This window comes from Gallinula chloropus, assembly GCF_964237585.1.
Source record: "Gallinula chloropus genome assembly, chromosome: 3".
Taxonomy (NCBI): domain Eukaryota; kingdom Metazoa; phylum Chordata; class Aves; order Gruiformes; family Rallidae; genus Gallinula; species Gallinula chloropus.
In genome coordinates, this window is record NC_140087.1 from 11,807,732 (window position 1) to 11,913,761 (window position 106,030).

General features: G+C 47.6%; 1 protein-coding gene across 1 annotated transcript; it reads left to right on the forward strand.

Annotated features, from left to right (window-relative positions):
• Window positions 1–15,069: 15,069 nt before the first annotated feature.
• On the forward strand, window positions 15,070–83,851 carry SCML4 (Scm polycomb group protein like 4; the record flags this gene model as incomplete). Its single annotated transcript, XM_084262601.1, has 8 exons — window positions 15,070–15,094; window positions 41,260–41,470; window positions 48,417–48,546; window positions 51,040–51,240; window positions 54,005–54,199; window positions 71,233–71,499; window positions 80,231–80,376; window positions 83,726–83,851. The coding sequence occupies exons 2-8, from the start codon at window positions 41,270–41,272 to the stop codon at window positions 83,849–83,851; spliced, it is 1,266 nt and encodes a 421-aa protein (XP_084118727.1). The 5' UTR covers window positions 15,070–15,094; window positions 41,260–41,269.
• Between the last annotated feature and the right edge of the window lie 22,179 nt (window positions 83,852–106,030).

Genomic DNA, 106,030 nt, shown 5'->3' on the forward strand with positions numbered 1-106,030 from the left:
TAGTTAGAAGCTGCGTTTCAGAAATACATATGAATGTTCTGCAAGTAGGAACAGATGTATTTCTGTTCCTGGGTATTGCAGGATGAAAGTGCAATGCCGGAAAACGTGACAAACGGTCACGCAGGGAAACTTCCATCCTATGAAAATGGCCCAAAGCCAGAATAGCTGCACACTAACTGGTGACCTTGTTTATCAGAAAGGGATGTCACTTTAAGCGCAAATTTACATTGTTATATTCTTTGTAATTGCAGTAGATGCAAATAAAATTTGAAAATGTTCTAAATGAGATCATGGTGTCTTTCAAAGCACTTCTAAGTGCGTGTTGTGCAGAAAAAACCTCTTGTAAAACATACACAGTGCCTAGTGTTCAAGCTCAAGAGTGAAGACTAAGTTTGAATGAAATGGCTTGTACACTTCTATTGGCACAATGCAGTAGAGGAAGGACCATATAAAAGTAGTAGTTGCAGTCCATAGGCTTTCAAGCCAAATACTGCACTGATGAGAGAAATGCTTGAGGAAGAGCCACCAGACTCCATATTACCAAGCAGCCATAAATGAATGCTAAACTTGAGCCACTGCTGTGGCTGTTAAAAGTTGGGAAGTGATTATAGAATTGATAAGAGAAGCGGGGGGGGTGGGGGTGGGGGGAAATGCGCTTACTTCTGATCCCTAAATTTTACTAAATTGCACTATTAAAAGTCAAGGTGTATACACTTGCAGCTTATGAATGCATCGAAGAGATTAAAGAAAGAAAGGAATTGCGTCCCTGCTCTGAGCACTGAAGTATTTCCTTCTTAAAAGATCGAAGCTGACAGCTGGGATTATCCTTGGTTTGCAGACTTTCAGTGAAATTCTATTGAGCTAACAAAGGCAAAAATCTAACGCTGCTTTGAATGTGTAAAGTCAAGGTATCTTAACAGAAGATGCTAGGAAAAGAGGACAGTGGTATTGGAAATTCTGATGGTGTGAAGAGTCTGTGCCACTAACTTTCTCTCCTAGAAACACCAGCTTACAGCATTGTGCACCGTTTTACAATGCCTTCCGAGAGATGCAGAAATGGGGCTCAGGAGGTGTTGAAGAGCTTCATGCCATTAAAAGCACCACTAGCAGATGCATGACTGTTAGGAGTGTTGCTACATTATTGAACTACTAGTTGTTCTATCCTGTGGTCTGACCATCAATAACCATTTTCTGAAGAGCAATTTGAGTTGTCATTCAAAGATTCAGAAACCACCTCTTGAACAACAGTTACTGGGATGGATGAAAATTGAGAGGAAGAAGCAGTTTTGGGTTCACTGTGGTCCATGTTGTGCTCCTCAATGGAGTTTAGGAATTGACTCAACTGATTTTTACACCTGCGCTCTTAACAAATTCTGGAATAGTAACTAAAAGAAGTTCTAGAAATAAGACCTGCCTTGCTGCTGCACCCAAGCATAACTTGGAAGCAATAGTGTCCCAAGCATAACTTGGAAAGGAAACATCTGCTACTATTTGAGTATACACAGATTCATTTCTGCCCTTCTGCAGTCACATTTCTTTTTGTAGCCTCTTGATCTAGATCAGAGTAAGCACACACACAGCTGGACTGTCCACCGAAGCTGAGGTGCTGTAATTACCTTCAAGGCTTCTAGAAACCATTTCCAAGGGGGAAAACATTGGACTTGGCCAGAATAGGCAGGAGGGTGGTGTGGCGTGACCCCCCTGCTCCTCCTGGCCCAGCCTGCGTGTTGACCTGGGGTGCTGTAACTTGCAATTAGTAGAGGGAAGCACTGTGAATTAGATTTAGGGCAGATAAACGCTGTTTGTTGAAATAACGGGATAAGTTTCAAATAGGAAGGAGGAGAGGATTATAGAAATGGGATAAAAGGATTTAACCTTCTGCCTCCCAAGCAACGCTGAGAGTGGTTGGTTAATATTAAAGGAAACTTTACTTTTCCAACTAGCCTTATGCAGGGTGACTAGAAATGTGTGTGTGTGGGAAATATAATAAAAATAAGGGGTTAAACCTTCTGTAACTGCGCAGGGTGAGCAGGGAGGCCCTGAGGGCCGCTCAGGGCGGGCGCGCTGCCCGGCGGCGGGATGCAGTTCCCCGCGCTCCGGCAGGGGGCGCTAGGGGCACGCCTTGCCTCAGGGAGCGCGGCCGGGCCGGCGACGGGCCGCCTGCAGCTGGGTCTGTGCTTCCCTTGCTGTGGCGGGGAGACATAGGCGGAGCCTTCTCTCAGCTATCCCTTTTAAAAACACTCCACTGATACTCCCCCCGTTATCTCTGGGGTTTTACTTTTGGGGTTTGGGGTTTTGTTTTGGTTTTGGTCGTGTCCCCTGTGTGTCCGTGTCTGTGTCTGTCCCCCCTCCACACACACTCTGCTTACTCTTCATTAAGAAGCTGCTGAGGAAAACCCATTATAAGATGGGAATAATTTAAATAATAGCCATAGTTTCATTATTTAAAAAAGTAAAAACCTGGCTGAGAAAGAGAGGGCTTCCTTCTCTGCCAGGAACTGGGGTGTTAACAAGGCATTTTTGAGCCTCAAGTGTCCCTTTTTGTGAGAAGTATTTCTGTAAGGTGGACGTGGGGAAGACACCTCCAATTCAGCTAGGCAAAGTGAGATGCTTAGGTATTAGGTGGTTAATAATAATTAGGTGGTTCTGCTGTCAGGATGCCTGGAACCCAAAGAGCCAATTTATGGGGTACCTGGGGTGCCTCACAGGCATCCGCAGTGTGCCGTGGTTCATGCAAGTTTTACAGAGACACAATTAAAAATCCCCCTGGCAGAATCATCATAAAAATCGACAGTGCTCTCATTTCTTAGGGTTTGTCGAAGTCTTGGCAGAGCTCCTGAGAGCTGGATTAGAGGTTGAGCATGCACATAGATTCATTCCTAGACAGTAAATGAAGCAGGCGCTTTGCTGGCTGTGCTGCGAAGGGGCCTGAACAGAACAGAAGAGAGAAGTTGGGGTGACTCATGTTCAGTACTGAGCTCTAGGCAGGATACTGAATTCGTATACACTGTACATCTGGGGGATGTTCATGGCTTGCATTTCATTTCCTTTGTGTCAGTGTTTTATGGTAAGATGCAACTTGAGCCCACACAGACATGATTTAGTTGGTAGAAATAATTTTCTGCCAAAGTTGTTTATATCTATCATGCAGTTAAATAAGAGAATTGTCACCAGCAACGAAGCTTATTAATAAACCTAATTAGCACAATAGCTTGCAAAGCTAATGACAACACTTTAAAGCCAAATTGCATACGCTCTACCTAGAATTTAATTTCAAATGTGTGCTGAATCAGGAAACATTGTCAGCCTTTCATTGTGTATAAGCCTTCCACATATATGCTCTCACGATGAAACAGAGAAGATGTTACAATTATGTTGCATGTGTAGAGTTTAATAGCAGAAAGGGGACTGCAAGGACCACCTTGAGTTTCTAATTTGTCCACTTTTACTTTAAAATATGGTGTGAGTGCTTTCCTTCATATGCAGGCAACAGAGCTGGATGCTCCATGGCAGAAAGCTAGAGGTGTTCTGGGGAGAGACCCCAGGAAAGCTGGACATCTTGTAGGTAATCCTCTGCAGGGCACTGCCCAAGCTGGGAGGGAGAGCTCTGATGGTGCTAGGGCATTCCTGGTCCTGCACCGGCTGGCAAGGATCACCCAGGCATTGTTTCTGGCTTTACCTGGGCATGGTTATTAGATGCTCCAAAGACTGGGGTGGTATGTGGCGACCTTTAACTTAAAGTGGCTGCAAATGAAATGCTGCCCTTGCTGGGAAAGGTTAACCTGGATTTTAGGCACGGTTTTCCTTTGCTGGAGCTGCTCATGTGTATGCCACAGATACAGAGCCTTTTGTAGCTGCTATAGCCTGCACCATGAACCTGCCCAGCTCTCTCTGATGGATACAACCCCAAACATACATAGGGATCGAAATGGGGCCATACTCTCCAATATGCCAGGCTGATGCTTCCTGCAGCTGGGAAATGGGATAGCAGTGACAGCGGGGAATTTGCCATCATACCTTAAAGCATCCCTACTGAGGCATCTGGATTTATGTGCATGCCATCTTCCCTTCAAGGAGATCCTTCAGGAGAGCAGAAGGTGTGGAAGGCCAGTGGTGTGTTGTTTATTGGGTGCTTTATTTTCCCCTTCCTGGCAGGCAACCTTTTCTCCACACCCAGATCACGGCTCTGAAATTTGTGCTTGCTAATGTATGCGCGTGCAGTAAATTAAACTCAAATTGAGTGACCGATTTCCTTACAGCTGAAGCTCCATTAATTACTACGTGTAAATCACATTAGATGAGATTAGGTTATAATAACCATAAAATAGACACTGTCCCTGACAGGGTGGCGAGATTTGGAGGCCCAGGTGACAATCACTTCGGTCGCTTGAGATGAACAGCTGAAATGTGATAGTTCTCGCTTCATTTTGCATCCCACTGTTGGTCTGCCCGCATCACCCGACTGTGCAGGTTCCTCCAAATCAACTGAGCTGCAGGGGACCCTGTTGCTCTCTTGGTCACACATACAAGGCACGGGTGGCAGCTCCCCATCACGAGGCAATTTGAGCAACCTCGCTTGCATTGTTAGCGTCTCTTAAGCATCACATGGCAGAAAGGGCTGCTGCATTCAGGTACTTCTTCCTAAAGTTATGAGGATTTACTCTCTGCAGTTAACTTCCTCACATAAGGTTTTATCTTGGTTGTATCTTTTTATGGTTCCCCCCGATGTAGATTTGTTAGGTGTATTTTAACCCTTTTATGTTTTTTTTCCTCTTTTGTTGCAATCGGGGCTGATTACTTCATTCAGGTGATGAAAAGCTGTCCCATTATGTTTTACAGTCAAATTCACATTTAATATATAGTATGTATGGTAAAAGTTACTGGTGGTTTACACAATGAAGACTTCTACACACAGACTCTTTCTTGGCAAAACCTGCCTTTAACACAGCTGGCTCATCTCTCATCGCACTTGTAAGACTTGGAGGCATTCAGGCAGGGCAGCTGGGGCCAGACCTTGCAGTGGGGTGCAAGTGGCCCATGTCATGGAACCATAGACTCATAGAATGTATTGTGTTGGAAGGAACCTTTAAAGGTGATCTAGCCCAACCCCCCCTGCAGTAACCAGGGACATCGCCAGATTGTTCAGAGCCCCATCAGGCCTGATCTTGAATGCCTCCAGAAATGGGGCCTCCACCACCTCTCTGGGCAACCTGTTCCAGTGATCTACCACCCTCATATTGAAGAACTTTTTCCTAATATCCAACTTCAATCTCCCATTCTCTAGTTTAAAACCACTACCCCCCATCCTATTGCTCTATGATCCTTGGGGTCCATTCCAACCCAGACCATTCTATGATTCTATGATTCTACTGCTACATGAACTTTCTTGTCACCTGCTTGTCCCCCACCCTATCTGTTTCAGAGACACTCTGCCTCTGGGTCCCGGAGCTGGGCGTCAGGCTGTTATGGACAAGGGGAGAACCTCTTCTCTCATTGTTTTTTTCTCCCAGTAGCCGTGGAAGTTGGGACTATGGCCTCTGCACGATGGGCTGCTGGTTTTGGAAAGATGGTGTTGGGGGATGGCTGGGTGCCGCTGCTCCTCATGTGATGATGTTGTCCCTCAAGCAGTGACACGAGAGGTGGCCCTGCCAGGTGCACAGCAACAGTCAGGGTGCTGCACTGAGCACTGCAGAGGCTGTGAGATGAGATGAGCATTCAAGGTAAGAGGGATGGGTGTCAAGACTAGGGACACCACCTGAATTATGAGCTCATTAGAAGCAGAAAGCTAAAAGGAGGAATAACTGGGATGAAAGCAACTTAGTTTGTCCGGTCTGTTGCATCCCTGCAGTGTCAAGGCCAAAGCTGTCTCTGCCTGGTGTGCCCCTAACCTTTCCCCCCAGAAGGCCATGGATGGAGGCCCCTTGAGTGGTGCATGCGAGATGTCACAGAGGCATCACTGCCGGGCAGCACATCAGCGTGAGCTGCCTGCGCGCTGCCCAGCCAGCCCTGCCCAGCACAGTATCTTCCCTGCTTGCTGCTAAAAGCCAATTAAAACAAAAAATAGAGCAATGGTGTTCAAGCCCCAGCATCTCTTAAAAGGGAAGCATGGTTCTCTCGGTCAAATGTGAGCCTGGGAGACTCCCAGGAATGACAGCAATTAATCACCACGCCGCTTTGAATCTGTATGTAAGTGCTCGGTGTTAAGTATTACAGCGGCACCAATGGGGAGGCTGACACCAGCCTTTGTAATCCAGGTCTCTGTAGATGTGAGGTTGTAGGCTAGGCAATAATAAAATAATTCAGCTTGTTAGACACAGACAAGGCTTTTTGGTATGCACATCATGCCAGCCTCAAAAATGATGGACGTGTCAAAATAGCAGAGGAGGGAAAATACAAGGAAAACCCTAAAACCAAGCCTTTTGTTTAAAAAAATGTTACCACTGACATTGGATTGGTTTTATTATAGCCACAATATGATTTCTGAAGTTTGGCATGTGAGCAATTAATCAGCTACCTCAGATAATGGACGGGAAGTATGTTTGGACTCTGTTTTTTCTTTGTGGGTTTTGTTTTTTTGTTTTCCTTTTTGCTGTTGGCTGCTATTCCACAGCTTGAAAGAAAATTTGCCCATCTCTGTCACAGACCAAAGGGCACTTACAAAGTTTAAACCTTCCTTGCTAGGTCAACTGACTGCTTGCCTGGGACAGGACCCAACAAGTCATTGTGGAGTTACATGTGACTGGAGGACAACAGAGCCTGTCCTGGGATTCTGGATTTTGCATGACTTTGGGGTACTTCAGGGCTAAATAAGTGCTTCCCCCACAACCAGTAAAATAAAATCCAGATACAGATCAACCTTGGAAGCTGAATGAATGATTAAACGTTGATATATTTCTGATCTCTGTTGGTTTGGTTCTTTTCTTGTAAGAGAAGTGGTGTGTGGCCAAGAGATGTAGCTGGCATCTGTGTGTGTAGGTGCCACAACTGCCCAGCATGGCTGTGCAGCTGCATTTCTCTCCGTTGGCAAGGGAGCTCTGCTCCCTGGCTCTACTCATGGGCACTGCCCCCCTCGGCAGCGTGCTGGGGTCTCCCCATGTCTCTCGCAGCCATCACTGATCTCTGACATGTTTAGGGAGAGGCATCTGCGTGTTGGCTGCAGCTTGGGGTTATGTGTGGCGTGTCCTGAGCAGAAACTGACCTCTATGACCAGTGTTGGACGTGGGCTTTTGATAGACTGGCAGAGGAGGGGCGCCTGTGCCGTGTGCCCCGTGCAGGCTTTTGGGAAGCAGAGCACTGCATTTCTGTCCCTAAATCCACTCATCATTGAAGCACCTCTTCTCCCCAGACTCCCTTTCTCCCAGTGAAAAGCAGTGGTGTTTGAGCCCTTGGATACCAGTCACTGTAGGACGGGATCGAAACGGTGCCGGGGTTTGGCTTTCGGAGAGGGTCTGTCCCTCCTCAGTCGTACGAGCAGACGCTGTGTGGGGAAGTTTCTCCACTGAGTTTGTATGCAAACAACATACAGCTCCTGACGGCTGATGGCTATCCAACTCCCTGGCTAATTAAAATCTATAAACTATGCTGGCATATGTAATTTAAAAAATAGCTGTGCTATAGTATGACTATGCATGCGTATTGACTAAACCAGCGCCTGCCAAGAGAAAAAAAGGGAGATAATTACAGTGAGTTTGGATAGTGACTGATTTTATTTCTCCTATTGAATTAGGGAGAAGGAGTATGCAAACAGAGCTGCTACAGACACATGGATCTCCACTGCTCTTTTAGCTGCGGAGGAAAATCAAACCTGCTGGGCTTGGACATTGATATAAAATTCCGTTGCACGCGGTGGCTGTTAAGGGCTTTCTCTCTGACGAGTGTTGCTTCAGGGTGGTGGCTGAGCCCACCCCAGCCCGGGGGATGCGGTGCTCCTCTCGCAGGAGTCAGGAGATGGCACCACCGCACCTCGTTGTCCCTCCGCTCCCGGTGTGTGAGCGAGCGTTCAGTCACGAAGAGAGCTGTCCCGGCCCGGCGGTGGAGGTGCAGTTCCCGCACTGCTCCAGTCATCAGTTCTGGAGAGATTTCTGGGACTGAACCTCTGGCCAGGAGGGGATTTCTTGGCCTTCATCCTTCTCGGGTGCGACATGCACCTTCAGCACTATCTCCTCCAGGATTTCTTTGCTAACGTACTCTCAGGAGCGACGTGTTTGATGGGAATAACATCTGCTTTCCCAGTGTTGGGGCAGCTTCCCAAGCCCAACTGAGAAGAGGAAGAAGCCAAGGAGGGTGCCCTGGCCCAAAGCGGGGAAGAGTCCACACAAGGACATGGCGTGGACGGTGGCATTGGCTGGGCAGGGAGAAGAGCCTGGTTTGAAACTGCCCTCTGCTGAACCACAGCTTGCCATTGCTTCTCTTTTCACCCCATGGTTACAGCAAGCCTAGGACCCCAGGCTTTATGTCTGTAAGGCAGGACCAGGCACACAGGGAAGCAGAAGGTTGGGCATCACGCAAGCCTATGGTCCAAACCTGGTGGTACCTCATGCAGGAACGGGGTTTGCTGGCTGAACTCTCCTGCTGTAGGGTGGGGTTGCTGCTGGTTGCTGCTGGGCTGCAGGTGTTTAGTTGAAGTGCCTTGGAGGCCCTGGGCTGGAAATGACTGTCGAGCCAGCAGTGACCCAAGGAACAAAAAGCCTCATTGCGAGGATTTATTTGTTTTTTTAATTACTTCCCAGCCCTAGTTATCTCTGCTGCAGAAAGTTATGCTCTTTGAGTCAAGCTATTTCAGGAAGATGCTCAAAATAGGAAATGTTTAGATTGCTGCTGCTGTTGTCATTGCATTGAGCTATTAATTTAATTTATTATCATACTGTGATATTATAGTTGTTAAAATAGATCCTTTTTATTTGTCGGATGATAATACTTCCCAGAGCACAATCCCTCACTGTACAAAAGCCAAAACCTAAGAGAGAAGATACTGATGAATCAATTACTGGAAATTTCCCAGAATCGGGGAAAACCTGCTTGGGGAAGATACCCTTTTAGGAAAGGTACCCTAACACTGTTCAAACCATTTTGCTTTCCACAGTGGTACAAGTATGATTGGATTTTTCCCTGTAATTTTTCCTCTGGGACTCTACTAGGTACAAGCTGCTGTAGAACATGCACCCGTGTTGCACTCCAGCTCCTTGCTGCATCTCACGAGCAAGGACAAGTACCTTTCGTGCCATGCCTGGGCATGGGAGGGAAATGGGCTGCAAGGTCCCCCCTGGGCCTGCCCTGGCAGGCCAGAGGGGAGCACGGTGCTGGTTATGCCTGGTGGCAGCTTCAGCATTTCAGAAGGGGGAGGGAAAATATGTTGGCTGCATGAAACCCCCCTGTCTATGCATTATTGCTGTTCTTACAAGAAGCAGCTAACATTTCAGTGTGCCACGTCACAAATAACAGTTCTGGCAAGTATTCAGCAGGGAGTTTCTGATTCAGCCTTTCTGTGCCTTCCCTTGTCCAGCGCTTCTCCTGTCATTAGCAGTGGAAAGCCACGCAAAAACAATCCTGCCTTCTTTCATCTTTCTGTGGAATGAGGCGCAGTAATTGCCATCCACCTCAGCGTTCCTAGAGCAAGCCCCTCGGTCCAGTGTCTGCTGAGTTAGTGAGAGTGGGGCTCCTTTCCCTGCACCCCACAGTTTTCCCAGGTGCCAGCGCCAGAGCCCCCTGTCCATGGAACATGGGACATGGACGCCGTACCAGAGCAGTGCCACGTGCCCGTAGCAGGCACTGGGTGCATGTGGGGGGCAGGACACCCTCAGCCCAAGCTGCTGGGGCTGTCTCCCCAGCAGATTGCTGTACACTGGGTCTCAAGGGAGTCTCATCAGAACACACTTGCTGGTAAGCAAGTTAGCGTGTTACACCCTGGCTGGCATCGATGCAACCTCCTTGTGCCGAACCCCCAGGCACCTTCACAGTTTTAGCATTGCTGCTGATGCTGGACAGAGAGAGATGGCCCATGGTCAGTCATAGTCACAGACACCGACAACCACCGTGTGTGCCAAGTGCCTCAACCAAGGGGCGATGAAAAAGCTTTCTTAATTTCCCAGCTGCAGCACGTTGCTTTGGTGCCCCAGAGTTTCAGCTGTGGCTTATACTACCTGCCTGCTTTGGTGGGGTTGTTCCCAGACACTCAGCCTTTTAGGTACTGCCACTCCTGGGTTTTGGCATGGAGGAGGCTCAGAGGGAAAGGGAGAAGGCATGATTTCTGCAGCTCAGAGGGTTATTTCTTTTATCACTAAGGACTCTGCGTGACTTTATTGCCTTTCCAAGCTCTTTAACACAGCAATAAACGAGCCGTTAAAATATTTTAAAATCAATAAATGTAATAAAGAACCAAGCAAATTACAAAGACGCTCCTGATGTTTAGTGATTTGGGAAATAATCATGTCCTCAAGTGAGCAGTGAATGGGGGGCAAGGAGGTGGCTAGGTCACCTTGCAGGGGCTGCTGCACCAGGGTGGGGATGAAGGAGGCAGAACCGCTCTGGAGCCCATCCTGGGGGGCTGTGGAGTGGCTGGTGGGTGCCAGCTTGTGAGTGTCAGGGTCTGAGCGGGATGGGAACCGTGCCCTGCTGTGCCTTGTCTGTCTAGGCCACTGCCAGGCTTTTATTTGGGAGTTTCCCATTGCCACCTCTGCAGCATGCTCAGGCACAGGCTTAATTTTCAGCTCAGCCTCCTGAGCGAATTGTTGGGGCGCATCAGTAAGTCTCTGCGACTTTATTCAAACAAGAGGTGACCCCCAGGAGCAGGCTGGGAGTCACTGGGAGTGACTGGCAGGGGATGTGGCAGCCTGGGGATGTCCTTGCTTTGCCCAAGCACCGTCATCCCACCTCGCCTCCTCGGCTGGGAAAGTGGGAAGGAGTGGGAGTGGGGAGTGGTGGTGGTGGCTGGATTCGCAGCCTCACTCACTGCTGTTTGCAAAGGTCTAAGTGACTTCTCAGCAGCTGTCCTCCCTGGAGACCTGCTTGCTTGAAAGATGATACCTCTCTAGTAATTAAGGTAATTGTTTAAATTCAGCCCCTTCAACCAGACCCTGTCATACCTTAACCAACTGTGTCTGTGCAAGCATGGGGGGGGGGATTGAAGAGGGTCGGGGTGGGTGTCATGAGATTGATTCAGCGGCTGGAAAGATTTATAGGTAAAAACCTTGTTAAACTGAAATGCCTATTAAAGATGCAGGGGAAAAAAATTCCATACGGGACATAACCTGGGCAGGCAGCTGCCCTGAAGGACCTGCTGCTGCCTTTTGTGCAGTGGTGATGGAGTGGGGGGGTGGGGTGGTGTCACCCCCACAGCCTGGCATTTGCTGGTGGCACAAAGAAGTGTTCCTAGTCATGCCCTTGTCTCCAGCCCTGCCCTGCTCATCTCCTGCCCAAAAACCAAGTAGGGCTGCACACACTTAGGCTGTTTGGGGATATTTAATTTCCTTTCTCACTTACCCTGAATGCTTTCTGATTTCATGGAAATCTGAAGGTAATTGAATGTAATTGTTTAAAGAATCAAATTATTTAAATTATAGGGTAAAGCTTGAAATAGAATGACAATCTGTGGGAGTTTATTAATGGTGGTGGTGGATGGAGAGCAGTGGAGCGCTGTGTGCCATCCCACCTGGTGTGAGGCTGCAGGGGGGAGGGATTGGGGAGTGGTGTGCCGGGGAGCAAGATGCTGGGGAGGGATGATGGTGCGAGGTCAGGATCCAGCACACTCCTGCATGGGCAGCAACCCTCTAGGATGCTTGTCCCTCACCAGGAGAGCCTGGGCCACGGTTGGGTTTGCTCTCAGTCCAAACCATCCTGGGCGGTTCAGCAAGAGCTGCTGGGTTTGAGGGTGGCAGAAAAGGACTTGGGGGTGTTGGACAGCAGGGCAGGCCTTTGGTGTGGCTGTTGATATTTTGGATGTGATTTTGGGTGGCCAAAGGTAAAATTAGAGTAAAATTTGTATCCACGGCACAGAAAAATACCCAGGTAGTCTGGAGGCAGGCAAGCTAAACCCCTGCACCCTGGAAATTGGGTGAGCTAGGGTCAGCCTTGGCTTGAAACACACACAACGGGCAACCTTGGCCGCTCACATCACACCCCATGCTCGCATGAGTGTGCTGCAAGCACACAAACAGGCCATTCCCCTGAGCCATCCTAGGCAAAACCTTTCTCTCAGCCCCACCTCTGGCTCATCTCCCATTGCCCCTCACTCCCTCCCCCCCCCCCCCGCCCCATCTCATGCTGCACAAGATCTGGAAATGAGCCTTGCATCTGACTTCATAGCAGGTGTCAATGCTTCCCCTGATGCCATCTTGTCCTCCCTTGCTTTTGGCTGCAAGTTAAGCTGCCCTACGGATCAGCTGTAGGTTTTAACCAAACTTCAAGACGCTTTAAATTAAATTTTAAATCCAGGTCTGTCAAATAAGCCCTGCAAAGAGCAACTCTGTCAGAGGAACTCCGTGATTCTTAACTGAGGAACTGCTCCCAAAGCAGCGGGGGGTGTGGGGCCTCCAAAATTATACATGGCATAAACAACAACAGTGACAAAAAGGCAGAATTTCCAGTCCCCTCCCCAACATTTTGCTATTGTGTTGCATTACATTAATATCTTTTTTTTTTTGGTGAGAGGCCACAGCTGATGCCTCTGAGCTGTGCTGTGGTGCCAGCCTGCCCGTGCTAGATGACATCGGTAACGTGGCATGACACAACCAACAGCATCGGGTGTGACAAGCCACAGCAGCAACGCATCTGCTGAGGTGATGAGAAATGACAGGGACAGCCAAGGCTCATGCTCAAAATTTTAAACACCTTAAAAAGAGAAGACAGGCTTTTTAAAAGACCCTGTTGTGATTTTTCTTAATCATTAATGCTTTTTTTTTTCCCCAATTTATCCTGTTAGGAAACTTAAACCTGGAATTTGCATGGTGCTCCAGTTCCCTCCATGTTACTCTGGTATGGGAATCCATGTGTGCTGGCCCACTGACCTTGATTTTGTCAAAAAAAGAAAAAAGAAAAGAGAGAAGATGGAAAAAAGGGTGATTATGGGATTTTGCTGGGTTGAAGAGTGCTTGAGCTCTTCCTCATGCAGCGTGTTTGTGTTTCATACACCTGTAGTGGATGACAGAAACCAGTTGTTCCAATTTGATGCTGCTTGTACTTTTTTTTCCTACACCTACAATATCTGTCAAATTTCTATCAATGCAAGGAAAAAAACTCACACCAACAAATGCTGCCTTGTTTCTCCTGGATCCACCAAACATGTTTCTTTTAAATGTACAAAGTTTTCTCTAGCCATGAGCACAGAATCAAAGAATTGTAGGGGTTGGAAGGGATCTCAAGAGATCATCAAGTCCAACCCCCTAAATTATAGATATTTAGAAAGAAATAAACATCCCAGCCACCCTCCCATCGCTGTTCTGCTTGCTGGTGGCACGAGGCTGAGCATCCCACCTTGCACACAGTTGCTAGTGGGCAGATGCTTGCTATCCTCCCTGCTGCCAGGGAAGGGCACCAGCAAAGCCCCAGCTCTTCTTGGTATGGATAATTGTGGATCTTTCCTTGCTTTTCCTTCTCCCTTGGTAAGTGTAACAGGCTTAATGCTCACCTCATCTTCCACAGTGACAAGTTGATACTAACTCTCCTAAAGTCTTGTCCTGGTTCCGGCCAGGCCAGATTCAACCTCCCCAGGCAGCCAGCACAGGTGATCTGGGTTAGCACAGGTGAGCTGAGTTAGCCTGGGTTGTTTCTACACCACCTGACATCACTTCCCCATAAAAGGGGCTGGTCAGAGAGAGGTGATTTGGTACAGCTTCAGGACAAGAACTGGTCCTTGTTTCAGTGCCCATCTCAGGATTCAAAAAGCTGGGGTAGCAGTAGAGCATAGGACCCTTAATCCTAAGGTTGTGAGTGTGACCTAGCTCACTTGGGCTAACTCAGCTCACCTGTGATGACTGCTTGGGGAGGTTGACTCTGGCCTGGCCAGAACCAGGACAAACCTGTAAAGCCAGGCTGGCCCAAAACCAGCAGAACCAGTGACCACAGTCGCAAGCCCATCTCACAAGGCACTCACAGGAGCAGCAGCAGAGAGAGGTGAGCAGCATGTTTTGGCTTGCAATAAATACTGAGTAACAATATATGTGAGCGTGTGAAGTGGGCAATGGGGAGCTGTGCAACACTCGTAAACAACTGCGGCAAACCCCTTTGCCGGGATAATTTGATCTAGCACAGTCAATGGAGCATGGCAGGATTATTATGATCATTATTTATTACATGTAGCAAAGCTTTTTTTTTGGTAGGAAGAGCTGCTAGTGTGTACTAAACAAGGGAAGAGCAGGTGCCTTCTGTGATGGGTGACTGGAAACCACAGTGAAAAGCTGCTCCTGCATCCTGCCCAAATGCCACGGTATAGCTGTGATAATTCATTTTTCTACATCTTAGGGATGTAATCTCCTGGCTGTACCTGTAAGATTATCTGCACATCTGACTCTGTGTGTTTGTGTACAGGTGCATGTGTGTACATGTGAGCAGTACTGTACATGTGTTGCCAGCAAAAAAAAGACCCCACGTGCCATTCCCCTGATTTCCATGTAAATGATCCAAACCAAAGTGACCGGTCCTTCCCATCCGTGGCATCACGTAAGCTCAGCACTGGGCCGGGCTGCTGCAGGAGTGGGACAAAGGGCTGATGCTACAGTCCGGTTTCCATGGTGACAGAGGAGGGGTAGCGAAACCAGAAATGTTGCAAACACCCCTTCTGCTCATCGCAGCCCAATGCGCCTTATTGCGAAAGACACCGCTACTTGAGCGGGGAAGGGGGGGAGGACCAAGGGGTGGGGGGGAGAGTGGGGAGAGTCCAAATGCCTTTACCTTTCAGCTTGTGGAGTTTCTGAAATGAAAAGGAATGGCATTTTTTTCCCTCTCTCCGTGTAATCTACGGAGAGAAAGGAAACCCGCCGCGCAGGCCTCGTTCTCTGCGTGTGAAATGTGTGTGTTCTTTAAAAGGCAGTGGTTGGCTGCTTTTCCGGACATGATGTGGTTGAAGCTGTCATCGTAATGGAAATTCATTGCTGTAGCTATGGTAAATCGAGTTTTCTGCCTGTGCTGAATGCATTAGTCTAATGAGATGTTTGCAGCTGGAGAGCTGAGCTGCTGGAGACTTACACTGTGCTAAGAGACAGGGAGAAGATGGCTTTTGCTGGGCTCTCTGTGACTGTGCCGAAAGTCCTCTGCCCTCTGGGTCCCAGTGCCTGGGCTCTCTAAAGACACTGCTCAGTGCTTTAACCTGAGAGATAGGTAAGGGCAAAGCATGCTTCTTCTTCTCTGCCTGGTGTCTGTTGTTCAGCTGTGTCGGAGCAGTTCTCGTTCTGCTTGTCCTTACGGTAACTTTACGGCTCCCCAGCAAAGCACCCCTTTACTTAGCCCTGGGAGCACTTTGGGGCGAGGAGAGGGGTGGTGGATCGGTGTGTGTGTGTATATGTGTGTGTGCCTGTGTGCACACTAGTTGATGAAGACTTCTGACAGCAGAGCACTCTGCATGCCGAGCTGCTTCGGGCTCTTCCAAACCTGAATCTAAGCGAGGGGTTTTCTTGGGGGTTTCTTTGCTGCCAGGTAAATGCCTCTTCCATTTTAAGAGCAACTTATTTTGCAATATGCATAGCAGGCAGTATTTATATCACAGATTTTGGGGGTTTAGTGTAGTTCATAGAGCAATGAGTTTAAGTATAATGCCCTCATGCCTTCAAACCAGACGCTAAGTTGAATTTTTATCCTTAACTGAGAACCGAAGGGAGCGATGCTGTTTATACGCTGGGATATTTCCTTCAAGACTCATGGGCATCCAGCTTATTAGAGATGCTGAGGAGCACACTTTGCTGGAGTCGTTTCTGTTTGTCTTTTCAGGTGTTTTAAAGGTAACTTTGAGAGAGGAGAGAGGACAGAGCACCAGGCTGAAATGCGTGCATGCACCTGGCTAGCCCTGCCAGTCCCTCCCTAGCCCCCCAAGCCTCTGCTGCTGCCCCAGCCTGCATCACTGGTGGAGGGTGAAGCCCGGAGTGGTTCAGTGAGTAATTCAGCCTTTGAGATGCGGGAGCTGTTCCCTTTCTGTAGCTGGTTTCTCTGATGGGAAAAGAAGTTGCTGTTGGTGTTGGTGCATGCGAGGCTTGTGGCAGGAATCTGAAGTTAATTGGGCAAGCTGCAGAGGGAAACTTGTTCAGCTCCCTGCTGGGAGGGGGGATGCTGTTTGAGCCGGGGTGTATTTCAAGGGGCTTCCAAAGACATTTTGCTCAAGGATAGACCAAGGGCTTTTCAAATTGAATAAAGGTACAATGGGAAATGTAAAGCATGTGAAGGGGTGTGTGTGTGTAAGCAGCAAACACTTAGAAACTGTGGGGATGTTGCTATTTGTGGGAGTAGAGCTGGAGTCTAGAAAGTGTCTTTGTGCTACAGGAGTCCTTACAGCATCCTCCACCCTGCTGTGCTGCTGGTCTCTGGTCCAGCTAAGTGCACCGGGCTCAGCCAGCCAGTGGTGTAAATCAGCATAACTTCCTTGGCTCCTGCCTTGCCTGACACCTGCTGAGGATATGGCTTGGAGACAAGTTCAGGTTTTGTGGTCTTATTTAGACAAAGTGTCTCCCAGTCCTCTTTGGCTACGGGTGACTGAATTTTATTTCACGTGTCCCACTGACTTTCCCAATGAGGCCGAGCCCCTCTGCCCCATCATAAAAGTTATTTAGCCAGTGCATGTGCTTTTCAGATGAGAGAGGCTGGCAGGGGCACAAGGCTTTTGGTGATGGAGTGTGGAAGAGGGAGAAATATCTACCAGGAGGATAAGTACGTGTGCTGAATTAGATCAGACACTCTGCAGAAGGTATATTTGGAGAAATTTGTTGTTGGTATAGCACAGTAACTCTGATATTGCTGTTATTTTGTTTATTGGCAATGTTTAACTCGAGTACTTTACCATGTCTTGAGAGAGTGGGTAGGAAGAGGCAGTTTTCTTTCTTGGGCAATGAGCACCTTGCCCTGAGGTCTCTCACCTACTGGGAACACAGGACGGTACAGTACCTTGGTGGTGGTACCCTGAAAGAAGAAATTGCAGTAGGATGTTTTTTCCTCAGTCATTCCCTTAGCTCTCTGCTTTACACAAACATTTGGCTTTTTTTATTTTATATGTATATTTAAATAAAAGAAGTTTTAAAATAAACACTGTAGAGCACCCTGCCATGGTATGTGGGTGACACCCTGAGCTTCAGGAGGCTGAGATGTGACCTTACACAGATGTCTCCCTGGTACCTTCCCTCCTTCAAACTGAAGGTAACAAACAAAAAAAGGAAAAAAATCAAGGGAGGCCACAGGTTGTAGGGTGAATCAAGGAAGTGGGGAGTGGGATGGTTTGATGTTCACAGCTTGGGAAAAGGAGATGGGCAAACCCTCTCAGCTTGGCTCCTGCCCCCTATTCCACCCAGCCCTGCTGGGATGGGGCAGGCAAGCGAGGGTCTTGCTGTTGGGATGTGGGCTGCCCTCAGTGGGGAGGTATCCATCCTTGTCATGCTGGGACTTGTTGGAACTTTCATAGGCTCCCCCAGAACCCAGCTCTGATGGGAACTGACCTGAACCCCACAGTAGAAAAGGGGATGTTGTAACCAATTCCCCAGTGCAGTCAATCTATTCAGCATTATTCTGTATCACTCAGTCACCAGCATCACCACTTCTCACCCGGCTCTGACCAGAGGTACCTAGGGGCTCCTTTCCTACTGCAGCCTGGACTAGTGTGACTGAGGCAAGCTGATATTCCTAGCATCAGTTTGAAAGTGGCTGGGGTGCTTTAAACCAGAGACTGAGGCACGGTCCCCTCCTGCGAGCAGTGGGGAAGCCACACAAGCCTGGCAAACACAAGGTATAAAAGCACATCTCTGGCAAGGGAGACCTCAGGGAAGAGTTGGTGAGAGTGAGGCAGCAATGATTTCTGTTTAAAAATTGAATGAAGCAAAACACTTATATCTGATAACACTGAAGTCAGCAAAGCCCTGTTATCTTTAGGGGATTTTAGTCCACTTTCACAAAGTATACTTGATGGCATCATGGTGTTTTTTAAAGAAAAACATAATAATGAGGAAAAAAAACCCACCCCAATTCCCTAAAATCCTGCCCTACTTCTCTTCCTATAGCTTTAAAATGGTGCAAAGGAGGAGTCAGTTTTATTTACATAAAACACTCCCAGCTGAGTTCTCCGGCTGACCATTAAGAGCAGCTACTGTGGTATTTAACAGGTGATGGTCACCAGGGGCTCCCTGCAGTGGGAATGAATAATAATTGGTTTACTTATGCAAAGGAAAATATTCCAGGCTCACCTTAAAGGGAAAAATGAATTACCTGTATTAATTCTGTCGTAACAATTTGCCTCATGAGGAATTGGTTTTTCTGTGCAAAGGGAGCAAAAATGTTCTTTATTTTGCTGTATGTTAAAAGAACCTCCCCACCCTCACTCAACATCGTGAGTCAGATAGTTGGATGCTGCTCTGCCAAATAGAATCATGATGTGTGGGTGCATTAAAGGTACTGGTTAAATTTGCTATAGCCTAATAAAATTGCAAATAATTTACAATCTAAGGTAGCATCTTTCCAGCAAGTTTCCTATTGAGGAGTGAAGGAATTGACAAAGGAAAGGGTGATGTGCAGTGAAGGTGGGGCTAAATTTTACTAATTAAAGATCAAAACTTCTGATATTCTTTTTTTTTTAATAAAACCTTATAAAGATGATGAAACTGTAAGTCGTTCATTAAGATTGACTGCTCCCTTTAGGAACTAGTGTAAAGTTGGCCTGAATAAAGAATTGCCCAGAGAGAATGTGAATGTGTAATTATGTTCTGCTGAAGGATGAATAATTCCTCTTGAACCGAACCATTTGCTGTCACCCTGCAGTTTATCCTGACCCCATCTTTAAAGGTGATTCTCATCACACAGGAGAAATGGTGCTATAAATGCCAGCCTCTTGCTCCCTGCCCGTAAGAGTTTGTTGCTCTGTTCAGTTTGGGTGTGGGATGCAAAGGACGGGGTTCCCTGTCCATGCCCAGCTGGCAGTGGGGCCAGGAACACACCTCTGCTTTCCTGCTCCTCTTACCTGGCATGTGTGGATGCCGGTGTGCTTGGCATTTGAAATGTCAGGGGCTTGCACAGGGGCCAGCTGTTGCTCCTGTTGCATCAAATATTTGTGTATGTGGGGCTCCCAGGAGTATTCCTCAGCATTTTCTTGGTTTTACAATAGGTGTGGCTGAACTGAGCATTTGGGGGTGCACCCTTAATTGCTCTCAGCACTTTGGTTAGCGTACTCATCACAGATGCTCTGCTCCCTCTGGCATTGTGGTGTGTGTGGACCCTGGGTGCCTGCCCAGTTCTGCTGTGGCTGGGGGCAGGAGGGAAGGGGGCTGCAGGGCAGGAGAAAGCCCAGTCTCTAATTCTGTTGTCAACCCTGTGCTGGTGTGCAGGCATTGTCCACCTTTCTGCCACCATGCTGCACCTCCTGGGTGATGGGTGGCTGGATAAGGCTACCTGCAGCTTTAACCCACATCTGGAACTGGTGCTGCACCCAAAGTGGTAACTGGCTCTGTGTGCTGCCTCCTGCCTTGGCACAGGGGAGCAGTGGCTGCTCAGCTGCTGGGGTGCTGCTAGTACCCATGGGAGCCTGGTTTTCCTAGGGAGAGCTGCAAAGGGTTAACCCCGCAGCATGGGCAGCTGTGTGTGCGAGGGGCTCTCAGTGATGGTGCATGTTAGCCCCCTCCTGCTAGCAGAAGGAAGCTGCCACATGCCCATAACACAGGAGAAGTCCTTGGAGACCTGAAAGCCTCCAGTGAGTTCCTCCTGCCAAGGAGGACACCTCAGACAGGTAAGTTTTTAACCCAAGACCTTGTCTTGTGACACTGGCAGCTTTGAGAACTGTGGTCGTTGTGATCCCAAGAGGCTCCAGCAAATGCTGAGGTACTCTGTAAATTCATGGTCAGAGGGAATGTGTCACTCAAACTGCAAGTCTGTCAAAGCAGGAGAGAGGAAAGGTGGGAGTGTGGGACCAGCACTGGTCCCATTTGCTGGGTGTCCCACTGTCATCTTCTGTCCCCTTGACACAAAACCAGTCTCTAAGGAGCCTTTCTTCTCCCTGAGTGCCTCCTGCTGCTCCTTGGCCCCACAGCATGACCTGGATTTGGGGCAGAGCTGTGGGGCTGGCACTTGCACACTGCAAGGGTTGGTGGAGGCTATTCCTAGGCAGGCAGCAGAGGGGCAGAGAGATGCTAGGACAGGCATGAGCAGGTTTGGGGTGGAGGTTCTGCTTTATGAAGTCAGGGTGTAAAATGGTCTGATTTCCATGGTACACATCGGAGGTTTGCAGCCATCTGCATCAGTGGGCACTGTGGGGAGAGAAATGTGCCTCAAGGGAGAGAGCAAAGATTTGGGAGGGGGCTTCAAACCTGGCCAGAGCCAGTAGTTAGAAGAAATTTTGAAAGGAGAGACAGTCACTGAACAGGGAAAAGGGGAGCTCTGGGGTCTCAGCTGAGGACAAACCCAAAGGACAGCATTAGAAGAGGGGATTCCCCATTAAGGACAGAGACTACTTGGTATTCTTTGTGTCCGATGACACTTTTGTTTGGGGCTGAGCTGCTGCTCCTGGCCCTCCCAGGCTGTCCTGTGGTGGTGCTGCCTGCTCTGTCTTGGTTCACACCTGGCTCTGCAGGGAGATGCCTGCATGCCCTCAAGCTCAGACAGAGGCACCAGGTCAGAGCCCATACGGGAATGCTGGAAAGACCTCAGGGTTTTTTTGGTGACTCCTATTGAGAAGCCATAGAAATAGGGATGCAGCTCAGCAGAGTGCTGTGGAGTCCAATGGTGGATAAGGCTGCCTAACTTACTTGCTCATGGAAGTATGCAGACATGTATGGGGAATGTGCACAGGAGCCATCCTATTGAGCTGTGAAACAGGTAGAGAATTTCCTCTTGTTTTCCATCTAAAAGAATAAACAAGTGATTCAGTGTTACTTAATTTTTTTACCACTAGGAGGAAATGTCTTGTTGAGGACACATCCATTTGATGTGGCATCTTAAAAATCTTACATGGGGAACTGAAGGAGGACTTCAGTAACAACCTATCTGGTGCATTTTTAACATCTGTTTGCCATAGAAGTGTCTTTCCTCTGCCTCAGGAAATTGCAGACCTGGGGAGGACTCTTCTTTTGCAAACACCCAGTGCAGCTTCTAAAGAGAGGATCTGTGAGAAGACATGGCATAAAAGGTGTCTCTCCCTTTTCCCTGCACCAGGCCCTGTGAAAGGAAGGGGTCACCTTTTGGTGCCAGGAAAAGAGGGATTTGCAGTGAGTGGCCCATCTTTTCAAGGTGAGCATGGTCCTTTCCTGCAGCTGGGGAGGTGGTGAGAGAACCAGTGGAGATGGTGCATGGCCCTACTCTGTCCCTGGGGACGGGAAGGACCCCAGTGCCATCAGCAGGGATCAGCAATGCAACAAACAGAGCTTTGGTGTGTATGGGTAGCAAGCACACACAGAGAGAGTAAAAATAAATAGAAAAGAGGGTGTCTTCAAGAAACTGTTGGTGATCACTATTTATGCGTATGTGGAGACCCAGTACCCTTCCCCCCCCGTTGCCTTAAAAAAATGTTTATAGCATTTATCTCCCAATTTCATCTGGCAGCCTCCATCTATTTCCCTATAAACGATGAATGAGAGATGTGCCTAGTAACTGTCTCTTATGGCTCAGTAAATACTTGAATTTATTTGCATATTAAGTCGGCCGCGTTTCTGTCGCGCTCGCTAAATGCAGCAACATGAGATACTACAGAGGAGGCTGGTCGGCCATTAACGTGCCCAGGATTTATGTGAATGACTCCCTTTAACATTAATGGAAGTTATCTACACAAATCGCCTTCCAATGGGGGAATAGCCCATAATGTATGTAAATACACATTACTCACTGCTGGTTAGTCGTTCAAGGGGATGCTCTCTCAGCCACTGCTTTGGTGCTGCTGACACTCATCAGTTTTCCTTAACGTGCAGGAAGGGAGGGTGCTGCTTGCTTAGGGTTGGCACACACTTGGAGGTGGCTGCAGTTCCTCAGGCTTCGGTGGGACCTGGGAAAACTGCTTTTCAGGGTTGAGTCCCTGCTGAACCAGTGTCCAGTGTGGGAGCAGCTCTGCTGGCTGGGATACCAGAGCCAGGAGAAGGTGAGTTTTGCTGTCTCTCAAACTACTGTTGTGTCTGGGTAAGGCATTCCTTGTTCCCCACCTGAAGGCTCTGCTTCCCACCCTGATATTTGGGGGTGAGGGGTGGGTGTTGACCCTTCTGGTTTTGTCAGGCTCGGCTCTCCTGCCATTTATTCTCTTGCCTGGGAGGTCACACTCACACAGGTCAGTGAGCAGCGTAAGGCTCTATCCATGCATGAAGTGTGTTACGTCTCCCTTCCAAAAAAAGAGACATCCCTTGGATGGGAGGACCAGGAGTTAGGCTGCTGGCTGCCCAGAGCACTTGGGGGCCACTGGGCCCTGCCTTGCTGTGGAGGCTGCAGACATGGGCAAAGTGTGTTCTGGGGAGAAACCAGCTTTTCTCTCCCTTTGCTTGTCTATTTCTTGCCTTTCCTGCCTGGGTGAAAGGCAGTGGTGTGTCTGGGGGATGGAAGTCCTGCTGTGCCCTCAGCTTGGCTCAAAAACCTTTGCACAAGCAGGACAGGAGGGGTGTGCGGTGAAGGCAGAAGTCTGTTACCCACCTGCCTCTCAGCCCTGCCTGCTCCCCAGGGTGGCTGAGAACTGGAGCAGGTATTTCCTTTTCTTCTTTGCAATCATGTGTCTGATTTTGGGCTGGGAACAGAGCTGAGTTTCATGGTGCATGTTAGAGGGACTCCATGGCTGAAAATCCGCAAGCCCTGGTGAGGTGGAGCTGTGCTGTTTCTCAGAGGTGTGTTTTAATCCAAACTTGCTCTTTCTAGAGGTCCCTGGGCCCAGCTTACCTCCTGCAGCCCTCTGCTGAGTTAGCATGGGTGCAGGTATTGCCTTGGGGCCAGGATGGGGAGCCCTTCTCTTGGCTTTGCAGTGAGGGCTGGGACTGGGATTGGGACTGGACAGCCAAAAGTTGCTGTTCCCTGAGCTGTCTCTGCTGAAAAAGATGCTCCCAGCTTTCTGGCTGGGCTTGTCTTCCCCACCAGCCCTTTCTGCTCAGCCCTAAAGCCCTGCGTAGCATTGAGCATCTTCTTTGTGTTGTTGGCCGGAGGAGACAGAAGCCAGGAAGGTGAACAATCGAAATCTCATGGTAAGAGGACAAGATCCAGGGGACACTTCATCCTTGTGTGCACATGGTACTGCTGGCCCATTGCTTAGGAGGCAGCTCGTAGGTCTGATAGTCCAGGGCTTGCAGAATCACAGACTGACAGGGGTTGGAGGGGACCTCTGGAGATCACCTAGTCCAACCTCCCGTGCCAGAGCAGGATCACCTACAGCAGGTTGCACAGGATGGGTTCTGAGTATCTCTAGAGAAGGAGATTCCACAACCTCTCTGGGCAGCCTGTCCCAGGGCTCTGCCACCCTCACAATAGAGAAGTTCCTCCTTGTGTTTAGGTGGAACTTCCTATATTCAATTGTATGCCCGTTGCCTCTTGTCCTGGCACTGGGCACCACTGAAAAAAGACTGACCCCATCCTCCTGACACCCACCCCTCAAGTATTTATAAGCATTGATAAGTTTCTTCAGTCTCCTCTAGGCTGAAAAGTCTCAAGTCTCTTTGGAGCCCTCTTTAGTACCCTCTCTAGCAGCTACTTACCACTTGTTTTATCCTTTATTGTGTTTATTGGACACACATCAATGTGTCTTGTTCCTTATGGGCTTGTAGTTATCTTAGGCTGCTGTAATATCCTTCTTAGAACCCCAGCTTCCTGTGTGATGCTAAAGAAAAAGAAAAGCATAGCTCTTCTCTCTGCAGCTGATGTGAAGGTAAATTTGCTCTGAAACAAAGAAAGAACTCAAGTGGTTAGGCTGATGTGGCCCATCACAGTGTTACTGTTTCAGCCTGTTTCCAGTGCAGCTCCACACTCTCTCCATTGGGCAGTCTCACATCCTCACAGGCCTGGCAAGGTGCCCAGCACCCCTCACCCTGGGCTCAGGGCTGGGCAGCAAAACCACCCCTCACCCCAGAGCTGGCTGAGAGAGCCCATGGCAGTGAGAATGCAGTGTTTGTGCTGTGAGGTGCTTGGGTGCCAGGATGTTTGCTCCACTCACCTCTGCCGAGCGGGTAGTCCTGTCTTGCCCCGTCCCCACAGGGCTGCAGGCCAGAGCTGTGCTGCTGGCCCATGCCAGCCCTCTGGGATGGTTGGGTTTGAGTTGTCTGGTGCTGGGGGAGGGGGGGAGACTCCTGGGAGAAACCCTCAACTTCAGAGATGTTTTTATTAACAAGAATATTAGAGATGGTGAAATTCCTGCGATCTCAGATGTTTCACAACTGATATTAAATTCACCTGTCAGCAGTTGCTGCCTATGATTTCTAATTAAATGTGGTTATTAAGCTGGGAGACAATATTGCAAAAAATGATGATTGATCTCTTATCCTTGGCCATTCTTCTTACACAATTAGCGGCGGCGGCCTCTGTTGACAACAGGGACTGATGCTGAGCTGGCAAAGAAACTTGGCCACTTGTCATTGCCAAAAAGAAAGATCTGCTCAGGTGAGCTACCATTAACCTGTGGCAGGGATTTTGCCTCTCTGCCAGCTTAGATTGCGGGCAGCAAGAAAGTCTGTCCAGGGGAGGGTGGGTGCAGGTATTTCTGTACCCAGGAAGGCAGGAGGCTGCCCCATGCTGAGGGAAAAAAACAAACGATGCTTGGGGTGTGTGGTCTGAAGGGAGGCCAGCAGAACATCCTCTGCTGTGCAATGGGGAGCGCAGGACTGGCTGAGGCTTCTGGTGGGTGATTTATTCTAATTAATTTGGAAGCTGGGGAGTTGTCCCAAACTCATTAATATTTAGCTCTGGAGATATGGAAGTATCACGCATGAGGACATATGGGAGGAGAGGTGAGCATGTCAGAGCCCATCATCCCACCTGGGTGCGAGCCTCAGAGCAGGCAGGGAAAGGCGTGAGGCTCCAGCCCCTCTCGCGTGCCTGTGGGCACCTGGGGCACAGCTCAAAGAGTGCAGCTGACAGCGAGCCCAGCGGGGTGCTGTGCTGAGGGAAGTGGTCCCTGGGGCCAAAGAGGGGGGCAGAGTGTGCCAGAGCAGGCAAAAATTGCCTTGCATGCCAACCCCTGTGCTTCAGGACATCGCAAGAGACAGCCTTCCCAAGCATCCCTTGAGGTTATAGAAACAGGTGATACATGGGTCCAGTGGCAACACAGGGCTGTGATTGCCCCTGAGCTATTTCTGCCATTGCCAGTAGGTGGATGTGTGTGTGTGACCATGGGGGCACTCGTGCCTGGCACCTCAGCAGCTAAGAGAAGGTGCAGAGGAGCTGGAAATGGTGATCTTGCTGTGTGCCCAGCCTCTGTCCCAGGCTGTGACTGCAAATTTAATTACTGCTTGATTAAGAAGTGTTGCTAGTCAGAGGTATTTCAATAATTATTGTTAGTAAGTCTGGGAGTCGGTGCTCTACTTCTTTATCTTTTTTCTTTTTATTTCTTTTTTTTTTCTCCCAACAGAGAAATAAATGGCAACAGAATAAATAAATGAAGTCAGCCTCTGAAAAGGTCACATTTGCCTACAGTCACAGTCAATGTGCCAGTTTCTTATGCTAATTTTGGGACATGGAAAAGCTTGACACTGTGGTCTTGCTGCCTGGTGATTGCTAGGGAGGACAGCTCAGGCTGGTCAGTGCAGCGGAGTTAAAGCATTGGGAGGGAAATGATGAGCAGGGAGGACCAGGAGCACGTGCTCTGTAAGGGAGCACAAAATTAGAGGGAAGTGGAAGGAAAAAGAAATATATAAAGTCTGAAATCCTTCCAGGTGTTTGAGAGGCTCCATTCGTCATGTGCTGTGGATGGCACCGTGCCACAGCCCCTCACAGGCTCTCTGCAAGCACGGAAGATCTCTCAATGAAGTATGTTAAAATCATCTCTTCTCAGAGATGACAAAGGAGCTAAGAAAGCTTGGGGGAGGGGAAAATGGATGGACTCTGAGTGGAGAAAAGGGCTTCAGACAAAGAATTTGGGGAGTAATGATGACATTGGTGGGAACCTGGAGGTGCTTAGGGAGGGCTCTGGGTTGGGGGGATTTCTAGAATGGAGGAGCAGAGCAGACCACACCACACCACCTTCCTGGCTGTGGCTCACACAGGCACCCTGAGTGCTTCTCACTGAGAAGCTCAGCAGATGATGGAGGTCTTCCTTCCTGGGGCAATACAGGTGCCACCAGTTGTGTCTGTGTTTTGCTTCTGCAGTGATTCATGTACTGGGACAGTCCTCAGATACTGAGTGGCTCCCAGAGCTCTGCTGCCACTGAGCACAAGCTCCTCTGCACTAATCAGTGTATGATGCAGTGGTGACTGTTGTCAGGCTCAAAGCTGCCATGTGCCTCAGTCTGCGCATGGAACAACCCCAGGTATTTCCCTAGAGCTGTGATGAGGTGTCTTTCCTACTTGAACTGTCCCCTTTAGAAGAAATGTGGCCAGGAACAGAAGGCATTGTCATTCACTGCTAGAAATCTCCTGCCAAATTTGTAGTACAGACCTAGAAAATATGACAATAACAGCACCTCAGTAAACACTTTGATGTATTTATTGTGGAGACAAAAAGAAATCAGTGTGCAGGGAGTGGGTAGGCAATAATGAGCTCTTCTCTGATCCCACAGAGCAGTTTTGGAGGCTTAAGCTGGTCTGCAAGAACATATATGCCTTCTGCTAGTGTTGTATTGCTGTCACCAATGAGCGTTGGAACTCCTCGGGGGCCAAACTTCGTGATTCAGTTCCATAACATGTCTGAAAGCTTTCTGTGAGTTTCTTTCAGAGCTGGTTTGGAAGTGACAGAATCACAGACTTATGGGGGTTGGAAGGGACCTCTGGAGATCATCTAGTCCGACCTCCCTGTCAGAGCAGGATCGCCTAGAGCAGGGTGCATGGGACGTCACCTGCAAGAACAAACCAACTGAAAATTCATTCAGTGGCACCTTTTACCTGGGATGTGGGTTGGTTTTTTTTAAAGACCAGGAGAAGCAGACATTTAATCAGGACAGTTTTGCAAAATCTCTTGCCTGAGGTATACGGGTGTCGAGACACCAGCCAACTGGAGTGGTTTTGTTTCGAGTATTGAGTTTCCAGGTGATGAAAACAGGGTTGTCGCCAAACACAATGTAAAAGTCATCTAGAAAACAGGAAATGGTGGTTCACTGGAGGGGGAAATGGATCAAAACAGCCCTGAAAAGTGAAGGTTCTATGCTTATTTAGAAAATGAGTTACAGATACAATCAAGCAGGGGTGAACTTTACTCTTGGGTGCTGCATGCGTTAGTAGCCAGCCCTGGTTAGCAATGCTTTGCTCCCCGGCCGCAGTGAGTCAAACCTTGCTAACCTGCCAGGGCTGTTCCCAGGGCTCTGTCCTAGGTCTGGGATATTTTGCGGTTTCCCAGCATGTTTCTTATTCCAGCTACGTCTGCTCTGTGTCTCGTGAGCCACCTGCAGCTGCCCCCAGAGACAGATGCAGCATCCGTGCAGACAGCAAGCATGTGAGAGGCCAGAGCTTGCCTTCCCAAAGAGGGATGTGCCAGGGCAAAGCCATAGAATCACCAAGGTCAGAAAGGACCTTCAAGATCATCAATCTGACTGTGAGCCCTGTGCCACCGTAACCACTACACCACCTCCTGAAGCGCCTTGTCTACCTGTTTTTTAAACACCCTCATGGACAGCGACTCCACCACCATCCTGGGCAGCCTGTTCCAACACCTCACCACTCTTTCAGTGAAGCAATTTTTCCTAATATCCAGTCTGAACCTCCTCTGGTGCAATTTGAGACCATTTCCTCTTGTCCTGTTGCTAGTCAATGGGGAGAAGAGGCCAACACCCACCTCACCACAACCTCCTGTCAGGTAGCTGCAGAGAGCAATATGGTCTCCCCTCAGCCTCCCCTTTTCTCTAGGCTGAACAGCCCCAGCTCCCTCAGCCTCTCCTCATAAGACCTGTCAGAGCTGACAGCCTGAAACGTTGCCACCGAGCTCCTCCAGCCTGCCCAGTGGTCACACGGGCCCCAGAGTTTTTCTTCTGAGGTGGGAAGCAGTGGCAGTGGGGTGACTGTCTCATTCCCAAACAGTCCTGGGTAACATGGCAGACTCCAGCAAGTGGTGCAGGTGCTTTTCTTCTTCCTGAACTTCATGGCTAAGCGCACAGCCCTTTATTTATGCCCCCCAATTACAATGCTAAAATGTGATTTGAATAGGAACATATGTCCTGTGCATGGAAGTGAAAGCTTCATCAGAAGTTGTGGTCCCCTAAGTCTCTAAAGACATAAGAATAAGAGCTACACCAGTTTATGCCAGAAAAGAATGAATCTTTTATAAGTATTATTTCTCAAAATGTAATATAAAAGTGCAGCAGGTCCCTAAGGAACAAGGGTAACTTTATGTGAGAAACGTGTGAAATTCCTGCCCTCTGTCTAAGAAAAGATATTTCCCCATTGACTTTTGTAATATCACTTCTTCAGATTTAGGGGGTCAATTTATTTCCTGGGACAGATATCAATGGTGGGCATATCAGCTGCTACGTGCAGTCCAGCCAAGCGTGGTGGTGTTGGAGAGAAATCATCCCAGAGTCAGTGCCTGGGTGTTACTGGTGACAGAAAGGGAGGCAGAGCACAGGGTGACACGGGAGCAAGGGGACCACACATGGCTGCTGAGCCCCCCGGGGGTCCCCAGCACGCTGCTGGGGTATCATTTGTGTGTGGTAGGATTAGTAGTGGGCTGCTGCTTTGGTGCACAGACTGCAGAGAGCACATTTTAATGGGGGAGGGGGGGTTTCTCACCTCTTTTAGCAAAAGGAGCAAAGGAAGGAAGCAAGCACAGAAGTTTCATTCCATACTGTGGGCTCAAGAAAGGTGGAGAATGGTGGTGGTTGTACCTAGGATAGGGGCTGTCTCTGTGTTAAAAATGTATTTCCTTGGTAAAGTAATTGAGAACGATAGTATGCAAGCCATGATGAAATCCGTGGAGTAGCACAGGGGGCAATAAATGCCAACAAAACCCATCTAGACCACCTCAAGCTGCTCATCATGACCATTTTATCCTTTCCGTTATCAAGTTCACTTGTATTTCTTAGTAAACTTCTGGAGGCCCACTGGATCTGGGGAAGACAAGGAGTTTTTCAATTTGACACTGTCTTCTGTGTTATTGACTCTTTTCTGCCAATTCCAGATGGTTTCAGGGATCAGCCCAGGTTGGTCCCAGCATGGCCAGCTCTGGGGATGGGGCACCATAGGCAGGGTTGGTGGAAAGCAGATTGCTGTCCTGCCAGGGTTTGGGAGTGGAAAGTTCTTTCTGATCCTGTGCTGGATTTAAATCACAGCCAATTCAGTGTCTGTGGGAGAAAGTCACTGAGCCAGTGCCCTCATAGCCAGTGCCTGAGGTCGGGATGGAGTTGCACTGTGATGAACACTCAAAACATGTGAGAGCTGCAACAGCAGATGATGAGAGGCTAGGACCTCACACCAGGTAACAGCCTGCCATCGAGGGGCCATCTCATCATAACAGAACATCCCCTTTTACAAACAGATGAGAGGGAGAGCTCTCGACCTTCTCTGCCGTGCTTAATATTAACATCCTCCCTGGCTCCCATCCAGGCTGCTCCATCCAACTCTCCGGAGGCAAATCTGCAGCTCAGGGGCCAATCTTAGCCACGTGAATGCAAACTTTGCTGCAACTCCTAAGCCCTGGGGATGGACATTAGTCCTCCTCCTCTCTTATTTAGCAGTATAGCTGTAGTTAGAGAGAATCCTGCTTGGTCCTGAGCATGACAGGGACTGGAGCATCACGGTCCCATACGCTGGGGAGTGTCCAGGCAGGGGGTGAGTGGGGCTGGGTTGAATCTGCTTCTCTTGCTGCTTTACAGCTCTTCCACCCTGACATGACCTCTTCTGCTGCTTTCCAACAAGTTTTGTTGCACCTTGCTCTTTACTGCAAAATGTTCACCCGAAAAAAGCAGGATATTTATACGTTGTGTTTTCCACAAATCCCCAGCCAGCACTCATTGCAGTCTGCACCAGACAAGTGGGATAAGCACCCCCAACCCTCGCACGCCAGATCTGCTTGTTTGTATCACACTGGTGAGACTTTCTCTCCACTGTCTGTCTCTGTTCACCCTCCACCATCACCTCCGTAGAAACGTGCACAAAATCCCTCCTCAACTTGTCCTGTCTCAAATGCCACCCAGAGGGGCCCTGAGGGGTGAGAGGGCACACAGGGTCTAGGAAAGTGAGAAGTGTGAGTGCGGGGTCATTGCCTCTTCTCCCTGCCCATCTCCCACCGTCGGACTTGAATACATTGACCTTCTCTGAGTCAGGTACCTGCTCCTTCTTCCTGCTGCAGATAAATGTCAGGCTCTTTTTTGTTTTTTCCTTTTCCTACCCACCCCTCCCCTCAGAAGAGCAATGTGTAACTGGTTCAAGGAAACACTGGAAGCCATTCAAGGAAATTGTCACAGTATTTTGGTCCTTCTTTGAAGTGAGCTATCAGCTATGTGACGCTCACCCATTTATGGTAGACACTGGTTGGAGATGTCCCATAAATGTAAAAACTGTGCAAAACTGGGGGAGGGCAGGGAGAGAAGAGTGAAAAAAAGCAGGCAGTTATAAAAGAAGAGGCCAGAGTACTGCCAGACAAGTGAGAGCAAAAAAAAACAAACGAGTACCAGCCAACTACAGACTCAGCTGGAGAACTGAAATGGCCATAATATAAATGTTGCTCATTTCACATTCATTTGTTCCAAATCTTTGCCCCTGAAAATTTAACAGAGAGCAGAAAGGATCTGTGGTTTATGGGTGATGAAAGCATCTGGCTTCCGCACGAGACACAGAAGATGAGAAAGCAAAGTAACTGCGCTGGAAAGAGGAGTCGGCGCTTTCTTTGCTGGTGTCAAGGTTGTAGATAAATAAGATACTGCTTTGTGTGCCTCCAGTTCAAGGAGGGTTAGCTTGTTAACCGTGCAAGTAACAAGGATAATAGCAGGAGGGGACTTGGGGAAAGCAACCTGTAAATTACACTGGTAAAGTGTGTGATCAGAAACAGGGGCGTCTCAACTAGCAATTGCTTGGCTATGTGAAACAGGACCTGCTACAATATAAAGCCCAATTTAAATTTAATTGCTAGTTCAGAATCACAGCCTCAGTTTTAGGGGCCAAAGCCCTGTCGAGGCCACAAGCATTCATGTATTTACAGAAAGATTTGATCCAGCATCACCTAATTAATTAATAACAGACATCCCGGGCATCTTTGCATCGCCAGCGTTTGGGGTTTGACCTGGGGAAACCTGAGGCTGGAGGATCCTGGGGTTGGAAATCATGTCTGGGAGTTCAGGGAGAAAAGAGCCATGTGCTCTGCATTGCAGTCCTCCTGATCACTGGAAAAGTCACTTGGTCTCAGACTGCAGATGGCCAGAAGCAGGGCAGTGGGGAAGCTGGAGGGCTCATGAGACCTATCTTCAGCTGCCTGAGCAGGTAGCAGCTCTCCAGAACACCTCCCTAGACCCCGTGGGATGCTGGCATGGGACGCAGCATCTCACCAGCCTCCTGAGCAGGGGTGTAATGGCTGGTGGAGGCAATGGGGGAGAGGACTTACCTCCTTCAGAAACTGCAGTCTTTCAGGGCTCTCAGATGAGGTAGGGAAAGGGAGTTGAAGTGGAGGTAGGGTGATAGGAAGGCTTGACAAACGGTAATCCTGAGATTGCAAGTCTGCGTGAGTAACTACTTATAGAATAAATAACAAACTTGTATTGCTCAGCAGCCCTCAGCCTCAGCTCTCCATCCTGCCTCTCCGAGCCTGCAGAGAGAGTTTTGTACAGCTCCTGGACTGCTCCACCATCAGTCCACTACATTTTGCCACCCTCAGGTTTTCAAGACAGGAGATTTTAAGAGGGCCCTTTTAGCAAACTCAAATGGCAGCTCTGGGTACCTAGATGTGAAGGAGGAGGCCTTGGTGTAGAGAGGAGAGGGACTCATTGCTTTGCTGGGACCTTGTCTTGCAAATAGTAAACCACAGTCTGAGGTAAGGACCTGCAAGAGGAACTCTCTTCTGCAGCTCACCAAGGTGGGAGACTGAGTCCAGGCACTGTTTTCCTTCTTGTTTCTCTGCACTATCTGAAGCGATGCTTCTAGCTCCACATAAGAGAGAGACAAGGAAGGAGTAGCCTTTGTTTTCTCCCTTTCTTGTGCACGTTTGGCTTGACCACCTCAGCAGCACAACCCTTGCCACTCGAGTGGCCACCTCACATCCACTTTTTCACATCTTCCCTTTGGTGCTCTGCCCGCGCTCCCTCGCTCTCCATAAAGTTCCATTTCTTCAATTCCCCACCACAGGATACTTGTCTGCAACAAAACCGTCAGGCCAAATGAAGAAAGGTAAGATCAGGAGGCAAGGCTGGCCTCGCCTGCTCCTGGGGGTCCCATTCTCACCAGGGTTTTCGAGTTCTTCTGGCTCATTAAGCAAACCTGAGTGAGAGGGGGCACGCAGCCACTGTTCTACCTGCTGTCACCAGGGTGCTATCCTTCAAAAGAACACCTCCTCAAGGACAGCACTGTCACTGCTGCTGAACTTAACAAAAAAAAAAAAGAAAAAGAAAAAGAGCCTGTAAGATCTGTAAGATGACATTGGGAAGCATTTCTCCTTTCTTTTGCTCTTAGTAACTAGGAAAGGAGCAGACACCGTCAATACTCTTTGTCTGGATTTTGAAGAATCCTGTGCCATTTCCTTTCCAGTTCCTTGACCTGTCATTAATGCAGCCAGCTGGGGAGAGGGAGAAGAGGGCAAGGTACAGCTCTGGGCACTGCTTGTGTGATGCCCGATCCTTTCCCACCCCAACGCAGTGACTGAAAGTACCAGTGGGAGCTATGCAGGACCTGCCCTCGGCAGCTGCAGAGCAAGCCTGCTGTGGGACCCCTCTGAAGGGGCTCTGACACTGGTGACCCTGGAGCCGCCAGCGAAGCACCCCTGGCAGGAATGCTGCCAGGTTTCTGCTGCTCTGGCACACGTTTGCAAAGAGTAAACTCACATTTTCTTCTTTGAACTCTGTTTGATGAGCATCCTTTGGCGGGTTATTTAATAAAGCACCGTGAGGTTGCTCGTGCGGTGTAACCTGCTGCACATTGTGCAGCTGGAGGTGTGCAAGTCAAAGGGCTGAAACTAGCTACAAAGCAAAATGTGATCCTTCCAGACACGTGAATAGCCAAGCAGCAGTGTGTTAGCCATGTCCAGACTGGCTGCTGCACCTCCTTGACCTTATCACCACCTACAATTACCTGAAAGGAGGTTGTAGAGAGGTGGGCGATGGTCTCTTCAGCCAGGTGACAGGAGATAGGACAAGGGGAAATGGCATGAAGCTGTGCCAGGGCAGGTTCAGATTAGATGTTAGGGAAAAATTGTTTACTGAAAGAATTGTCAGGGCCTGGAACAGGCTGCCCAGGAATATGGTTGAGTCACCATCCCTGGTTGTGTTTTAAAAAAGGGTAGATGAGGTACTTAGGAATATGGTTTAGCTTAGGACAGGAGCAGTTGGACTTGATGATCTTAAAGGTCTTTTTCAACCATGTAATTCTGTGATTCCTTCAGCACCCACAAACCAGGGGACAAACATGGAGCAATTAAAAGAACAGCCCCAGACAGTTTCCTAAACAGAGCAGGGAACGGCTTTTGGTTTTCTATAGGTTTGTGCCCCGTGTTTGCTGGATTCTGGTGTCTGAGAATGTCTCAGGTCTGAAAACAGCCTTTCCCAGCATTGAAGCTTTTACATTCTGGTTTCTGCTCTCACTGTCTCCTAAGACAGGTGACCAAATCTGGGAGAGCACAACTGGGGTCTCACAACTCTATCCCACTTCCCATGACACCTGCAAACCTTTGCATCCCTTGCTCCCGTGACCCATCAGGTCTGTTTGAAAAGAGTCAACAAGTCCAAAAGTCACATGGGGAGTGGAGGTGAGCATAGGTTTGTGAACACATGGACTCTTGCTCTGCAAGGCAGCAGACTGAAAAAAATGCAGACGACCTTTTTGCCATCTGGCCCTCACGCTGCCATCTCCCATGGTCTCTCTGGCTGACACAATGGCTCCAGGGCAAGGTAGATAGAGTCTACACAGCGACGGATGCTGGTGTTGCTGCTTGGGATGCTGCTGCTACTCTCAGTTCTATCAAGGAGAGTTAAATCTCTGCTGTGCTGCAGGGAGAAAATGATATATGGCTACCAGCTCTAACAGAAGATTACAGCTCATTAGAAAGCCATGTTTTTACAGCCCAGAACAAAACCACATTCACTCCTTCTTGTCCCTGCTTACAGGCTTTGCTGTAGCACCAGTCCATTTGGGAGTACTCATAAATACCTGTTTTGAATAGCTAAGGATCAATCTCCTTGGGAGTGGCTCTAAGCAGAAAAAAACCCCACATCTGCATTTTCTCCAGCCTTTTCTAAACTGCTTGTGAGAATGTTTAAAACATGAGATAGCTGGCAAAATTCAAGGGAGTTCAATGGGAACTAGGAGGGGAAACAGGTTCTTTTGTCCAACTGAGAGGTGATGAAATATTTTGCCTACTTTTCCTTGAGAAGCAGTATATGGCAGTGGTTGGGACATAGGTGATGGGAGTAGAAGGAGTCTGGACCCTGCCATCAGCTGGCCTTGTCCTGAGCAAGCCATTTTGCGTATCTGGTTCCTCTCCTGCGTACCAGAGGGGATACTGTGGGACCTGTGGGAGATGCTGAAAGGGTAGGAAGTTCCTCAGTCATCACTTTGCAGGGAGTATGGCACAAGCCCAGGAATCTTCCTAACCTGTGAAGACTGAGATTCCACTTCCAAAAATGTAATGATTTCATCTGCAACGCAATGTACTATTGACCAGAAATAGCCTGAACACTGGACAAGGCAGAACTGGCCACTGCAGATAGCCATGAGTGGCCAAGGGTAGGATTCACCTGGGAGTTGCAGATATCTAGATCTGAGCTTGTATTCCTGGGCTACCTTTATATAAAAAAAGAAACACGTGTATGTAGGACATCATTAACCTCATCCTAATATTGGGTCTAAAATACACAAGTCAAACCCAAATGGGAGTAGTTTTGGATTAAGACACCTTAAGACGTCTACAAGGAAGTGACAAAGCACCCATGATAGCCACGTTGCATCTGGTCAATGGATCCTAGGGCTACTGAGCCCACCATGAAGTGGTGTCTGGGCAGCTGAATGCACACCTTCAACCTTGTTGAATAGATTTTCATTGATACCATGGGAGGTCAGGCACCAAGCACACACAGAAGCACCTCTCTGTAAGGGTCTGACAGTAAACATTCATGTGTCTTCATCTGTTATTTAATTCTTCCTCATAATTAAGTCTAATTGCCTAAAATAGTCATCTGCTACCACCTAGGATGACCTCAGGTGCCCAAGACATTTTAGCAGACGTGACACAACCAAAATGACCAGAGACACCTATACTGAGGTGACTGATGAACTGAGGTTTGAAATTAGGTGGGGTGAATCTCATTCTCAGTTCCCACAGCTACCACAGACATTTGTCACGCTTGTTTCTTTAAGGACTGGTTTGGTAAACCGGGCCTTTCTACTCAGATCCTGTTGGCTGGACTATGTCAAGGGTTAGAAATTATCTTCATGGGGTCAAAATGGGCAAGACAGTACCTCAGAGAAGCAGCTTCTCACTTCAATCCCCGAGGCAAGGTAAGAGTGGAGTTTTGCAAATTGCTGTTGAAAAACTTCATGCTCTGGTTGAAAATGATCCTGACCTTTCTTTGAGCAGCGGTGAGATGGGTGCTCTCCATACAAAGTCGTTAGGTGATCACAGACAGGCATGCAGAGAATATTGGTTCAATGCTTTTATTAGCAAAAATTCCTGCTGTTTGCCTCACTAAACACCTTTCAGGTACTATGCAGTGCTGCTTTGGTATTCATGATGAAGCCTCACGTCCATGTAACGCCTCATGTCCCCGAATGCTACCCAAGAGGAGCACGCAGGTATAAAGCTTTGCTTCCAGATCATGCAGCGCTTCTCATTTTGCTCACCTACTCGGCAGGCCATCATCTCCGAGTGGTCACACTCAAAGGGCTGCCCTGCTGTGCAGAGAGAAGGAGGGGGATATAGTCCAGCCACTGTCTGAACAGTCAGCAGTCCCCTCCCTTCCAGTTAATAACGGGATAGTCCCCTGCAGAGCGTGCTTTCCGGAGCAACAGCTGAGGAAAGGCAGACAGAATTACAAGAATCATAGAATGGTCTGGGTTGGAAGGGACCCCAAGGATCACAGAGCTCCAACCCCCCTGCCAAAGACAGGGACACCAACCTCCAGGCCTGGATCTACATAAGGCTGCCCAGGGCCCCATCCAACCTGGCCTTGAACACCTCCAGGGACGGGGCATCCACCACCTCTCTGGGCAGCCTGCTCCAGCAAAAGTTTCTGTCTTTTCTGTGTATGGCTGTTGAGTACGTATGTCTGGGAGACAAAAAGCTCTGGAGGAGTCAAGGGTTGGAGGCAGGGCTGCAAGTGCTGGCAGGGACTCCTGGGTCGGTGTCATTCTGCAGCTGGGACTGGCAGCTGCACTGGGAGTGAAGAGCATTCTCCTTCAGCTGCTGTGAAACGGGCACTTTTGCACCTTCCTTTGGCTTAAGGCACGGGCAGCTTGTTCCTTCCCTACGCGTTATCCCTGCGCCAGTCCAGACACGGGCTTGCATGAGACCTGGTGTAAACCAACTTTAAATGATCATCCTCTGGAATTACCGATATAAAATTTAATGTGATATTTTTACCTTCAGCCCTCGCAGTTACTGGAGCGCAGGTTAAAAGCTGCATTTATTGCAGGCATTTATTTTTATTAAGAACGGATCTTTGCAGTCCATCAAAAATACTCAGCTCGGGAGCGAATGTGCTGTAGCTCCCTCTGCTATCAGCCACAGTTGCCAGCAGAGTAAGCTGTGTTGCTAACCATACAGCGTATGCACCAACACATGATGCAGGGCAAGCATGGTGCAAAGCACAGGGTGTTGGAAACATCCTCTGGGTCAACAGCGTTGGTCTTTGGTATGTTTTTCTCTCCACCTCTTGCATTGCGTCAGGGCTGACAGCTGTGCACAGGGTGCTGCTCCTCGGGATCCTCTGAAGCCATGGCAGAACCTCCGCTGCCAGGAAGGGACAAGATCTCACCCTTGCTGCAGTGTTTGCCTGGGTGTTGGGGTGGGAGAGGTGTTTCCCTGCTACCTCCTCTCTGGGGTCTGACTGGGCAATGTGGAAGGCAGGGTTGGAAATGAAAATTCCAGATGACAATCTTTAAGAGGCAAGTAAGGAAAGGTTACCCCATGTCGAGCCCCGCATTAAGTGGTAGGAAGCCATAAATGTAAAACCATGTTCTGCTGTTATTTTTAAACTAAGAAAGTGATAGACCGGGGTCAGACTGAAGCTGCACCATCTGCAGCCATTCAAAGCTGGTGCCTCAGGAAAAGTACAAGGACAGGGCAAATCCACACTGATTTCCTTTCCAAAATACTCTCCTGAGCTTTTTGTACCACAGTGATTTCCTGAACCGAGGCGGTGCTTTTGTTAGTAGCATGCAATTTGCCTCCTTGAATTTGTCCTTAAATTGCATCAAGTTCTCTTAACTTGCCTTGAAGCCACCGATGAGCCATGGGTCAAGCCCAGGCTGTGGCAGCGGTCGGAGCTGCTCTGGGAAAGTCCTTCCAAGGTAACACCCTGACTTTGTCTGGTGGGGCCAGGAGACAATCAGGCAAATCCTTGTGTCCCTCTGGCCTCTCCGGCCAACCCACAACTTGACTTTGTGTTGTCCCAGCCTGCTCAAGGGCTTTCTCCTGGCTGTAAGAGGAGGTCGTGCTGTCACCCCCCACCCTCCAGCAGAGGCAATTTGTGCTTGCTGGCTGCCTCCCCCCGCTGCTGGGGAGCACACTTGCCTTCCAGGATCTGCAGCAGCCTAAGACAGTAAATGCCACTGAAGGCACTCTCCATTTCCCTCAGGATATGAAAAAAGGAGAATCAAGTCACGGTTGGGCTTGTAATTAAGTGTAATAACAACAGCTTGTGTGCTGCTGATGACTTTTTGTCTTTGCTGTGTCAGTTCAAATATGTTACACGGAGATAATTTGCGCACATCCAGTTGGGTCTGGCGTGTCAGCACATGTGGCAAGGAGTTTTAAGAGGTTTTGCCAAAGCAAATGTCATCAGGAGAGACAGAGGACTAAAAAAAATAGTTATTGGTAATATTCAGTGTGTTCCCTGACTACTACATGTTTCATCCTGCACCAGTTGCAAAAGAAGGCATCATTTCACTCAGAGAAGGGTTCGATGTCAGCAGCTCCTTTGCTTTGGAAGCTGATAATTCTTGGAGTTTCTGAGGTGCCACCAGCTACCTTTGCCATCAAAGGGGAATATGATAAAGGCAATGTGGTGTGGTATTCAATGCAGGTCCATATCCCCTGCCTCATGGCAGTGTCCACCCTAGGAACCACTGCTCTTCCCCAGGCTGGGAGCAATCCTGGGCTGGGCTTGTCTTCCTCAGCCTCTGCCAAGTTCCTCCATGAAATTTTGTGTTGCCAGGCTTTGTTTAAAGCAGACAAAAATGCAAAGCCTTAAGCACTGAGCTTCCATGGGTGACAAATGCAGTGTAATCCTTGTGATTCCCTTCCCTGCCAAAGTCTCTGCCCACAGCCAGCCTGTAACCTAACATCCCGGGGGGACGTTTCATTTTGGGAGGTGGAAGAGACACGGAGGGTGTCCCTCGGAAAGCACTACAGGGAGAAAAATGCACATTGCTGAAGACAGAAGGAAAGCAGTGATGCTCAGAGCAGACAGAACCTTTCCATTTGACTCCTGCTGTGGCAAGCCTGATGCTTTTAACCCTGAAAGCACACTCTTTGCAGTCACATCAGACTTTATTTGGTAAAAAACCAGAGCCCTTCTGCAGGCTTTCAGGTGGTTCCTGAGCTGGATGAATGTGCTGGGAGGGTGCAACCACAGCGCCCCTGGACAATCTGGTAAATTAGGCACCACAGGTTTGCTCTGATCTGATATTACACACTCTGTGTTTGCACGAGAGTTTTAGGCAGACAATGTTGAAGACTGGGAATTTTACTGTCAGTCTGTAAGTCTTGCCATATGTAACGGATCTGTCTAAAGACAGCAGATACCTCTGGTGTTATTAAAAACACCTAGTTTTAATATATTGCAAATAAATGCATTTACTGGAGGGTAGGGCTGTGAGCTCTCTATGTTTCTTTACCCTATAGCAGACTCTGTAAACTACTGCCTGGGTAAGACCAGAGAGTTGAGTCACACATCAGGTGATCACACAAGTCAGTCATGCTCACAAAGTTTTAATTAGGCAAAATGTATTTGCCTTTGAAGCAGAGAAGCCCTCAGCTGCACACACTTGTCACCAGAGGCCCCCATCAAGTGGTACCCTTCCCACAGTGTGGGCAAGGAACCCTGATTTCGTTCACCACCATGTCAGCTCTGCTCAGTCCGATCACCCTGGGTTCTGAAACGCTGAGATTTGAAGCGTGGTGACAGATTTGTAAGATCTTTGAGTTTGTAGATTTTGTAAAAATTTGTAGGTACTTGTAATAATAAACAAACCTTTGCTTGCTTTATATTTTGAGCTTAGAGGATGCTCTTGGACCCACATCTTTAGGCTTTTCTCTGTAGCTGAGATGGCTACGAGTCCTCTCTGCATAAACGGAGAGCCGGGATTCTTCCGTTATCACTGGCCTGAGGGAGCATGAAATTGAAAACGTCAGCCATTGCAAGGCTTATCATAAAAGCAGGAGAATTGCTTAGACCCTTATGTCTAGCAATGTATGCAGGACTGGGACTAGTATTCTGCCCACGCACAGGAAAGCAGATGCCTGGGCCAACCAACATTTGAAAACGTATTTCTGCAGTTGGCTTGTTTTTTTTCTTTGACCTTTGTTAGCACGTGACCCTTGCCAGAAGCTGTGAAGAATGCTGCATATTCCCCTGGCACTCTGTGTGTGTTTGTGTATTTGTTTTCTTTATTAAAACCTGGACAGAGGAAAATGGACCAGATTCCACTCCATTACCTCTGCTCAACTTCATCAGCTGCGTGGAGCTGTGGTGAAATAACAGCTTTTGATGGAGTACATCCAAAAGCACACGACTAACATGCGTGGTAACAGATGCTATAAAATTGCAGAGAGTAAATGTTTGGCAATTCTCCTCTAATGTGGCTACCTTGTGCCGGCAGCCTCGTGGTCTGGGTCAGCCTCCTCGCTCAGAAGGAGATGCATATGGAGGAAAGACCACTTTGGTATTGTTCGTGCTTCCGAGGTGAGGGAGGATTTGCAGAACCACAGAATTCAGGAAAATAATCAGGTTGGCCTCAGGGTATCCCAGGGGGTCATCTACATCTACTTAGAAGGGCAATCAGGCTGGTGAAGGGACTGGAGGGAAAATCATATGAGGAGCAGCTGAGGGAGCTGGGGATGTTCAGCCTGGAGAAGAGGAGGTTGAGGGGAGACCTTATCACCACCTACAACTACCTGAAGGGAGGTTGTAGAGAGGTGGGCGATGGTCTCTTCAGCCAGGTGACAGGAGATAGGACAAGGGGAAAGGGCACAAAGCTGTGCCAGGGCAGGTTCGGATGAGATGTTAGGAAACCCCTTTGAAAGCAAGAACTGTCTGATGGGTGCAAGCTTGTGCCTTCCTCATGCTTACCTGCAGGATGCAGGTGGTGGTTGTGGGATTCACCTCCTAGCCATCTGCATTAGAAAACTCACCACCCAAGCCATCTCCCTCTGCTGTTGGCATGGTCAGCGGGGAGAAATGGGCACAACAAGGGTTTTGTCCCACTTTGGAAAAGCTGAGCCTGCTGTGGTCAGGTGAATGCCACCCAGGAGTGCACCTCTGTGGTGCACTTCTTGCTGCATTATGAATGGTGGTATCGGGGAAAATGACATGCGTGAGGACACTACTTTCGGGTGAAAAACCTGAAATGAAAAAATGTAATTAAAAACTCATTAGTTTTTTTCTCTTTTCTTTTTCTTTTCTCTCCCTTCTGGCTGATTGTCAGCGCCGGTGAGATGAGCCACCTGCCGTGCCTGCCCACCAGCCTGGCCCCCGGGGAGATGCAGTCCCCCAGAATGGCGGGAAGGAAGCGAGGGCGGCCCCCGCTCCAGCCAGCGCCCATCAAAATGGCCGTTCACAACCTCTACTCGGCACCAGCTGGCGCTTTGCCTGTCGTGAAGATCCCAAAGAAGAGAGGGAGAAAACCTGGGTACAAGGTAGAGACACGATTTTCACACTCCTTCTCCAGCTCCCACTGGTGTTAATACGTTTTCTCCTAGAATTGCAGGTGAAACACAGGAATGGAGGCAAAGTCGTGCAAGTGTCAGGCAGAGCAATGCAATTCCTTTAAAAAAAAAGTAAGAAAAGCTGTTTTCTCTACCTGAGCTGGTGAAAACTAGCAGGAATCTATTTTTTTTTTCTTAAGTTTGCAGTTATTTTAATTTGTGTTGTTTTAAAATAACCTGTCTCCCACACGTGTTGTGTGAGATGGCCGCGCACCTTCTGGGAAGTGTTTCTCTCTCATTTGTCACTTTTTCCTTTGCTCTCACTGACAGTGATTAGAAATGAAACAAAATAAAAGGAAAAGGAAAGGAATATGTGGGAGTGGAAATAAAAGGAGAAAATAAAGCTCATTCCTCCCCCCAAAAAGGGGCATTTTAGAATGTAATGAGCTTTTACTTGCTGAGGGAAAGGCAGTTTTGATTATTTCTCTGCTCCTTTTTGGGGAAAATCATGCAACCTTGGAGGGGAGACAGGGCTAAAGAAGGAAAGAAACCCTGAGCACCTGAAGCCCTTCACATGCTGCTGGTGGGCTGAGGCTCTCTCACCGTACCCCCCTGGGCTCAGCATCATTATGCTTCAAGCCAGGTGAAAACGGGACTGTGGTGCTGAGGGGAGGGGAATTACTCTGCGGAGTGAAAATGAGCCGCACTGTAGTGAGGGGGCTTCTTGTCAGTAGGTTGCTCCATTATTCTCTCCATCTCTGTCTGTAGCCAGTACATGTTTGCTGTGCCCATTCCTTGTGTTTAATGGGACCAGGAACAGACCTGTGGTCTGTTACACAAGGAGGGCAAGTTGCTGACTGTTAGCAAATAACAGCTGCCTAAGTTCCTGATGTCAAAACAGAAGAGCAAGTAACACCAGTGGTGCATGCACAGGGCCTGCCCACCTTTCTCTGGAGAAGGTCTCAGCCTGGAGTGTGGCCCACCTTCCCGCCCCCCTGGGAAGGTCACAGGAGGCAGCAAGGCCCCATGCACAGTGCTGCCAGCACTGAGCACTGGGACCAAATGTCTCAGCACCTTGGGTTTGGGCTTTATCTAGAGCAGACTACCCTTACCATTGCCCTTCCTTCCTTTTCACCTCCTGCCAGACCTTCTTCTTTCTCCCATCCTCCAACCTCCATTCTCCATCTACACTCTTTTCCAGGCAAGTCCTCTTTACCACCCCTCTGCATCCCATTTCCAGAATCACATACTCCTCCACATCCCCCTATGCAACACCTACTGCAGTAGGCATCAGTACATCATCTCTTTATGCTTTTGTCTTCTGCCTTCTCCCATGTCTCTCCATGCTCTCCCTACTTCATCCATATGCTTCTCTGCTATGGGGACATGTGTTTCAGTGTGTGCTAAATCAGACCTTGTATGCCTCGAAAGCAGTTCCAGCTGCAGTTTCCCAGTTCTTCTACAAAGCCTTAACTTGGTAACATGAATTGAATTTTGGGCTCCTCACTACAAGACACTGAGGTGCTGGGTGCATCCAAGGAAGGGAACTGAAGCTAGTGAAGGGTCTACAGGACAGGTCTTATGAGGAGTGGCTGAGGGAACTGGGGTGGTTTATCCTGGAAAAGAGGAGGCTGAGGGGAGACTTATTGCTCTCCTACACCTCCCTGAAAAGATGTTGTAGCCAGGTGGGTGTTGGTCTCTTCTCCCAAGCAACAAGTGATAAGACAAGAGAAAATGGCCTCAAGTTACACTAGGGAAGGATTAGGTTGGATGTTAGGAACAATTTCTTCACCAAAAGGTTTGTCAAGCCCTGGAACAGGCTTCCCAGGGAAGTGGTTGAGACACCATCTCTGGAGGTACTTAATAGATGTGGTACTTAAGGACATGGGTTAGTGGTTGGACTTGATGATCTTAAAGGCCTTTTCCAACCTAAATGATTTTATAATTCTATATTACAGCAGTGGCCAAGAAGAGCCAACCCAACAGCATGCTCAGGAGTCCCTCTTGGGATTATCACAGAATTGTATAGTGCTGTGTGTTCAAGCTAAGGCTGAGGCACATACTCAAGCATTTTGTAAAAGTGGGATATGGGATACTTACTGGTTTTTACCCATCTACCTGTGAAGAATCCTTTCACCAACTGCCACATATTTGTAAATAGCTGAAAAGGGAGGCTTAAATTTCTTAAAATGATGCAGTAACATTGGGTTTCAGACCTAGGTGGTAGAGCACTTGATCAATGTTGCCCTCTCTTTCAAAGGGAAGCTTTTCCCCCAGCTGGGTACCACATATGCTTCCTCCCTGTCCCCAGGGATGTAAGGAGGAGGCGACGGCATCCCTCCTCTGGCAATGAATCCAGGGTGATGTTATATTTTGGTGAGTGACAGAGAGTAAAAAGGCATCCTTTTATAACTGATGGCTTAAGTTTCTGGAGCTGACACTTGTGAGCTGTAGCATCCGTGGCATCTGGCCTGGCACTGTTTATTTGCGCTATAGGGTTTGTACACCCAAGCAATGTTTTCTGTGAGGCGCCTTTGTACGCTGTGTGCCCGGCTGAAGTGAGCCCCCATCCATCAAAAACACTTCCCCAGTGAGAGGCAAAGATTACATTTTTTGATGGGGAGTTCTAGCTTGATTTAATTAGCTTGCTAATTGTATGACTTTCAGATACCATGAGACTTAAATGCATTTTAAAAAAAAAATTACTCCCTGCCCAAATGGCAGACGACCAAATTCTTTATAGCAACCAGATAGCTGAATTATTACAGAACAGATGGAAAAATACTTCTGAATTTTTAGCAAACTAGGAATTTACAGCCTAGATTTAAATTTATTTTGACCGAGATGTGAATAACAGACATTTTTAATCACTTGCTCTTTATAGCCATATGACCCCATTGCCTGTTTTCATTCATATTAAAGCAAATATCTGTCTTCCTAAAATGGCATTTCATCATGCTTTACCACCAAGCAAAATCCTCTCCCTCCATATCCTGTTTATTTTTTCACAGCTTTAGTTATAAAATTTCATCAGCTGTTTTTCCAAGAACTGTTTTATACCTGATGCAGAGCTATTTGCCATAAAATGCTACATTTTCCCTAAACACAGTATTCTCTCTGACTGTCTACACCTCTCAGAAAAGGTCTGTTCTGGCAGCCTGGGGGAGGTTAGGACACGTATTGGTTTTAATTCTCTGGCTGTGAGGGGCAGCCTTGAAAAGCTGCCTGGAAAGCTTGTGTGAGGGAAGGTTTTATTGGCATCTAGGGGTGTAAGTTCTGGTGTTAAAGGACATCAAGAGTGACATGTGCATGGGGCAGCACTGCAGCAATGACTACTGCATCTCTCCCAAATAAGCAGTCAGGATTTGGATGTACTGGGACAAATATTGCACAGGCAACCTTAAAGTGGTCTGGTTAGTCACCTGGCCAATGATACAGACTTGGATTTCAAGGTTGCATATGCTCCCCTGAAGGTTACCTGCCTCACTTGCTGCCAAACAGGGGGTGTAGGAAGCTGTGTGAAGGCTCCCCTGAATCATTTGCTGAGTGGAAGAAAGGTATTGCATGACACACGAAGGAAAGGTGGGAAGACCTTGGACTCTGCTTTGCCTTTTGCAGCACAGCACTGAGCCCTCTCTGCCCCAGTGACTTGACTTGCCTTGCCTCATGCTGAGCCTCCTTACTTGCAGCCAAATGCACACAGAGCATGAGAACCCGAGCTAAGCACCCCAAAACACGTACTAGGACAATGTACTTCCCTGGCATAAGTTTAATGGCACCTTTCTGCCCAGCCATTGTAAGTCTGCATGGCAGGAGCAGGCTGGCCCAGGCATTCATCTTTTTGCACATCTGCAGGGGCTGAAGGAGGTTTTTTTCTCCAGCACCAAAAGCTTTTGTGGCCAGGAGGTGCCTGTGCCCTTCTGGCTGGAAGGACATAGGCCTGGGGGGTGGGGTGAACCAACAGACTTTTATAGCAAATGTTTTGTCAGGATGAGGGATGACTAGTACAGGGGAACTAGAAGCCATAAGGTTAAGATAACTACCATATAAGTGGTTTAAGAAAAACACAGGGGAAGTTTGCATCCTGGTTCTTCTTGTTTCTTTCCTGTGTATTTTATTATACAAGCTGGCAGAGAACTTGTCCAGAAGGGAAAAAACCCAATCTGGGAAATGTTCTTCCCCCTCTTTCACTTTCTTCTGGTGTGGGATGACAGAAATACCAGCTAGATGAATCTTGACTGCTCTGAAGAGGTGTGCATATGGTAACAGAAACAGAGGGTCCTCCCCATCAACAGCCACTGCATGCTGAGCCAAGCCAGCAGCCAGCGTCAGCGGCGCACAAGCCCACGCTCTTGCTGCTTCAAGTGCACTGTGACTGTAGTGGAGTAGACACGTTTGTCTCCTACCCCAAATCCCTGCCCAGCTTTCTCTGATCTCCTTGCTGTGGTAGCAGGTCCGTAAGAGTCGGGGCAGTGGTTGTACATTCTGTTTTAAAGCAACCATTGCCTTTTATATCCCATGCTGTGCATATTAAAACTTATGACAGTTGATATTCCATGGCTGATTTGATTGCCTTACTGTGAGGATTTCCCAAAGTGCTCTGACAGATTTTCTCTGCTTCCTTTTCTCTCTCTCTTTCTCTCTTCTTTACCACTTTTTTTCACATTCATGCATATGTGCTTTCTACTGCCAAGCTCCCAGTCAGTCAGCTGGTTGGTTGGGTTGGCTTTTTGATAGAGAAGAATCAGTCCAAGAAAAGACATAGTTAAATGAAATACTTTGAGATTTATGTTTAGTGATATTCAGGGCTATTGACACTCAGGGTTTCAGTGGCCAGGAGGTATTTAAACCGTGTTTGCTCGTATCCTGTCTCTTGTAATTGAGCATTGTTTTACTTTGATCTAATGAAGGCACCTTCTCCGCTACCCCTAATAAAATGGCATTTATCTGTATCCAGAGGCTGTAGAGCACATACTGTTGCAATTAAGTTTGCAGTAAACTGTTCACTAAAACAGCAAACTGCCAAGAAAGGGCTTCCAAGCATGAGAGTTTTCACAAGTCTTGCCCTCTGTTTATTTGCTCTTGAACACAAACCTGCCTGCACCTCCAAGAGACAGGCAGCAGGCAGAGGAGAGCTGACAAGATACCTGCTGGGTGCTGTCCCACCTCCACCAGGCTGGTGGTGCAAGTGGGACTGTGCACGCTGCACGAGGCTCAAGGGCTGGAGACCCGGCTCTGGGCTCGCACGCCTGTGTTTGGGGCCACTGGGCTGTGGGCCAGTAGGAGGGATAAGGAGCCAGCATGCAAGTGAAACAGAAATTACTAAGTGTGCTGTCTGCACAATAGTATCCAGGTGGGTGTGTGCATGTGTAAGTCCATAAACTTATGTCTGCGCATATATATATATATATATGCATGTATACATATATACACAAATATGTACGTATTTATATGTATAAATGTGCTTATACACTTGCTTACCTTTGCATATGCTACTTACAAGCACACATATGTATATGTGTGTTTATTATATATGTGTATATGTGTATGATCAAAGGCAAGCCTGCAAGCTAAGCGTCAGGGCATCAACACGTTGCTACACAAAGAGGCAGACCTTGCTGCTTCTCACCTTCCCACGTGGGATAAACACTAAACTGGACCAGGACCTTGATTTTTGAAACACTGTTTTCCTCTCGTTTACTTTAATTGCTGGGAACAATCCATACTCCAAAAGATCTAATTATTAAAAACTCACTTGGGTGGCACTAAGTCCAACAGCCTTCCCTCTCCCTTCCCCAGCTTTCTGTTTTCACTGTTGCACGGAAATGGTGACCATTGTTTTAGACAGTCATAATCATCATCAGGGACAACATGATCTTTATCCAAAATTATTTCTACTCTCCACCAGGATTTGCTCAAGGTTTGGTTTGGAGGTAGTAGTCTGGCTCCATTTCTACCTAAAATATACTTCGTACTTTATTTCCAGCTTGGGTGTAAGCTCTGAGAGAAGCAACACTCTGCAAATTTAATGGGGCTAAAAGTTCCTTTTCATTCTCACGCTTGTCACTTATAGCATTTTTACCTTTGGCCACTGAAACACAACAAAAACAACAACAAAATCACCTGCCAGAAGAACAGCTCAGTGTAGTGTATCTAAGTAAACTCACCGTCCAGCTGTGCCCTTGGCACTGCTTTCCACCCGCTTCCCTCTGTAGTGAAAGGAAAAGTCAGAGTGGTACCTTCAGATGCACCATGTCTGTCCTTTATAATTGTGAAGCCCTGATCATCACTTGACTGGTGAGACACTGCCAGGTGGTGGCAGGGTAAAGACCTAGTGATATTGCACCGTAAATTCCCACTGTGTTTCACTGCTCCGAGCTGGGCTGCAGGGCATGAAGATTACTGGGTGCAGCAGTGCAGCAGTTTGTATTTACTACCTGGTAATAACACACTGTGGACCACGGCCTGAGCTTATTTACATGGGTGTCAGCCTGAAGTAGCCTCTTGGTGCCACTGGATTTACATAAGATTTACACCCCTGTAGCCAAGAGTGGAATTTGGCCCTAAATTACGGCGCAGCTAAAGACCCCGTGTTTCGGAGTTGCAGAGAATTGTTTACACCCACATGAAATGGGTCGTAAAATGCCGTTGCGCTGATTTGTTAGAGTGTTAGACCCAATTTGCTCAGGTGTAAATAACTACCCGGTGGGTGGCATAATATTTGCATCCTGTAACTTAGGGCGCTGCTGTCTGCTGCAAATCAGTCGGTTTTCAGGCTCCATTATCCTCCTGGGAGCAGAACGGATGCTCCTGGGCTGGAGAAAGTGATGCAATAGCAGATTGCTAATGAGTGGGAGTTCATGGGGAGTGACACACACAGAATAAAATTGGAATATCTTGTGTATACTTTCATTACCCAACCGGTTATTTTTTGCAGCTGAAGTCTCGTGGCCTGATGACTCCCTTAGCGATCTCTCCGCCGAGAAGCACGCCGGAGCCGGATATTAGTTCAATTCCCCAGGATGCAGCTACGATACCAAACTCAGCCACCCCACAGGCTCTCACAGGTACCCAGCCTCGAGTGCTCCTTGGCCAAGGGGTGAGCAGGAACCATGGGCTGACAACCAGAGCTGTGTTATCCAGTACAGGTGGAGCTCATGAAAATGGGGTGTTTGCAGGTTAGACTGGCAGCCAGTGAGAAAGAATGGGGGTGTCGTGCAAGACTGTATTTTGACTGCCATGTGGCAAATTTAGTGGAGGTGTCAGATCCACCCCTCTTGAAATGCAGATATCAACATCTCATGAACTCTACCATTTTATACCCAACACTCACCCCATTGAATGTATTGCAATGACCAGGCTAAACCTTGGTGCGAGCATGAAACAGCTGTTACAGCTGTGAGGAGAAGAAGGATGGAAGAGCCATGGTCTGACTGTAGGCAGGGTTACCAGTACATAAAACCCGATGCCTTATCACAGAAGCAGACCTGGTCATTTCCGACTGCAGTCAGGGAAAACACAGCTTTATTCTTTTTTTCTTACATTACCAGAAGTAACGTAGGTCAATGCTTTGAAACTGATGTAAATATGAAGAAAACCAACAAGACAGTTGATTTACCTTGAGATTTCAGCAGAGAAATGGATTAGATAGCATTAGAATCTAAGCACAACACATAAATCCCATTATTTCTTAGCTGGGATGCACAGAGGAGAAGTTTTCCATCTGCTCTGGTAGCAGAATGCTACTAAACGTAGCAATGATGACGATAATAATATATTTTATTCTCATTTATCCCTTCACATGTGAAGTCTGCAAAGCGCTTGGCAAACATCAGCCCAGTGATGCCCTGAGAGGTGGTCCCAGTGCCACTTTTGGAGGACAGGGAGGCACAGCCCACCAGCCTCACTAGATTGCTGGGGTGGCCATAGAGGAGGAGGCTCTGCAGAACATTTTGAGCTCTGTGAATGTGGCTGCACCTTTGTCTGCCCGTCCCCGTGTTGCCAGCACCTTTTCTCCCAGCACCTCCCCAATGGTGCTTGTAGGGTCCCACCGGAGCAGGGTTTGCAGGACGTAGAGGTAAACTTTCACCTCCCTCTCTGCACTGAAAGGACCACAGAGTCCCCTGCTTCCTCGTGAGGGACCCAGCTCACTGCCTGCAGGCTGCAGAGTCTCTCCCACTGCTGAGTCCTGGACAAAACCAGTGGCTTGTCATGGCAGAAGCCCCATCCTACAGATTCAGTGAGGTTTGGCATGGTGGCATGCAGGGGGAAGCTGCACCCTGACAGTGCCCTGCAATCCATGCATGCTGCCACTGTCTTTTGGCGCATGAGCCCTTTGTTTGTTTGGCACTTGGAAGGTGTAAAGAGCTATGTAATGATAAGTATGATTGCTATTATCCTCCTGTTTACCCAGGATATACTGCTCGAGCCCCTTCTGCTGTTCAGTGAGAGATGGGGTAGCAGAGTGCGCTGTGACAGTCACACTAGATTTTCATTACGGTGATGCAAACTGTAAATTATTTCCAGCTTTACACAGCTGTCATCATGTCCCCCACTCCGCTTGATGTGGGTTTTTTTTTGTCACATATCTGATTTCTGTCAGAGGATAATGTTATATTGTCTGAGAGATGACAGCTTGAGCGCACTCAGCCAGCTATTATAATATGTCTCACTTTAGCCTGACTTTAGGCTGTGAGTTAGTCGCCCTTAGTTACCACAGCGTTATCTCTGCTTCCTCCAAGACACCGTTAGTCTCAGCCAAGCTTAAAAATAAGTTCAAGCTAACGAGAGGAGAACACTGATTTTTTGGCTATTTCTGGCAGGCCTGATGGCATGTAGGAAAATGCAGGCAGAGGGATGTGAGAGGAGGCATGCAGGGCTTGGCAGCGGAGAGGCTGGGGCATCCCTCACAGACCCCCTGTAAGGCACAGTTGCACGGCTGTCATCCCAAATGAGGATTTAGCACCACACCCACGCAGTCTGCAGAGTGCTGGGTTGAATATGGAGGGTCGGGAAGCTCCCAAAGCCCAGAGTCTCTGCCATTGCGCTGTGCAACTCAGCACAGCATAACCCTGTGGAAATTATAGTCAGAAACACCAAGGAACCAAAATTCATGTCAGAGCAGTGCTTCTCCAAGAGCCTCTCAATGAACCAGTCTAAAGACACACAGAGAAAAAACCAACCCCAAAACACACCCCAGAGTGGAGTTTCCCCATTGCCGCACGCTCACCCCTGCTAGTCACTGTCCTGCACTCCCCAGGCATTTTTTGTGATCAGCAGCTGCACGGACAAGGTAGCACACACAAATAGACCCCAGACACACACTGGAGCCTCTTTACTTGCATGTAGCTTTATCTGCACCTGTGACGCCGGGTGAGGCCTAGACCCGGCTCATTTCACTTAGGCAGTGGGTGAGCCGCACAGGGAAGCCTGGCTGTGCTGTAGCAAATGGCAGCAGTTCACCCTGAATGGGAGAGACTGCGAAATAAATAGAGATGTACAAAGCTAGGATGCTCTCTGGGCCATTTTGTAATCACCTTGTTGGGATTTTGTGTCTCCAGTCTGCATTTATGTCAACAAACAAGCCAACCTGGGGCCGTACCTTGACAGGAAAAAAGTGCAGCAGCTCCCCGAGCACTTTGGACCGGAGAGACCATCTGCAGCCCTGCAGCAGGCTGTTCAGGCCTGCATCGACTGCGCGCTACAGCAAAAGGCCGTCTTCTCCCTCATCAAGCAGGGCTACGGAGGCGAGATGGTGTCAGGTAAAGCATTTTTGTAAGGGTCTTGTGGCCAGTTGGGAAGTACTTGGGGTTTTAACCTGATCTCCAGTCCTGACTGTCCTAGCTGTCTGTTCACAACAGCTTTGAACATCACATGAAATGAGCTGTTGCAGGAATTGCCTTGCTGTCAGATGAAAGTATATTGGTAAAGAGTGATTCAGGGGAGGAATAGGGCTAGCTCTGTGAAACAGTGCTTGAGCCAGGCCTGTGAGCTGGTTTATGTGCAGCCATGTAGGGATGAGCATCACTGCAAGTCCACTTCATCCTACCTGTTGCCGCCAGTTGTTGCTCTAAGGGAAAACTCTCACAGAATGTGGCTGCTGGTGTGTCCTCTGCCTGCAGTTTATGAGCCAAACCTGCTCTCAGCTGTAGGAGCTGCAAAAGTTCCATGACAATTCCCCATACAGCAGAACTGTACAAATATATCAGAGAGAATCAGAGATCAGAGGGACCTTCCCAGGAGCTCCTCATCTCCCCACAGTGACACCTCTTGCTGTGTCCTGATGAGTCTCCCATGTCCCACACTCAGTCCCCTGGCCTGGCTCTCAGACTGAACACAAACTTTTCTTCTAATCACAGCAAGAATTTTGTGTCACAACATTGTTTTAGCACATGGGGATAGAGTGGGAACGTAACAAGGATGAGAATATGGGAACAGAGCTCTCAAACGAGCTGCTGCCGATGAGTCAGGCATGAACATGAAGTCAAGGAGTGCAAGTCTGACCTGTTTTGCAGGGACCCAGCAGGTCAGCTATGCCGCTGGGACACTCTTGTGTGGGAGCCCAGGCTCTGGCCCACTGTGCAGCATATAAATCCTCCTTCCTCCCTCTCCTCTAGTTCTCTCTAATCACAGGTGTGCCTTCCCTAAGGCACATCAGAAATACTCTAAGAATGATCCAGACTTGTTCACAGAAACACGAGACTGAAGCAATTTACTGCATAACTTCATAGGTTTTTTCCTGTCCCTGTGTATATGATCTTCATTACAAGCAGGAGAGTCATTTCGAGCACCAAGCCTGCCAAACCTCTTGGTCTCAGATCCTCTGAGCTGGCCTGGCTTCAGGCACCTGAGCTAAAAGCACCTGGTCAGCGTTGCTCCCAACTTCATGCCTCTTCTAATCATTGAGGAGAAGTGAATGGCCTCGTAGTCACTGTGGGGCTTCGAGGTTGAAGCTCACTCAGCAGCTTTTGTCACAGGCTTTCTGATCTTCTGGCAGCTTGGCTCACAGATGCTCAACCAGCTTTGGAGTGTGATCCCTTACCGCAGCTTAGGCCAGTAGGAAATCTCTGAAGTTATCCCAAAGACCATAAGCCTAAGACTGCAATTTATACATGTTGGTAGTGACTGTAGGCTGTAGGACTGCAAGAAACCTTCCAGGTGGTGGAGTTCAGGCAGCCAAATCATGTAGTCCTCCTGGCAAACTTGTTGACACCTGAATGTGTCCTGCTATAATGATCCTGGTGGGTCTGTTTTGAACCCTCCACCTCTCTCATGGCTGGGACCTATGCCTTTTTAGATTCTTGGGTAAATATATTCCCTGACAGCTTTGTCCAGGAATTTTAGTTGCTCTGCTCTCACCCTTGAGTTCAATCTTACATGTTTCTGCAGAATGAAATCGTTTCTTTCAGGTCTTCTCTGCATTGTGAGGAAGATCTCTGGATTAATGAAAGAAGTAGAAGTGTCTTTCCACAGTCCCATGCAGCAGAGATAGTGATGGCTGCAGTGCCACAGGGAAACTTTCTGTTTCCTGAACACCACTGTGGTCTGGCTGTGCACCTCTTCAAGTGTGAATTCACCTTTCTCAAGCTTGGATGACTAGAATGGTGCCCATCAGTCCAGCTCAGGTTTCATCAGGATTTTATGTAGTGGAACTGACACTCCCGTGTCTTCCCTGGAAATGCTTTGTTCAACACTTCCATGAAATATATCTGACTTTCTCATTGCTGTATCACTTTGGTGGCTCATGGCAACTGGGGAACCTAACCCATCATTTCTCCTCCCATCAGGGCATGTTGAGCCTCCTCAAAAAAATTGTGGATTGCTATGTACTTTCTAATATATTTTCATTCATTGTTATTATTGCAGGGCTGCCTTCTAGCTTACAGCATTAAGAAAGTCTTTTTTTTTTTCTTTTTGTGCCAGCACAGAGCACTGCTAGCTCCTCCCCAGGGCTTCATTTCCAGTTTAACGAAAGATTTCTCATCCTTTACTAAAGTAGACCAGGTAGAGCACAACTGCCAACATTCCCTTGCCTATAAATGCAATTAAATCAGTAACTAAAGATCTGTGATGAAACTGGTAACTCTCTCTTTAGTGCAACTACGTTTTGTTCATTTGCAGTCATGTCTTTAATTCTTATCTCTCCATTATCTTCTAAAACCTTGAGTATTGCTGAAGTCAGCCTAATAATCCATCAGCAGCAGGTCACTTCCTAACCCCTTCCTTAGGCCTGGGTGTCATAATTGCCTCCTTCCAATCACACAATGCCATTTTCAGCTGGATGCATGTATTAGAAATCCTTCTGCTACTGGTCATGCCAGTTGGCATCTTTCTTCCAGTGGGAAGGTGATCTGGGTCACCAAACTCAGGTCCTTAAGTTCCTCCAGTTTATTGTGCACTTCAGGTGGGCTTATTATGTAAAACACTTTAAGACATACAGACAGTTGGGTGAAATCTTTTCCCCACCTCTCGTTCTTCCTCCCGCTGTGCATCCCCAATATTGAGTCGCTCCTGCTTGCTTTCCAGTTTCAGCTTCTTTTGAGGGGAAGCAGCATCTCCTGAGCCTGCTGGTCATGAACAGCATTGGGTACGTCCTGCGCTTCCTGAAGAAGCTCTGTCGCAGCCTCTTGTGTGACAATCTCTTCAGCAACCAGCCTTTCCAGCAGTACAAGGCCGTGCCCGAAAGCCCGGAGGTGTACGAGAACAAACGGATGGAGGCAGGTAGGCTGTTTGGTCAGCTTGGGCTCAAGACCTTAATAGGGCTAAGGAAATGACTGTCGTGTTTTGGTCCTGTGCTGTAAATACTGGAGAGCTGCAGGGCTTTGTGAATGTCTCCAGAGGGAGGCGGTGGGTTGGTTTGTAGTGTTTTTCCCAACAGCAACAGAGGAGGCTTTTGGGTAAGAAACACTGTGTCGAGGAGCCCCAGCAGGGATAGGGAGATATTTTATTTTAAAATTTTAAAATTATTTTATATCTCTTTCCTTCTTTTATCTCTTTTCCTAGGGAAACAAGGCTTTTATGACCCCGTTGCCCTTGTTTCTGTCAGTTCTCTCCCATAACTTTTGGCTTCCTCAGGCCCTGGGGGGTAAAAGCCTCCAAGGGATCAAGTTCCTTCAAGCAGGAAAGAAGGGAAATGTCTTTCTCCATCCAACTCAACGGCTATACTAGGCACTGAAGGATCCCTGCTGAGTAGCAAGCCTCTTCTGCTTGCAGTCCTGCCGCAGGGCAGTCTCAGGGACTGGTCACCCCAACCAGGCATTGCCTGTCCCCACTGCCCAGACCCCTCTGCTCATGGGCTGTCTTGGCTGGCTGGTTGCAGCAAGAGGTGGGAGGCCAGCTGAGCACATGGACCCCAGCCCAGACTTCATTGTCACCATGGCACGAGCAGGCAATCACCACTGTAATGGATATGCTGTGACCCAGCACTTCATTACCTGTGTGCTTCCCTGCTTGCATGCTGCTCATTTTAAGGATCACCTGCAAAGCAGCACAGTCTGCCTTTGCTCTAGAGGACCTCTCACCAGGTGAGAGGAGAAAGCTCACAGCAGTGGAGTTTTGGGTCAGCACCGTTAGCCTAAATCTAAGGTGACATTATTCGCTGTAGTGCACTCAGCCTGGGTCCCCATCTGCCACCTCTACCCTTCAGTGTAAGCCTCTGAGAATTGTGACTGCTAAGGGGGCTGCTTTGCTACTTACTGGAGTGTTTCTGCTACCTTAAAATGCCCATGGGCACAGCAAGGTCCCTGCCTTAGTGCTTGACTGTGGGTGCTGAAGCCTGGAGGGGGCTGTGTGTGGGGCAGATGCCCCCAAGGGTGTTGGTCATCCAGAGAGACACCTGCCCCAAGCAGCACCAGGCTCCCAGGGGGTCAGCACACCTGGGTTTCTTTCTTCCCTACACCCCAGTGTTGTAGGGATGGGGTGCTGGCTCAGCAGAGCCCCCATGGAGCTGGGACATGCCTGCAGCCCCCATCTGCAATCAGTGGCTGGAAAGGTGCCCTGGGGCTCTGGTACAGACATCACAAAAGTTAGTTTAGAAAAAACAAAAGATGCAGAGTTATGGCCCTGAACCTCCACTCCACCTGCAGGCTTCCTCCTGGCTTAAATTACCTTCCCTTCTCTTCTATTAGCAGCTCTGTGGGTGTTTGGGGAGCACACGCTCTCTCATGCAGTCAGTTTAGTGGCAGCCACACGCTGGCAGCTGAGGGAGAGGTGTTCCAGTGTCCACAGTTCTGATCCACAAATCTCCTGCTTGGCAGGAAGGCCCTGGGTGTGCTTCACACCACAGAGCTGGGAGAGGGCTGTGCAAAGGAATCCAGGGTCACTCACACATGGTAGAGGGAAGGCAGGAACCCAGATTGAAACGCAGGATTATCTTTCCTCTGGCCTATGACATTTGCAGCAGCCTGAATGTTTCTGAGAGGCCAAGGGATTTCTGTAGCATTGACTGAGCGTGGCCCAGGAGGCCTGGCATTTGCATTTGCATTTTAATTTGCATATACATTTACATTTACTTTTGCATGGCAAGGCTGTATGCGATGGAATGCAGCTCCACAACCCGAGTGGTGGCTACACTCTGACCATCTCCCTTCCTACACTACTTCAATGCAAATGTCCCTGACACCATTCCCACTGGCTCTGCCCAGCCACTGAGGAAGGGGCAGGAGATGAAGGTGTAGGGAAGACTTCTCTTCTCTGGCTCTCCCACTGCTGAAGGGGGTGCAGTTAAAAGCCCTCTAGAGGCATCATGGGCTGGGCAGTGTGGGCTAGTCAGGGCTAGCGCTGGTCTGGTGTCTCCTCCCCTCAGCCTGGAAGTGGGATGGGGGAAGAAGCAGTGGTTCTTGGCGCTTTTATATCACCAGCAACACTGTGGTACCGCGGAGAACACAAGCTGTGAAATAGTTGAGGGCAGTGGTAATACACAGGGTTAAAACTTCACCCCCCAGCCTCCAGCTTGCTCATCCTGGGGTCTGGTAGCCACTGGCCTGCTAAACAGAGAGCCATAGTGTGGGTCAGCATGATCTGCAGGCATTCAAGAGCTTCCCTGTTGAAGTGGGGATGCAGGACAGGTGATGGAGGAGCCGCCTGGTCCTGCAGTGAGGGCAGCTGTGATGAGCAGAGCCATCCAGAGAGCAGCCCGGTGCTCAGGTGGCTCCCTTAGCTGGCAGCCCCAGAAGGGGACTGTCCTTCCACCAAAAGTTAACAGAAATGTGGTGAGATGGGATTTGAGGACACTTTCAGCACTCTGCTGACCACCAGTGGGTGCACCAAATTTGGTGAACCTGGACTGCTGTGCCAAAGCCTGCCCATAGACCTGGGGGGAGGGTGGTGCTGAAGGGAAGCTCAGCAGCTTCACCAGCTAACCCACTGTCTGCATCACTGTGGGCACCAGGACTCAGGTGGGAGAGTTGGGGGCTGGTTTCAGAGAAGCCAGGTAGCTGTTTGGAAAAAACACCTACAAGATTACTTCATGTGTGCCTCAGAGCACACATGAAGGCATGGAAGAAGAAATTAACTCTGCTACACAAAGCCCTGGAAATGGGGAATTTTGGAGGGGGAAAACTGTCTCTTTCCTGAAGCAACTTGTGCCTGGCACAGGAGTTGTCTGTCCATGGCTGTGTGGTGGAGAAAACGGAGTGAAAGCCTCACAGCCTTCATGCTGCGCTCAGCTGGAGTCAGGCAGACACATAATATTCCTGTTCATCTTGTTAGGATGTATTCAACACCTCCGTTGGCACCAGTGGAGTAACTCCAGTTTTAGGCACTGCAGCTTGAGCCATGGAGTCTGCGTTTAATACTGTGTTGCCTAAATCTCCATCTCCCTGGGAGCCAGCATTTCTCTGCAGCAAGGTCAGCACAGGGGGGACCTCTGCTACACAGAACAGAGATGGGGCTTCCCTGTAGTGCCAATAATGAGCACGGCAGGAGCTCTTCTCACAGGCGGGTCTGCAAGGGTGCCTGTTGGGATAGAGCATGCATGGAAGGAGCCGGGCCGTAATCAAGCGCTGCAGGAAGCCATGCAAAGCAGCCACATTTATCATTGTTTCTATTCTCCAGCTTGTAATTGGGATTTCTTTCTTTTCAAACCGTGTGCTGTTCAGCCCCTGCGTACCGATGAATGCGATACAGGTATTGACTTCAGCGCAGTTGTTCTTGATTTACACTGGCAGAAGTGAGAGGAGGAGCCGATACCGTGTCCAGTCATGTTAATCCACTTACACCATGCAGGAGTCACCTTTTAACCTTGCCCCAAAGCACATGCCCCTAAGCCATAATTCACCTGGGCTCACAGCAAACTGCCAGATGCTAATGGCTGTGCACAGGCCAGGTGGGATTTGTCGATATATGCATGTATCACTTACAGCAGTGTTTTAACATGCCTGAGCAGCACACGCTCGCTGGGCTGTGCCCAGCACCAGCCTCTGCAATGAGCTTTGTTGGCTGTGCACCACCCACCCTGCACTGCAGCCCCTGGGCTCTGCCTGCCCTGCACCGGGACCCAGATGCCCTACACATGGGGTGAGGGTCCCTCTTTCTCAGCTGTGAGAGGACATTCTGGGTCATGAGAGCTGTGGGATGGCTCCCAGGACTTTATTCAGGAAGTGTCTGCGTTACAGCTAACCCTGAGATGCTACCTGTCCCCACAGAACCTGGCTTCAAAGCACCTTTGGACCTGAACCCCCAAAATTTTCTGTGACAGTGCTAGTGCAGTAAATAACAGCAAGATCTGGGTTAACTCTGCAGAAAATGCTGTGAAGCGTGTCAAGGGCTGCCTGGATGGGAAGCCAACAGGGCAGGAATCCTGTGAAGTGCCCCTATCTATCTATACCCTCTGCGTTCAGCTTTCATGAGTCCTCCCATGCTGAGCCAACAGAGGCTTGGGTGTGTGCCTGGGAAAGGGACATTTCTGGAGCACCTTCATACCTTTGAGATGCACCTATGCAATGTCAGACTATTATTTTTCAGGGAAAAAAATATTTTCTATAAAACTCTTTGTGGGTACAGCAACTGAAGAAAAGTTTCTTTTCAAACATGGGGTGCTGGCCTATGAGGGAAGCATCAAACTTCATAAACATCTTCTTTTTCCTTTCAGTCAACTCTTTCCCTGTCCTTTCCATGACAAACCCTGGTTTTTGGTTACTTTGTGCTGTTAGACAATTTCTGCTCTCCACACAGTGCATGGCTGAATGTAAGTAGTAACTGCAGCAAGCCTTTCTTCATCAAAGAGGTCCTGAGGCCACCTGGTATCCTTGTCCTCACTGGGAGGAAGACAGGAAGGTCTGTGAATAACATCCCCAGCCTTACTCCTCTCCCAAGTCAAACATGTATGTGTAGATACCATATGGTGCCTCCTCCCACTCTCCACAGGAGACCTCTTCTCATGGCAGTGGCTGGAGTTAGGGCCCTGCATGGAGCAGAAGCACAGATGGAGGTCAAGGCACCCTATGCTACATCAGTGCCTCTCTGTGTAGGAAAGTGGGCTCTTCTTTACCTAAAAGCACATGAAAAGCTGGCACAAGAAGTGCTATGGCAACGCACTACACAAATGTGACTTGTAGGTCAGGCAGTAGGTTGGGAGCTGGAATTTGTCAGAGACTTTGCCACTGATTGCATGGGCAAGACACCCTTCCTTCCCTGCTGTACCTTTATTTGAGCATCTGTCCAAGGAGGGCAGTAATTCTTGGCACCATGTGCAAAGCCCTTCTAAAACAGCAGGGAAAAAAAGATATAGAATAATACGATAGAAAACTACATATTATTACAATCAATATTTTCTGTTCCAACCACAAAATGAACGGCAGCTCAGAAATTTCAGGCCCTGAGAGGGCAAGAAAAACGTTGTCTTTCCCCTTTCTACTACCATGGCTTGTTTAATCTTGTCTTGTTGCATGCTATGAGGAACAGTGCTCCTGCTTCTCAGCACACGCTGAATAAATGGCTTTTATGGCTATCAATAGCTTTGGCTCTCTCTTTAGCATTTAATTACCTGCAAAGGCCATTTATTGCCTCATATATTCCTCTACCATGAACATTATCCTTTAAACAATAAATAAAATATTAAGGTCACTCTTAAAGAGGGAGCAAAGGAACTGCACAAGCCATCCAGCCACAGCAAAGTCTAATATAAAATGTTTGTCTGGTGTTTGAGGCATTTGAATTGACAGCAGAGCCTGAAATAGAGTAGAGAAAGGGTGGGTGGCCACAGGCATTTCTTCTTTCCTTCCTTCCTTCCATGCGTGCGTGAATCTGTGCATCCATCAGCAGGATGGGTTCCTCTTCCCCCATCTCCAGACCTGACCCAGCCAGTTCCAGGACCTACCACTGAGTACCCCCACACTGAGGTCCTGCCTGCAGCTGGAGCGTTATCCCCATGACTGGCTTGATATAAGGTGTCCAGGGTGGTACCTCCATGGAAGAGCAGAAAGAGAGGCAACTGCTGCTGGACCTGAATTTTATCTCATCAGTCAGAAGCCTGGGGAGGAACAGGAATGGTTTAGGATCATACAACAGGTAGGAAGTAAAAGCAGGAGAGTGAAAGGAGTCAGGCAGTGCTCCTGATTTCACAAGGGTGGTAGTAGAGGCTTTAGCATTCAGGTCCTTTGAACTTAGACCAGAAGAAACACTAACGGGTAAATCCTGCCCTGGCTGGAAGAAAGATGAGATGGATGGGAGAAATGAAAATCACTTGTGTTATAATTTGCCTGAACTCTATAGCATTGACAAAACTGGATAAATTTCCCCTTCTGACCTGTTTAACTCCTAAATGAAGGTAGAGTCACTTTGTGGTCCTTTAAATACAAACAGTTGTATCTCCGGGTGGATGCAAAGGGATGAAGCCATGAGAAGATGTCCCTTCAGCAGTCAGTCAGATAGAAATCCTCCTTCCCACCCTCTGCCAGGCTGTTTTATCTCCATGCTGCAAGAAAATCCATCTTTTTTGAAAAGCTACCCCCACATGGGGGTAGGCATTCTGCTCCCAGCAGCAGACGAGGAGAAGTCCAAAGGCCTTTCTGTTCTTCAGCCTAAGATGTGCTCAGAGCCATGTCACAGGCACTGGCAGAGCTGGAAATTGCTGCCTGGGCTGCAGCCATGACAGCTAGAAGAGAGAGAGAGCTAGGCTACAAAGTGGAGTTTTAAAGGAGGGAAAAAAGATACGGGATTTTTCCATATCAAAGGGTATGTGTAAGGGAAGTGGATGAAATGATGGGTAGAGCTGTTGGAGTGAGTCCAGAGGGGGGCTGAGAAGATGATCAGAGGGCTGAAGCACCTCTCCTATGAAGACAGTCTGCAAGAGCTGGGCTTGTTCAGCCTGGGAAGAGAAGCCTCTGGGGAGACCTAATTGTGGCCTACCAATACTGAAAGGGGTCCTACAGGAAAGCTGGAGAAAGACTGTTCATCAGGGAGTGTAGTGATACAACAAGAGGGAATGGCTTCAAACTGAAAGGGGAAGGTTTAGATTAGATGTTAGGAAGAAATTCTTTACTATGAGGGTGGAGAGGCTCTGGCACAGGCTGCCCAGAGAGGTTGTGGAAGCCCCACCCCTGGAAGTGTTCAAGGCCAGGTTGGATGGGGCTTTGAGCAGCCTGGTCTAGTGGAGGCTGTCCCTGTCCATGGCAGGGGGTTGGAACTAGATGATCTTTGAGGTCCCTCCCAACCCAAAGCATTCTGTGGGGTTCTATGATCTATGATGGATGAGATCATACCCACTACAGAAAAAAATACCCTTGGGTATAAGCATTTAATTCCAGCTTCACACGCTCAGTCACATGGATGAAGCATAAGGATGTTTTGGAGTCCTGGTCAGGTAAATCATGTGATTGAACTGTTTCAGCTTCAGTTTTAGCATTAACTTTGGTTTAGCTGGTAAAGACTTTTTCTGTAGCTTTATATGATTCCTTTAGGAGAAGCCTGAGGTTAGAAGTCTGGGTTTTAATTTTAAACAGCTTAAGTGAAAGTTGAAACAGGGATTTCCATCCCTAAACTTGTTAAATATTGATACACGTGTCTGTGACCTAGTATACCCTTATTTCAAGCAGCCAGATCAGCACGTCACCAGCCAGAACTGATGATGGAAAAAGCCTATCCCCCCCATCCAAGCACAACGTGCATTAGCTAGCATGACCCACCAGGATTTTCATAGGTGCTGAGAGGGGAAAAGGTGATCCTCAGGATTGTTGCCTTGTGCCAGTTCAAGCTCCATTAGGTAGCATCACTTGGGAGCTGTATGGGATGCGTGGTATATGCTCTGATAGCCCACAAAGGCAGTTGGGGGTGTAGCTCCTCGCTGCTGGGCTGCTGTGGCAGCCAGGCCATGGGGCTGTGAGAGTTACCAAAGCCAGCACCTTGCTGAGTAAAAAACAAAGAAAGGAATGGTTTGGAAGAGAGATAAACACTTGCTTGTGTTTCCTGAATCTGGGTGAGGGGGGGCTCAGGGCCATCGTCACATTGCAGGTTCCCTTGCTGCTGGGACTACGTGTCGCCTGGGTTTGCACCTCCGCAGGAAGAAGCATGGCCAGTTGAAACAGAGGGGAAAGGAACTCTTGTGTTTCAGCTCTTTACATTTGACAGATTTCAAAGCAGAATCTGATCTTTTTTTTCAGGGGATGCTACCGATTTTTGCCGATTCAGTCTTTCCAGTCAGTTTTTTTCCTCTCCACCATGTTGTTCTTTCTTAACCTTTTAGATTAAAAGGCCTCTCCTCCTTTATCTGTCTTTTTCTACCTTCTGTTTCTCTCTGTCCTTTTCCATTTCACTGCCAAATAAATGGCAACCCACACACAATGGCATTCCCAGTTCCATGGAAATGAAACATCCATTTTTTACTTTAAAAGTCTTGGCCCCTGTTTAACCAATGGTGCTCCCCAGCTCCTTGGGATTTATTTGTTTGTGGTAATTATAGAGTACATCAAAGTGCCTTTTGTTAAGTAGTAACACACAGCATCTGCCTGAAGAACATTCATCTGTTGGCAAAATGAGTTCAGAGCAAGAGATTAAGGCAGTTAAGAGAGTAACAGAAGCAAACTGTTGCCAGTGATATGCAGTTGGTGTTTGTGCTGGGCCAGCGCTGGCTGCAGGCAGCAAGGAGATATGTAAGGGTGCAAGGTGAGAGGTTTAACCAGCAGCAGCTGGGCAAGAGCTACATCCCCATCTCTCACTGAAAATCAGCTGTCAGTGGAGGTTTGGAGAATTGGGTGCTTTATGATGGGTTTCTTCATGGAAGAGAGAAGGTTACAGAAGCGATTTGAACAAGAAGGTGGCAGTGGTTTGCTTGAACATCAGCAGAGAAGCCAAAGCTGAGACCAATGTAGTGAGGCTGGGGGTGAGTCCTGGGGTGTGACCCCAGGCCAAGCCCAGCTTCCTGGTAGCACAGCACAGTGCAGTACACCCCTGTGAAGGGAAACTGGCTCCATGGGCTCATGGGAAGAGGTGGGGATAAAACACCTGAGAAAGGGGAGTTGGGGAGTTCCTAGCTGCTGGGACTGAGATGGACCAGGGACATTGGAATCCGCAGCAGAGAAGGTGGGAAACTAAAGGATTTGTGAAGGGGAACTGAGACTTTAGCACCCAGCTATGTTTGACTTGTATGCCAGAAAAAACCCAGAACTATCAGAAAGTCCTGCTGACCTGCAGCACTGGGCAGGAAGAAATGAAGCACAGACCTGGTCAAAGATTTTATACTCATGTATAAACACATGCCCAGGCTCATGCTTTATATGTGCTCTACCTATTTGCTGGATGAGATTATTAGTTATTAATGGGCAAATATTCCTTAATTTGCAGCTACTGCACTTTGCTCTCGACATCTCACTTCATGGGGCTCAAATTATTTGTTTTTCAAACAAAAAAAATTACTGTTAAATATTTTAAGCCAGTGCTAAGGAGCATCATTCAGGGAGATTCATCACAGTGGTAGCAGAACAGGAACACACTAAGTAGTTCAGCTGCAGAGAATCCCAGTATATAACCTTGAAATTCCTCAATAACACAGTCATTTTCATCTCCTCCAGTCTGTACGGAGCTTTCTGTGACTTTTATCAATGCTGATTTGTAAGGATATGGAGTACATTATAAACTACCTGGATAGAAAAGCCCCTCTAGGTACTGCTAGAAGCTGGAGACAGGAGAGATCGATCGCAGCCTCTCCTGTCTCCCTCTGCCAGCGCGGAACTATCGCTGTGCTGAGACGCGGAACGATACAACCCGGATAAACCTCTGTTTCGTGAGGTATACTTTGGTGTAACATGAAAGCAAGGGAGAAGGTGAGAGAATAGAGGAGCAGGTCTGAAATCAGGAGGAAGAGACCAAAGGAAGGTGTTTTTTAAAGGCTGGATCCCTATGTCATTGAAATTCCAGAACCTAGACGATTTGCCCACGCTGTAATAGAGGAGTAAAGCTTCTCCATCGCAACACTTTTACTCAATCATCCCCAAGCACTTTAAAAAATAAGAAATAATCCTTGATGGGTTATTTATACACACGAGCACCTTTTATTATTAAATCTAATTTATTTGTCAGCAGCTAGCTTGTGAATTTATTCTACCTTTTTACTCCATTTGGACAATAAAACCAGGTTGATCTGTTCCCAGTCAGTTTCATTCCCCGGTTCTACTGCATTAAACACAATGTGCTGTTGTCTGGGCTGCAAACACTCAAGGGAAATCGTTTAAATAATGAAAAAAACCTGCCTATGCTGAAGTCCTTATAATCAGGACAACATTGGGGTTTGGAAAATTCTCTAAAAAATTTAGATTCTTGATGTTAACTGACTGGCAGGTTCTCCTCGGGGGATTCAGCATTTCAGTTACCACAAAATATTTTTTAGCAGCTAGGACCGAGCAAGATGATACATGGGGCAGTAAAGCCACAGACTAAACCCTGGAGAATTCACTGCAGGTTTTATCTCCACACTGTGGCCATGGTTTCAGTGTTCATAATATCTACATTCACAAGTAGATGAGGCTTATTTACATTTCCCTGTTTTGACTGACTAGTACCCCCCCCACACACTTTCTTCTCCCTTATGGATGTGACTGCGTGTTCCTATAGCTGAAGCAAAAGTTATCCTCTAGACTGAAAAAAAGCAGGTGTGACAGCCCTGAACCGCTGCTGGCAGATGCCCTGGGCTGCCTGTTTGCTCCCTGCCTCTCTGCAGCAGCCTCGGGGATGCTGCGGCTCCTCGGGAGCACATGAACACATCTCCATGTCACTCCAGCTCGGCGAGCAGCGAGCAGCTCACCTCCGCTGCCACGGACCAGACGTCGCTCCCTGTAACGCTTTCCGTCTCCAGCCAACCTGTAGCAGCCACGGGCTGGTGTGGGAAAGGTCTGGTCCTTGCCTGGCTGTGCTGGATGCAGATGCATGCACCAGAGAGAGGTAGTGACAGGGTGTAGAAGCGCCTGCTATAGGGGTGACATCATATTTTCATTGTGCTGCATGTTTGGAGAGGCGATGGAGCTAAAAGGAATGGGTTGGTGCTGTAATCCCAGAGTAAATCACAGCAGGCAGAGCTGGAAAGTCTTAATCCATCATAGGAAACTTTTATCTTTAGATAGAGGTGTGCTCAACCTTCGAGGAAGATAAGGTCCATGGTCCATTTTTGAATGGGTAGAAATGTGTGAGGCTGTTTGGCAGGCAAAGGAAAAAGTTATTTTTTAACCTTTAAGAGCTGATATTAAACCAGAAGAAGGTAGCAGTTCAGAACCAAGGCATATTTTTTCACAATCTTAAATTCTCCAACCCTCTCCACCTTAGACTAGATTGAACTGATGGTGAAACTCACCTGAAGTATTTGGGTTTTTGTGTTTCCCCAATTTTATTTTTCCTTCCATGAGGGTTGAGATACAGGGTTTCTAACCTCCACAGCTGTTAAAACCATCCCTTCCTGCTCCTCCCCCCCTGCCCCTCTGCCTCCCAGACAGGGCAAAACGTCATCCTTGGGTGGGAGGCTGGAGCCTTGCTCAGAAACTGTGAAATACAGGCGAATATAAAACCATACAAGGAGTCTTTTTGATGAGATTTTTGACACTGCAGTTGGCTCCTCTCAAAATGACTGGGAGGTGAGAAAAGGCTGTCCCTGGCTGGGGAGGAGGAGAGGTCTGAGGATGCTATGATATCATGCCACTTAAAATATGGAGTTCACATCTGGTCAACCCATTATAGAAAATATATGGTAGCACTTAATAGGGTACAGGGAAGGGTAAGAGGGCAAAAAGCTCATCACTGAACAACAGGAGGAACAGGAGACAAGATACAAGAAAGGAAGAGTGGGGGCAGAGAAAATAAATAAATAAATCTATCTATATTGACTGTGAGGAAAAGAAATTAATGGGGAATTTAATTAGAGCAAAAGCAAATGATCGAGCATTGCAGGTGGTGGGGTAAAAAGGGTATGAAATGACCCAGAAGTATTAGCCTAGAAGGAAGGGCTGTTGTCCCAGGAGCCCAACGGTCTGTAAAAGAGTACCTCCCAGGTTTGGGGATCAGTGTCCAGCACAGTCAGAGGTGGGGGTGTGGGTTTCCATTGGTGCCTCGTGCAGCCTTCACCAGACGCAGCCACTCTGTGGATGTGTAACAGGACATGGTCTGTTAACTGGGAATTGGGGACCCTCTTCCCAGTGCACCACCCTGACCTCAGGCTCTGCAGCAGTCTGGGTACAAATGCAGAGAAAAGCATGGAGGTATCAGGGAAGGGAAAGCTGAAAGAATGGCTGTGTGAGATGGATGGAAAGGGAACAGCCTGGGGAAGATATGTCTATGCAGGTCAGTGGTGTGGGAGGAGGGGAAGGAGAAAAGGGAGATAAGAAAAGAGCTGGCAAATTGGGAAAAGGGTGATACTGGGGTGGGAAAGCAGAATTAGAGCAATGTCAAGATGGTGGGAATATGATGGAAGTAGGAAGAGATGATGGGGAAGAACAGAGGGAGGAGCAGGCAGGAGGAGCAGGAGTGAGATACCTGAGACAGGTAGAGAGGAATGCAACATGGGAAGTGACATGGGAGCAGTGGGTGACAAGAGCAACACAAGATGTGTTTGTCCTGGGAGGAGAGGAGAGAAGGCAGACTGCAGAGGGTCTCTGGAGTGCAGAAAGAGCGAGCTTTTAACTATAGGAGAGACTTTGGCAGAACAAATTTATTTTCCTTTAGATAGAGAAAAGTGGGAGATTAGATCTGCCTAGAAAAACATCAGCTGAGGATCATCTTTCCTGGGTACATACTCTTCTTCATTTCCTGCTTAACTTGAAATTGATTTTCACTTTCTTCCCTAAAGCAGAATGGAAGGCATATTTCTTTTGCCTTTCTGGAGCATTTCTATTCCTAGATGCTACCAAAGGTCCACTGTATGTGTTGTGCATTCACACATGCAGTATGTGGCATGCTGTAGTGGCACACAGATACTGCTGAGGCAAAGGACTTGAACTGGGGTCCGGAGATGATGGGCAACCTGACCAAGGTCACCCTAGAGTTGTGCAGCAGAGCTGGGATGATGTGAGTTGCAGGTTTTCAAGCTGTCGTAACTCTCAGCTAACACATCTTCAGGAAGTTGGCTGGGAACCATGGAGGCTTTAGATACTTTACAAGACCATACACTTCATATCACAGAATCACAGAATTGTAGGGATTAGAAGGGGCCTCAAGAGATCATCAGGTCCAACCCCCCTGCCAAAGCAGGTTCCCTAGGATGTATCGCACATATATACTATACATACTATACAGGCTTACTTTAAACAAACTCAGCTACAGAAATGTGCATTTTTAAACTGGGAAAACATTTTTTCCCCTCTTCTCTTTCACTGCATTTTAAGGTGTGCTGGATACAGCAGCCTTGAGCTTTTCAATACAGTAGCTCCCTGACCATCGTGGAAAGGAAAACCGACAAAATAACTTGAGCACCTCAGGGTGGTGAACTGTTGTATGGGAGACTACAGTGCTCAAAAGCAAAGTTTCAAAAGCAGCTTTCTCATAAATCCTGCTTTAAGATGATGTGTGGTGCCCTCACTAGCGTGTGCCCTCCCGCTGCCTACCCAGAGAACACAGTACAGCAGTGTGACGGGACACAGAATGGCTAAGCTGTAGATCTATGAAGCTGTTGCCTTTTAAACCTCAATAGAGAGTTATGTTTTCTTCTGTTGTCTTAGAAACCATGTTTTTCCCTAATTGGTCAAAATGGGATTAGCAGTGGTGAAAGCTGTGCATGTGTAGGGCCTTCTGGGAGCTTAGGAAATGCAGATACTTCATACACATCATGGATTGAGCCTGAGATTAGGCAGCTTCTCTGTGATACAAACTAAGAGGGAGCTGGAGAAATATGAACACAAAAAGCATCCATAGTCTTTTGTACCTTCCAGACAGTGGAGCCTGTCCTTCTTACTGCCTCTGTGCCACTGTAAGGACCCCTTATGTAAGCCCTTGCCATGGTTCTCCCCCACCCTCTGCAGCTGTTCTCATAGTGGAAAAGATGTCAATCATAGGATCAGAGGACAAATCAGGCAGGAAGGGACCCCAGGACGTCTCTGGTCCAACCTCTTGTCCAAGTCAGGGTCAGCTGTGGGGTCAGACCAGGTTGCTCAGGGCTTTGCCCAATTTGGTTTGAAAAACATCCAGTGCCAAGGCCTGCATGGCCTCTCTGTGCAACACCTGCCACCAACCCACTGTCCCCTTGGGTTAAAGGTTTGTCCTTACATCCAATCTGAAACTTTCTTTTCAATTTTTGCCTGTTGTCTCTTGCTCTTTTGCTGTGCACCACTGTAAATAGACTGGCTCCATCTACTTAGTGACCTCCCCATGGTTACTGGGGGCTGCTGTTAGGTTCCTACCCCCAATCCACTTCTTCCCCAGGCTGAACAAGCCCCCTTTCCCCAGCCTCTCCTCACTGGGCATGTGCTCCAGGCCTTAGGCATCTTGATAGCCCTCCACCAAATTCACCTATTTGTCCATGTCTGTCTGGTATTGCGGAGACCAAAATTGGATGCCAGGTTAGACCCCTTGCAGTATCCTACTTTTGCTGGCTTACATACAACCCTTTAACTACCACTCACTAAAAGAGACCATCTGACCAGTTCCTCACTCATCCCAACCATAATGTTCTAACTTCTATGCAAGAATATCATGGGAGACAGTGTCAAAAGCCTCCCTAAAACCAAGGCACATGACATCCACTGCTCTCCCTTTACCCACATGTCCAAGGGGCTTTATGACAGAAGGTAATTAGCTTGGTCAGACATGGCTGACCTTTGGTCAGGCATTATCACAGAGACCATCCCCAGTCACCTTCTACTCCTTCTCTGCTGCTGGGAGGGGGGTCATGAAATGCAGATGATTTTTTCCTGGTCAGAAGTGTCTCCAGGGACTGTCCCCTTTCAGGCATAATGGATCTGTTTGTGCCCTGAAAGCCTCCCAGTCCTGCCTGCCTCTTCCATTCTACATGTGAGCCCCTCCTGGGGGTGTCCAGACCATTGCAGGGCATGGGCTCATGGGGACATGGTTCCTCAAGGTGCACTTTTACAAAGCAGCCTGTACTCAGCAGGGAGGACACAAGCTGACCAGGGCCTTTTAAAGCTGTATGCTTTCAAGCCTGTGATCACATGAACTTGAATGTGAGTTTCCTTTTTCCTAATCTGCGACCTGCATTTCCTCATGAGCTTCTTCTGATCATGAGGAGATGGCTGATGAGTTGCTCTTGTAATCTACTGACTGCTCATGTCAACATGAAGATCAGGAGCTCTGAAAAGACCTGCTTAGAAACCTGGCTGCTTGAGATGATCCCCAACCCCCTTGCTCCCCCGTCCAGTGAGGATGGTATCTAGAACTCACTTTTCAGATTCCCAGAGCACCTTCTGCTGGTGTGTGTTTCAGACAGTACTGAATAGAGGCTCCTGCTTGCTCTGTGGCAATAGGCATCAGTTTGGAGCCCAAAGCAGAGACATGTGGATTAAGCTGATCTACATCACGAAAAGAGCGTCAGGCAGGGTCAGGAACAGAACTGATGGTGTCTGGCTCCACATCATACTCTCTTACACCACTCATGGGTGTCCTTCCATGGGGAGATTTCACCCACGCATGTCTTATTTCACACAGACTACTGAGAGAGTCTGACATCAGTCAAAACATCCCTGGGGTCTGCTCGCAGATTTTGGAGTCGTTTATATCCATAGTAATAAAAGCTGTGTGCCATTTATTTAGCAGGGCTCTTTTAACGTGCTGTTTGCTGTTTTGATAGTCTGTGTCTTCTCTGTATTGTAATCATATTAAAAGAGCATTCTTTTCCTCGAATAAAGAGGTAATGATTCACAAGAGGCATAATTATTCCATGTGGTGCAGGCAGGATGCTGCAGAAAGAGCTGTCTTCTTTCTGCATAAGAGGCTTTTATTGCAAGTGTTCTACACAGTAATTAAATTCCTTTGAATGAGGAGGCTTGATTGGATTTTCTTTGGTTTATTGGGAGGAGTCTGAAAAGCAAGGTATTTAGCTCAATTGCTATAGAGTTTTGGCATCTGTTGGAGGTTAGGGAGAAAGGTTCAGTGTGTCTGATTCCCATTTCTCTTATGCTAGTGTTAAGTTAGCTGAACTTTGTTGAATCCCATTGAATTACACGCTGTCTGTACTTGTGTGAGAATCAAGCTCAGAAATCCCTGGCAGAAAGCAGCAGGGTACCTGAATGCACGCTGTAAGAATCCAAATTATCTAAGGGGAAAAAGCATCACTGAAGGAAAGTTCCTTGCAGTTGCAAAGGCAAGTTCTCAAAGGTGAGGACACTTCACATTTATGGCTGTCCTTCAGCTCTGGTGTTTCCCTCATGGCAAACCCAACCTGGGCCCAGAATGGGAGAAGGTTTCAAAATGACAGTGGCAAAGGATTGAAAAGTCAGGCAATCAGGCAATGAAGGTCTGGGCTGTGGCTTGACGCATGAGCTGGTGTGGCACAACTCTTGTGTGTTTGAGTTGTCAAACTAAATCGTGTGTCACGGAATCACTAGGTTGGAAAAGACCTTTGAGATCATCGAGTTGTTTAACATCAACTACTGTACCCAGCTGCCAAGATGGTTTGTTGGGTTTTTTCCAAAGAAGAGTAAAAATGCAAATTAAAACTATTATATACAGCCTCAACATGTATTAGAAATGGAGTTTGCGCCTTGTAGCATAAATTACAGCATAAATTCTTCCTGCTACTCAATAGGGCTACACAGTAAGTTGGGAGGAGACTTGCTCAGGCAGGGAAGGAGATGTGCGACACCACAGGGGTCATTTCACCCTGCTCAGATGTCTCTGGAGGAAGAGTAACCATGATGAAGAAAGTGACATTTTCAACAGCTCAAAGAAACATCGTGAGGCAATGGGAGGCACTTTCTGAGTCTAGGGGCTCCCTGCCTGCCAGATGTTAACACTTTGTTTCACCCAGTGAGAATGGGAACCCATGAAGCACAGGTTGCCAGTACTGGTGGGTGTTATGTGAAGGTTTGGATCTTAGGGGAGTTTCCAGGGGCTCTGCTTGTATCTCACTGGTGGTGGTGATAGTGGTGGTGGAAGTGGAGAGGGTACAGGGAAAGGCTGGTTTTTCAGGGAGAATGGCAGTGGACATGAGAAGGAGGAAAAGCTTTTACTATATTTTGTGAAGACAAGGCAAGTAGGAAGGAGTTTCAACACTGAGGACTGCTGGGAGGAGACTGGGACTGGCCAGATCCCTTTTTATTTTTTCTCAAGGGCTGAATTAAGACTGGTTCTCTTTCAATGAAGTTTCTTCTGTGTCTTGGCTTCCTGAGCAGAAACAATCATACCTGAGGACTACCTGGTTGACTCCGCAAACATGAAGCGCTACAGCGTGGATCCTGCTGACTCTGCCTTCGGGTGCGTGGGCTCCGCGTACGCCATGCGGCAGAGTCCCGCAGACGGACGTCCTGCCGGAGGCTCCTCTTCCTCCTGTAGCCACCGGCCTGCCCAGATGTCTTCAGGGGGATCCTCATCTACTGGCCTGCGGCATCAGACCTCCAGCCCAACGAGGAACGGGACCTATCTTGAGGGAAACAGAAGTGGTAATTTAACATCTTCTATTTAACGATGTGTGTTGCTATCTTGGTGCCATGCTGGAGTCTTAACTCACTCCCAAGTTCCCAGGAAAATTCATGAGGTGGGTCTGGGTTGACATCCATCTAGACCACACATACTTCCATTTAGAAGGAGAAATAATAATTTATGTAAACACAAAATCAATCTATTTATCATTAAGTAAAAAGGTGAATGTTTTCTAATGTTGTTATTAATTATGTAAACATATGTATTATATATAATCGTGTGGCAATCACAACTGCTATTATTGACTTACAGATATAAATATTAATATGTAAGGCATTTCTCCCAAAGACTGACGCTTCCTACAGGCGGGGGTACCTGTTACATGGGTGACACCAGCTGTGTATCAGATCTGATGCAGAGAGAACACACGTATTCGTGCTTACCTCAAAGTGTTTTAGCGAAAGCTTTTGCTTCCTAGCTGCGTGGCCCATCCTCACCCTTCAATCCTGAACCAGGACAGATTTTGTTTGAAAATGACTGCCCAGCAAAACATGTATTTTCAGAATTCAGCCAGCTCACTACTCAAGGTTCTTTTATCCTTCTGGAAGCAAAGTCACAAGAGGTTTATATGCAAATTCTAGGTAAGCCATGGGAACCACTGGATTCAATAACTCATCTTCTTCCTTCTCTTTGTATTTTGCCAGGTACCCTGCTAGATTTAGGTTTTCTGGGTCTGTTGCTCTGCCCATTAGCCGTATTCCCTATTAGCCATGACTTTTTTTTCTCTAGAAATGACCTGAGTTCATCAGATGAGTTAGCTCATTCCCTGAACTTCCGCTAACTTTGCCTTTGTTTGCATTTTCAAAGTTCTCCATTAACAGGTCTTTATCAGTAGTGATTCCAGCAGTGTCTTCACCCCTTACTAATTATTCAAACTTCATTTATGCATTTTTCATCTTGCAGATGGATCTAACAAAGGAGTTGAGTGTCTCAGCCATTTTTAAGTCATTAATTTCTTTCCCTTCCTCATTTATTAATGGAATCTGCTGTCATTCTAGTATTATTTTTTTTAATAATCTTGATATATTTTCAGAAGTCTTGCTGGTTCCCCCAGCCCCTTTGTCTACCATTAACTCATTACACTGTCTTTCTGCCCTTGCATTTCCCCTGGAAACTGCAAGTTTCTTGGAAACTGTGTATTCTTGTTGGTAACCATTCCAAAGCCTCTTCCCAGGAGCCACAGATCTTTGTATAATTCCTTCACATCCCTTGCCACCCCAACACCAGTATTATTTCTTCTTCCTGAACTTTCTCTATTTAATATTTTAGAACATTATTCTTCCAAAATACACACTACTAGTATTTATCCTTGTATTTCTTCATTCAACTAAGTTCGCCTTCCTAAGTGTTCAATACCTACCCAAAACCATCAGTCACTTTGCTATTACTTTTGCACACTTGTTTCCCTGGTTTTCCCCTGTGTTATCTCGTTATACAGAGCACAGATAAGCGCTCTGCTCGCATCATTATTTCTTTCTTTACTTACAGAGTCAACTTTACTCAAAGCAAAGCAGATAGCATAGAAATGCACTACTGCAAACAACTTGTTAAAGGTTGTCACTAAGAACTGGGGGCCTCAGTTACAAAGAAAAGGAAATGAAAAGCCCTTTCTTTCAGACCTTGTTCAGTGCCTCTTGGGTCGGCATAATCAGGTGCTGGGAGGACAAGTGGCTTACTGTGCTCAGGATTCATCTTCCCCTCTCCCACTGCTTCCCTGAGCATCCTAGCAGAGCTGGGACCCTTTCGTCAAGCTTTTTAGTTGGCAGCTGTGAGGAGCCAAGATTTAACAACATTGTTACTTGCTTGCTATGAAAATCTTCATCATTCAGCTTGGGACCTGTTATGTCTGTAGTACAAAAGAAGGGTCAGAGCAGCACAGAGCAAAGGTCTGTCTAGCCACACATTCTGTCGCCAGCAGGAGACAGCAGCAGACCCTCAGGAAAGGGCTAAGTGCAGACGGTGGTGCTTCCTCAGTACCCTCTCCACCTTCAGGAATTTGTGGCCGAAGGGCTTCCTGAACCGGAAGTGGTGGATTCATATTTAGTAACCCTTCATAGATTTTTCTTCCCTGAGTCACTCAGTGGGTTACTGAATACTTTGTTCACTTTCAGTATTCACAAAATTCCCGGGTTTAAAAATGTGTTATGTGGAGAAAAGGCTAGGTATGGAGGGTTTGAGACTATGCTCAAGGGACTGAAGCTTCAAACCAGAGCTCTTTAAGCCTGCTTACCTGCATTACTTCCCTTCTTCTTTCTGACTCTGAATGTCCCTGTTTCCCAGTCTCAACCTTGTGAAAACAGTGTAGTCCTGAGAGATGGCTCCATCTCTCCTACCATGACTTCTCAGAAAATTTTCCCTCCTCACAAAATGACAGCCATAAAGGTAGCACATCCTTTTTTCTTCCCAGAACTGAACCAACACACAAGTCAGAGTGGCCATGCAATAGGCTTTGTAGGCACCTACATTTCTCTAGCTTGAAATATATTAAGCCACTTTAAAGAGCAAAGAAGAAGAGATTGCTTTTAGAACAAACACCTCTGTCATTTGAATGTCACTGACACATTTACAAGTGACTTTAGGCCACTACTTTTGATACTCTGGGATAACAGGATTCATCCCAAAACTGCTTAGTATTGTTTATGTGACAAACATTTGACACTTGCATAGACTAGAGCCTCTGGACCCTCTGTGTCATTCGGCCAGCTGAGCAGCAAATGCACCCTAAAACTGGCAGTTACACAGTGAACATCACAAAAAGGGTTATTGATTTGTTGATACAGTTTATTTATAGTTATGAACAATTTGTTGGGTCTAGTATCATGTACCACAGATTCCCATCTGCCATGAAGGTACTCACAAACCCATACAGAGGTGGGTTTGCTGTCAAAGGCTCCAACAGGAGCAACAGCAAACTCCCCACATGCTCCAGCAACGTACGTCAGCCCAAATGGCCAGCGCATGATTGTGCCACCACCATCTGTCACATCTCCTCTGATCCACTCAGCTTCTTTCTGGAGACTCCAGTGGGGAGTGTTCCACCCTCCACGGCAGGAGCCGAGTCCTGTGAGGCAGAGGGGAGCCATTGCTCTTGGGCACGGCCGGGCAGTTTTCAGTGTCTGTGAGGTGCAACACAGGGACACCCATGAAAGCAAGGTGCCCACAGACTCGTGATGATATCACTTTTAGCATTAAAGCATTTGGCATGCTGGTTCCAGTCATAGCCTGGTTTCATCTCTTAGTTCACTTGTGATAAGAGTGGTTTGAAAGTCTGGCTCGGTAACACTGGAATCCCCACCTCAGAGTCCTACAAAGCATTGCCTGCCCCTCCTTAGAATTAGAGGCTGTATTTCTTCATAGTTATCATCTTTTTCACCTACCATGTCACTTCCACTTTTACTGTCAATCCCTGACTTGTAAAATCTACACCTTTCTGCAATTGCCTTAGCACAGCTACACCAGAGTTTCGTTACTCTCTTTGCAAAATCTCTCTCACAATGGTCTTGGGAATCTGCACTCCCGCTACAATGCTACTGTGTGTGCTTTCCCTCTTTCTAGGGATAATTTACATGCTGCTGAATCATAAGTGAGCAAAGATGAGCAAGTGGTGCGTGCCAGTCTCTGTTCTTATCCTCCTCAGTTTGCATACTTATGAGGTAGGGATGGGCAGGACTCATTAGAAAGAGGAAGAATTTCTCTCTGAAACCTCAAGCCAATCCCCTTTATTTATGGATACTTTTGAAAAATAGCTGGCCTTATTTATCATGGTGAGCAAATATCATGGAAAAAACCATAACCATAAAACATATCTTAGTGCATAGCAGAACATGTCTTTCAAGCAGAATGGATGAGATTAAACCTCAAAGCTCTCATTAATGCGATCAGAAGCTCGATGCCTAATTCACCATGATTATGCTAAAAAATTCCAAGCCAAAAAAAAATAGAGGGGGGAAAAAAAAAATCTCATTTCAGAAAGCTGGTTGGGGCTGCTAACGGATAAACATGCACTTTCCTGTCATCATTTGCCAAATTGAAGCTCTTAAATCAGGAAAGGAATAGTCAAGGACATCATAAACCTTTCCAAGCCTGCTTACATAACAAACAAAGCCTTTATTTCCAAGTATGAAGAATTGTGTGTTCAACCACAGCGTAATAACCTTAACCTTGCCCTGTAGCTTGTTATTTTTATGTAGATTTTATTATCCAATATTAGCAGTTAATTATTATTACCCAAGGGCCTTTGTTAAAGAGGCAGTCCTGCTTGCTCATACATTTATTTCCTGAAAACATTTTGGGGTGCAGGGTTTGAAGTTCCTCTTTTTTTCAGAATAATACTGCAAGCACCCTGCAGCAGCTGGATCCAGCACCTCCCCAAGGAAAAGGAGCTGCTGGCAGCATCGCGTGGCTCACTGCTGGGTACCATCGCTTTGGAAAACACACCCTGCCTGTTAATTTTTGAGGATACTGACAGTCTGAAAGTTTCACACTCTCAGCGAGCAAGGAAAGCCCATGTAAATATTTAATGGCAGCCCATGGCTTGCCCTCATGCAGCTGGATGCAGAGGAGCACCTTCAACGTTGCATCCCCGTACGCCACATGCCATGCCGGGAGTGGGAGCAGCTGCCATGCTGGTGGGACGGGGACTCTGCCCTGCCCTGCCGTGGGGCTGAGGCCACCAGCCAGGTAGTGCACGGTGCATCCTGCCAGCGCCTGCCAGTGCAAATCAATGCACTAAGCTCAATCTTCTTTCCAGAGCTCTCTGTTTAACTGTGGCTCATCAAACCCCCCCATGCCCATAAATATCCTGTGATTACGTTCTCCCACATGGCTGCTTTTCTGATGCCTCTCCTCTTCCCCTGCTTGGTGTGCCCTAGACTTTTAGGAATGTGTCTTCTACAAAGCCTTCCCCCTGTCCTTGTTTATAGGGGGAGGTTGGCTGTTGTTTAAAATACCTCCCAGCTCTCTGTGCCTTTGAGGGCCTGCTACTTCTGCTTAGTTTCAGTAGATCTGCTGCTCCTTATTATCTGCTCCAGTGCAATCAGAGCGAACCTTTTAAAATTTCATTCCCACCCCCTTCCCCTGAGGCACAGAAATAATTTAGGCCTGCAGCAATATTAAAGTTCATCTGTCACTCCCTTTCCACTTTTATCTATCAATGACCGTACTCCCTCTGGACTCTTTGCCAAGAACATATTTAGGGAGTCTGTTATTTATCTTTCCTTCTCTCACAGGTTTAGCTCCATTTTAGCATTGGATTTCCTTGTCGTTCCTCTGCAGCTGTTTGGCTGTTGGCTTTCTCTTTCTCTCCATCCTCTTTCTCAGGAAGATCCCAGGGCCAGATGTATGTAGGGGTCAGAGAAAAGCCTGCGTGGGGTGATTGCTCAGCCGTTGGCTCGGTCAGACCAAGCCAGGCTACATCTTTCCATCAGCTTCTCTGGACTGTGGACACTGACTTGGTATCTCCAGCCGTTTCTGCACAGTGGTCTCAGACAGGACGCCCCAAGACCTTCGCCTGCAGTGGAGCCTCTTCCCTCTCCTTCCCGACACCGCTTCAGGCAGGAGGGAGAAGCGTTTCCCTCTGATTACCCAAATTTCCATATCCCATTCCATTAATTTGACAAATTTTTGCCACCTGTCAAAAACAGGAAATTGGATTTGACCTAGATTACGATCTCTAAAAATAATTATTGGTCGCGAGCACTCCCATCTCTTTGTAATCTGAGTATTCATTATCACCCTGATTAATTCTGATGACAGGATGGCATAGGATACCCGGGAGACATGAGACTTCCTCATTTATCTAATTCTTAGGTTAAGTGTGAATACCTTCAGATAAGAAAAAATGTATAGTACTTGCCCTGCTGCCATCAAACACTTTCGCACTTAATACAATCTTTCAGCAAAGCGATGCTATTGAAACATAAACCCCACACCTTTGTGAGGACATGGAATGACTTCTTTTCTTTTGTAAAGAGTTTACACTTAAATGTGTAAACTACAATGTTTAAAAGCCAGAGTACATTATACAACAAAATACTCTTAAAAAGATATGGAAAACCAGATTGTTTCCAGACTCACCAGCTATGAACTGTGTTTGAGACGTTTGTCTGCAAGCTGATGGCATCACAGTTTTATTAACAATATTTAAAGGTTGCCCCTTACACACAAGTAAAATAACCCATCTTAGTTCATGGAAAAGCAGCAGAGAATCCAGGACCTGACTCTAGGGGAGCAAATGAGGGCAAACCAGTCTTCAAAGAGTTACTATCTATGCATAAATCTTATTTTGGTATTGCTATATGATGGCTCAGGTAGGGATTTGAAAGAGTTATCTTTACTTGCTGGGGTCTGGAAGAGTTCTGGCCATGTGGTCTCTTTAGAAAGGTCACTTATATATTTGTCTTGAAAAAATCAGATTTATGCTATTGATTGCTAGAATGCGAAGGAGCAAGTAGCATTCCCCTGTCATTTCAACCTTTTCTTCTCAGCTCCCTTCCTTTTACTACAGATATTTCCAATACCTGTGAAGGCCTCAGCTGCTCTCGGGGGTCTCTGTTCCCCTTTGCCCTTTCCTGGCATTTCTGGAAGCAGCGGGTTACGGGCAGGAGTCGCTGTGCTGGGGGCTGCTCCCTGTGCCCGGTGTGAATCCCATGCTAAATCCCCTCGGCTTTCCTTACCTTCATACAAATTTAAAGGAAATAATGTGAACCTTGGTAGTGGCACATCCCCTTCAACACCATTATGGCAGTAGCATAGGAACTTCCTTAACCCTTTGGGCATGGCCAAACCTTTCTCTCCCCCTGCTCTGTTTTCCAGCTGGTTTTCCCCCTGACCTTTGGTCTGAGCTGCCCAGTATCTCCACACATCAGCTTGACACTCAGACCACTGGCTGATTGGGTAGGGGAGAAACACTCCCCCCTTCTGCCTCCAAGACTAGTCTCGGTTCTCCCTCTTGTCCCTGACAAAGTTCCTCAATGTTACAGATGATCCAGGGGTTGGCCAAGATTACCCTGCTCGTTTTGCACTCTTTGTCTTCATTGTTTTGTGCCAAAGGCTCCAGATGGTGTCTGTACCGTTGTGTATTGCATTTATTCTGTGAGCAGAGCCCAGGGTCGCCTGAATCCATATGAACACCAATCCTCACTGTCTAATTAAGAGGACCTGCGGCTATTCCTTGTCCTTTATATCCAGAACAGTGACTTAGCAAATGAGAGTGTAATTATCATGATATTTACATCACATCCCATTATGAAGCCCATCGACCAGATTTGCACATTCATAGCACTGCTGCTTACCGGGGTTCATCCTCTGTAACTGCACAGTCTACCTCGTTACATGATGCCATAAGATGAGCATGGCAGCAAGAAAATAAGGACCAATAAGCACATAAAGCTGTTGTTGGGCAGAGATGGGCAGAGCCTCAGCTCATATCAATCAGCATGGCTCTACTGAAGTCAGTGGAGTGACATTCTACATAAGCCACAAACCCAGTCCACTACAGTTGCTCTCACACATAAGGATCATGGTTTGGGTCACACACAGGGATTCTCACGCATTTTGTCTGTCCTTACAAGCTCAGGATTTCTCTGGAGAGCTCAGCCCTTCTCCTCAGCAGCTCTAATTGCCCTCTTGGCTACCTGGGGCTTCTCCAGGCTCCAGTTCAGGCATCTTTGGTCTTCCTCTACTCGCACTCTTCTGTTTCCAGACTTCTGTAGTGCCTGCTTGCTTACTGTTTGCACCTCTCATTAAAAACTGGGCCTTAGCAGAAAGAGATGAGCAAGTCTGGGCAAGTAACGCTGTATACATCTATGTGCTGCTGCCTGCTAATGCAAAAGTTTGCTTAGTGTGGATATAAACAAATTTCAACAGCTTTCCTGTAATAGAGCATGATAATAGTTATTGTAATAGTGAAGCAGGATGAGCGGGGGTGCAAATCATACTCATGTGGAGGCTGAGATTTATAATCCTGCAGAGACTAAGAATAAAAACATAAATGCACTTTCATTCCAATGTGCTTTTATTCACTTGATTTAAAGCTACAGCAAGCCAAAGTGACCTTAAATCATCCAGGGTTTATACCATTAAAAAGTCACATGTGCAATGTTCATCTTAGTGTTTTAGTAGCTTTCCAAATAGGTGTTCATTGGGGACCATCAGCTTCGTGGGAGCCTAAATTAGGAGAGTACTGACAAGAACCTTTCTCTAAGTGATAAGACAAGTCTGAATGCCTCAATGTGAAGAAAAAACCCTATTTCCTAAATCCTGTTTTTACTCTCTAGCCTTCGCCTTCCATGGCCAACTCCTTTGTTTGGTGCTGAAGTGCCTTCTCTCCAGGTGGGAGGGTGGTGTCTTCTCGAGCCAAGATCCCTGCTGCTTGCAGATCAGACAGCAGGGGCAGCTCAGTTTAAGAGCCTGGCAGCTGGCACATTTTTCCTTCCCCAGCAGGAACCTGAGGGTTTCATGGTTTTTAGTGCAATTTGCCAGCTGGGATCGTGTCTCCTGATAAGCAGTCAGCTCGGAAACTGCTCCAAGTCCCCTTCTCTCCCCACCCCACCATCTCAGGCTGACACTTGCACATAACAGATCCAGCGTCCAATGCTGCAGTGAGGCTGCTGGGCCACTGCACACTCACTAGCCAAGGAAACCTCTGTGTGCTGTTGTAATGAGCTGTTGTGGGCTTTTTTGTACCAATAGCCTCGAGTCCTTCACCAGAACAGCAAGACACAGCTCGGCCATCAAGCAAGAATCCTTTGACCTGGACAGTGGATGATGTGATTTGGTTTGTGAAGGATGCAGACCCTCAGGCTTTAGGTCCCCACGTGGAGCTCTTCAGAAAACACGTATGTAGAAGGCTGCCCTTACCTCTCCTGGGTATTTAAGCTAATGTGCATGGGCACACCATGCTTCTATCTAGCAACAGGGCGGTGGCATGCTCTAGGCAGCCATGGGCCAGCTGCACTGGAGCATGCCACAATACTACAGCTGCTCTGTGACCAAAAAGACCAAGCTAAATTGCCACTAAAGACTGTCCCTGTCATCCTCTGTTGAACACCCAGCACCCACGGGCTCTACTTATCATCGATTTCCCTGTAAAATATGCCGTAGGTGTGAGAACCTGGGTAAGATTGCCACAACTCAATTCAATTACACCTTCGAGTTATATATGTCCCTGCAATTTTTCAGCCTTCAAACCTCATCTGGGTTAGCACAGAGACCCCAGGGGTGAGAGACAAGTGATTAGTCCATTAACCTTAGCCATATCTTCCTGTATGTTCAATCTTTCTATGAAGTAGGTGTGTAATTTACTTAGAAGCACTTACTGTCATTGACCAGGCCCAGCTATCACCTGATATTGCTGCTTTGGCAGTCGACTCATCTGAGCTATGACACTGGGAGGGAGAGGGTGGTGAGACCACCAGGAAAACAAGCTGGGGGCGGAGGTGTATCCTGCGTTCAGGCAGTGGTCTCTCCCACTTTTTCTCCCACCAAACATATTAAGCTGTTTGGGTGCTCACCGCTGTCCCCAGAGCTGGCTCTCCCAGGGTAAGGAGGTGCAGCCCACATCCCCCATTGCTGCAGGAGCACCCCACCAGGGTCAGAAGCTTTTCTCCTTGCCAAGAGACCCAAGTAGCTCTGTCACAGTCCACCAAAGACCATGAAAATTCCTACTACTTCCCCAGTGCTCCCTGTTCCCTCGGCAGGGACATGTGCCCATAACTGATACATCTTCTGGCCTCATGCATAGGAGCCATCAGCCAGGCAGGGACCTGATAGCAGTGCTGTGTGAAAGCCCCATGCTGAGCTCTCTCAGCAAGAAGGATGGTAGAAAAACTGGGGGAGGGAAATGCAGGAGGGGAAGGGGTTGCACAGGGAATTAGCAGGTAGAAAACTTGAGCTGGAAGAGATTGAAGAAATGTTATGGTCTGACAGTTTAATTATGGCCAGTGATTGGCAAATGCATGTATGAAGGAGACAATTCCCTTTGAGTTTAGTGTAATTAATCCATTTTATCAAACAGAAACCTGTCTCTGCTAGACATCAGACTTGTGAACATGCATCTTTCCCTAGACCTTTTTCATCTCAAGTGCTTGAGCACTGACCACTGAGCCACCACCGCACTCCTGTTGCAGGCAGTGGTGGCCTTACCAGGGTTGCTGTCCACAAAATTGTAGAATACACAGGGATATCAAGATATATAAATCCTAGGCAGGATATAGATCCTTAGGTCTTTCATTTTACTCAGAATTAAGATCTTAAACACCCATGAAGATGGAGACTTTCATCTTTCTCATTAAAAGCTTCATCCTGGGGAGCATCCACTGCCACGTGCAGTTCTTGTTTGCATGGCTTGTTTAGGGGCTATTCTGCTATTTGAACAGTATCCTCAGAACAAATGCTGCAAGGAGCTGGCACAAACATAGTAAATTCTCATCCTTGCAGGTGGAAGTTGTATGTTTACACCCACTGTATCATGATCTTGTGGATCATATGTTTGCTGTGGCCAACCCTTTGTGGGAACACAGCAATGATCTCCTGCAATATTCTTACTTGCAGTAGGATGGGTCTCAGCTCATGTGAAAGAAGCTAATTGCCCCGGTGGCACTGAATTCTGCCAGCTTCAGATCTGACTCAAGATCTTCTGGTGGGGCTATTGCAGATTTGGGGACCATGCTGTAGAATCCTTTTTAAAATTCTGTTTTAAAAGGGCTGACACAGTAATTCTGTAGAGAAGTCAAGCCAACAATCTGCACAGGGACATGGCTAATACGGGATATTTAATTGGATATGAATGCTCCCTCTGGCATACTCTTGTCATGGAGTTTAATTTTGACCCCTACACGGTAATAATAAAGGAAATAATAAACTGCTGATCTCAACATTCAGAAACAGCCGCCTCTGCACCCAATCCTTGACAGTGTTTTACCCTATGGCACCACAGTTCCAGGAATTTGTTTTCCTTTTTTATGCAAACATTAATTACATATAATACTTATTCTTAATACTTTTAAGGCCTTAGCTGCCTTAAAGTAATAGGAAGAGGAGGGGGAAGGTGACGAGAGTTTCTATTATGGATAATGGGGGCTGCAAAACGAAGAGCATTAATTGATTGAGTTAATCAGAAAGTGACCTTAACTGCTCATCAGCTAAATCACCACTGAATGGAGTAATAATGATCAGGGCAAATTAGGATCCATACTATTCCTTAATTAGTAGGTAATGGATTACAAAGGGAAGATTGACCATCAAAACCAGCACCCAATATATACAGCAATAGTTGGTGTGTGTACGTGTGTATCCGTGTGCACGCACGGATCACTTGGTATGTTTTAGCTCCAATGGTCCACGTTCTGAGTATGTAATTGAGGTGGAGACTGTGAGGACAGGTTTTAGCATTAGTATTTTTAGCAGATCCACCAGGAAAAAAAGAGACAAGCTCAATATGCAAGGAAGGGCAGCACAGCAGCCAGCCTGTGTCCTTCACAGTGCATAGGAAACCAGAGTCTGTTTCTCTGTGCACCCAAGCTACTTGGCTCTCACTCTGTGGCTTCAAAAGGCTTTCAAGGCAACAGGTCTGGGATAAAAAATCCTGAACTTGGTGGCAACTTCCTCCATTTACATGATGGTTAAATTAAATTTGAACAAATTTTATTAAGAAATGCAATAAAAGAAGCAAGCTGCTGATATGTTTAAGAAGTGTATGCATATATATATATCTATCTATATTTCACTGGATGTAAGTGCACTGGGGATATATGAAACAGGCAGATAGTGAGGGACAAAGCTGGAATGGAGATTCAGAGGTGGGCTGTTCATAAATCCACATCCCTTTCCCCGTCACTCACCCCTTTCTCTCAAGGTTGACTGGCTTTTTTCAGAATTAGGCTTAGAGTAACCCTGTTTTTTTTTTTAAATCCCCATTTTTTAATGACAAAACAATTTAAAACCTAGACAAACCTTACAGTTCACTGAAGAATAAAAAGTACTAGTTTGAGTAACCCCTCCTTTAGAGCTTCCTTCTGTCATACCTCAGATTTCAAGCTTTTAAAATGGAATTTCAGAATGCATGCTGCTCAGCTAGCTCTACCCTAAAAGACACAACGCTGCTGATCCACCTTGCTTAAGCTGACAGGATGCCGCGCTGGAAGGGGATGAACACATTTTGATTCCTTCTCTCTCTTTTGAAACCAGGAGATTGATGGCAATGCTTTGCTGCTGCTGAAAAGTGACATGATCATGAAATACCTGGGGCTGAAGCTGGGACCTGCGCTGAAACTGTGTTACCACATTGATAAGCTCAAGCAAGCCAAGTTCTAACAGTTTCTTTAACGACAACGGAACCTGACCTAAATCTAGATGGAAAACTAAAGGTAACATGTTGCCTTACAGGAATGCATTTGTTTGCAGATTCTTTCTCCCCCTTTTTAAACAAAGACTTTGTCTTTTTTAACATTCGTGCATTGTCACCTTTTTTTAACCCAACGGGCTCCTTCGGGCTGCTTTGTGTTAAGAATTTGCCAAAAAGAATATAATTACAATAATTATTTTGTATCATTAATATTATTATTATTATTATTATAGTAAGTCCTATTTTTGTAATCAGAAGTGGGAACTCACAACCAAACACAGCGATGGCATACGCTGAGGACTGCTGGGAGACCAACCAAGAGCCCCTCGCTTTGCCACGGGTCCACCTTGGAGGAGTAACCGCTGACCGGCATCGGCTGGGCTCCAGCTCCACCACCGATGCTCAGGGGCTGGGAAGGCACGGCGTTTGCTCACCTATTGTCTGATGGGGACGGCCCCATCTCTTGCACTATCTAGAAAACTTGATTCTTCATTTAAAAAATGGGGGTGGGGAGGGTGGGGGGGTGGAGGAAGGGGGGAAAAGGCAGTTTTGCGGCTGAAGTACTTTTCCCGCTAGAGGGAGCATCCCTAACAGACTTGAGGCTGGAGCTCCGCTGCCATGGTGCTTTCTGTCCGACCACCCCGGCTCTCCTATCCAGCGCAGCTACAGACACTGACAAGGAACCGCAGGCTTCCAGCAGGACAGCCCCACCGCTGTTTACAGAGCATTAATTCCAGAAAAGCCCAAACGCAGAGAGTGTGAGAGGCTGTTTCCCCTTGTGCTGAAGGAGGACGATGTGGTGAGTGGTTCCCACGGTGTCTGACGTGCTCAGCCGTCAGCTCCCTTCCCCGAGCCGTGTCTCTCTGCTGTACAGTTTGTGGCACTCAGTGAAAAAGCAGCATTTCTGGGCTTGGTTTTATTTGTGCTTTTAAAAAGGGAAGGAGGGAAGGGAGCATTCCCCAGGTGGAGCTGGCAGTGCAGGACACAGCTCAGCACTTTGCAGTGATGGTCAGGGCTGGGGTGGCTGCTATAGGGTTGGTTCCTGACAGAGCTGGGGTTTTCAGCACATATGCAGAGATGTGCCAGGCTTCCTGTCTCAAGTGGATTAAAAAGAATGCTCTTCTGCCCCTTCCACAAATCCAGAAAGTGCTCGTTGGTATTTCTCATAGCCAGGCAGGAGGGGACAGGTGTCAGGCTGAGGAGACAAGGTGTGGTGTGGGCATGCTCTCATTTTCATCTGTCACAAGGGAGGATGACAAAGGGACACGTCTGTACAGTTTAAACCCTCCAAGGAGCGGTAGCAAGCGTTTGTAAGTCACTGAGGTTATTCTAGGGTCAGCTGCAACCGAATCGAGAAATGGGGTCCTGACAATATGCAATATGCTGTGCTGTCCAACCCCATTTATGCAGAACAGTACCAAAAATACCTCATGGAATACAATTCAAATCAAAGCATGTAGCTAGACTAGAACTCCTACAAAAAAATACCATTTCACGACCTGATCCCGAAAATCTGTACCAATAGGAGAAACTGCATCCCACAAGACTTTCACTAAACTCTTGGGGGCTACTCCCTCAAATTAAAAAAATGGCCCACATACATTTGCAGGATTGGATCTTTAAAGGACTGACCAGCTTTCAGCACACTGAAAGGTCTTTAGTAGGGATAGCTGAGGAAGTGTGTTAAGTGAACAATTGTATGCTATCCGGTGATGGAATACGCTGAACCCTAAATGTGCCATTGCCTGGAAGGAAACACCAACCTGTGTCACTTCGTGTCCATGGTGTAGAGAATGGAAATCTGTTCTGTCTGGCTGAAGCAGAGGTGACTTCACATCAACACCAAACCTGTGCAGTTCCTTTTTTGGTCTTACATCTTTTGAAAAAAATGAATCTTTTCCCCACAAAGATCCCCAAAATATGTAATATTCTTGCTGTATTAGTAACATCACCTTCAGAGAGGCCTCAATCTTTTTCTTCCTTACCCCCCAATTTTGAGCTTAGTTAACCTCTTTTTTTTTTCAAAATGGGATTTTAATTCCTCCACTCAGAAACCCACCTGGCAGTAGCATATCAGTCGTCAGAGCTGGTTGGAATTTATCGGATGCGTTCAATGCTGGAAAATCCCACTTTGTCAAAATCAAAACTCTTCATAAAAGCCTGTCACTTTGTAATGTAAAATTCTATTTAACTAAAACTACAGCTTCTGGTAATGTCAAAACATCATTTTGACATTTTGGATATGGAGCATTTTGTTCCAAGAAGATTTTTGCATTTTATTGTATTTTCCTGGAGAATCTGTAGCATCATATCTTGTTCTGAGAGTGGGAAACATTTCCCACTTCCCCCCGAACCTCAGACTCTCCTGAGCAAGAATAGCAAGAATCCTTCCCATTTGTCTTTGTGCCTCACCCCTTCTCTCCACTGGCCTGACTCCAGACACTACAGCTCAGGGGGCTGGTCACACCAAGGTGGTATTTATGGACTCCTCAGCAGCATGGATGTTCCTACACTTTGTATCCTGAAATAGTTTTCATGTACATGTCTGAGGTCAGGGGTGCTCGACTCGTTACGATGGTAAGATTCGATGTAACGCTTGTAGGTCTGACAGGACTGTCCATGATGTTCCATGTCCAGTTTCTTACAGGGGAGGCAGTTAGTGGGTTTGTTTAACACGTAAGCCACGCTTGTAGCAAACGTTCCCCACTGCATGGTGGGGTTTTTCCACCAAAAGGCAATTAGGAGGCAAACATTACTGCAGTAGTACTGCAAGTATAGCTAATTTTTCCTCTTTCAAGTCTTGCTGGGGAGGGTAGTTGTGCAGTTCTGCTGTGGTGAGGTTGTCAGGCCCCTTCCTCAGATCAAGCAATTAGGAGCCAAATCACGGACAGCAGCTGCTTTGCCATTAGCTGCTGCTCCAGACATCCCTTGCACATACTACTGCATTTGGTGTGTGTTGTTTGTAGCTCTGGCTTCAGGCTGCAGCCAACCCAGCTGTATTTCTTATCTGTTCCCAACAGGTGGGTGAAAGGGTTTACCCTTAAAAGCAATGCACGTGCCTCTCTTCTACCTTTAAGCACCCCTAGCTGGATCGAAAGGCTGCCTCTCTGGGGTCAAACATCCTCCAGGATGCAACCAGTCCTGCCCTGGCACCTGGGAGGGAGGCAAGAATTAAATGGTCCCTTTTTATTAATTAAAATGCAATGCTGCTTGGGCGCTACCCCTCTCTGAACAGCAGCCTTCCTCCCCAGGGCAGGTTGCTTTGCTCTTCCCCATGCAACAAGGAAGGAGGCAGAGAGGATGCCCACATGGGCTGCCCACCACTGGCAGGCCAGGTAGGGAGGCAGGTACCAAAACGGGCCGCTCCCCCAGCTCAAAATTGGTTTGGTTGGAGAGAGGTGCCCTGCTTGGGGTTTCAGTCCAGAGGATTTTGCTGTCAGCTGTTCACAGGTCGCGCTCCTGTGTTCTGGTCTGGATGTTCAGCCTGTTGCTGCAAGGATTTTGTCTCCTCTTGAGCTAGTGTTAGGGGATTGCTCTGCTGGCTCAGGCTCCTTCCACATCAAGCCCGGGGTTGCTAGGGAAATAAGTCATAATAAGCACTTTTGGGGCAAAAATTCAAGGAAACGGCAGGTCAGCAAAAGCCTCTTTTCCTTTCTAAGCACTTCTGTGTGCAGAACCTCACTGCGGCTGCGCAGAGCAAGGCCCACACACCGTCACTCCCCATCACTGGTAATTGGGTCACACGGAGCCCTACGGATTTTCCTTCTCTCACCAAGAAAAGAAAGTCCCAAATTCGCACACCTTTGCCAGAGAAAGCAGGCGAGCTGCTGCACACGCTGCCTCTGATCCCTTGCAACAGTCGCATGCTGCTCTCTAATCCACGCTCCCTTCATGGACAATTGGAAACCGATTCCCTTGGAAATCTAAAATTTTTGCTTGAAAAAAGAATCACTTTTATTCACTGCCATGAGTTAAATATTATGGAAACATGTCTGCTAACAATTTGCTTTGTGTAATTTGTACTAATGCTAATAAGCAACAGCTGCAGCGCTTCCTGTTGTAAATTCTTTTGTGGTTGCAGCGGTATTATCACATCTGTACTTCACAAATCGGACGGACTCGAGCACAACTCGCTCCTTCTGGCCCCAGCTCCAGCAAATCCCCGTGCCTCAGGAGCACGGCTACGCAAACCCGAATTTACAGTCTCTGTCTCCTTTCACCCTCTGAGCCTCCGCTTCCCACCAGGTGCCTGGGGCCAGGGGATGGGTGGGGATGCGGCAGCCCAGAGGTCAGTGGGTGCATGTGTGGTGCAGTTGGAGGGGATTGCTTTCAGCAGAGACATCACCGACTGGCCAGGCTTACTGCAGTTCAAGAAGACAGGTTTTGGTCAGGGGCTAAGTGCAGGAGAAATGTGATTTATTAAAGAAAAAGGAAGAAATATGAACATGCAATACACTGCCACCATAAGACTTAAGCTGAAACCCAAGAATCTTTCAACTGTAATCTAAAGAAAAATGTTTCCATCACTCAAGACGCTAAATAAAGCATGCGAGGCCAAACCCGGGTCCCACTGAGGTCTGCGTAAGTTTTTCTATTGGATTCATAAGAACAGGGCTTGGCTCATAAAACAGGTCAAGCTTCAGCCACATCCCATAGTAACCAGAGCCTAACAAGCTATTTCATCCTTCCTTACGAAGAGCGGAGACAGTTGCTGCTGGCCAGCCCTCTCTCCCCTGATCCCAGGAGAACTGCTAGCTTCCTGGTGGAGAGCTCTTCCAGCTGCACCTCTACCTGATCCCAACACCTTCTCCGCTTAGCTCTGTGTTTTACCTCTGAGTTTCATGGAGGGTGGTTTGGGTTTTCCACTTTGCAGCGAACCAAAGCCCCCACACCGGTGGTTTCAGCCGTGCCGTTAGGCAGAAACTTTCCCTGCTTCAAACATGACTTCACTGGGAGATTTCCACACGTTCCTGAGGCAAAGCCCTCAGTGGAATTTAAAAATAAAACTTTTCAAGATCAGTCCCAGTGACCCACAACTTTTGGCTCCTCCAGCATCCACGGCACTTCATCATACTTCAAACGGCTGAGTCTCCTGGTAGCGCCATAATCGGGCAGGAATAGCTCGCAGGGCTGCAGAGGAGACTCCATCTCTGACTACAGAGCCTTGCTCCTCTTGGTCAGTGGGCAGCTGCCAAAAAGCAGCCTTTGAGGCTGGACAGGCGAGCACATGCACATCTCTCTGTGTACTGCTCAGGCTCCTGACTGCACAGACAGGCTGTGGAGCAAGTGAAATAAGAGCAGGGCAGAACAGTTTGGCAGGATGGGCCTCAAGACTGGGCAAGTTCCAGGATTCATTGGGGTGCCCATGGAGTTTGTTTCCAGCTCTGCACTGAACTTCCCCTGGATAAAGCAGGATGTCTTTATTACCCACAGTTTTCCCTTGGTGGCATAAAGGACAGGGATCACGCTTCCCTTTCCTTTTTGAACATGAAATGCAGGCAACAATCCTCTCTCCTACAGTCAGAGACCTCTAAAAAAGTGGGGAATCAGGAAAACCTGAAATCCACGTGGTGCAGGAATGAGGGCGTTTCAGGGTGGGTGAGTTTCACAGCTTTCGGTGTCTTTCAGCTGATACCCAGGAGTAGGGGAGAAAAAGGACTTCTGAATTGCAGTGAATCCAAGCTGGTGAAGGGCTGATGAGGGATTAGTTTTACCCCTCATTTTGATTGTTTCTCGATCTGTAATGTGCTCCGTGGCCCTGACTGTTTGCAGCAGTGGCAGTACTGTGAATGGATCCACGTGTCCAGGTTCCACTGGAACCAAATGTCTGTCTCTAAAACATATCTGTCTTCTTCATGGCATTTCTAATGTGCTGTAGTACCCACAAGGCTTCTGATCAGCCTGGCAAGAGCCAGTATTTAAAGAAAAAGATCTATTTTTTGTCTTTTCTTTTTCTTGTGGCACAAACACTTCAGAAAGCAGCTACAGCCGTAGCTGTGCAGCAGATCAACATATGCCTCTTAGAAACCTAGTAGTAAAAGGGAGTCTTTTGCTTACTCAGTCCATATGCCTACAAGGGACTGATCTAAATTCCAGCGTTCCATTGACCCTGCTGTAAATTTAGTAGAGCTATTCCATATTTTTGCCAGTGTAAATGAGATCAGTATCTGACCTACCCTCTGACAATACTAACAGTTCCAATACAAGCGTGTTAGGCTGCTGTTATCAAAATTCACTATCAGTACTGGTTTCACAGCGGCATGTAGAGATCGTGCCTGGTGCTGTGCAGACAGATTACGAGACACTCAACCTGCCCTAGAGAGCTGATGGCCTCACGTGGCAAAGAGGGCAAGCTAAGGAGAGGGGGTTCCCAGAGGCAGCTTTCCTTCCCTCTTGCAGATAACTGCTGGAAACAGACAGAAGTTGATGGCACATGAGGGGAAAATAGCAGAACATTGAGAAAAAATGAAGAAAAACTTCCATGAAGGGGGACCACATTGCCTCCATCCCAGCACTGCTAAACCGGACCTTTGGTGAAGCCCAAAGTTTGCACCCTGACATCCTGGTCTGAATCTAGTGCCTTACTCACAAGACCATCTGCTCTCATCATGTTCCAGCCTTTCTCCCTGTGCTGTCCACATCCAACTTACTTCTTGCACAGCCCCTGCCTATACCTTCCTTACACACCTGAAAGCAGCACCCAAACAGCCCTTAAAAGGCCAGTTGGTCCCTCACCCTGCCCTCATTCTCCTCCCTCTCGGGCTTCCTTGGCTCTCTAGTTTCCTCCAGCAACTTCCCACCACCTTCCACTCCTATTCCCCCACTGTAGTTACTTCCACATTTTTCTCCTCAGTTTATTTCTAGCAGCACCTCTTCTTCTTTCCCTTCCTCACCATCTTTCAGTGATCATATATGTCTCCTTCACCCCTGCTGCAACTCCTTCTCTACCTTTTGGCTCTTCCATTTTAATTCATTCCTCCTCCCCCCCCCCCTCCTTCTCCATGGTTTTCTGCAACCCTTTCTTTCCTGTCAATCAAGTGCCCTTCACAAGAGAGCCTAGTACCAGTTCTGCTGTGACAAAGACTACCCTGCACTGACATCTTTGAATTAGGTTGTCCATATCTTTTTTGCCACATTCTTTATCTTGCACAGAAAACCTTCCAGTGCTTTCATTCACCAGTGTGAAAGGCACTTTTTGAGGATGGTTTTTAACTAGCTGGCTGATGACTATTTGCAATAAATACCTCATTAAAGGCTCAGCACTTCTGTGCAGGGTGACTGCAGTTTCCTCCTCTAACTTCCATCTTTTCCCGTGCTGCTTCTTGATATTCAAGCTGCTTTAATGCTTATTGGGTCGAACAGTCCCAGTTACCTTGCTCCCTGGGATGAATCCTTGGCTCCCACCCTGTTGCTGATGCACATTAAGGCCGTGAGGATCAGGCTTGGCCCTGCGAGCCGCACGCCATTAGGCAGGTGCGAGCATCGATGTGTACCGAGCGCGGAGCCACCGGCCGCGCTCCCCCAGACCTGGAGAAGGTCCAGCTCGCTTCCAGCCGGCATCAGAAAGTTGGTTGGAAGGAAGAGGCGCCCACTGCCAATGATAAGGACAAAAGGAGGTAGCACAGAGCCATCCAGCTGGAGGAAGAAGAGGAGTGGTGTTGGCCAGCTGGGAGGCGGCGGTGGGATAAACAGTGAGGGAAGGCCAGGCTTCTAAGCCTGCGTTAAGCGTTGCGAGAAAATCCCTGTGGCAACCAGCATCCCAGTATTTCCAGCATCATCCCTCATACTGAAATACGTGCAATAACGCAGGGCAGATTCACACATGGATGCACAAGTGTGAGTTTAGAGTAATGACTGTAGCTTCTGTGGGGCTACTGCATATTTCTACCAGTGGGGATGAGATCAGACTTTGGCTCTGGGTCTCTGTTTCCAAACAGTGTGAAGAATGAGAGCAGAACAGTTTCTATCCAGCTGGAAAGGGGCAGCCTTAAATCAGGCCACAAAATAGCACAACTCCTGCTCACACTTTTTTATTTTTCAATAAAAAAACCTGCTTCTCTGAGCTCCCTTCCAACTCCTCAGCATTAGCGGCCCCGGCTAGCGAAGCATGCACAGGGCTTTTTTTGATGTATGTGCAGCTATCCGGGTTTGTATTGCTAATGGGGCTCAAAGCGTGTTAGCTTTGATTTTAATGTGCTGTAATTTGCTAGATAAGCCTCAGATTCTGCAGAGGCTGGGGAAGCAGGGCTGCGCCTGTCACATCTTGTGGGTATTTCATAATCTTTGACTTTCTTTACGTAGCTACTATATATAAATCTCGTCCTCCTTGAGCGGTGAATGGCATCTCTTCCCCAGTACTGTACAACCTTAGGGACAGCCACTTTCTAAGGGACATCAGATACCAAGTTATTTTATAGTTATTTTAATCTATCCAAGCGTATACTAAGTCTGACAGAGAGGAAAAAAAGACTCTACGATTTGGTTCCAATCCCAAGTCCAACCTCACGCCACCTTGCATTCAGTCACTCCCACATTTATTACGACCACTAACTACTGATAGAAGCAACATCTTCACATCTCACATCATTAGAAAACTGCATCTGTGAATATTGTGCAAATCCTACAGGAGCCTGTCCAGCACACAGTCTTCTCCTCTGACTGCTCTCCAATCTGAGAAATCAGCTCACCTCCCCTAGCTCAACAGGCTTCATAGAATCACAGAATCCTCTCACTTGGAAAAAACCTTTAAGTTCATCAAGTCCAACCACTAACCCATCACTGCCAAGTCCTCCATTAACCCACGGCCCGAAGCACCATATCTACAGGTCTTTTCAGTACCTCCAGGGATGGTGACTCGACCACTTCCCCAAGCAGCCTGCTCCAATGCCTGACAGACCATTTGGTGATGAATTTTTTTCTGAATATCCAACCTAAACCTCCCCTGGTGTAACTTTCCTCTTGGCCTACTGCTTGTTACTTGGGAGAAGAGACCAACCCCTACCTGGCTACAGCCTCCTGTCAGGTAGTTTTAGAGAGTGACAAGGTCTCCCCTCAGCCTCCTTCTCCAGGCTAAACCACCCTGGTTCCCTCAAAAGGCTTGTGCTCCAGATCCTTCACCAGCTTCATTCCCCTTCTCTGAACATGCTCCAGCACCTCAATGTCTTTCTTGTAGCAAGGGGCCCAAAACTGAACACAGGACTTGAGGTGCAGCCTCAGCACTGCCAAGTACAGGGTAATCACTGTCCTACTCCCGCTGACCATGCTGGTTGTGATACATGATGGAAAGTGGCTTGGTGAGCACTTCCACCAGCTCCCTCAGTACCCCATGGCAGATCCCGCCTGGCTCCATAGACTTGTGTATGTCTAAGCTGTGTAGCAGGTTGATAACCATTTCCCCTTGGATTATAGGGGTTCATTCTGCTCTCCATCCCTGTCTTGCCAGCGTGTATATTAACAAGAGAATGTAAATAATGAGATTTCCTTTTCAAGAAAAATGTGCTGTCATGATGAGATTATGGGCTTGAATAATGTTTACTTCAGTCTTAGGTCTTGTGACTCGATGTGAGGTGTGTATAAGGGTGATGTATTTTGAAAGCCCTTGGCTTGGACTGCCAAACTTGTTTTCATCGTTCTGCCTGGTTTTACTCCACCTGGCGCTGCAGTGCTGGTGTCATCAGGCTCCTTCTCTCTTCCTGATGGCAAAAGGCTTTGTTCCAAAGGGTTTATTTCACTGGCAGTATGACATCGACAGCAGCAGCCCCGTGAGCTGCCACATGAATAATGCTGACTGAGTGCTCCTTGGAAAGAAAAGACTCTGTCAACTCCCCTCAGTGCATCCACCATGCCTTCTGATGGTGCCTCCTGCCCCATCCCCAATGCATGGCACCACCCAGCTTTCCAGGGTGTTTTGGTCGTGTCCTGCTGTGTTATCCTTCCTGGGCTGCTTCCTCTCAGATCATCCTCACCAGAGTCAGTGAGAGGGTGCTGATGTCACAGCTACTGGCCAGGATTTCCGTGTTCATCTTTTACACTTCTTTGAAGCCTGAGTAATTCTTGCACTTAGTGGTCATTCTGCTCTCCACTCACTTTGCTTAGCACAGTATTACTTTATTTTCCTATTATTGTCAGGAGGTGCTAAATGATTTGGGGTTACAGAAACAGCTTAGATGCCTGTGACTTTTCTTGATGCGAGCCTTCTCCATTTTTTTGACCAAGAATTCATACAGAAGACAACACACAGGATACATTATTAATTATGCCAGGATTACCATATGATGCTAACAATGATCAGGGATAATACATCTGCCCCTTAGCTCCACTTGTTGGAAAAGCAATGCAAACCCCTTAATACTTCAGTATGTCTCAGCTGTCAAAACCTCCCGTAATAAATCATCTCCAACTGTGAGCATTGTATTATGCTGAACGGCTTTGTATTCCCTTTGCAAACCCAACGGGAAGGGAGAGCCGAGGTAAAATGAATGTGGAACTTAGGGGTGAGAATAACATGCAAATGAAATGCCTGGAGTCCCAGGAGCAGCAGGACTGTGACAAACAGCGTGTTGGGATTGCTCTCACCCTGCCTCAGAGGGTTTTACTGAAGGGATTTTTCTTCAGCTGCGGAGGCGTGTGCCTTGCTACGTGTGCGTATGCACACAGGTACGCACCTGCCCACTGTATGTGCCCCTCACACATACCCACACACCCAAACCAAACAGCAGCTCTCAGTTTAGCATGCTCTGTATGGGTGGGTCCAATATATTCATCCTTAATACGTGCAGTGTTTCAATACACATGGAGCCAGTTAGCAAATATAGTGTCACACTGTGATTCCTTTTTTAATTTCTTCAGACACATTTTTTTAATTATTTGTACCTCATTCCTCCCAGTGGCTTCTCTGTCACTACTTAGAGGCATGTTTTAGTGTATAGCTGTATATTGACTGTTCTGTGTGCTGTATGCTAATGTTTGCATCTTAATTAAACTGAGAATTCCCGGTCTTAATGTTCCTGATTTTTGTACAACAGACTTTTGCTTGCGTTTCACAATTTGATGCCCTATGTTTAAGAATGTAGCATAGAGGGGAACCATGAACAAAAAGGTCCCAAACCTTCAGATTTACGTTTCATAGCGAAAAAAAGATTCAGTACTTTGTTTTACTATTGCAAAATGATTTCCATATTTTTTAATAAAGAATTGGATTTACTTGGTTCTACGTATGTTTTATCTAATAAACTGTATTTTTTAAACAAGGGTCTGGTCTCAGGTCTTTACACAACTGCAGAGTACGTGGGCACACGCAGCGTTTCTACTTACCAAATTCCCTGTGGTTGAGCCTGCAGCTCTACTGACACCAGAGCTGCCTCCTGCCCTGCCCGGTGCAGAGCCACTCTCACGTTTGTATTCACATGTCTCACCATGCAAAGGAGAGACGGGTGCCGAGGTGTCAGCCTGCTGATGGGTCCCCACCGCGATACCTCAGCACCAGTGCTCATTTGCAGGGCCAGCAGTTTCTTGGGTTCCCCGCTGAATTAAGGGCAGGGTGTCAATTTGAAGCAAGGGTACAACACGCAGGCAGACTCCTCGTCCCTCGGGCTGCATCTGCATGGGCAGACCCCGCTCTCGTTTATGCTGATGTAAATCTGAAGTGGCTCAGCTGAAGTCATTACTGTTATTCTGGATTTACACTGGGGAGAAAACAAGAACAAAATTCGTCCCGAGACTGTAATATTTCAAGGCTGATCTGCCCACTTTGCACACTGGCAGCTAGTGGAATACTCTAGCAATGTCTCAATAAAAACCCTGAAAAAGAGCCAAAAAAATCCCAGCTCAACTACCATTTAAAAGCTTCCCCTAGAAAATAAGAAATGCTTTCCCTGTTATGTAGAGTCGGCACTAGCTATCCAAGAAATACATTGCATTGAATGATTCCCCTCTTTTTTTGCCCTTTAATTACACTTTCCTCTATGATGCTATCAACACTACAGCATGATGGAGTTTCCCTTGAAGTCAATTTGCCATCCACGTCAGTGAAAGCGAGAATAGGCCCCTGGATAACAGTCTTTGGGTCCTATCTCCTTATTGCTCTCTGTAATCGGGTAGAAATCAGCTGCAAAACCTAATGTTACAGAAGAGGTGAATGAATGCATCCAAGGGACTCTACTAAAGAAAAGTGGGTTCAGGTCACCCCGTGATTTCAGTGATTCTGGCCGCTCTATACAAATCCTACATTTAAGGTAGACTTTTAAAAAAGCACATTTTAAAGAAGTTTCTTCTTATTATGCTATTCCTTCCCAGGCTAAGAACAAAAATGAAGGCTCATGAGATATGCAGCTGTTGTGGCTTGATGCTTGCACCTCCATTCAAGGGGCAGGAAAGTCCATATGCCGGTACACGTCCCAGTGCTGAGTGGCCAAAGGCCTTGGCAGTCGGCACGAGGCCCCGGGCCAACTCCCGCTGATGACCGCAGGGTCCTCTCCCTTGGCATGTGTGCCCACATTTCCAGTGGGTCCTGACCTCTGCCATGTACCTCCCTTGTGCCCCTAAACATCAGACTGCACCATTTCGGTTCTTCTGGCAAGGAGAAATTTGCCTTTTACTCACCAGACAGTGCTTTTATCTCCAGACTTTGAAGCCAGAAGGAAGTTTTCCTTCAGACTGAATATATTTAGGAGCCGTCTGAAGTCATCTAGAGCCCGGTTTCTGAGGTGAAGCAATTTAACTTCAACGTTGGTTTATGTGTCTGCGAAATGCTCCGTCGCCTTGGTTTGAAGCTCAGACACTGTCTGCAATAAATACTAGGGGGAGGGAGAAAGCTCCTTCCTTTGATTATAAGTCTGCAGAGTAGACTGGACTTCAGGAAGCTGGCATTGATCTTGAAGATCACTGAATAACACGGGCCATGCGGCAGTTTCATTTACTATTCTGTCTAAAGATCCCAGTTGGGGCTCACGTCCCAGCTCTGTGAGGAATCGCTCAAGAAAATAAGGCATCAGCATTCCTACCTTGCACAGCTCATGGAGCAGGATGTCTATGGACATACCTATACATCTGTATATATAGATACGTGCTTGCGTGCACACACACACACACATACATATAGATGTATAAACCCCATTAGCCAAAACTGGTAGTGCAAAGCAAACAAAACACTTGGATGCACATTAAAATTGTTCTGCAAATGTGGCAGGCTCTTCTCCCAGCTACTGGGCATGATGGCAACAGCAGCCTGGTTGTCCTCCTCTGCACCCAAACTCGCCAGTACGAGCCCAGTCAGTCACGTGCTCATACAGCTGTCTGCCCCTCACACATCTGCCAGGAAACACGGTCTGAAAGCCAGGACAGGGCAGGTGATCACGCTTGACACAGCCCCTGTGCATGGGCTCATTTACCTGTGTACTATGCCAGGGATGTTTCAGCCTGTTCAGGCCCCAGCAATGAATGCCTGCCCACCTTTGCCACAGTCACTTACACTCAGCAGGCCTGGGAAGGACTTGCATTTGCCTGTATTTTTGAGGAAAAGTCCTGGTTAAAAATTATGTCCACCAGGCAAGATGAGTTACTAAGCTGGAAGAAGTTTTCAGAAGATAGGGATCGCTTCCCATGTCTCCGACTCACTCCACACATCCAGGAGAAGGATCAGAGAGCTCCAGCTCAACAGAGATTTACTCTGGAGGCACCAACACACACTCTTCCAACCCTGTAAATAATTCCAGGACCTGCCTGTGCAAGAGTTCTTGAGGGAAAAAAAACAACCTCCATTCATGCCCTGGCAATAAGACTCGCTCTAATGGACATGCTCTAATGCCAGTGCCATCAGCACGTGCCCCTGATGGCTGAGCAGGACTTCCCAGCTGCCTGCAGACCAGTGTGACATCTGGCGAAAAAACGACGAGGAAAAGCGTACGTGTCTCTCGTAGACTCATTCAGTGTCCTGCTAGAGCCTAGACAGCATGCAGGGGAAAGATGCATCCCGAGCAGGACTGGAGAGTTTGGTCTAAGGGATAAGGTGGTAGGAGAGTGGACAAAAGCCTGAAGATAAATGAGGGACTGTGAGCTGGTGGAAAGCTCATGATAATCCTTGAGACAAGGAGAGAATAGGTAAGACAGGAATCGTAAGGAAAAAGGGAAAATGCTGAAACAAAAAACCCCAACCAAACAAAAAAAGTAGGACAGGCTGGTGAAGGAATTATGGATGAGGAGAGATGAGACAGTGACAGTCTGTGAGAGGACCAGATCCTGGAGTTAGGATACAACACATCCTCGGATAAAACACACCCTCTGAACCCAGCAATGACTGTCCAGAGACTGGGGTTCGCTGGAGGGACCCAAAGCATAAGCAAAGAGCTGCGGGCAGCAGCAGCTGCAGTGATGTAGGCTGCCTCAGCCAGCACTGCAGGGGTAGCTGCAGCAGGGAGCGAAGCCCTGCCATGCTGCAGACAAACACGTGCTCCCCCGAGGAGGGCTGGGGGCCAGGAGCGTGCATAACCCCCAGGCACTGTGGCACACCTCCGGCCCTCCTGCTCGCCCGGCTGCCCCTCTCCCAGCCTTGCTCAGACCCCAGGCTTTTCATCCCCACTGTTGATTTCTCTGTTTCTCTCCTCCATTCCATTTTTATCCCTCCAGCTTTGAGAAACTGATGGGAGCTCTTTGTTCGAAAACACTGAAATAACGTTACTTCTCTCCTTGAACTTTTCCCTGTGAATGACTTGACATTAAGCTGATAGTTGCTCTTAACTAATTGTTAACCTATTAGTTGAGACCATAAAAATTATTGAAAGGCCAAGGCTAAAGCTGTTTAAATGAGAAATATTTCTACAGAACTCCCCCGAGATGAAATAAAAAAGCTCCTGCCGACAGAGCGGCTGCCAGTTTCAGACTAACGGGTTTGAAGATGATGTTTTGCTAACAGCAGTTAATCAGTAAATTCCCATTACTAATAAGGCCATCACTCTTGGCTGAAGCCGCAAATTACATGTTATGTTTCTCAGTGCTGAAGATAAAGTGTTCTTTAAATTTTGCATCTGCAAATGTAATGTTTAGCACAAAACACCATCAGGAAAAAAACAAGAGGGAAATTGAAAAAGTGTCACATACATTCAGCATCAATTTGCTTCTCTGTCACTAAAATTACATATCTTTTTTGTTCCAGTCTTTATTACCACCTTGAAATTTATATTTAGGAGGGGAATGGAAACCTAGAGGGCTGAGTTTTGATCTCAGGCACACTGCAGCTGCATGAGAGGCATCCCAGAGTCAGGCACAGCCTGATGTAAGCGAAATCAGAATGTGGCCCTGTCACTTAGGACAAAATTAAAAGGAAACAGCCCAAAAAGTTTCATTATAAGGGTGAATCCGGATTGTCAGCCAGATCTTTTGCTCACTTACGGCGCCGCGAATCTGGCTTCCTTCCACTGATGCAATCGTCATTCCAGATTTCAACTCTCTTGCTAGAGAGCAGGATTTTTGCCATCCGTGTCCAGAGAAGAGTGCAAGAACGTGTTTTATTATGGTAAGAAAGCTGGAGGCGCTCCCTGATTACCAGTCCCTTTTGTACTGCGTTCCTTGTCCCAGACATAGCCAAGTCAGAATCCAGCCAGTTGCTTGGAAATGGAAGATGAAAAGCGCCAATAGCTAACTCGACAGCAGGGCTTCTTTCCAGTATGAAATGTTCTTTATCTACATTTCCAGAGGTAGCAACACAAAAGTCAAAAGCTTTTAGTCAAAGGCTTTAGTCAAAGCCCCTCCCTTCAGTGCCAAATGATCTTTGCAGGGATGCAGCAGCCTCACGTCTGCTGGCCACTTCATATGGAAGTGGCTACATGCCTGGTGGCCCCACCATGACCTTCAGGACCATCCCCACACTTCTTCAGCTATTGGTGGGAGCGGGGTTTTGCCCTGTGCTCTTAATCCCACATAGAAGCAAGTGCACACCTCCAGGCAGGCCCATGCCTGCCCGGCGGGAGTGACCACGGCTTGGTGGATGTTGGTTTGACCATGGTGTTCAGTCTTTGTGCTGGGATGGATGCAGTGGCCCTCGGTATTGGTGTGCTGGTGAGGGTGTTGTCCCTCTCTCCTCTTGGAACTACTGAGGTTGTGCTCAGGATTAACCCCCATCCCCCCCTTTTATTTTCCCGAGGGTGCAGGGCAGCCCATTTCTGGAGTGTGCAGGGAGCTGCGGACCCCTCGGGAGGGAGAGATGCCGTAACGGTGTGCAGGCAGCAGGCAGGAGATCTCGTGCCTTGGTCTGAGGAAAGCTCATTCCTTCACAGGGAAAAAGCTGGAAGACAGCAGTTGTTTTGAAGGAGAAGCCTGTGTGGCCCAGGAGAATACAAAATGCACGATGCACCCCGTGGTGTCCCCTCTGCAGGAGCAGTGACTGTCAGAAGTGGGGAAGGGCTCAGGAGCAGAGGGTCAGAGCCCAATACCAAAACGCCTTTTGAATCTTCGGTGCTGTGTTTTCTTGGCACTGAAAAACTCACCTGTCAAGATGATGATGGCTGGTGATGTCTGGTGTTTTCTTCTCCACTTTCCTTTCTGTTAACATATCTTCTACTCTCTCTGGTATGTCTTAGAGCTGTGTACAGTTTTCTGTTGGGTCAAACTCTGTGTTATTTTGGCCATGCTCTACTTTCTGCATTTTCTGCACCTATTTTCTCCCTTTTGCTTGCAACTACATATCCTTCCTTCATTTAGCCACTAAGCTTGTTCTAACCATTACCCCCCTCTCCCCTCTCTCCCCAGTTAGCTCGGTTCTTCAACTTTTTATTTTCCACTGGAAAAATCCACTTCCTTCTTTCAGGATCTCTGTAGGTAGGAAACAGGATGTCAGCTGGGAGATTTCTGCCTCAAACATGTTGATAAGCATGAAATTCAGGTTCCAAGGAGCAGGTTTAGAAAGCTGGGAACTCATTTTCTGTCTCAGCTGTGCAACATGAGAGGCTGTATGTGGCCCCAGACCTCCTCTGCAATTCTTAATATTTCTGTTCCTGGTACCACAGGATGTTCCCTCAGCTGTGTTACCTCAGCTTTGCCTCAGCCCACCTACCTGCTAAGGGGAGTTAATAACACTTCTCTTGGTGAGTGGTTTTACACATTATTTCTCACATCCTGGCATCCACCTGAAGTCTCAGCTGCTGTCAGCTTAAAACAAGGCACAGTGAAGTAGTACGAGTTCTCTTATGTACAGGGCCATACACATGTATATGCATACATATACACATATACATGAATGCCTAACTGCACCCAGCCCCTGAACAGTTCCCACCACAGGCAGCAAACTGTGCATCCCAGAAAGCCAGGAGAGGAACCTACTTTGCATCTGAAGTCCCTCCCGAGCATCCTGGAGGTGACCTACAAGGTGTTCAGCTTTCCCAAACTGCTGCCTTCACGGATGGAGCTTCAAGCAGATGCACGCCAGTGGAATTCTTTCCAACTTGCCTTCCCAAGGAAGGGACAGTGTCTCCCTATCTCCTTTTGCCCTTCTGCCTTCTTAGACCAGTTGACACAACTGAGCCAAAGTGCAGGGGCTCAGGGATGCTGAGATCCTTCAAGCTTTACCCATGGAGTCCCCACGCCGACACAGCACCTTTCTCTGTTGAGGGAGCCAGCTTTGCTGTCGTTATGATGGATGTCTCCACTGACACTTCTACATTAGGGTCAAAGTTTCCAAACTGTGATCCTGAGAACTTGATTTTAACGCCACCTCCACCAAAAGGTGACGTAAGGACCTCAGCTTTCACCACAGAAGTTCCCTGGAGACCCTAACAGCTTAGTTTTGGGCATGGGCAGCAGTTCCAAAACCCTCACTAGGATGAGAATCTGCATTTCACTTGTACTTGCAGGATACACAAAGTAAACATCCTTCTGGGTTATGTCACCTGCAGGGCCTCATCTTGCAGGGTTCTTTTTAAGCTTTCTCCCAGGAGATGCAGATTTTTAATCATCTCACTGGGGCCGAAATTTTATTACGACTTGTTCCACACCTCAGCAAGTCATCTAGCCACCAACCTGCCAAGTAAAAGACTTGCTGCCACGTCACCAGACAGAACACACAGACTTGGGCCTTTAGTTCCAGGAGGTTCAGGGCCGTGAATCCCAATTAAAATAACGCACATAGAGCTCATCCACCCTGGGAGGGAAGGTCAGAAAATTTATGTAGCATGTTTCCTATCAGCAAGCTTCATGTGATCTCTGCTTTCACACACCCACAAATGAAGGGGGTCTGGCATCGCATCCTGTGTAGCAACCACAAACCTGAAGTCTGATCTTACAGTTTTGAGAGTTGTTATGAAACAGGCAGTTTAGGAATCTCCTCCTGAGTCAGCTAAGCCTGTCTGCACTGGAGAAAGCCCTCCTCTGAAAACAACAGTCACAGCAGACTGGAGGGACAGGGGAGGCAGGGAGGGGGTAGTTTTTCCTCTAGTCTTTTTCTTTCCTAAATTTCTGTGTCTTGATTTTCCATTTCCACACATAAAGCTGTCTGTCTCCTGTGTTTTAATTATCCAGTTTGAAGCATTTAGACTTGGTCTTGATTTTATTGAGTTGGGTATTTTTGTTGGCTTTGATATCAGTCACGAGCAGGGACTGAGAATGGGTCCTTCACGGCCAAAACCATCTCCCGTTACTGCCTGTGTGCAAGAAGTGTCACCACAAGCCATGGGCAGCAGTGGGCTTCTATCTTCTCCAGACAAAAACTACCCAAAAGAGGATGCAAACCTCCAAGCCCATGCACTATACAACAAGAAAAAAACAAAAAACTCTATTAGAGTGAATGGATTGCCCTGGGTTTCCTTTAGTGGTTACTGGAAATGTTAATGAGATGACTGGTTGTTTCTTTTGCAGAGAACTGTGAAGCGTGGGCTTTCAAATGTGAACTGGTTCATTTTAAGCCAACTGTACAGCTCCACACACCAGCTGCAAACACCTAGAACTGCAACCCTTGTTTAGCTCAAAAACAATCTCAAATGAGCAATCTGGGGGAGAGACTCTCCAGTTCAAGAAGCAAAACGATTTAAAAAGCATCATCAGTTGCTAGAGCTTATTTAGCTTCAGATTTCTCTGCTCTGCACGCTCACCAGAGAAATCACATCACCTACATTTGGTGCTAATAAGAACTCCATTAATGCTAATTGATTTTTACATCGTAAATTTATTACCTAGAGCTTCATGCTAGGTGGCCACGTGGCTTAACAGTCTGCTGTCTGCAGCCCACCTCAGGGTCAGCAGGGACACTTGCATTAAAGCTCCATGTGGAGGACATGGCAACTCCCAGACCCACCCCAGCACGGAGCCCAACACAACACAGGTTTCTGAACTTCACCAGGCCCACACTCAGGTGACAAAACCAGTCACTAGGCTGCCAGCAAAGGTGCCTGGTGGGCAAGAGCCCTGCTAGTCACAGGAACCTGATCCTGGGTCAGTGAGGAGTTTCAGGCCGCAGAGCTGGTGTCAAGCCTGCAGCCACTGACAGAGAGCGGGAGGAAGAAGCTGGGGATTGAGAAGCAAGAGGCAGGCAGCACTGCCTGAGGACGTCCTGAGCTGAAGGGAAGGATGCAGCAAAAAGGCCAAGGAAATTAGTAGAATCTCTTAACATAAAAATATTATTCAGAGATTTGTTCAAAACTCAAAGTGTCAGTCATTTCTGAGGTTGCAATAGCGCTGTTTGCTTTGATTAAATTTTGTTTTCCTAAATTATCACCTCTGCCTGGATGCTGCCATTTCAAAAAGAGCAGAACCGCTTTTTTCCCTCTCTCTCTTTCTTTTTTTTCTCCAACTTTCCACAAAACCTTTCACCTCCAGCGAAAGAGGAGCCTGGAAAATTTCAGCCTTCTAGGTGAAACTTTTGGATAGTCACAAGCAAGTGAAAACTGGGATATATAACATAATGGAAACACTTTGGCAGCCTGAGCAGTAGCTGTCACCAATGCTCCAGCCCTAATGAAAACTTTCCTGAGGTAAGGCTCGGGTAGATGCATTAACCCAAAGAGGGCCTTCCCTGACCTCACCATGGTTTGCAGGCAGGCTGAGCCCCATGGGACAAAGAGGGGTGCTTGGGCAGCAGCAGGGGCACCCTGGTGACTCTCATGTTTCTGCTGCAGGCGCTTGTGCTGCGACATGCTGGCTCCAGGGTGGCAGGAGGCATTGCCTGTCTTCTTGCAGCCACTCAAATGGGCTTCACAAACACAAGCTCATTCTGTACCGGTCAGGCTTTGTCCTACACGGTCTGTATCAAAAGGGGCTCGCATGTGTAATGAGGTTATTTCTGATGGGGTGAGAGGAGGTGAGAGGCCATGATGCCTTGCCCAGGACAAGAGCTTTCTGCATTCCTTGTTCACATAAAATCCTCTCTGGTGTTCCCCAAGCACTGTCAGCGCCAGTCTGGACAGCGTCCCTGGACCTGCTGCCCCACGGCCCGCCCAGTTTCCATGGAAAGGACACTCTGCTTTGCCTGACAGGAGACAGAGAGGTTGTGTGCTAAACTCCGAGCAGTGCCAGAGACCCAGACCAATAGCCCTTGGCTCCCAACTCACCCTCCCTGGACAGGGCAGCCCTTGGCCCTGCAAGGTGAAGAGTGTGAGCCTCAATGTAGTTTCCCCCCCCCCAGCCAAGCAGAAAAGGGTGCACCCAGGCTTCCCCCACCTCAGGTCCACTCACAGCAGCCCCAGCCAAGGGGTCAGAGCTTCATCAGGTCTGGGGCAGCTCCCCTCAGAGCTGCAGAGCCTTTGGGGACACCCTTGGCCAGGGAAAGCTCTGTGTTTGCTACAGATGACCAGCTGGCATTTCCAAGAAAGATCCATGGTGTATTAACTGCACTGTTGGCTGGTTTGCAACACGTAGAGGCAAAATGTGCTTTAGATTATACCTCACTGGCAATCAGCACAACCATACGGCCTTGAAACTCCACAACACAATCCCAGTGACTTCCAGTGAGACCAAAACCTGACCAGTGCTTTACTACCATGTGTGACTCCGTTACCTGGGAGCATTATTTGAATACAGCCCAGATGTTGGATTACTAGTCGTCATTTTAAATGAATCAATTAATTCTGGGTCCAGACTTCTACAGCATTTCAGTGCTGCTCAACTTCAAGGTTTCATACAAAAGGGCTTTCCTCATTACTGTCTTATTATGTATCTAATTGTCTTATAATGTGCCTAATTTCAAGAGAGGCTTGAGGGCTGATTCAGCAGAGAGCCAGCACACTTTCCTGCTGCCGAAATGCCTGAGAGATCAAAGACCTCAATCACCAAGGTGCCCAAGTGAGGGGCATAGGCAGCTGCCCCATCAATATGATGAGCACCCTTCCCTCTCCAGGGGGTCACTTCTCCACCCATGCATTGTGGAGGGCTCTGCTGCCAGTCTTCAGGGACCACTGCTGGATATCCACAGTGTCACAGCTGGGGGGATGCCATTACAGAGCCAGGGTAGGTAGGCACAGTCCTGAGCTGAAGGAGGGCTCAGCAGCCACAACTGCTAATTTTAATTTTGGGTCTCCTCACCATCAGAGATTACATTTTGTGCCAGCTTTCCAGGACAAAAGGGGGCTGCAGCGCTGGCAGAGAGCAACCTGTACACACACCACAGCTTCGGGGCAACCATCAGGGCTAAAGAATAAGCAGAGCTGGTTTCAAAAAACCAGGTACCTGACAAATCCCCAGCTTGTCAGTGGAGCAGCAACCGCGTCTGCAGTCCCTGACTCTGTTAACGAGAGGCACAACAGGAGGAAATGCTGCCCTTTTAGCCCTTGGGCTGAGCCTCCCTGAGGACTGAGGCTGTAACCATACATGTGTGTACTATATATTACCTATATATTCATGTAATTCTTACATCTCTATAGACAGATGAGTATTGATCTATATTGATATACACAGGGGGTTTTTTTGGCGTCTATCCATCAGGAGTGAGTCAGACTTGTGGTGAGAGCTGCTAATTTTGCTCTGCAAATGCAACTGATCATTGATTTGGAAGTTGCAAAAAAAAGAAATAAATCAACATTTGTTCCTTCTCTCCCCTTAAAAGAAGGAGGATTCTGGCCCCACAGCTAGAGGGCTGCCCAGACAAACAGTTGATTTTGCATCCAGCATAACCAATGTATATAAAAGAATGGGTAAAGGATCCTCTAGCAGCAAATCTCCCACTGGCAGAGAAA